The following is a 144,179-nucleotide window of genomic DNA, read 5'->3' as shown; positions in this document are numbered from 1 at the left end:
TTTATACATACATATATACATACACACATATGTATATATACATACATATGGATACAAATTGATTGAACTTATTAGGTCCCTTAAAGAAAAGATTCCCCCCATCTCCCACTCTCTTAATTACCTTATGATGATTCCCTTGAGTTCTGTGTTTGGGCAGCAAACGCTCTTTTTAAGTCTGGTTTTTTCTTTATGAATGCTTGGAAGTCCTCAATTTTATTGAATGACCATACTTTCCCCTGAGAAAATATAGTTAGTTTTGCAGGATAGTTGATTCTCAGTTGTAGACCCAGTTCTCTTGCTTTCTGCAATATTATGTTCCACGCTTTCTAGTCTTTCAATGTAGATGCAGCCAGATCCTGTGTTATCTCTTTCTTTCACTATTCATTAAAATTTCGTGGGATACTACTCATGCATGACTATAATATTACTAAACAACCTTTCTAAAAAGGAACAGATTAAAGAGGCAATGGAGTAATACAGTATACCAACAGTCATAGTTAATGTTGACCATGGGAAAGTTTGTTGTCTCCAGAAGAACATGTAAATGCTTATGTACATCAATTATATAGCTTGTCCTAATGAATTATCTGTTAATATTTTGCTGTATTTTACTGTTTTTTCCCTCAATATCTTAATGGCCCCTATGGTGCTACTGAGCCCCGATGGTGTGGCCTTGAACATTTGTTTTGTCTGAATTTTTATCTACTTGTTATAATCTTTCAATTTTCTGTGTGTCTTCATGATACCTCCTTTTATTTTATTCCTAAAAATTATAAAAGTACTTTGCAACTGCCTGCCCTTTGATCCAGCCATACCACTTCTGGGTTTATACCCCAAAGAGGTCATAAAGAAAAAGGCATGTACAAAAATATTTATAGATGCACTCTTTGTAGTGGCGAAAAACTGGAAAATGAGGATATGCCCTTCAATTGGGGAAGCGCAAAACAAATTGTGGTATCTGCTGGTGATGGAGTACTATTGTATTCAAAGGAATAACGAACTGGAGGAATACTATGTGAACTGGAATGACCTCCAGAAATTGATGCAGAGTGAAAGGAGCAGAACTATTAGAACATTATACACAGAGACTGATACACTGTGGTAAAATTGAATGTAATGGACTCCTGTACTAGCAGCAATGTAATGATCCAGGACAACTCTGAGGAACTTGTGAAAAAGAAAGCTATCCACATCCAGAGGAAGAACTGTGGGAGTAGAAACACAGAAGAAACCAACTGCTTGAACACATGAGTTGATGAGGATATGATTTGGGATGTAGACTCTAAATGACCACCCCAGTGCAACTATCAACAATATGTGAAATAAATAAATAAACAAATAAACAAATAAATAAATAAATGAACAAACAAATGGCTAAATAAATAAATGTTTTGCTTTCCTTGAACAAAAGAATTTTTTGCACAGTACATGGAATTCATAACTATGCTGACTTTCTCCTTAAAGCTATAAAATTTTCAGTAAAGGAGCATGTTTTAAACAAGTAGCTGTGCTTAATACAATGGATATATTATTTATTTCATATATATATGATCACATGCCTGTGTCTATATCTTGTGTAGATACTAAGAGAGGAAACTAAATTAGGCTTATGATAAGGTGGGAAGGAGGAAAGCATACAGAAAATTACAACTTTTTAATAACAACAAACTCAAATCCAGTCTTTTAATGCAAATATGATTGTTTCTCTATGGCTGTGAGAAATGGAACACTACAGTTTTCTGAAGAATTTTAAAAAATCATTCAGAGGGCAACATGAAGCTGAATATATAGTTAACAGATGAGGTTGAATAGGCTACAGAATAAAACCCCCGATACTGAAAAAGAACCAAAATACAGGATGGGAAATACATGATTTTTTTCTAAATAAGCCAATATCATGTGGTAAGAACAAGAAATAACTACTGATTAGCCCATGTGTGCTCCATATATTTGAATCAAGAAGAAAAGAGAAAGATCCCCAGAAAAGATACCATGCAGATAACTTACAGGAAAACATGAATAAAATCACAAAAATAGGGCAGGCATAGATGAGTTGTAATCTTCATGGTTCAAGAGAATATCTAATTTATTAAATTTTAAAAACCATTTGCATATCATTAGGATAAGAAGCAAATGGTGGGGGGATTAGGAAAAGGCAAAAAGAAATAAAAATTTTGAATCTGTAATTTAAAGAGTATTTCACAGAAAGAGAAAGAGGAATAGAGGGTAAATAGGGGAAAGAGTATTGTTGATTTATAGCAAAGCTCTTTTAAAAAAGCTTTTGGAGAGTAAAGATGAATGCTATATTCACAGAATTCATAAACATTCTTTGTATATCTGTTTAGAAAATCCAGCATTATCATATACCAAAAAGAAAATAAATGAAAGTTAGAAAATTCCAGGCTTGGCCATATATCAGATACATGACCGTAACTCATTCACTTCACCTCAGTTCCCTTGCATGTAAAACTAATAATTTCAGCTCAATATTTTCTATTCCTCATTGGGAAACTATATTGGATTTGGAATCATTAGTCCTAGCTTTCAATTCTGGCTCTATCACTGGGCAAATGTGATTTGTCTATTACTTTAGGAAAATCACTGGATATTTCTGGGCCTCTGTTTCCTCTTCTATAAAATGGGAGGGTTAGACTCCATGGTCCCTATATTAATTACCACCTCTAAATCTATTGTTATGATAGCAATAGCTTGCATTTATGCAGTGTTTTGATTTCAAAATTCTTTATAATTATTATTTTATCCTAACATCCAATCTAGGATGTGTTAGCAAAGTATTAATACTCTCTCATCCTTTTACAAAGAATTAGCCCCTCTTCCAATGAGTCAGAAGGCAATAATGACCCTTGTCTTTATGAAGCACACTAGGAGAACTCAATCGTGTTCATTTCTTTTCTTTTGAGCAGAATTATACTATTTACCTAATAAAATATGATATACTATTCTTCTGAGATTCTTATGGACTACAGGTTCTGGTTTGGAAACCACAAGTAATTTCAAATATTTTAACCCCTTCTGAAATATTTGGAAGCTTTTCTGAGTTTATTTTCCTTTTAAGCTAACATATTTGTCCTAATGAGGGGTGAATTTGAAACTTGATTAACCTGTACTAGGAACAAAAAAATAAAGAATGAATAAATAAACATAAACCCCACAGTTTGGGAGATTATACTTTGGTTTGAATAGGTGAATAAGTATATGTATATTTCTTAGAGTAGGATGTTATAAATAAATATCATTAAAATATTTTAGGTAGAGGGTTAAGAAGGATTTAGAATTGTACTCTTTTCTAGGAAGGAAAAGGGAAGGGTAACAAAAAGAAAAAAATCATTTAAACAACAAAGAAAATTATATCTCTGTGGGACAAGTAAACTTCTGAATAGCCAATCCAAAATCCAAAAATGATTTACATTTAAGAAACATATTGGGAGGAAATTGTTGGTACAGAGCATGAAATAACCTCTATTTCAATGCCAAATTCTTAGTACCTGTATTAAATCACATACAAAGATTAATCACTTTTAAAACTTCTTCCTTATCATATGATCACTTGTTGCTAGTTCTGACAGTACATACTATTAAAATAGCATCTCATTTGAAAATCCCAAGTTTAAATCCTAGAATAAGTTCTCATAAATAACATTATAACTTTTGTTGAATGACTTTTACATCTTATACTATAGATATTCTGTATAAAAGTAGCCAGTACAATTTTGCTTTTATAGAATAAACATTCCCTCTCTGTGTCAGGTTGGCCATTAATCATATTCAAAGAACTCTCAAATTCACTGAAACAATTATGCATTGCAAAGTCTAGCAAACAAATCTCTAACCATGAGTTTTGTACTCAATAAAATCTGGCTAACTTTTCACATTTAACTAACAAACCATTACTGCCATAAATGAAATTACATTGCATCATATCAAAATCATTAGCAATCCTCCAAAGTCACATATATCAATCTTTAAAATTAAATCCTAAGTGAAAATTGAAACAATTGTGGAGTAAAAATCTCCCTTTTCTGCTCTGAATTTTCTTTTTTACTCCTTTAGGAGCCTATCCAAAGGAAGAAAGAGGAAATATCATTGAACATATTTCTGCTTTCGTCCTCTATTGAGGATTTTTTTTGAACGTGGGAAGTTCAACCTTTCAATTCTCCATTTTTTTGTGAGTGTCCAATTTAAGAAAGCATAGAGACGAAACTGTGACAAAGACAACAATAAACAAAAAAAACCAGACATTATAACAAGCACACTTTGAAAGAAAAAAAAGCAGTGTTTTAGGATCCATTCTTAAAAAGAAATATTTGCAGTGAAAAAAATTCATTAAAATAAATTACAAGGTACTGTCCCTTTAAGGTGCTTACTGGGCTAAATGCTATGGGCAGCATTGAAGTCTCACAATTGGCTGAGCTGACTTCCTGGAATTTCTTGTTCTGTCCCTAACTTTCTCTGTGTCCTACATAGACTGATTGATCTAAACTGTCTCTCTTTTTGGCATCCTCTTTTCTTTCTAACAATATGTACTATTTATAAGCTGTTCATCATAAGAATGACTGGGTTCCTTAAGGAAAGAACTTTTAAATCCCCTCCCCCTTCCTACTCAGATTTTCTTTCTTTTGCTTGGAAGCCTGCTCATGGAGTTTGGAATGTTTAGAATGTAGGTGGAGAGAGAGGGGAACAGAAGTTATGAAAGAAATTCCTCTTTGTGAAACTGCATCTTAAACTCTTTTTGCCTCTTCCTCCCTAACTTCTTCCTCTTTTAATCTGCAGCTGCCTTTTTGAAAACCTGAAAATTCTTAAGGATACATGCATACTCATAGGGTCAGAGAACATGATGATGAGGACTGACCCATTATGGCTAGCCACGCAGAGACAAAACAAAGACTCAACAGAAATCCACAAGACACACACATGTCACACACTCATACATTTGAACCTGAGGGTTTCCCAGCAGTCCAGGAAGACGTCTCTTCCAGCAACTGGCTGTGGAATTAAGAGCATGTCTGGCAATCCAAAAGCCTCCCCTGGATCCAGAATTATCAGAACAGAACAGACTAGACTTACCAGAACAGATGGTTCCAAAATTGATTAGAATTTTGTCTGAGATTTCCATCACGAGAGCTAGGGAAAATCTTCAGAAAGGGCTCCACTCATTCCCAGGGTTTCCGACCTACATCCTCGTGGACAATAGGAACTGTGTACTCCCCTGGTCCGCATTCAACTCACACCCCTGAAGGGGGTCACAGAATCAAACCAGACCTGAAGCTCCTTTATGGGGTCCCGGTTTGGTAATAGGCTGTCCCAGTAAAATTGGGGTTTATTCACTCAGCTGGAAAAATGTAAAATGCGGTCCCCAGAGTCCACTCCTCTCCCTGTACCCCCACACACACATACACACACTCACACATACTAACAGCCCTTTCCAGGCCCCTGCTGGACTATCTCGCTGGGGCCTCCAAATGAAATGGAACAACATCCAGACACCCAGAGGTTTGAATTATTAGAACCTTTATGTTACTGGCCAGGGCCTCTCCTAAGTAAGGATCATGCTAAACAAAGAGTAGGTACAGATTTTATACAAGTATAGATGGACAGTAAATCTACCTTTGGCACACACACCAAAGGAAGAGATTGGTAGATTTAAACAAAGTCATATATGTATATCTCCTTATAGGGTTTGGCAGACACAAGCAAGCAATAATTTACGGACTCAGATGTTTGTGCTATTAGCGTTTTTGCAGGATAGGGTACATTCCAAAGATACCAGTGGAGACATTTCCTACTGTCATAAATTGAACTGAGTTTGAGCCTTCAAGGCTCCTTGAGGAAGCCTGCAAGCTTCCTGGTTCCCTAAGAATATAGGTTTTTGTCTACATCAATACAACAAACAGTAGTAAAAGATTAATGTAACCTTATATTTGACAAAAGTATAGATTCAAGTTTTAGGGATAAGAATTCATCATTAAAATCCTCTCTTAACAAAGGATATATTTAAAAGCTCCTAATACTATAATGACTTCTTATTACATACATATATATGTTTCTATGTGTGTGTGTGAGAGACTGTGTGTGGGTGTGTTGATAAATATGAAAAATGATAAAGGCTGTGATAAATATATATATTAGTATTTTAATTAAAGCCATGCTGATAGATAAAATCATTAGACCACACACTTGTAAGCATTAAAACTGCCGCCTCCAGAAGCGCCTACTCGCCAAAGAGAGCACTCCCTCCTAACCCAGGAGATTTAAGCTCTCCCCTGCGTCAAGACGTCGGAAACGGAAACCAGTTGGACCATGTTGGATCACGGGAAATGTAGTTTTGATACATTTCCCTTGTCCATAGAAATATATACACTTTTAGAATGGCATTCCCCAAATTTCACTTTTACAATTCCCCGTGAGGTCCGGCAAAAAAAAAAGGTTAGTCCTTTTTTCTTCCCTGGACCTGTAAAAATAACAGCTTCTAAATTTTTCAGGAAATTGGGGATAAAAGAAATAGAGGAACAAATGGTTAAAATTAGACGCATTGACAAAAAACCAATTTGGGGGCTGTCCCCCACTGGCACAACAGTGTACAATTTAAAACAATACATACAACTCAATTTCAACTCCCCATAGTTCAATCAACTGCACCCCAAAGTTCAAAGTTTGGTCTTCATGGTACAGTGAAGGCTTTTCAGACATCTTCATGTGTCCTCACCAAACAAGTTCGTCGTCTGGATTTTGGGGAGATGGCAAGATCCTTATTCTGAAATTATTCTCAAAAGAATTTAAACTTTACATTATAGATTACAAAACATACATTTTCTTCTAAGATTTTATATAATTCCCCGTGAAATTACTCCTAAAAGAGTTAATTAAATATACATATATTTTTACATTATCGAATTTTAAAAAACTTAACAGATATCCCCGTGAGGTAAATCTTAAACACACCTTTTTTCTAAAAAAAAGTACCTCAGGTCAGCTAAGGATGAGTGGCTGAGTCCTGGGGGTTATATGAAGTCAATTGGCAAAACAAAAAGAATAAAATTCAAGAAAAAAGAAAAAATTAACTTGTGAAATGTAAAATGTGCAAAAATCTAGGGAAAATAAACTTAGACCTTTGAATGAAGGTCTAATTAAAGTGAATTCAGCAGTGTGCAATTACCCATTCAGGCCAGGACCTAAGGAAAATGTCTCTCTCTGATCTGACTTATCATCAGCTTTTTAGGGAAGTGAGCCAAATAAAATAACCAATCTTAGGTGCTTTCTAGGAATCTAAGTCGAGGGGACCCACGTCCTCTAAAGTTTTAGAAAAGACCGGGACTCCAGGACTCAAAACCCAATTTCCACGCCCTAAAGTATTGGCATAGAACTGCTATTTTGCAGATCTTAGTCAGTCAAGTCTCTGACCATGTGCTTTCTTTAGCACTATTAATGGCTTTCATATTCCCTTCTGGAATCAGAGAGGCATTTAAATCACAGTCCTATAGGCTCAGGTATTTGCTGTAGAATTAGAAAAAGGATAAATAATGATTATATATGTACTTCCAGTACAAGATGATAAAAAGGAAAAATCAATTTCTCTCATTAAAAAATGTTTTAAAAATCAAAAATATATATATAGCTTAGAATTAGAAGGGTTATGTAACCCAAAAATGAGACTTTCTGTGAGAGAAAGTGGGTTTTACAAAATAGCAGATTCACAATGCACATTCAAATAGAGTACCATTTTTCCAATAGCACATTTTAAAACAATAAATAATGATGTTTAAAATTATATACTTGTTACAACTTTTAACCCTTGGCAAATGCTGTTATTGCTTCCATAGAAAAATGTGATATTTAAAAAGGAAACCTTCTGGATAAGAGTATACAGGAGCTCCTTGACTCTCTGTATTTAAAAAAATCCTGGATAGGAAATGCTTCTACCCATTTAAGGCAATAATATCTCTTATAATAAAATATATAAAAGCTTCATCCTTTAAGACAACAATTCTTAAGGATTTAAAGTAAAAGTTAAAAAGATCTCTTGTAAAATTACAAGGTAATATTCAAAGCAAGGGAAACTTTCAAGGTTCTATGCAATTACCAAGACAGAATAAATTTTAAAAGACATGTGCTCTATAAATCCAATAGTATCAGGTCAACAAGCTGGTCAAAACCTCTTACCAGTTCTAATAGATTTTTCTCATTATTTGGGAGTTACAATAAAATCACAAACAGAATTAATCTAGCAGCCACAAACTACATTAACTTAAAATGATTCAGCGCAACAGGAAAATCAACTAAATAAGCAAGATTAATTTACAAAAGTAATTAACAAAATACAGTAAGATACAGTCTCTTTAAAACAGAAATAAAGCTCATTCAGTTCCGAGGTTTTAAAAGTTCACCCCTGGTTCCAATTTAAGGTTCTTTTGATTGAGTTCTGCTGAGTTTAAGGGTTTTTTTTCTAAAAGTTCAAAGTTCTTCCCCTGAGTTCAGTTTTTAATCACAAGCAAGTCTGAATAGGCCATTCGGCCCCATTAAGGGTAAATACTAGGTCCACATGGTGTCGGGTCATTGTAGAAAATCCCACCTGTAGAGCTTGTGTGGGTGGCTAAATTAGGTCTTTAGAGAAACACGTGGAAGGCTAGAATGTCTCCTATAAGAAAGTAGAGAGGAAGGGGAATATACCCAAATCGTTAGCGGCAGGAACTGAAGCAGTCTCTGGAGGTCGAGATCTCGGCAAGTCAGGACTGGGTTCCTTCCCAGAAATCTCAGGTTCTGGAGTGGAACAATGGCAGCATCAGCAGCATCAGCGAGTCAAGAATGGAGATCAGTGGCAGAGACAGTCTGGCTGGGCTCCGGGATTTTAGTTTAAAGCCAAAAGCCCGAATCGGCTGGCCTGACCTCCCTCCCAAGGTGGCTTGGGCTGGACTGGCCAGCTGAGTCCCACTGGAGGCAAAAACGTGCTCTTGCTTTTAGCAAAAGCATGGCAAGGAAAGTCACTTTCCTTTTTTAAAAAAGTGCTCAAAAGAGCTGAGCCAGATGGCCAAAAAGCAGGCATGGCTATAGTTAGGCTATCTGGAAGATTTAGAGTTCGAATTTCGACCTTCTGGTTCGCCAAATGATAAGTATGAAAAATGATAAAGGCTGTGATATATATATATATTAGTATTTTAATTAAAGCCATGCTGATAGATAAAATCATTAGACCACACGCTTGTAAGCATTCAAAACTGCTGCCTCCAGAAGCGCCTACTCGCCAAAGAGAGCACTCCCTCCTAACCCAGGAGATTTAAGCTCTCCCCTGCGTCAAGACGTCGGAAACGGAAACCAGTTGGACCATGTTGGATCACGGGAAATGTAGTTTTGATACATTTCCCTTGTCCATAGAAATATATACACTTTTAGAATGGCATTCCCCAAATTTCACTTTTACAATGTGTGTGTGTGTGTGTGTGTGTGTGTGTGTGTGTGTATGTTGGCTCTAGTATTTGTGTCCTTTTCTTGTATGAGGATAGGGAAATGTTTCATTATCTTTTCTCTGAGACCATTATTGGTTGTTCAGCTACTCTGGATTCAGCTTATTTTTTGTTATATTTCCATTTACATGTTTTTAAAACTCATTAAAGATAGTAAAGCCACGATGACTAAATAAAGAAATACAGTCGTCCCTCGCTATATCTAATTCTGTAATACAGAGTTACACTTATCGTGGCACACCACTGGCTGCTGGAATAAAAGGCAACCAACAAAGCACTGTGTTTTGTATCTTGGGAGTTCACTGGCTAAGTGACTATAGGTTAATAAGAGTATGGAAAAGAGTTATAGGAGAGTGGAATGGGTTCATAAAGCCTTAAAATATCTACAAATAATAAAATAAATACAACACAGCTACTTTGCAGATTTTCATCTATCCCAGGGGTCTCTGGAACCGTAACTTCCACGATAGGTGAGGAATCACTGTACTCAGCTGAGTGTTTTCCCAAATTCCCTTCTAATCTGCTCTAAAATAATGCCTCAATTGAATTCTGCAGCAACAGAACCAACAAAAGGTTGAGTAAAACAATTTTCCATCACAAGATAACTTGGGAAGTCATCAGGAAATGTCTGTTTCACTGGCAGGTGGGCCTAAAAAAAACAGCAGACTGCACAGAGCACACTGCACCTTAGTAAGTAAAAAAAAAAAATTGGAGGTGGCTATACTGGCAACTGTAGTAAATTCTGGAACTCTCAAGACCACTGATGGTAGAGATTTAGACAACTAAGCAAAAGTAGATTACAGGGGACCCTTGGTAGGTGATAGGTTCAGAACACTGTTGCGTTGCTCAGATGCAATTCAGGGTTACATTCCCAGAGCCAAAAGAAGACATAGCACTCCCAGCCACAAGGGAGTAGGAACCTTGGTTTCAATCCAAGACAGAGGGGAACACTATCAATTGTGGCTGCAGGACATCACAGGTCCTGGCCACAGTTGGGAGGCCAGGAGGAGTACTAGCACTAGTGGCTACAAGGAAACAAGGTCCTTTCTTGAGTACAGACCAGAACAGTGACCAGTAGAACAACTCTCCTTAGAGCATACAACTTTGTAAGCATGGAAAAGCTACAGATCCCCAGAGCTATCTCTGAAAACAGTAGAAAAAGCCCTAAAGCTTGGAGCAAGCTTCTCAACCTCAGGGATAGAGCCCAATTCTAACATAAAGTTAAAAGTACAGAATATGGTCAAGAACCTTCTCATAGAATGTTACTATGGTGACAGGAGAGGTTAATAAAAACTCAGATGGCAATGCCAAAACAGCATCATGCAAAGCTTCCAACTCTTCATTTTCTTTTTGTATGAGTTTTCTTTCACAAAAGGATTAATATGGGAAAATGTTTACATGATTGAACACATTACTTCTATATCAGATTGCTTGCCATCTCAGTGAAAGGAGAAGGGAGAGAGGGAAAAAGAGAATTGAGGACTCAATATTTTTTTAAATATGGCAAAAACTCTTTTATTTCATTCTCAAGGAAAGGAGTATTCACAAGTCAGTTTTATAGGTGTTACAGTCAGCAAGCAAGTACATGGAATGGGAGCCCACAGGGTCTCTTTTATTAACATGAATGAGTTCCTCCCCTCATTCACCACTGGTTGATTTCTAGAGAATTATTATCTAGTCCAGTGATTCCCAAATGTTCACTACCACCCCCTGGTGGGTGCTGCAGTGATCCAGGGGAGCGGTGATGGCCACAGTTGCATTTATCTTTCCTATTAATTGCTATTAAAATTTAAAAAAAAAATTAATTTCCAGGGGGCTAAGTAATATTTTTTCTGGAAAGGGGGTGGTAGGCCAAAAACATTTGGGAACCACTGATCTAGTCAGAAGAGCCAGCTTTACTACCCCAATTATTCATATTAAAGTAAAGCAACTTCAACTGCTATCCTGTTAGGAGGCAGCTAACCTATCATGTGTTCTTCATCATGTCCTGCTAACATGGATGTGGAGAAAAGGAGCTTAGCCAGGAATAGGAAACTTAACTCAATTTTCTTTTCTTCTTACTCTATTATATGGACTTATGAGAGGAGTCCACCATCTTGTCAGGACCTGTTCCTCACAATCTTAACAGTCCAACTTAAGGACAGAAAAATGAAATGAAATGTGAAGCAAGGAACATGCACTTATTTTCTGATTTTCAGGTGCCATACAGCATAAGGAAAATAACTTAAGACTAGAACACATGGGGTTATTGGGATGACCCAAGAGATAAATCTAAACACATTGCTAACTTTGGTGGGCTTGCTCCAAGGACCAAGTCTTGGGGACAAAGCTTGAAGCTCATGGCTTCTTGATAGGTGACTACACAAGAAAAGAATTATGGATTTGTATAGAGATTGCTTCGGAGAGGATTGATGAAGAGTGATTATGTTCTTGCAATTGCAAATTCTGAAGCATGACACTCTGGTGGTTCTTCACTAGGATGTTCACTTTTTTATGGAATATACTCTCCCTTTTTCTTGTTTTTTAAAATCAAGACAAACAGCATTAAGGTTCTATCTTACCAACCTACTATTATGAATAAAAATATTCTTGGAGATTTTACACTAAATTTATAAATATTTATTAGTAAAGAGAAAGAAAAAGAAAAAGAAGGTTTCCAACCTAACTTAAAGTAAGATCAGGTCCCAGAGTAGAGCCCAAGAGGTCCATGAAACACTGACACTTGTCAGAAATGGCTACATAGATAATTGCCACCTGGAAGGCTGAGAGAAGGCTTCTTCCACAAGCCCAAAGGAATGGTCAAAAGAGTCCCCAGAGCTTCACAAGCTGACTTTTCAAATTCTTTTTTTTTTAATTTTAATTTTTTTCACTTTTTTTTAGAATATTTTTCCATGGTTACAGGATTCATGTTCTCTCCCTCCCTTATTCTCTCTTCCCTATCTCCTCCCAGAGCTGACAAGCAATTCCACTGGTTATACATTTCTTATTACTCAAAACCCTTCTCTATATTACTCATATTTGTAATGGAGTAATCTCTTAAAACCAAAACCTAAATCATGTATACTCATATAACCAAATGATAATCATGTTTTTCTTCCGTGGTTCTACTACCACATTTCTTTCTCTAGATGTGGATAGCATTCTTTTTCATAAGTTCCACAGTATAATTCTTGATCATTGCATTGCTTTTAGTAGCAGGGTCTATTACATTGTACTATCCCACAATGCTTCAGTTATTACGCATAATGTTCTCCTGGTTCTGCTCAGTTCCCTCTGTTATCAGTTCATTGAAGTCTTTCCAATTCATATAGAAATCAAGCAGTTAATCATTCCTTATAGCACAACAGTATTCCACCACCATCATATACCACAATTTGTTCAGCCATTCCCCAACTGATAGACATTCCCTTATTTTTCCATTTTTTGCCAAAAGCATACCTATAAAAATTTTTGTATGGCCATTTTTTATCTCTTTGGGGTACAAACCCAGTAATGGTATAGCTAGATCAAAGAGCATACAATCTTTTAAAGTACTTTGGGCATAATTCTAAATTGCCTTCCAGAATGGTTATATCAATTCATAACTCCACCAGCAATGCATCAGTGTCCCAATTTTGCTACTTCCCCTTGAACATTTATTATTTTCCTTTACTGTCATATTGGCCAGTCTGCTAGGTATAAGGTGATAACTCAATTGTTTTGATTTGCATTTCTCTAATCAGGAAGGATTTAGAACACTTTTTCATGTGATTATTAATAGTTTTGATTTCTTCATCTGAAAACTGCCTTGACCACTTGTCATTTGGGGAATAGCTTGGTTTTGTGAGAAGGGAATTTGTATTTTTATTTGATCAATCAGAGATTTAGACTTCCCTTCCATTTGTTTTGAATTTGGGTCAATCAGCAACCAAGGAATTGATCCCACAGGCACTACCACCCTGAGTAGTGCCAGGCTAATTGATGAATTGTGATTGGTTCCTGGGGAGTGATATAAGAGAGCTACTGGGTGTAGTAAGAATTTATAAGATGAGACCCAGCAAGAAGCTGGGGGAATTATTTTCTGAGGCTGAGACAGACACTGAGTTGTTAGGTTCTGGATTACTAGGCTAGAAAATTCTTTACCTCCTCTCTATATTTCTCTCATTTCTTTTCTTACTAATAAATCTAGCTATTAACAGTCTTGTGACTTAAGGATTAATTACAAATTTTGGTGATCACCCATTCTAACCATTACAGTTTCTTGTAAATTTGACTTAGTTCTTGTTATACACACACACACACACACACACACACATACACACACACACATATTTTTTTTTAAATTTTAAACCCTCAACTTCTGTGTATTGACTTATAGGTGGAAGATTGGCAAGGGTAGGCAATGGGGTCAAGTGACTTGCCCAGGGTCACACAGCTGGGAAGTGTCTGAGGCCGGATTTGAATTTAGGACCTCCTGTCTCTAGGCCTGGCTCTCAATCCACTGAGCTACCCAGTTGCCTCCTCGTTATATATTTTGGAAAATAGAGCTTTGTCAGAGAATTTTTTTCCAGTTTATTGCTTCTCTTCTAGTTTTGGTTGTATTGGGTTTTTCTGTATAAAAATTTTTAATTTAAGATAATCAAAAGTATTCATTTTGCATCTTGTAATGTTCTCTATCTCTTGCTTTTTTCCTTTTCCATAGATCTGACAGGTATACTATTTTATGTTCACCTAATTTATTTATGATTTCATTCTTTATATTTAAGTCATTTATCCTCAACATTTTAAACATTTATTAATATTCATTTTTAACATGGTTACATGATTCATGCTCCTACTTTCCCCTTTAGCCCCCCACTATCCCCCCACCCATGGCTGATGCATATTTCCACTGGTTTTAACATGTGTCATTGATCAAGACCTATTTCCAAACGGTTGATAGTTGCATTGCTGTGGTAGTTTCGAGTCTACATTCCCAGTCATGTCCGCCTCAACACATGTGTTCTAGCAGTTGTTATTCTTATATGTTTCCTCTCCTGCGTTCTTCCTCTGAATGTGGGTAGTGTTCTTTACCATAAATCCCTCAGAATTGTCCTGTGTCATTGCTTTCTGCTGGTACAGAATTCCATTACATTTGATTTTACCATAGTATATCAGTCTCTGTGTACTGTGTTCTTCTGGCTCTGCTCCTTTCACTCTGCATCAGATCCTGGAAGTCTTTCCAATTCACATGGAATTCCTCCAGTTTATTATTCCTTTGAGCACAGTAGTATTCTATCACCAGCATATACTACAATGCCATTCCCTAATTGAAGGACATACCCTCCTTTTCCAGTTCTTTGCCACCACAAAAAGCACAGCTATAAATATTTTCATACAAGTCTGTTTATTTATGATCTCTTTGGGGTACAAACCCAACAATGGTATGGCTGGATCAAAGGGCAGGCATTCTTTTATAGCCCTTTGAGCATAGCTCCAAATTGCCAGCCAGAATGGTTCGATCAGTTCACAACTCCACTAGCAATGCATTAATGTCCCAATTTTGCCACATCCCCTCCAGCATTCATTACTCTCCCCTTCTTTCATTTTATCCAATCTGCTAGGTGTGAGGTGATACCTCAGAGTTGTTTTGATTTGCATTTCTCTAATTATTAGAGATTTAGAACACTTTCTCATGTGCTTAATGATACTTTTGATTTCTTTACCTGAAAATTGCCTATTCATGTCTCTTGCCCATTTTTCAATTGGGGAATGGCTTGATTTTTTATATAATTGATTTAACTCCTTGAATATTTGAGTAATTAGACCCCTGTCAGAGTTTTTTGTTATAAAGATTTTTTCCCAATTTGTTGTTTCCCTTCTGATTTTGACTACATTGTCTTTGTTTGTATAAAAGCTTTTAAGCTTAATATAATCAAAACTATTTAATTTACATTTTGTAATTTTCTCTAACTCTTGCTTGGTTTTAAAATCTTTCCTTTCCCAGAGATCTGTCAGGCATACTATTTTGTGTTCACTTAACTTATTTATAGTTTCCCACTTTATTTTCAAGTCATTCATCCATTCTGAATTTGTCTTGGTGTAGGGTGTGAGATGTTGATCTAAACCTAATCTCTCCTATATTGTTTTCCAAATTTCCCAGCAGTTTTTCTCAAATAGTGGATTCATGTTCCAAAAGTTGGGCTCTTTGGGTTTATCATACACTGTCTTGCTGATATCATTAACCCCAAGTCTATTCCACTGATCCTCCCTTCTGTCTCTTAGCCAGTACCATACCGTTTTGATGACTGCTGCTTTAGAGTATAGTTTAATATCTGGTACTGCTAGGCCCCTTTCCTTCACATTTTTTTTCATTATTTCCCTTGATATTCTTGAACTTTTGTTATTCCAAATGAAATTTATTATAGTTTTTCCTAATTCAGTAAAAAAGTTTTTGGTAGTTTAATAGGTATGGCGCTAAATAGGTAAATTAATTTGGGTAGAATGTTCATTTTTATTATGTTAGCTCGTCCTACCCATGAACAATTAATGGCTTTCCAATTGTTGAGATCCAGTTTTATTTGTTTGGAAAGTGTTTTGTAGTTGTTTTTGTACAATTGCTGTGTTTGTTTTGGTAGATAGAGTCTCAAATATTTTATATTGTCTAGGGTGATTTTAAATGGTGTTTCTCTTTCTAACTCTTGCTGCTCTAATGTGTTGGAAATATATAGAAATGCTGATGATTTATGTGCATTTATTTTGTATCCTGCAACTTTCCTAAAGTTGTTGATTATTTCTACAAGCTTCTTAGTTGATTCTCTAGGATTTTTAAGTAGACCATCATATCATCTGCAAAGAGAGATAGCTTAGTCTCCTCATTGCCTATTCTGATACCTTCAATTTCTTTTTCTTCTCTAATTGCTAATGCTAGTGTTTCTAGTACTATGTTGAATAATAGAGGTGATAATGGGCATCCTTGTTTCACTCCTGATCTAATTTGGAAGGCCTCTAATTTATCCCCAATGCATATGATGCTTGTTGATGGTTTTAGGTATATACTGTTTATTATTTTTAGGAAAGGTCCTTCTATTCCTATACTTTTCAGTGTTTTCAATAGGAATGGATGCTGTATTTTGTCAAAGGCTTTTTCAGCATCTATTGAGATAATCATGTGATTTTTGTTTGTTAGACTGTTGATATGGTCAATTATGTGGATGGTTTTCCTAATGTTGAACCATCCTTGCATTCCTGGTATAAATCCCACTTGATCATGATGGATAACCCTCTTGATCACTTGTTGGAATCTTTTTGCTTGTATTCTATTTAAGATTTTTGCATCTATATTCATTAGTGAGATTGGTCTATAGTTTTCTTTCTCTGTTTTTGATCTACCTAGCTTTGGAATCAGTACCATATTTGTGTCATAAAAGGAATTTGGTAGGACTCCTTCTTTGTTTATCATATCAAATAGTTTGTAAAGTATTGGGATTAGTTGCCCTTTGAATGTCTGATAGAATTCACTTGTGAATCCATCAGGTCCTGGTGATTTTTTCTTAGGGAGTTCCTTGATGGCTTCTTCAATTTCTTTTTCTGATACTGGATTATTCAAGTATTCTATTTCTTCTGCTCTTAATCTAGACAATTTATATTTTTGTAAATATTCATCCATATCTCCTAAATTGTAATATTTATTGCCATATAATTGGGGAAAATAGTTTTTAATGATTGCCTTAATTTCCCCTTCATTAGGGGTGAGGTCTCCCTTTTCATCTTTCATACTGTCAATTTGGTTTTCTTCTTTCCTTTTTTTAATAGATTGAACAGTACTTTGTCTATTTTATCTGTTTTTTTAAAAATACCAGCTTCTAGTCTTATTTATTAATTTAATAGTTCTTTTGCTTTCAATTTTATTAATTTCTCCCTTGATTTTTAGTATTTCTAATTTAGTTTTCATCTGGGGATTTTTAATTTGCTCGCTTTCTAGTTTTTTGAGTTGCATACCCAATTCATTAATCTCTGCCCTCCTTAATTTGTTAATATATGCACTCAAGGATATAAATTTCCCCCTGAGTACTGCCTTGGCTGCATCCCACAGAGTTTGGTAGGATGTCTCATCATTGTTATTCTCTTCAATGAAATTGATTGTTTCTATGATTTCTTCTTTGACGAATTGGTTTTGGAGAATCATATTGTTTAATTTCCAATTGGTTTTTGATTTGCCTGTCCAGGTGCCCTTACTAATTATTATTTTTATTGCATTATGATCTGAGAAGGTTACATTTATTATTTCTGTTCTTTTGCATTTGTTTGCAATGTTTCTATGCCCTATTACATGGTCAATCTTTGTGAATGTTTTTTTTAGCAGAAAAGAAGGTATATTCCTTTTTGTCCCTATTTATTTTTCTCCACATATCAATTAAATCTAATTTTTCTAGGACTTCATTCACCTCTCTTACCTCTTTCTTATTTATTTTTTGTTTGATTTATCTAGATCTGAAAGAAGTCTATTTAGATCTCCCAATATTTTGGTTTTACTATCTATTTCCTTCTTGAGCTCTGCCAGTTTCTCCTTTATGAATTTGGATGCTATGCCACTTCCTGCGTACATATTGAGCAGTGTTATTTCCTCATTGTTTATACTGCCTTTAATCAGGATGTAATGACCTTCCCTGTCTTTTTTGATCATATCTATTTTTACTTTGGCTTTGTCAGAAATCATAATAGCCACTCCTGACTTCTTTTTCTCATTTGATGCCCAAAAGATTTTGCTCAAGCCCTTAACCTTAAACTTGTTTATGTATACCCGCCTCATCTGTGTTTCTTGTAGACAACATATGGTAGGATTTTGGTTTCTAATCCACTCTGCTATTTGCTTCAGTTTTATGAGTGAGTTCATCCCATTCACATTCAGAGTTATAATTATCAGCTGTGCATTCGCTGGCATTTTTATATTCTCCCCTATTCTTACCCCTTCTTCTTAACCTATTTCCTTGTAAACCAGTGGTTTGCTATTAAGCCAGTATCCTTTATCCCCTCCCTTGATTAACTTCCCTTTCTACCCCCTCCCTTATTATTCCCCTCTTTTTATTTTTAAAGGCCTAATGAATTCCCTCCCCTTTCTTTTCCCCTCCCTTTTTTGACCTCCCCACGCCCCTGTTCCCCTTGGTTTATCCCTTCTGACTTTCTCAGTAGGATTAGATAGAGATTTATATCCCAATGGATAATATAGTTACTCTTCCCTCTCTGGATTGATTACACTGAGAGTAAGATTTAATATTGCCTCCTAATGCTCTCCTCCTCTCATTCTTATAATAGTATTTGTCCCCTCCCCTTCCCATGCCCTCTTTGTGTGTAATATCCTATTTTTCTTATTCACTCAAGTTTCTCTTGGTGTCCTCTACTATTCACCCTCCTCTTTCCCACCCTCCATGTAATCTTAGACCATTTAGTAGTATTCCATCTTTTCCCTATGAATTATTCTTCTGATTGCTATAATAGTGAATATTATAATAGTGAATAGAGTTCACTACAGAGAATTATACATAGCATATCTTCACATTGAAATACAGATTAGATCTTATTGAAGCCCTTAAAGAGTCAAATTAAAAATTATGAGTTTTCTTTCTTTCCCCTCTGTTTCTTATTTACCTTTTCATGTTTCTCTTGATTTTTGTGGTTGGATATCAAACTTTCCATTTAGTCCTGGTCTCTTTTGTGCAAATACTTGGAAATCTTCAATTTTGTTGAATGCCCATACTTTCCCCTAGAAGTCTATAGTCAATTTTGATGGGTAGTTGATTCGTGGTTGAAGGCCCAGCTCTCTTGCCTTTCTGAATATCATATTCTAAGCCTTACAGTCTTTTAGCGTGGAGGCTGCCAGATCCTGTGTGATAGTGATTGGTGCTCCTTGATATTTGAATTGTCTCCGGCTTCTTGTAAGATTTTTTCTTTTACTTGGAAGCTCTTGAATTTGGCTATTATATTCCTGGGGGTTGTCTTTTCTGGGTCTAGTGTAGAGAGTGATCTATGGATCCTTTCAATGTCTATATTGCCCTCTTGTACAACTTCAGGGCAATTTTGCTGAATAATTTATTTTAGTATGGAGTCCAAGTTTCTATTAATTTCTGCCTTTTCAGGAATACCAATGATTCTCAAATTGTCTCTTCTAGACCGGTTTTCTTGGACTGTCACTTTCTCATTGAGATATTTCATGTTTCCTTCTATTTTATCAGTCTTTTGATTTTGTTTTATTTGTTCTTGCTGTCTTGAGAGATCATTGGCTTCTAATTGCTCAATTCTAGCCTTTAGGGATTGGTTTTTGTTTACAATCTGGTCATTTCTGGTCTTCAGTTGACTTGCCTCACTTTCCAATTGTGAAATTCTGCCTTTTAAACTGTTATTTTCTTGCCAGATCTCTTCCATCTTTCTCATCATCTCAGATTTGAACTCTTCAATAGCTTGTGACCAGTTTTCATTATTTTGGGAATGTTTGGATATGATTACTTGTTTGTTCTCCTCTGTTGTCTGGATTTTCTCTGTGTAAAAGTTGTCTACTGTTACAGAGTTCTTCTTGATAATCTTTCTCTTCTGGGGTTGCTGATTTTGGCTTGCCATTGTTAGACCTGTACCTTCTGTGCTTTATCCTCACACTCAGCGTCTGTCTGTGCTGTCTAAGCTCCCAAGGTCTCAGGTCTTGTTGTTCTCAGGGTCGAGCCTCCTGGTTGTCCCAGGTCTGCCCCTCTGCCTGAGGCTCCTTCAGCAATCTCAGGGGCTGCTTCCACAGCCGTGCTCCCATCTGCACAGGGTCCCCACTAGAGGTCCAAGCCTGCGCTCGAGATCCTAGTCTGCGCCTAGGGCAATGCCTTCACCCGTGTCAGCGCTCAGGAAAGTCCTTGCGCATTCTTTAGCCTCTTGGGGTCCTAAGTCTTGCTGCTCTCAGGAACAATCCCTGGAGCTGCCAGTGATTTAATGGGTGCCCCAAACCTGCTTTCACTCTTGTGTGCTGGCCTTGGAGCTGTACATGGTGTGGGGGGTGTTGGAGGGGCTTCTTCCTCTCGCGTTTTAGTGAGAGCTGTTTCACCCCTTTATAGCATGTAAATGCCCCAATTCCACATACCTTCAATGCTGCACCCTGTTGTGGGGTCCCTTCATTCGTCTGGATTTGTTTTTATGTCCCCTAGAGGAGTCCTGTATGCTTCGTTTAGGAGAGATCAAGCAGCTGCTCCTTATTCTACCGCCATCTTAACCGGAAGTCCTCTCAATTCTCTATCCTCAATATTTTTAATTTTAAAAAATATACATGAAATTGAGGAAAAAATAAAACATCCAAAAAATGGCATGGGTTGCCCTCATTAGTGGTTTTCAAGCAAGACTAGATACCTGGTTTGAGATACATTGTGGTAAATAGTCTAGAACAACTAAAAGTTGGACTAGATTACCTCTGAAATTCCTTAGAAATCTTAACCAAAGTGATCCTAATCTAATTTTTAAAAAGTACTAAATGAAGCCCATCAATAATATATCCAGGTTCATGGTATTTATTATTTTGTTCATCAACAGTAAAAGTCTTTAAACAAAGGATAAAAATTCACTTAATTGGATAAAAAGGATTCTTGTTCAAGTAAAGCTGATCCAGGCGATTTTCAAGGTTCCTTCCAACAATGACATTCAGTATAGGGATATAGAAGCCAAGAATCAAATGTATAAGAAGACTTCAGTCACTTAGATGCATCAATAAAAGGTATACACATATTGATAAGATCACAAATCCATCCTTTAAGTATTAAATAATTACCCCGCCATGCTCCTTAATAACTTCTAAGACTTATCCTTGAGGTCTAATAAACTAAATCTATTATTTATTACTGTGATTAAACTCTTTTAAATAGGTAGTGTTAGACATCTTTCTTAATTTTTGTAACCTAAACTGTGAGAAGTTAAATGATGGAGCCCCAGGGTCAGCCATGTACATGTCAAAGAAGATCTTGAACCAAAATCTTCCTGATACCAAAGACAATTCTTTCTCTACTCACACTTCTCTTTTCTTTTCAGTATTTGTCAAATTCTCTGGATTCATGTACATTCCATTGTGTAAATGAAATTAACTCTAACCCATTCATAGTCAAAAAACTACTTACCCTAGGCATCTAGATTATATCATCCCCACCTCCCTCAAAAGGGGAGTGGAGATAGTTGATCACAGGTGACAATAAGTATCAAATCAAGAACAAGCGACTGCCCTTTGAGCAGTCCAAAATCAGTGTAGAAGCAGCCATTGGTCCACTTGAATTAGAGGTGGCCCACAGGAAATGACGGGAGATGCTATCTCTTTAAATACGTGGGTTACAACCTGGTAGAGGGAGTTCGGGAGTTCAGAAGTTTGTGAGTTCAGGAGTTCCGGCTTTGGACTTGGGGCTGAAGGTGCTCGGCTGAGACCTCAGAATGCTTCTACTCCGAATTGTCACGTGGGTAAGTTAGGCTGACTTCCTTGGCCTACCTTGGCGTTTCCAAACTCTGCCTTAAGTAGGCTTATAGCCTCTCTGATTTCTAAAGTCTTGTGGCTTTTAACCTAGTTTAATTAGTCTTTTAAGCCTCTCTCTCTGTCCAGGTCTCTCCCTCTTTTTATTTACCTACCTTTTACCTTCCTAATTGTAAATAAACTACCTTAAACTGTATGCTGACTTGGGTCTATTTTAATTATGGAATCAATCTGAATTGTTGATTCCTGGCGACCAGATTTTAAATATATATTTATAAAATACCTAAAATTCTCCCTCTTACACCATCAAGATAACTGGGATCTGTAGCACAGATCACAAGGATTCAGATGGTTTCTTTTATGTGATAAATTGTTTCCATTCTCTCTTACTTGCCACAGGTTAAGTTAGTATGCAAACATCATAATTTCAAAATCAATTATATAATATGTGGCAGATATTCCTTTCAAGAGTTTTGCAACAACTGGTATTTTAGCACAGCATTTTTTATTCCTTTTAAGCATTTCTGGTATTTCAAACTAAACCTACATGCTAGATGATATTTTTTTAAACCTAAAATTGACAATTTCAAATCTCCACTATTTAATAAATATTTAATGAAAAAGTATAAGATACTAGGATAGATGCTAAGAGGATAAAAAACCATATAAGAGAGGCAGCTAGCTAGGTGGCCCAGTGGATAAAAAGCCAGGCCTGGTTACATGAGATCTTGATGTGTGGAATGAGGAATTAATGTGTTATTCTCAAGGTAATAGTTAGCTAGCAATAGTAATATCTCCAAAATCAATACCCTTAGGACCCCAGTAAAAGTTACTAAGGTTAGTCCCTTTGAGACAGCATCCCCTGCAGAACAGGCCTGCCCCCATCCCCATCCTTAACACAAAAGCCTCTTATTTTGGCCTGAGTGAAACAGAAACAATCTGTGTCTTTTAGTATAAGCCTTTTAAATTTGTACCTTTTTTTTTTAGTTGTCCAGAGTATTTTATAAAGAACTTTCCTATTAATTCTTTATTCACAGGTAATCCTTACCAAAATCTATTCCCAGAGAGTTTTAAGAAAAGCAGAAACATTTATACAGTAGAGTTAAATTAGTTTTGCCAAAGGCAAGAAAGTAAATAATCTGAGTAAACTCAAAGGGTCTCTTTGTACCTAATTTGCCCTTGAATATTCAGCAACCATTATTTTTTTGTTTTTTTAATATATTTTTTAATATTTTCCCATAGTTACATGTTTCATGTTCTTTCCCTCTCCCCCTAAAAACCCTTAGCTGATGCACAATTCCACCGGGTTTTACATGATAGTTGAAATAGTTATCATTTAGTGTCTACATTCCCAATAATATTCCCATCAGCCCATGTGTTTATGGAACTGTGCCCAAACGGCTTTAAAAGATTATCTTCCTTTTGATCCAGCCATAGCACTGCTTAGTTTATACCCCAAAGAGATCATAGGGAAAGAGACATGTACAAAAATAATTTTAGCCATGCTCTTTGTGGTGGCAAAAAAACTGGAAAACGAGGATATGCCTGTCAATTGGGGTATGGCTGAACAAATTGTGGTATATGCTGGTGATGGAATACTATTGTGCTCAAAGGAATAATGAACTGGAGGAATTCCATGTGAATTGGAATGACCTCCAGGAACTGAGGCAGAGTGAAAGGAACAGAACCAGGAGAACATTGTACACAGAGACTGATACACTATGGTACAATCAAACATAACAGACTTCTCTACTAGCAGCAATGCAAGAATCCAAAGCAAGGTTGAGGGTCTTATGAGAAAGCAGACTAGCCACATTCAGAGGAAGAACTATGGGAGGAGAAACACAGAGGAAAAACAACTACTTGAATAAATTTGTACTTTTAAAATGGTTAAAACTGTAGAGTAGTGATTTAGGAAGTAATTTATGTACCAGAGGCTAGGCTGGCAGTCTTGTATCCACAGCTCCCTCCCCCAGGTTCTTTCACAAACAACCTTCAGCTGCTTCAGCCTGCTTTTCAAAAGGCAGCCACTAAAAGCCTTTACTCCCTTCACCTTTTTTTTTTTCCTCACACAGCCTGATTCAATCTGCATTCCAAAGCCAAGGTACCTTTGAAACACTTAGTTGGGACTTCAACCTCTGCCTCCTGACTAGGAGTACAGTGCACCTTTTATGGCACAAGGCTACTTCTTGGAGATGTCATAACCAAAATTCTGGTGAAACAGTTACTCACAAAGTTGGAATCACAGGTCTTTTTTTAAATCAAAATAATTATATATATATATATGTATATATATATATATATATATGACTTAATAGTGGTTTGAACAGTTTATTTTATTTAAACAGTTAATTTTCAATTCAATGCATTTCAAAACTAGACTTTCCATATTCAGTTTTATATTCAAAATCTATAACAGCCCTACATGGCAGAATCACAGATTTTCTGCTTGTTGTCTTAGCTCATAGGCTCCCAATGGTAATAAGTTTTATTCACAGTATTCCTATTAGAAAAAGAGGAAAAAAACTAATTCCTCCAGACTTCCAAAACTCAAGCTTCAGGCATAAGTTTTGAAGAATAAAAAACTAACAGCATGCATTATGCATAATGAGAAAACATCTAAATCTTTCCCAGGGAGATTGAAATAAAACAAGAATGTTCACTATCTCCCTCATTATTTGATATAGTTCTAGAAATGTTAGCTATAGCAATAAGAATAAGAAATGTAAGGAATAAGCACGGGGAAAGAAGAAATAAAATTATGTCTATTTCTAAAAGACAAGGTAGTTTCTTTAAAGAATGGCAAGAATGCGTTAGAAAACGAATTGGTACATTTACAACAAAGCAGGATACAAAAGATAACTACAAAAATCATTAGTTTACATATATTTCTACAAATGTAATTGCTAACACAATCCAAGAGAAAGAGATAGAAAGAAAAACCCCTTTCAGAATAAAAAATGCTAGGGAATTAACCTTCTGAGACCTATATAAGATTCATATAAACACAACTACAAAACATTCTTATCTGTATAATGGAAGGCTTTAAAATTTTGGAACAGATTCATTGGTCATGGCTGGGCAATACCAAGAGAATGAAAATGATGCTACTATCTAAAAAGATTCTATAGATTTAATGCAATATGACTTAAAGTACCAAATAACTATTTTATAAAACTATAGAAAATGACAAAATAGTAACAAAATTAATGTGGAACAAAAAAGTCAAGAATTTTAATGGAAATAATATAGATATGCAAGCATGTATCATTATGAAATTTTAAATTTTTCAACAAAGTAGTATTCATCAAAAGGATTTGGTACTTTATTAAAAAAATTAGAAAAATAGACCACTGGATCCGAACATATAAGTAAGACCATAAGGAAAATATACATGATAAACTAGTATTCAATAAACCCTAGAATACAACTTCTGTAGAAAAGAATCTCTATTCAATAGAAATTGCTGGAAAAAACTGGAAAGGCTTTTCTAACTGGAAAACAAGTTTAAAACAGAATCTGTATATGATATACCATAATAAGTACCTAATGGAACCAATCACATATCATGATCAGTGGGGAAAAGGAAGGAGCTAAGTTTCCCAATTAAGGTTATTAACAAATGCAAAGGACAAAGGAAGTCTTAAAAGTTAAAATAATTTCAATCTTATAAAGTTTTTAAAGCTTTTACATGAACAAAAATCAATAATTTAAACAAAAATAGGAGAAAGGTGAGGAAAAACATTCATATCAAATATATCTAATAAAAGTATAATTTCCAAATTATATAGGGAATTGATACAAATGTGCAAGACCAAGAGCAATTCTCCAATAGATAAGAGGAGAAAAAGGTATGAAGAGTCAGTTTTCAAAAGAAATTTAAATTATCAGACACCAAGTGATCATACCAAAAAATGCTACAAATTAGTGATGAGAAGTACAAATTGAAACAAGCCCAAGGTTTCATTTCACATTCAACAAATTGACAAACATGATCAAAGACAGAAAAAATACAAGTTGGAAAGCTTAGGGAAATCAGGCATACTAATGGTTCAAACTTCTCTAAAAGCAATATGGAATTATTCAAGAAAAGTTGAAATTTGGCCCAGCAGTCTATTTAGTAGTCCAAAGAAGGTCAAAGATAAGCTCTAATTGGTAAGAGGCTCCCAAAGCAAACTAAAATTCTTCCCTATGAAACTACTGGTCACAGAACAAATCTACTTGCTTTTCCTCATCAGACTTTGGAATACTCAAAGTCGGAATCCAGATTCTCAAAGAAATATGTATGAACTGATGAAGACTGAAATTAGAACCTCATGAAACTGAAGAGCTACTTCAGTCAGAAAAAATGCAAGAGATAGTATGGAACCCAGAGATCAGACAACCATGAATGCTGAATAGACTGATCTTGTTTAAAGATCTTTCTTTTTTTAAAAGAAAAAGAATATTAATCACCCCATCACATATCACTCATGTGTGAACCTACATTTCAGGTGGCACCATCATAAATGAAAAAAAAGATAGGAATATAACAATCCCCAATATTTAAACTTCTGTCTTTGCTCAATTCCAGTCTCTTCAATAAGTTGTGGGAGGTTTTTTTTTTTTTTTTTTTTTTTTAATTGAGCACCCACTAAGTACCAGATACCTGTGCTAGGTCAAAATTCTAACAGTCCCCACCATTTCTGAAGAGAAACAAGACTGTGTGCCCAAAACAAGACCCAGATCTCAGTGGTCCAAAAAATAAGCTAGTTTGAATGTCTTTTTTGAAAAAAAAAATACTAACAGCATTATTTAACATTAAGGTATTTAACATCTTAACCTTATACAACTTTTAACCTAATTTCAAGTGACTTTCTATCTATTTTGTCATTTAAACAAGAATTTTTGTTATGGAATTAGTCACACCTTATATTTTTTAATTTTTTAATTTTTAAAATATTTTCTAAAGGGGTCAATTTGGGCTGATGGTTCAGAAAGGGACTGGGATGAGGATAGGTAAAGAGATGATTGGGGAATGCTACCAGATTAAGTTGTAAAAAGCTGAGTGACTTGCCCAAGGTGAGACAGCTCAGAGACCACTTTAGAACTAAAGTCTCCCTGACTGAGGTCACCACCTCTGCTGATTTTTGTTTTAAGCCATCGCCTTCCCTCTTAGAATCAAAGTATTGGTTGCCAAGCGAGAAAGAGCAGTAAGGGCTAGGCAAGGGGTGGTAAGAGACTTGCCCAGGGTCACATAGCTAGGTCATGTTTGATGCCGCATTTGAACCCAGGGCTCCACTGAACGACCCAGCTGCCCCGGTCTCAGCTGATTAACAAGGAAAATTAAGATAAATTGAAGACGAAAATTATGTACACACCACGCAGTAGGTGCGTCTCTCAAGAAACTCAGGGAGGCTTAACTCAGGCTCTGGGGGAAGGGGGAGGAGGGGAGGAGATGGGGAAGAGAAAAGGGATGGCTGCTGAGGTAAAGAAGTTTGGGGGAGGGAAAGGAAAACATAAATGGGGAGGAAATTCGGGACGTGGGGGAATAGGAGAGGCTAGAAAGCAAGTGTGGATTTGGAGGGAGGGGCCCCGGCTCTGCCTCTGTGTGACTTTGATCATTCCCGCGACCTCTCGGAGCCAGTCTCCTCAAGTGAAAAGCGAGGGAAGAAGGGATGAAAGGTCTCCACATCGAGGGTCCTATGAGAAATCGGGGTGCGCAGGTGGGCTGCCTCGCCCCTGCGCTTATCCCCACCCCCTACCACAGGGATAAGGTTGATAAGAGGGAGGAGGGGACGGATAAGCAAGCAGGGCGAAGAAGGGGGAGGACGCGCTCTCTTACTCTTTTGACTTCTCGAACCCATGCACAGAATTGATGCGGTGAAGCTCTTTCTTCTTGCCTTGTTTAGAAGTCATGGTGCTAGCAGAGAGGGGCGAGCGCCCGGAGTTCGACTCCCTTCGTGCGGTCCTGAGCGAACGCGGTTTGCGTCCTCCGCATCTGAGGAGTTGCTAGGAGCTGAGGCTCCCCAAGCAGCAACCAATCCCAGACGCGTTCGGAGCCCAGGGAGGGGCCTTGGGGGAAGGGGCGGACCCGAGAAATGGGGTGGGGTGGCCTGCTAGGGGCGGGGAGCGCCCCCTACTCGGAGAAGGGCCCGCACCCATCCTCAGATCCTAAGAGTTCGAGTTCAGCGAGGAAGTGGAGTTTCTGACTGGAAAGGGGAAAAGGTGTAAAAAGGAAGTCGCTAGGGCTGGTTGTAGATTGGGCGGGAGAATTCTCGGCAGCAGGGGGAGCCCGGGAGCAGGGATCGGAGGGAAGGGAGAGGAGGCAAAGGCCTGGGGTGAGCTCTTTCTGGTGGTGTTAGAGGGACCTCTACCTGCCACCTTTGGACCTTCCAGGACGGCTTTCAACCTCTCTCTCTGGCCTTAGCCTGAAATCCTTTTCCTCTCCCACACAGAATGTTCAGCCTGTGCTTTCTTCAAGTTAGAGCCATCCAATCAATAGTCAATCCGTCCGCATTTATTAGGAACTTTCTGTCTGTCTGTGTGCTTCTGTCTTAAACGGGAATAGGCACAGAGCCGTCATCATTTTCCCGTCTTGCTGCTTTCTTTCTCCCTCCTGATTTTTTTGCTATTAAAGTTCTGTTGTGTTTTTTTGGTAACTGGCCTACTCTCCTAATCTCTCTGATACAGATCAGTCCATCTTAGAATCTCCCAAACCTTTGTCCAAAACCCAATTTCACTATGGTAGTAAAAGATCACTTTACACAGCATTTGTTTTTTTCTAAAACCCTTACCTTCTGCCTTAGAATTAATTACAAGTATCAGTTCCAGGGCAGCTGAGTGGAAGTGACTTGCCCAGGGTCACACAGATAAAAAGAATCTGAAATCACATTTGAACCAAGGTCCTCCCCCAAGCCTTTTTTTTTTTTTTTTAAGTCTCCACTGAGACATTAGCTGCCCCCTATAAAGCTCCCTATAAAGTTTGCTTGTTTGTTTGTTTTTCCCCCACAGGACTTTACAGCAAGTATTTTATTTGTTCCCAAAATTACTTTGAAAGAGGAGTTGTTTAGGGCTTAGTTTATAGATGGCAGGGCTACAGACACGAGATAAAGTTCTGTTTACAGATGAAAGATTAAATTGCTTACAGTGTTACATGTAAGATCTGAGGGTGAACCTATGTGTATCCTAACTCTAACTCTGCCAACTTACACACAAAAAATGTTTAGATGGCTTTTCATAATTCCACACACTTTCTTAATTTTCTTGATTTTCTTGCATTGCTTATATTTTTTATTCTAATTTTTCCTTAGCCTCTCTCACTTTGTTTTTGAGCTCTTTTTAAAGCTCTTCCAAAAGCTCTTTTTGAGCTTATGGGCATTTATTGTATTTCTTTGTTATCACACCAACCTATCACAAAAGCTCTTTTTGAGCTTTGTATTTCTTTGTTATCACACCATCCTATCACACCTTAGCCTTTGAGAGCCCCAGTTTGGAAGGCCTTGATATGCTTCTAGGGACCATTATATCACCCCCAAAATTTCATAGTTCAACTTGAGCATGCTTGAGACAGACAGTTCCACCAAGGTCTTTTCTGATGCAATTAAAAATATTTAAGAATGCATATTTACATTTTACAGCAAACATTTCCAATTCTAGTTTGGCTCCACCTCAGGCTACAATCACTAGGGGAAGGAGAAGAAAGAGGTGTCTGTGAGTGAGGGAAAGTAAAAAGAGAAGAGTTACAGGAGATATTTCTACCACACAACAGAAGGAAGTAGCATATATTCTCTGCTTTGATGAACTGAGGAAGAAAGTGGTATCTAAACAGTTCCCCATATGTCCATTCCACATCTCAGAAAATTTCCATTTTACAGCAGTGTGCCTAAGACAGACCAACAATGGAAAAATAAACTACATTACCAGTAATTTACATAATGAACTACTAATCAGAATATGTGATAAACAACTTAACAACTATCACCGAACTATAAAAAAGATCACCACAGGCCGAAGCCATCACCTTGTTCGTAGGTCACAATTATGACTGTTGACAATTGCTGCATTCCTGCCCCTTACCCAGAGGCAGTTAAAAACCCGTGTTCAAATCCAGCTTCAGCTGTATAACCCTGGAGAAGACACTTCACCCTGTTTACCTCAGTTTCCTTATCTATAAAATGATCTGGAGAAGGAAATGGCCAACCATTCCAGTATCTTTACCAAGAAAACCCAAATGGGGTCACCAAGAGTCAGACACAACTGAACAACAAAACTCCAAGAAGAGACTGGAGCAAGTCTGGCCCAAAGCTGAGCAAATCTCTAAAATAGGACTAATAGGAATATCTACCTCCCAGGGTTATAGTAAGAATAAATGAGATAATAGCTATAAAACATTTTACAAAACTGAAAGAACTATATAAATGCTAGCAATTATTTCCTATAGAACACTCCATCTTTTCTCCTTGATGTTCAGCTTGTTCTATCACCCTTTGAGGAGGGTCAACTAAACCATCCACCTTTTGAGTTAACCAACAGGATCAGAGCTACTAATCCAATTATCTTGGCAAAGAATTTGTTTTTCTGGACAATTGACTCAGAATTTCTGTTGTCTCTTAAGGTAAATTCTGAATACAGAGAAGCAGTAGTGTAAGAACTTGGAAATTTAAAATCCTATTTTAATGTCACCATAAAAGAAAATAAATAAAATTCCCTAAGCTCTTTAAGTAAGAAATAACACTGTTTTCCTGATTATAACAAAGTGTCTTTCCAAGATGCCATCAATACTTGTCAAGATTTATAATTATCCTTCTGAAGTAAAGAAAAAATAGGACCTTTTGCTATTTAATCCACTAGCAGTGTAGCTTCAGAAATGGCCCTTTCAATCAAAGTAATTTCCATTTCATATCAGAGATAGCTTGAGTAATGGATGTTTTTCATTTTTGGGGCTGTCTAAATTCTAAGCTAAACATAATGGGTGTTGCTTCTTTCCAGGGGACTATTTAAAAAATGGCAGAAGGAGACAGAAATTTCATAGAATGGACAGATAGGTTTTTTTAAAAAGTCATCAATCTCAAAAATTACATCATTTGTCATAAACTACAAAGGAAATTTGCTTTCTCTAGTGAATGCATCTGACATCCTATTTCTGCAAAGATTTATAATGCACATTGTCCTTTGACAAAAATCTCAAAAGAAGTATTATTCTATTGAAGAAATTGTATTGATTTCTATTTTTAAATTAATTTTAGGACAATAATTTAACAACTCTAAAAGTATAGAGATCTATAGAGATCTCAGACCTCTAACATTTGACTTTTGAAAAAGGATTACCTTTAATGGATATGGAAATTATATTTCTAGAATGATTATTATAAAGAACTACTTTAAGTTGTAAATGCTATAGTGGCATTTATAGTTTCCCCTTTGGGTACCCCAATAGGAAAAACTGTAGGAGAGAAACATAGCTTGATTATTTGAAAAAGACTAAGTAGAAAAATATCCTTCTTCACCAATAATAATAGTTTTTACTTATATGTTATTATAATATTTACAAATATTGTAAATATTTGTACATACAAACGTACAAAAACATACAAAAAATACATATGGCAACCCCCTATGCAAATAAGTAGCAACTAATCCCTAGGACTCCGCCAAGGATGGTCCCAAGCCTGGCTGAAAAAGGAGGAGGGTTGGGCGTGAGGCTAGCAACCTCACCCCGTAAAAATCACACTTGCTACAGAAACTGCAACCTCATTAAACCAATAAAACCAAAGATTGCCTAGTCTGGAAGATTGCTCTCCAACAGAGTCCATGACGCATGCTGGCAAAAACCAACAAACTCCAGGTCTTTGTTGACGGGTGCCTGCGTCACATCTTGCACATCAGATGGCAGACCTGGCGGAGATATGCCGAGAAGGAGACAGGGACCTTTGGAGTGACATGGGCCCAGTTGGGGGAAGTTGCCCAGAACAGAGTCTGTTGGCATGAGATGGTTGCGGCCCTATGCTCCTCTGGGAGTCAATAGGAATAATAATAATAATAATAATAATAATAATAATCCCTAGGAGATGAAGTTCACTATATTTGAAGCATGTGATGTGAGAATAAACTCTAGGATCATAGAATAATAGCTCTAAAACTGGAAGAGAATTTGTATGTCATTAAATCTAATCCATTCATTTTACAGATAAAGAAACTGAGGCACAGAGAGATTAAGTGATTTACTCCCATAATATATCTAATAAGTGTCTGAGGTAGAGCTTGATCCCATATCTCATATCTTTCAGCCTTGAATTTTGCTGGATAATGGAAACTTAAATTAGGAAAGCAATGTTGAGAGAAGAATAAGACAATAGATGGCTAAGGGAGTCAATGGCAGCATAGAAATTTCCTTTATCAGTGATCATCAGAGAAGTTTAGACACTGATAGATGCCATGTAGAGAGTGTGGATGAATGGAATTGTCTCTATTCCACCTCCCTTTCTACACTTTCCTGTTTGGAGTATAAAGCAAATCTTATATGTTCCCTGGTTATATTTTATATATCATTTTATCCTGAATGCATCTTCAGTGACCTAAGACCACAACACATGAGAACTTAAGGGGTTTTCCTGATCTCACTTTATATTTGGATTACGGGTTTCTCCCTTCAGGCCTGGGAACAAGAACCAGCTAGTATTAATTAATTTTATTTCTTATTAACACCTTCATAACTCTCCAGAAAGACAGAAAGCTTTTGAAATATGGAGCATTTTTTCTGCTCTTTTACTATTGGTACAACTTCAGTTCTGCCCTCAGAAGGGAAGCCTAAACTTCCATTAGTATTGTAACTTTGGAAGAGTTTTCTGGGTCCTACTGTCATACCTCTTAGTAACAAATACTTGTTACTAAAATAAAAATATTTTATTCAATTCTAATTATGATTACATGAAATTATTTACCACAGGTATTATATTACCCCAGTTTTCCCCAAGAAGATTAAGATTTGAAAACCCCAAGTGATTTTCTTGGTCACATAGTAAGTGTAGGTGTCAGGATTTAAATTCACATCTCCCATTACTCTAAGTCCAGCACTCTTCTCATTATATTATGTAATCTATTACTTAGAAGATTGAAATCATGTGATAAGAGCTTCCTCAGCTATCCTTCATTCTCAAAACTTTTCTTTCTTCTTTTCCTCCTGTTTCAGAGGACACAGCATCCCTACTTTTCATTAGAGAAAATTCAAAATCACCAAACCTCAGAACTAGAAGGGATATCAAACCCATTTAATCCATCCCATACCTTAACAAGATCCACCTCTACAACATATCAACCAAGGGAAGATTGAAGTGTGGCTCCAAGACCTCCTGAAAGGGAGAACATAGACCTTATAAGGAATTCCGTTTCACTTTTAGATGCCCAAATGGTTGGAAAGGTTTTCTTTAGGGAAATATATCAATTCATCTTTTGTCAACTTCTCACCATTGTTCCTTGATCTACCCTCTGGGGTCCAGCAGAACAAGTATAATAATTCTTCTATACCATAGATATCATGACTCTACTTGTTCTCTTTTCTTTCTTTTTTATTTGTTTGGTAATAATTTATTTATTTAGAATATGTTCCCATGGTTACATGATTCATGATTTTCCCCACCAATCTAGGCAATTAATCTTTTTGTAAATATTCAGTCATTTCACCTAGATTATCATATTTGTTGCCATATAATTGGGAAAATATTTCTTAATAATTACCTTAATTTCCTCTTCATTAGAGGTGAGATCACCCTTTTCATCGTTAATGCTATTAATTTGATTCTCTTCTTTCTTTTTTTTTATTAGGTTAACCAGTACTTTATCTATTTTATTTGTTTTTTCAAAGTACAAGATCCTAGTCTTATTTATTAGTTCAATAGTTCTTTTACTTTCAATTTTATTAATTTTTCTTTTAATTTTTTAGAATTTCCAATTTAGTTTTTATCAGGGAGTTTTTAATTTGTACTTTTTTCTAATTTTTTTTAAAGTTGCAAGCCCAATTCATTGATTTCCTCCCCTTCGATTTTGTTGCTATATGTACTTAGAGATATAAATTTTTCTCCTGAGTACTGCATTGGCTGTATCCCACTGTTTTGATATGTTGTCTCCTCACTGTCATTCTCTTTAATGAAGTCCATAATTGTTTCTATGATTTATTTTTTGACATACCAGTTTTGAAGAATTAAATTATTTAGTTTCTGATTTTTAAATTTGCCTTTCCATGTACCCTTGTTAATTATAATTTTATCATATTGTGATCTGAAAAAGTTGCATTTATTATTTCTGCTTTTCTGCATTTGTTTGCAATATTTCTATGCCGTAGTGCATGTTGATATTTGGATATGTACCATGTACTGCTGAGAAGAAGGTACATTCCTTTTTATCCCTGTTCAGTTTTCTCCAGGTATCTATTAACTCTAATTTTTCTAACATTTCATTCACTTCCCTTACTTCTTTCTTATTTATTTTTTGGTTTGATTTATCTAGTTATGAAAGGGGAAGGTTGAAATTCCCTACTAGTATGGTTTTACTATATATTTCCTCCTTGGGCTCCTTCAATTTATCCTTTAGAAATCTAGATGCTACACCATTTGGTGCTTAAATGTTTAATGATGACATTACTTCATTGTTTATGGTACCCTTTAGGAAAATGTAATTTCCTTCTTTATCTCTTTTAACCAGATCTATTTCTACTTTGGCTTTGTCTGGTATCATGATTGCTAATTAATTCCTACTTTTTTTACTTTAGATGATGCATGATAAATTCTGCTCTCGCTTTTTACCTTGAATATGTGTGTGTCACCCTGCCTCAAATGTGTTTCTTGTAAACAACATATAGTAGAATTCTGGTTTTTAATCCACTCTGCTATCTGCTTCTGTTTAATGGGTGAGTTCTTACAATTCACATTCTGTGTTATGATCACTGCCTACATATTGCCCTTCATCCTATTATCCCCTTTAGATTCTACTTTATTTCCTTTCCCTCTGTTCCTCCTCACCACCATTTTGCTTTTTATCACCCTCCTTCCCCCTCCCTCCAATTACCTCCCTCTTTCCTTGACGTATTCCCTTCTATTTTTCTGTATGGTAAGATAGAATTCTATATCTCATTGAGTATATTTGTTTTTCCCTCTCTGAGCCAGTTACAAAGAGAATAAAGTTTGAGCATTGCCAGTCACCACCCTTATCCTCCCCTCTTTATAATGATTTTTCATGACTCTTTACATTATATGTTACCCCATTCTATCTCTCCCTTCCCTTTTCCCTCAGTGCAACCTTCTCGTTTAGCCCTTGAATGATTTTCTTACATATCATTTATATGCATACATATCCTGTCATATATACATATTGCTCCATATCATCATATTTATATATACATCATCTCATCATATATCATCATATGTATCATATAATCATATCAGCTTACTTCACCCAATTTCTGAGTTAATTCCTTCTATCATCTCTACTATTAAGAGTAATTTTTGAAAATTGCAGGTATCCTCTTTTCATGTATACATATAAACATTTTTATCTTAATGAGTCCCTTAAATTTTCTCTTTCTTATTTACCTTTTGGGGCTTCTCTTGTGTCCTGTGTTTGAACTTCAATTTTTTTGTTTAGGTCTGGCTTATTCCTCAGGAATAAATGCTTAGAAATCTTCTATCTTATTGAATGTCTATTTTTCCCCCTAAAAGAATATACTTAGTTTTTGCTGGATAGGTGACTCTGGGTTGTAAACCCAAATCTTCTGCCTTCCTGAATATCATATTCCATACCTTTCGATCCTTTAATGTAGAAGTCACCAGGTCCTATGTGATTCTGATTGTAGCTCCATGGTATTTGAATGGTTTCTTTCTGGCTGCTTGAAGAATTTTCTCCTTGGCTTGTTGGCTCTTGAATTTTGCTCTTACATTCCTGGAAGTTGTCATTTGAGGATTTCTTTCTAGAGGTAATCTGTGAATTCTTTAAATTTCAATTTTATTTTCTTGTTTGAGGATCTCTGGGCAGTTTTCTTCAATAATTTCTTGTAGTGATAAAAAATGTTTTTTTCTTGATCATGACTTTCAGGTAGTCCAACAGTTCTCATATTGTCTCTCCTAGATCTATTTTCTAGGTCAATTATTTTGTCGATAAGATATTTCATGTTTTCCTCTGTTTTTTATTTTCTTTGATTCTACTTCATTGTTTATTGATTTCTTATGAAATCATTAGTTTCTATGTGGTCAATTCAGATTTTTAAAGCCTGATTTTCCTCTGTCGGTTTTTGGATCTCCTTTGTTAATTGGCCATTTCTTCTTGCATCACTTTCATTTCTGTTACCTAATTTTCCTGTCTCTCTAATTGGTTTTTGAAGTCTTTTTTGAGTTCTTCCAGAATTTGTGTCAAATCCATATTTTTCTTTTGGACTTTGGGTGTGTTTCTTTTGCTTTCATTGTTTCCTTAGGTGTTTATACCTTACTCTTTGTAGCCATAAAAATTCATTAAAGTTAGGTGCTTTTTTTGTTGTTTCCTCATTTTTTCTATTTAATTATAGATAGGTTCTTTTGGAAGTTGAAGTAACCCCTTAAACTTCAGTCCTTGCTTGATGTTATTCTTAGCTTATTTTCTGAGTCTCGGGGCTGAGAGTTCTGGGACCCCTCTCCCCCTGATGATTCAATTGACCATTTACATGGTAATGACTTAAGGATTTGCTTCAGGTTTGGGTGTAAACTTTTGATTTAATACTGACTTTGATCAGGTCAGTGGCTGATCAAATTCCTGCCCCAGACTTAGGCTCCAGTTTTTGGTCTTGCTGTGTACTTGATCCAATCAGGCATACCCCTCTTTGCCCTATCTTGGAGCTCTGCCCTGAGCTTTAGGCAGAAAGATTAGTATTTAGTACTTACTACTATTAGCCACCCCCAACTATGTACTATGCTCTTTTCCAAAGCCCAGACTCGAAATCCTGGCTTTGCTCTGGATAACATGTATCAGCCCACTTCTGCCTAAACTGCCCTGGCTTGAGACTTCAGACTTCTCCACAGGTTTGAAATTTCAAGGGGTATGGGTTGACTTGTACCACTATTTGCCCAAGCAGGATCTCCTTGAGCTTATGTTCTGAACCTGGGACAGCAGATATGTGGTGAGGGAGTGTAGCTTGCTCTTAGTTTGCTCTTCTTCCTTACTACAGCCTTTTGCTGGCCCTGCTCTCTTCTTACCCAAATTCCCCAGATGATCTCTGCCTACCTTTTGGGTTTTTCTTTTCTTGAAAGTTATTTCACTCTTTTTCCTTGTTGCTTCTTTCACTCCTGTTTTCGTTTTGTGGTGATATTTTAAGCTTGGTCAGAGAGGATTCTCATGGTAACACATAGCTGCTATAGTTGCTCCTCCATCTTGGCTCTGCATTGTTCTCTTTTTCCAGCTAACAATTCCCAAATCTTTTAACCAGTCCTCATACAGAATGGTCGTCTTCACTGTCCAGATTGGGCCTCTGCTATCTTAATGATTATTTGATTGCCATCATCCTGAAGTTGTCTGATTCATCATTGCCATCTCTAAAATGTATAAAGGAATGTTTCTAATAGCCCTACCTCCTCCTGAAGATTATGATTAAAGGAAAGATATCAATGAGAAAGGGTTGTTTTGGTTTTGGCTTGGTTGTCCTGGTATATACCACCATGTCTTAAATAATGTAGGCTTCAAAATATGTTTATTGAATTAAATTATTAAGTTTGGAGACATCTGTCTGTTTAGAAAATCTACCTTTTCCTTCATCATTAGAATTGCTTTTTGTGTCCTCAGAATTTCCCTTGAAAAGCTTCTTATCTTCCCTTAGTTGTCTTCCCTCGTAGAATTCTTGGCCATGAGATGTTATCTATTCTTCTTCTGAACCCTTTGCAATCTGTTTTTCCATTGTCTAGATTTCATGCCAGATTTTGAATGGCTTTCTTTTCTTCTATGTTATATTATAAAATGAAATAGTCATTTTTTCTAAGCTCTCTATCATTTCACCCTTTTGTGTGTATATGTGCATAAATATATAGATATAGATATAGATATATGAAGCCATTGCTTTTATTATCTCTCTACTAGTATCAATGCTTTCACCTTCCTCTGCCTTGTTCCCCAAATCATCTCCTCTTTTTTCTGTTGTCTCAAATCTTTTCATCTCTATCTTCCCATGATATCTTTCCCTTTGGTAGTGGTCATGCCCAGGCAGGTATCTTCATCTCTGTCTTCTTTCCATGGAGCAACATGCATCAAGAAATGGTCACAGATGGAAAAGACACTAGAAACTTCAAAGAATTCCTCCTAATGAAGAGGACAGATATATAAAGAGCCAACAAAAATGGAAAGCAAGGGAAATGAGGCAGCAAGAAGCAACCTATTCCGTCACTTCTACTGAATCATGTGAACTGTGGAGGTCTTGAGGAATATAATACTTATTAGAGGGGGAAGGGTCTTTCCCAATGGCAAGGGTTGGGCAGGGCCATTCAGAATAGTATTATAAGTTGGAAGAACCATTCTAGAAAAGGCAGATACCCACACAAATATATGTGGGAAAATGCTTATGAGGGAGCCAGAGGTGAGCCCTACCTAGAGTAGATACTAGAATCTAGAGTGGTGGTGTTAAACTCAAATAGTAATGGACTTCTGTTGTCTGTATATTGACTTAGAAAACCACAAAATAACATTATCTATGTGTTATTATATTTTTATTTTGTTAAACATTTCCCATTTCCTTTTTAATATGGTTACATTGTCCTAGAAAATGTTGTCAAAGGTCCATGAGTTTTATTTGTCTGGCCTAGTGGATGATATGTGTACCTGAAGCAAAGGGGATTCCATCATCCTGCCAGGTAATGCTCTAATTCTATAGGACTTAGAAAATTGCCCATAGTATTGAGACTAAACCTAGAGTCACTTAGCAAGTATGTTTTAGAAGCTAAGCTTGAATTTAGTTCTTCTTGACTTTAAGGCCAGCTATATCATGTTGCTTCCTCTTAAAAGATGATTTAATTGTTCAAAAATAAGGAAATACTTCAAATTAATGGAAAAATTCAGAATTTCCAAACAAGTCAGAATGCAAAATGTAAATATTCAATGGTATAAGCTAACTTATATGTTAGTACTAACTAGCAAATGTGACCAAATCTATTAGGCAATGTGGCCAAGAAGAAAGAATCTGAGGTCCTCAAATGGGTTTTACTGCTGACCCACTTGGTGAACTTTGGTAATTCATTAATCATTTCGGTTGAAGTATCCTCACTTATAAAATGAGGGGCTTAGACGAGAAGACCTACAAAATCCCTTGTAGCATGAAAATTCTCCTATTCTACAAAATGAATATCTTGTAATTTCCCTGGCTACCAATAGGCTATACTCCTGCTCTACTTTTCTATCTGCAAGAGCAGGCATCATAGCTATTTTATATCTGCCTAAGGAGAGAAGATGCAATTTGGTTTCAAAACAATAGCACTTATTGCTTCTATGATTACTCTGTCTTATTAAAAACATCGGTCTAGATTTTACCTACTACACAGAGCTCTTCTTGACTTTAATTGAAGTTTGTGTGCAGAAGGAAATTTTACAGTACAATCATAATATCTTAAAGCCAGGAGGGACTTTGGGGCTCATTTCATTCACTCACTCATTTAAAGAAAGGGACCCTGAGACCAAAAGAAGTTGTCACTTTTCCTAAGGTCACACCTATTATCTATGACAGACAAGCTGACTAGTGAGTCAGTCAACTAGCTAAATCCTGGAGATACAAAGACAAAACATAGTCCTTGCTCCTAAAGAATTCACAGTCTGTTGTGGGAAATAACTTGCAAAAAACTGTGTACAAATAAGATATAGGGAAGATATTTACAGGATAAACTGGAAGTAGTCTCAGAGGGAAGGCACTAAGATTAAGGAGGACTGGGAAGGCGTCTGGCAGAGGTGTGACTTCAGCTGAAACTTAAAGGAAGCCAAGGAAACTAGGAGGCAGAGATGAGGAGGAAAAGAGAGTTCTAGGCATCAGCAACAGCTAGGGAAAACACTCAAAATCAGGGCCAGGGCCAAAGTCAGAATCAATACACATTTATTAAGCCCCCACTATGAGCCAGAGCACTGTGCTAAGTGCTAGGGATACAAAATAAAACATAAGGTAGTACCTACCCTCAAGGAGTTCACAACCTAAAGGAAGAAAAATAATACATAAAAAGGAGCTGAAAAGAAGGGTGTTTGGGGAAGGGAGGTAAAATGAAATCTTTGAACTGAGTGGGGAAATGATATGAGGAGGTGAGAGTCAAGAGATGAAGGGTCTTGTGTGAGGAACAAGGAGACCAATGTTACTGTGTCACAAAATATGGAGAGGGGAGTAAGGTATAAAAAGCCTGGAGGAGTAGGAGAGGGGGAGGTTATGAAAGATTTAACAAACAAAATAGGATTTTATATTAGATCTGGGAGGTAAAAATGAGCCAGTGGGATTTGTTAAATAGGGGTGGGGTGGGATATAACTTGGTCAGACCTATACTTTTAGAAAAATTAATCTGATAGCTGAGTGGAGAATTACCTGAGTGGGGAGATACTTGAGAACAATCAGCAGGCTAATGTGATAGTTCATGTGTGAAATGATGAAAGATCAGAACCCAAGTCTCCTGAATCTTTGTTGACTCCTCTTTTTCCCCCTTGTTTTTCTTTTTCTTTTTACATTTTTAAAATTTTTTTACAATTCATGTTTTTACTTTCCCCTTCACACCCCTTTTAACCACCCCCCCATATCCAACGCTCATTTCCACTGGTTTTAACACGTGTTAAAAAATTTCCAGGTTAAAGGTTGATATAATTTTCAATAATCATTTTCTGATATTTTGCAGTCCATTTCCTCTCCCTTTCTCCCACCTCTCCCCTCCCTAAGGCAGCAGGTAATATGATATATGTTGTTCATGCTCACTACTCTTTTTAATATGCCATGTTAATATATATCTATTTTTGTTACATTTTCCTAATTAAACTGCAACAAGGTAGCAGTTCCTGTAATAGTGTGGGGCTCAGCTTTCTTCGTTAGGTGCCATAACCAATTTACTTAGCAGAGAAGACTCCTACTTGCCCCAAAATTAATGAAACCTGGATAAAAATCCTGGATGTAGCCAAAAAGTTTTAGCAGGATAGAATCTTCATAGGAGCGAGTAGATTCTGGAATATTGTCCCTCCTCACAAGCTAGCATGCTATATAGCAAACGATGGATTTGTAATCAGAAGAATTGGACTCAACTTTAGGGTCTGTCTCTTACTGGTTATTTAGTCTTGGGAAAGTCACTTAACCCTCTATGACTCAGTTCCCTCATATGTAAAGTTGGGAGAGTAATACCTATGTTTCTTCTTTTGCAGGGTTGTTGAAAGGAAGATGCTTTATTGGCCTTAAAAAGCAGTATGGAAATGTGTTACAGTTATTGGGAATGAATAATAATTTAAAAAGTATTGGATTTGAAATCAGAAAAAAGTGGACTTGAATCCTGACTCCATACTACCAATGTAACCCTTGGCAAGTTGTGATCTTCTGTCTCCTCTTGTGTGAATGGGAATAGTACTAATACTACCTACTTTACAGGCTTGTTGCGGAAAAGGATTTTGTATTCATAAAGCACTATACAGGGCACTTACAATTTAAAATTGAATTTTTTTAACTTTTTTAAAGCTTAAAACTTAAAATTGAATTTTTTTAATCTTAAAATTATATTTTCTGCTAAAAACTTTAGTTTAAACCTATTTAAGCTTAAAACAACACAAAGACTTTTGAGGCACTGGCTATAACTTCAAGCTTTTTCCATCCTCATCACTATCATCATCATCATCATCATCATCATCATCATCATCATCATCATCATCATCATCATCATCATCATCATCATCACCACCATATATGTATGTATTAGCCTGAAAGAGATCCCAAGGTTATGTAGAGAAGGGATTTGAGAAATGTCTGAAGGAGGAAACAGTATGCCTCTAAATTAGTGAATAGAGAATAGAACACTGTTGGGGGTACAAGTGGAAAGGACTATGTTCTTCAGGGTTTTTAGAGACAGAGAAATAAGTATTTTTTTTAATTTAAAATTTTTATTTAGAATATTTTTCCATAGTTACATGATTCATGATTTTTCCCACCCTTTTCCCTCCCACCTCCCAGAGCTGACAAAAATTCCACTGGGTTATACCTGTATCATTGTTCAAAACCTATTTCCAAAACAAGTGAGTATTTCAACAAAGGCACAGTTATTTGCAAAACACTCTTACTTATAAGCTGTATAATGCGGAACAATTAACCAAAAATATAGATGGAAAATTATTTTAGGCTGAGATCCTACAAAGAATAATAGTGTTAAGTATCACTATAATATCACTGATTCTATCTACTTAACATTTAAAGTCAATAAAGTGCTAGACTTGGAGTCAGGACAACCTGGGTTGGTCTGAATTTCACCTCAGATACTCTTGTGAGACCCTGGGCCAGTCACTTAATCTCTTGCCTGCAGTTCCTCAAATAGATTATGAGAAAGTTGGACTTGATGACCTTTAAGATCCCTTTCAGACCTAAATCTATAATTTTATGAATAAAGTTGTTAAATTCTCAGTTCTGAGTGTCTCTGTCTTCTTTCCTCCCTCAGCTTCCAGGAACCCAGATAGTAGTTGAAAGAGCTCAAGGTGCCAGGGTGACCTAAGGGTTTAACTCTAGGTTGAGAGCACTCCAGGGTACACAAGGTTTCTACTCCTTCTTCTGCAAAGAATTTTCCAAAAAATGATAAACTGGACTGGGTGCAAAATCTCTCACTGAAACCCAAGAGAAAGGTCAAACACCCACATCAAAGTGGTCATCCCTGGTGACAGAGTAAAGCTTCTTTATCATCTCTGAGCATCAAACTTGTGACATCATTTGAAACTTTTTCTTTTCTGATAATGGGAACCATTTCTTCTTAAGGATGGATAGATCTATTCTGGGATAGCAACATATTGGCAGGGTTAATGAAAGTAACCATAGAGATATTTATCACAAGCAATCTGTTATCTCACCAGTCACAAGTCATATTTCCTTCTAGTAAGTAGTCAGTCAAACAGGCAATAACTATGTGCTAAGGGCTGGAGACACAAAGAAGGGCAAAAGATAGTGTCGTCCAGTAGCTTACATTGCTAATGGAGGAGACCATATGCAGACAAACTATATCCAAATAAACTACATAGTTTGCTTGCCTAGGTGAACAATTTTTTTAAAGATATGTTAAGCAAAGAGTGGTATCTTTTTCTTTTTCCCTATGCCCCTCAAAAAAGCCCCACTTCTATCCTTAACTCCAGATTAGAAATTCTAAAAAATGTTTTTATCATATGGAGAATACTATAAACTACAAATATAGATTTCCTTTACCTCAGAGTTAATATGGTATGACTATAATGTAATAAAGTCATTATATTACAAAATAATATAATTAAATAAATGTCATTTAATAACATTAGATAATAATAATAAATATTTCCAAAGATATCAAGGTAGGTACTCTCTCTGTTGATGCAGGTTGCTATTATTTCATCTTTTCTCCTCTTTTGTGGTTCTTCATACCTTTCATAAATACCCAGAGAATTTACGCCATGTACTAGAGGCCTTTTAATATAATGAAGGTACCAATGTACCATTTGGGCTCTCCATCTAACTTAGGTTTTTCATGTCTTCTGCTTTCATTTATAACAAAAGATCAATACAGATGTGATTCAGTTCCTGTGGTAGACTATCATCTCATTGGTCTTTGGAAAGTGATCGCATGTAAAGAGTATCAAATTCTAAGTTAATGTTTTTAGGTGGACTAAAATGGTGCCATTACTGTGCACCATCCTTTTTTCTACCACTTGGCCTCCATCACTGTAGAAATGAAAGGCAGTCATACAGGGCAGAAAATTGTTTTATATTTTTATTTATTTTAGACCAAAATAGTAAAAAGATAAATTGACTACAAGTTAAAAGATAATAGGTGGGCAGCCAGAGTGTGTCAATGGTATTTTTATGATGTCAAAATAAAATAAGGAAGGATTACAGCATTTTGGGAGGATCTTCTGTGACAAAGTTCTGAGATGACTTAGAAAAGTCACATAAGATACATAGGCATGAGTGGGGTATTTATGTGGTGGAATCACCCAAACAGAAGAACTCACAGATCCATTTGAATTTTTAAGGACTTCCCCACTCAAAATAATGAACTATATTAGCCAAACTTCCTAAAACAAGACTTTTTCTATATAGCTAATGGTGATAACTTGCATTTATATTAAGTTTTTTGTGTATTTCTGAAATTCACTTTGTATTTCATTTTCACAATAGGTTGTAAGAATGCTATTATTCCCCATTTGCAAATAAAGCAGCTGTAACTAAGAAAGCTTAAATAAGTTGCCCAAGGTCACATAGTAACTGTTCAGGCAGGACCTGAACCCAAATTTTTTGACCATCAATGACTATTCATGTGTTCTTCAAACATATCCTCAATAAAGACTTCACTAGTACCTGAGTAAAACATCTGCCTAGTAATTTTATAAGACTTAAATAGGTGGTGATAAGAAACTATTCATGATTTCCTAAGAAATGAACCTTAAAAATTTTCCAAATATTTCTGAGATCATAACAGTCATAACAGGTTAGGCTATATTTAACATTCTTTGAAGCAGGTTTCTCAGATACATCCTGGAGAACATTGAAGTAATTTGTGTTTTGTCATTCCACTTACGGACATGTTTATATTTGATTTAACTCCAGAAGCTGACAGAAAATTCACAAACCTGAAAAGAACAAGGAAAGTAATTTTATACCATTGTTTCATTCTGGTCAAATCTTTGTATAAGCTCAAAAGACAAGGCTGAAAAGTGAGATTTAGAGAATAGATTTCAGTCTGTTACATAAAAAATGTGACAGTTTCTATTTATAGTTAGCTCATCTGAATATCTTCTTTTAAGGTAACTTGATTTTTTTCATGTAGACCAAGAATAATATCTAATGGAAAATGGTCCAAACTTGGAAATTTGTCAATTTCTTGACATATCTTTCAATTGTCTTATGAAGATATTTACAGTAAGCAAGATACTAAGGTCAGAATTGATTCCCTTCTAAAGAACAGAAAAGCTGGAGCTGAAGACCAAAAATCTTATTCATTCATTTATCAGAATATTAGAGAATAAGTTTCAAAGTAGAGGTACTAGCAGTAGCCACAGAAGGCAAGGCAACGGACAACTCTAATATTAATAGAACTATCTATTTTTTTATGCTTTTAGGCTCATAATTCTAAGGAAAAGTTCTTGGACAAACTTTATATATACAGATATGTGTCACAGATGGATTCCATCAAGCAACTAACTTAGCTTGTTTCTGCACTAATTAAAGAATTGCAGAATCTCAAAGGTTGGAAAGTGTCTCAGTCCAATCCATATCTGAACAAAATTTTTCTCTACAACATAATGGTTACCTGCTATTTACTTGATTAGTAACTGGTTTTTATGCTTCATATACAATATTTAAATCTCACTGCAAGCCTATGGAGTTGGGCACTACAGATTTTCCTATCCTCAGTTTATAGAAGAAAAACCTGAGGATCAAGAAACTCTCAGTAAACCAAGAAGCTGAGTGATTTTTCCACAGTCACACAGCTAATGAGTCCTTTATCTAAGGATCCAAATTTACGTCTTCCTGACTCCAATTCAAACACTCTATACTCTATCTAGTAGTGCTCTTGAAGAACTCTGTTGAGAGAGAATTCATTGTCTCCAGATACAACACATTTCATTTTTGAACAAAATATAATTGTTCAGAAGATGTTGGTTACTTGTTATACTTTAACACACATATATGTGTGTAAATTCATATTTATGTATATGTATGCCTAAATATATATATATTCCCACCCTAATGAATTCTGCCACTTTCCAATGGTTACAATTCTTATTCAACTCAAAAATTATACACACTGAATGGCATGTGAATAAACATCATGTTTGAAGCATTAGGCAATAGTTCATTTGTCTTTTTATTCCTAGCACAGTGCTTTGACACATTAGAGGTTTAATAAATGCTTATTGATTGGTTGACTAATTGATTTTAAGGAGGAAATTCCCTCTGGCAATATCTGTTGACAAAACCATGGAGGCAAGGCAGGTGTGTTGTGGTGGTAGAAAGGCAGCAGCAGCAGCTACCAATAGACCTAATGATGGGCATCGGACTATTTTCTACTTTGAGGCTGGCTGGAGACTTAAGATAACAAGAAGAACCAGAAGTCGTGGTCTAGTGTTTGTTACAGGTAAGTCCATGATAATTTAATTGTAAGTCTTGGTAGGACAGCAAATTAAAGAGTGAGACTTCCCTATGGTAAAGCTTGGGAGCATCTGGCATTCTCTGCTATCTTTTCCTGTGTGTCTATGTGTTTCTTTCTGTTTTGTGAGCCTCTGGTAAAGTCTTGTTTGCTGGGTTTGACATTACTGAGAACTTCCTGAAGTCTTGAGTATGTGGAGCACTGAAGATGCTGGAAAGTCAAATGGAACATTATTCTTATGAGAACTTCCTTTGTGTTAGTGATTGTTGACAAAGGTAATAGGAGAGGAAGAACTTCCCTATTCTGTGAGAGGTTGCACGACATATAGTAGACTCTACTAAGTAGAGTGTTGAATTAGGAGTTAGAATAATTTGACTTTGATTCTAAATGAACTCTCAGGTCCCTTTCAGCTTTTATCTATTATCTTTATCTCTGATCTACTTATTTATTATATGAATAATTATACTAATATTAAGTATCTATTATATTAATAATTATAGTAATAACATACCTATATATTAATAAAGCAGAGACACTAGGAAAAATGCAAAGAGAATATCAAAAATCTAAATTAAGGGGAAATCTGCTAATGACAGGTCTTGAAGCTCCATAATGAATCAGATCCCTGAGGTGCAAAAGTTATGGAGGTAATTTTGATGGCAAGGTAAGTGCAAGTTTAACTCTAAAAGTCATATAACCTAAGTGTTGAGAAATCCCCCTTTCTGACACAATTACAAGGAGACAGGCACAATCACCAGAGTTAAATATGTCTGATTTATATTATTTTAACCGTTGTAACATTTCAAATAATCAAGTTTTCTATATTTATCATTTTGGTTGTTCCTGTTGTCTTTTATTGTTATGGAAATCTCTCAAGATCTTGAAACATTTTCTTTTATCTTGAGAAAAGGTCCCTTAGGGTTTGGTTTCATATTAATGAAGTATGCTATGTCAATCTATCAGTTTGGGGCTCTATGTATAGAGCAAAATCAGGAATCTGACCTTAATTAAATATATTGTGGGGGTGATTTACTAAGTTTTATCTTGAATCATATGGGTTTTGCTTGCCTGTCAAATTATTATAAGACTACAGAATTAGAGAGGGAAGAGACCTTTCGACTATTTCAATCATTTTACAATTGAAAAACCAAAAGGCCAAGGAAATTGAGTGGTGTACCCAAAGTAACAGACAGAGCTTGAGCTTAAGTCTAGTGACTCTAAGCTCGGCAGTTCTTTTCACTCTTCCTAAACTCAACTCAAAAATCAAAGTCATAGTAAGTGTACATGACATAAATGAATCCTCTAAAGGTAGTAAAGCAGAATCTTTGCTGTCTGTGATGCTGGCAATGCTGTGAACAGTCCTTGTTCTTATTCACTAGTGAGGACCAGATTTTGTGCATTTACTCCCCTTGTCCTATGCAACAATGAACACCAGAGGGAACCCCTGTGTATCATCCAGTTTCTGAGGTCTCTTTCAGGCATTGTGATGATGGCTGTGACTCAATAACCCAAATTCTTTCTCCTACATCTGTGTTTGGTGTAAATTACCCAAATGGATGAAGGATAGAGGACTCCTTTCCTGGACCCTCTCCCCCTTTATGAAACTAGCTGTGATCCATTAATTCTATTTTAAAACATAATGCATACAATATTAATCAGAATAACAGTAATTAATTGTCTGAGTTATCCTCCTTAGATCAGGTTCCATTCTTCCTTCATCAGATAAGATAAAAACCTAGGAGCGTAATTCTTACCCCTACAGTCTCCCATAAGGAATGACCAAAGTGTCTCCTTCTGGGGCTTTTCCCACTCAAGGCAAAATGTTCTATGAGGATAATAATAATAATAATAATAATAATAATAGCTAATATTTGCATAGTATTTTAAAGACAGCAAAGGATTAAACATACACCTGACCCCCAAAACAACCCTATGATGCAGATATTGTCATTACTACCCTTTTATAGATGAATAAACTAAGGCTAAGACAGGTTAAATGACTTATCAAGAGTCACACAGTTGTAAGAATGAGGCAGAATTTTAACTCAGGTTTTCCTCATACCAAATCCAGTTTTCTACCTATTATGTATGCCACATGACTACTTCTGTTAGAGCTAGTATACAACTTTTTTGTTAAAGTGCAAGGTCCCCATCAGCAGGATCATTTCCTTCTCAGTATTTGTATTTCCAGTATCTTACACTGTGTGTGGCACACAGTGGGCTCAATAATTCTATTGATAGATTGAGGGGGACTCAGGAATTCAGGGCTCTTCTTTTCCTGTCCTCTCTCTCTCTCACCTAGCAGCCCCAGAGGCATGCCCCTGATCAAAGCTTGGTTATTTTATCTCCTTTAAAGAAGTATGCCTTTTATTAAATCTACAGGTTCTATTTTTAATGGTGTGATACAATGCACTACGGTGAAAAGGACACTAATGTTTCAGCAAAAGGCTTAGGTTTGGATCCCATTTATATCCTGTATGTTAGTTAGTGTTGTAGCCTTTACCAATTTGACCTCATCATTCAGGCTTCCATTTTCATCATTTCAATTCATGGAGCATTTATGAAGCCCGTGCTCCACGTAGCAGGATTTTAGGTAAGGCATCTCCTGCTTTATACCATTCGAGAGTCTCAAGGCTGCTCCCCATTCTGAGGAGGAATACTGGGCTCCATCACATACACCAAGGATCCAGGGCCAGGTGGAGATGGTTATGTGATAACAGAGACACCAAGAGAGCAAGCACACCTGCACAGAGCCAGAACATAGCTGCACAAAAAACATAACCACAGCAAGGAGGCAAAGAGGAAGGAGCCTCAGCTAAGAACCATTTAGCAAAGGATAGACCATGAGAAACTGAAAAAACAGGCCACTACTTATTGATTCTGTTTTTTTGAGAGGCCAGGTGTTTGGGGGACTGAGGAATAGTTCTGACCTCTCTCTTTGCTGGTACTCTAATTCACATGTACTGAATGAATGGGGGAGAGAGACAAATGCAGAGTTTGGCATCCCTGAGTTCATGGGGAAGGTAGGAAATTTTTTTTTGATTGTTCGTAGGGTTAGGGAGAAACCCTTTCTATGTTTTTGTTATGTAAATAATAACAATTCTTCTATCTGATGTTTTATTAGCTTGAGTACTTGCCAGGAGCCAACAACCCTTTTTATGAAAATTAAATGAGCCAGGTATGAATGCTCCCAGGATTTCCCTCAAGGAACCACAAGCTAAAGAGATTTTGAGAGAAACTTTTCCAAAACTGTGTATGGCAAGCATCCTGCATGGTCCAATTGACCCATGGACTACATATGTACAAGACACTGGAGATACAAAGATAAAACAAATAAGTAAATATAAGGTAATTTGAGGATAAAAAAAAACACTAGGGCAGCTGGGTAGCTCAGTGGAGTGAGAGTCAGGCCTAGAGACAGGAGGTCCTAGGTTCAAATCTGGTCTCAGACACTTCCCAGCTGTGTGATCCTGGGCAAGTCACTTGACCCCCATTGCCCACCCTTACCAATCTTCCACCTATGAGACAATACACCGAAGTACAAGGGTTTAAAAAAACACTAAAAGATAATTAACAGAGAAGATGGCATTGAAGTTGATTGAGCCTTGGAGGAAATATATATTCTAAGAGATAGAGTAAGTACATTCCAGGCATGGAGATTTTTGTAATCAGAAGAAATTTGTAAATGTCTTCTAGAAACAAATGGAGGACAGACTGTAAAAAGAGAAGTAAAAGGAGAATTTACAGAAGTAAAAGGAGAAATTGGAGTTCAATTTGGATAGCACAGAGTTTGTGAGTGAAAAATATTTTTAAAATTGGAAATGTAGGTAGAAGTCAAATTGTGGAGCATCTTAAATGACTGTCAGAGGAGTTTGTTTTTTATCCTAAAGGTAATTTGGATTATCACTAAAGGCCTAAGACTTCTAGATAGCTCCCAAAATAATCTTCCTAAGGGAAAAGTCTGATGATATAATTGTCTGAACCAAACTATTTGGTGCCTCCTTATGACTTCTAGAATAATGACAATCTTCTCATCCTTGTAAGAAGTTAAAGATCATCCAAATGACAATGGCTCCTGGTGGGCATGAGCAAGTACATATTACAAATTAGAAATTATGCAGGAGAAACAATGAAAAGATGTCAATATAACGTATTGCCAGGAAAAAGGACTAGACACATAATAAATATTAAAGATATCTACTGAGCATCCAGCATGCCATGATGGGATTTATACAATTACAGAAGAATACTAAGAAACCTCTCATATAGTCAATGGATGAATCACTTTGTGGTAGATTTTTGGAAGGTCTTAGATAAAAGCAATGCAAGGTTTATAGATAGGGATTAGGGAGAATAGACATATTTATAAGATTGGAGATCCATTTGAGTTTGGGTATATATAGAACTAATTGAAGACAAGAGAGAGTAGAAACCAGAAGACCAATTAAAAGACTATAGCAGTTCAGAAAAGAGATAATGAAGATCTAATCTAGGATATAACTTTAAGTGGGAAAATAAAGGCAGTTTCAAAAAAATTATCAAATCAGAATCAGTAGGAATTAGCAACTGATTAAATATGCAGGATAAGGAAGAAAGGAGAGATTAAGATAAATGAATTCATGAACCCAGTTAGCTAAAAGAACAGTAATATTCCTGACTGAAGCAGGGAATTTTGAAGAAAGGTTAGATTTGGGATAGGAGAGACAGCTATGAGTTTTGTGGTTAAGATGTGGAGTTGGAAGTATCAAATAGGATAGCCAGATAAAAGATGTCCAGAAAGCAGTTGGTGATGTGATGTAGAATTGGACTTCTGGGAAGAGATTATAACTGGGTATATAGATTTGAGGGTCATATTTAAAGAGATGATAACAACACATAAAGATCATATGAGATCTCCAAAGTGAAGACCATAGGAAAAGGGAATAGATAAGAAAGTTTAGGTTAGAGATTCTAGAGGCACCCAGTGATTGGTAGAGATGGCCTATGATTCAGCATGGGAAACTAAAAAGAACAATCAAATAAAAGTAGAACCAGAAGAGAGCAGTGTCAGAGTCAAGGAAAGAGGGATGGCTAACACTTTCAAAAGCTTCAAAAAGAGATAAAAGGAGGAAGACTAAGGATGTATCAGTTAAGAGAGTATTATTAACTTCTGAGGAAATAGTTTCAATAAAGAAGTGGAGCTGAAAGTCAAATTGTAAAAGATTCTTGGAGTGTGACATTGAAAGAGAAGAAAACTATATGGGATGCTAGTTTGAAAGGATATCCAGTGAAGGTTTTTGTTTTTGTTTTTTTAAGCCCATGGAGAATCTAAACTTGTTCCTAAGCATTTAGAAAGGAATCAGTAGGTGAGGAATTATAACAGGAGAAGGAATGAACTTTGTGAAAGAAGAGATTTTGTGAGAGACCTCCCTAAAACTGTGTGTGGCAAGGATTACGGTCCAACTGATCCATAGGTTACATATGTAGAAGGATCATGGTCCAATTAATTCCTGGGTTACATATTCTACACTGCTAGACATTGAGGATACAAAGACAAAAACAAAACAAAAAAAGTAAATACACAAACACAGTTAAACTTGGCAAGTAGAAGAATCACTTCTTTTTCATCCAAGATTATCTAGGGATAAATAATATTTACAATGTCTGCTTCATAGGACTATTAGGAAGAATACACTTTATAAAAAGCTATATAAAGATGATCTATTATTTTTCTTCATCATGAAAGGCATCATTTTACATGCTTATGAGAATTTAAAGTCAAAGTTAGCAGAATCCATTTCAGAGCATATAGCAGGATCTGTCTCTGACTAGGTCACGTTTTACCTCTCCAATTATCAACTTCATCCCACACAGAACATTAAATGTGAACCCCAATGACCTCTCTCATTTTTTTACTCTCAATTTCTAGCTTCTACACAGTAAAATTATAACTGAGTGGGATGCAGTCTCTGTTCAGAGCAAGATTCTGTTCAAGTCATTCAAACAACTTGCTCATAGCAACAGAAAGAAGACAGAATTTAAGCCTTTCAAGTTCCCCAAGCTGTGCTCTGACAGTTGCTCCAAGCCAACTGTTTTCATAAGAAAAAATATGATAGAGTATTAATACAGGTATTCCCCAATATGTGAATACCCTGACTTAAAATTTTGACATTCTTTACATTCCAAAATTTCATGTCATAAAAGAATTTACTTAGGGTTCCTTTAAATATCAAACTCTTTAATGCATCCACAAATTATAAATCTGCTTTTAATGAATATAACTGCATTGTAAAATGAAGCATGCTTGCACTTCATAAAATTGACTTAATATTCAAAATTAAAGCCACAAAGACATAGTCCTTCCTCATTCAAGAGGTCAAAAAATAATTTTGTCTGAATCTAGTGACTACTCATCCATTATCCTAGATAGATTGCCAATATTGAAATTACTCATTATTTATACTATCAATTTTCTATTTTCCAACTTGATTGACAACTCACAAATTCACTAGTGGCCATCAGTATTTGATCTGCTTAATGATAGCTTTATTGATGTTTCAATCACTTCAATAGATTTCATATAAAGAAAAAAAAGTTTGTATATGGAACAAACTTTGAAAACCCAAGTTCTTAGCAATGACTGAAAATAAAGGCAAACTGTATCAGAATGGTACTAATCTGGAGTCAAGTAAAGTGAAAAGTTAGGGTTAGGGGAAGGGGATTGTAAGTAAGTGGCCGTGGTGAATTCTGGCTAATACAGAATTGTCTTCATAGGATCAGAAATTTAGAGTTAGAAGGCGCCAAGAAGACTTAGAATGTCACAGATTTGGAGCTAAAAGAATCTTTAAAGTTCATCTAATACAATCTCTTCATTTTTACAGACAAGGAAATTGAGAGGCTCAATGCTTTGTCCAAGGTTATTAAAATAATAAATGGTAGGGGTAAACTTCAAACTCATATCCTCTAATTTCCAATCCATGCTTTTCCCATGCATCATGCTTGCCTCTTGGCATGTTATATATAAGCCACTATTTGGTTGAAAGTGTACTCTAATATACTGAAATGCAAATGTAAATACATAGTCATTCCAAAGGTAAATAACTTCAGAAATTTTGGATTTTCTATGGTTCTGCTTATTCCCATTGAGGTTATAATCAAGGGCTGATTCCAGAATGCCACTCAAAATGCTATCAGAAATCATTCCATTTTAGAAAAAACTAATGTTTTGAATGTTTTGACTACTATTACTAAAAGAGTGACATGCAGAATTAGGAGCAATTTTGGAACTATTATGAGATGTATTCCCACTTACAAACAATATATTCATCTTGTACCATAGGAAAACAATGGTTGTAGAAATTAAAGGCATTCTTGAAAGATAAATCATGGAATTGTGGATTCTTAGAGATGGAATGAACCATTAAATTCAATCCTCACTTGATGGAGGGGACCCCCTCATCAATATCTTCTGTCAATATCATATCATTTAGTTTCTACTCAAAAATCTCCTGTGATAGGGAATCTCCCATCCATCAAGGAAATCCATTCATTTTTGAAATGTTCAATATAAGAAAAGACCTCATAACAATTATAGCCAAAATTTAACTCCTTTAACTTCCATTCATTGTTCCTACCTAGTTTTACCTAGTTTTTTAGTTATTGGGCTAATAATCTCTCTTTTATGTGATGATGTTTCAAATGTTTGATAATAACTATAATGCTTGCTCTTCTTCCTTCTTGCCTCTTTCCCCAGTTTTCACTTCTCTATATTTAACATTCCCAGTTCCTTTTACAGATAAATTTGTATGAACTGTTGACTGATGATCTTTCTAAAATAATGCACCAAGAACTAAACCCAATATTGTAGTTGTGGTTTGATCAGGGAAACATTGTACAATAGGTTCACAACCACTCTTGTTCTGAATGCTTCACCACTATTAATGTAGCCAAGATCAAATTATTTGGTGGTTTTTTTGGCTGTCAATAACATTAATGGGTCATATCAAACACATGATACACTGAAACTCTCAAGTGTTTTTTTTATATGAACAGATTTCTAGTCACATATCTCCATTCTGTACTTATACAATTGGTATTTTGACCCAAATGTGGAACTTTCTCATTCAAATAAGCATTTAATTAGCATTTACCTATTCTGGATAAGGCACTGAGACTATGAGCTCTAAGCAGTAGACATTTAAAAAAAAATACTTGTGATAGTACATAAGTTTCCCTTGGAAGGAAATTGAAATTGAGGTTGCCTTTATGGAAATACCTTGTCATTCTAATGAAATCCTCTTCTCCCACAGGTTCTTATACAGTCTTTCCAAGATTCTTGGTGAAACTCTGTGATTTAGATTCCTTCTAGATTCTACACATGGTTTGGGACTATTAGATACCCCTTTCCCATCAGACTTATAATATTTGAGAAACTCACTAGAATAGTGGAGAGCAAAGTATAGGTTTTCTGCTCTCCCAATCTGGTGGCTTTAATAGACCTCTATAGATCTCCAGCTATAGGGATCACAGGGATGATCCCCTTCTTTGTCTAGTCAACATACTTCTCAGTAATTCTAATTATGTCTCTCTACAGACTTAGTTGCCTCACAAACCATGTAAGAAAGTTTTTGAATGAGAGAAAGAAGTGCCTTCCTCCCCACATCCATATGCATTACAGGAAAAAGGCAGTAGAGAAAAGGTGATATTATAGAACATAGACACACACACACACACACACACACACACACACACACACACAAATCATTTTCCCAGGAAACCTAAACAACTCATCAAGAATTGTCTCTGTCCTCTTAACATATTATATATAGCAGGAATGGTATGCTCATCAAATTGATGGGGGAATTCCCCCCAACCAATCTTTTCGATACTGATAATTTCTATTAATAGTATCTCATAACCTAATTTAATTTCTGAGTTTTCACATTACTGCTTAAAATTTTGATCTTGGTACATAGAGAAAGTGACACAATTATGCAATAATGACTTTAAAATGAAAGATAAAATAAGTTAAACAAATTAAAAATGTAAAGATAAGTGAGGAGACAAAACTATTCCTATTTGCTAATGACATTATTAGAAAACCCTAGATAATCAGCAAAGAAACTGAACTTCATTAAAGTAGGAGGCTATGGTCAGACAGGCTGAACATGGTAACACATGCCACTTTCCTGGGAGGCTGAAATTTACAGAGTTTTTGTGCTCAGGAGTTCTAAGCTACAATGGGCTATGATGGATGATCAGATGTCTGCACTAAGTATGCAGTATGTATGGTAGAAGAGCAAGATGGCTCAGATTAAAAATGAAGATGGTTAACTTTTTTTTATCAATCAGTTGTGGGAATAGCCCTGTGAGTGAACCTAGCATTTTTAGCTTGGACAAGAAAGGGAGACCTACTCTTAAAAACAAGCAACCAAGAAGCAGCACACAAAAGTAACATACAAAAATTAATAGTATTTTTATTAAAAATTTAAGAAAGAAAATGAGAAAAAGAGAAGTCCTTTTCAAAATAAGTATAAAATGCATAATATCTGCAAGTAAATCTAAAAAAAATACATTCAGTATTTAGATAGATATAATTTAGAGGCAGCTGCTTGTGCAGTGGCTAAAGTATTGGCCAAGAAAGATCTGAGTTCAAATCCGGCCTCTGTTACTTCTTAGCTGTGTAACCCTAGTCAAATCATTTAATCTCTATTTGCCTGTTTCCTCAACTATAAAATGGAGTTAATAATGGCACCTACGTTACAGGGATATTGTATTTATAAAAAGTACTTGGCACATAGTAGGCTCTACAAAAATGTTTATTCCCTTTCCTTTTCCCAATTACAAAGTACTTCTTGAAGAAGTAAAGAATAGCTTAAATAACTAGAGTGATCTTCAGTATTCATGGCTGGACAGTGCTGATATAATTTAAAAAATGAAATGCTACTGAAATTAGTGTACAGATTATTGCTATACTAGCCTAAATATCAAAGAGATTATTTATATCACTAGTTTGGAGAAGTACAAAAATCAAGATTTTCAAGGGAAGCAATGAATAAAAATAGGAACAAAGGGGGGATAGTACTTTCAGGGCTTATACTATATTAATAAGGTATTAATTAGGAAAACTATTTAATTGTGGTTAAAAAATAGAAAAGTAAATCAACAGACTAAACAAAGAAGAATCAGAAATAACTTAATTCAATAACCCAGTGATGGCTTGTTCAATTTCTTTTTCTGATATTGGATTATTTAAGTATTCTATTTCTTCTGCTGTTAATCTAGGCAATTTATATTTTTGTAAATATTCATCCATATCACTTAGATTGCTATGTTTATTGCCATATAATTGCTCAAAATAGTTTTTAATGATTGCCTTCATTTCTTCTTCATTTAGAGGTGAGGTCTCCCTTTTCATCTTTGATACTGATGATTTGGTTTTCTTCTTTCCTTTTTTTTAATTAGATGGACCAGTAGTTTGTAAATTTTCTTTGTTTTTTTTTCAAAGTACCAGCTTCTAGTCTTATTTATTAATTCAATAGTTCTTTTTCTTTTGATTTTATTGATTTCCCCTTTAATTTTTATTATCTCTATTTTGGTGTTTAGCTGGGGATTTTTAATTTGTTCCTTTTCTAGTTTTTTAATTTGCATGCCAAGTTCATTGATCTTTGCCCTCTCTAATTTGTTAGTATATGCATTCAAGGATATAAATTTCCCCGAGTACTGCCTTTGCTGTATCTCTCAGAGTTTGGCAGGATTTCTCATCATTGTCATTCTCTTCAATGAAATTGTTGATTGTTTCTATGATTTCTTCTTTAACTAACTAGTTTTGGAGAATCCTATTATTTAATTTCCAATTAGTTTTTGATTTGCTTGTCCATGTGCCCTTAGTTATTATTATTATTATTATTATTATTATTATTATTATTATTGCATTATGATCTGAGAAGGTTACATTTATTATTTCTGCTCTTTTGTATTTGTTTGCAATGTTTCTATGCCCTATTACATGGTCAATCTTTGTGAATGTACCATGTGCAGCTGAAAAGAAGGCATATTCCTTTTTGTCCCTATTTGTTTTTCTCCACATATCTATTAAATCTAATTTTTCTAGGATTTCATTTACCTCTCTTATCGCTTTCTCATTTATTTTTTGGTTTGATTTATCTAAATCTGAAAGAGGAATATTTAGATCTCCCACTAGCATGGTTTTACTATCTATTTCCTTCTTGAGCTCTGCCAATTTCTCCTTTATGAATTTGGATGCTATTCTCTTTGGTGCATACATGTTGAGTACTGTTATTTCCTCATTGTCTATATTGCCTTTTATCAGGATGTAATTACCTTCCCTATCTCTTTTAACCAGATCTATTTTTACTTTGGCTCTCTCAGAGATCATGATTGCTACTCCATTCTTCTTTTTCTCATTTGAAGCCCAAAAGATTTTGCTCAAGCCCTTTACCTTAAACCTGTGTATGTCCACCTGCCTCATATGTGTTTCTTGTAGACAACATATGGTAGGATTTTGTTTTCTAATCCATTTTGCTATTTGCTTCAGTTTTATGGGTGAGTTCATCCCATTCACATTCAGAGTTATAATTATCAGTTGTGTATTCCCCGATATTTTGGTATCCTCTCCTAGTTCTACCTCTTCTTCTTACGCTATTTCCTTTTAAACCAGTGGTTTGTTTTAGACCAGTCCCCCTTGTCCCCTCCCTTGATTAACTTCCCTTTCTACCTCCTCCCTTATTATTCCTCTCTTTTTATTTTTAAGGCCTAATGAATTCCCTCCCCCTTCTCCTCCCTTCTCTTTTTTGACCTCCCCTCTCCCCTGATCCCCTTGGATAATCCCTTCTGACTTTCTCAGTAGGGTTAGATAGAGTTCTACATCCCAATGGATATAGCTACTCTTCCCTCTTAGGGTTAATTCCACTGAGAGTAAGTTTTAAATATTACCTCTTAATGCTCTTTTCCTCTCCTTTTTTATAATAGTATTCATTCCCTCCCCTTCCCATGCTCTCTTTGTATGGTATAGAATATCCTATTTTTCTTATTCATTCAAGTTTCTCTTGATGCCATCTACTATTCAACCACCCTCTTTTTTTTCCCTGACCCATCTCACCTTAGACCATTTAGTGGTCCAACCTCTCCCTATGAATAATTCTTCTAATTACTAATAGTGAATACAGTTTTTGAAAATTACAAATAACATCTCCATCTAGGAATACAAATAATTTGATCTTATTAAGGCCCTTAAAGAGGTAAATTTAAAAATAAGAATTTTCTTTCTTTCCCCCTCTGTTTCTTATTTACCTTTTCATGTTTCTCTTGTTTTTTTTTTTTTGTTTGTTTGTTTTTTGTGTGGTTGGATATCATACTTGCCATTTAGTCCTGGTCTTTTCTGTGCAAATACTTGGAAATATTCTATCTTGTTGAATGTTGAATGGAAGTATATAGTCAGTTTTGATGGGTAGATGATCCTTGGTTTTAGACCCAGTTCTCTTGCCTTTCTGAATATCATATTCCATGCCTTGTGGTCTTTTAGTGTGGAGGCTCCCAGATCCTGTGTGATCCTGATTGGTGCTCCTTGATATCTGAATTGTCTCTTTCTGGTTTCTTGTAATATTTTTTCTTTTTACTTGGAAGCTCTTGAATTTGGCTATCATTAGGCTATATTTATGCTATAATTGGGCTATTCCTGGGGGTTGTCTTTTCAGGGTCTAGTGTAGAGTGTAATCTATGGATCCTTTCAATGTTTATATTGCCCTCTTATAGAATGTCAGGGCAGTTTTGCTGAATAATTTCTTTTAGTATGGAGTCCAAATTTCTATTAATTTCTGCTTTTTCAAGAAAACCAATGATTCTCAAATTGTCTCTTCTAAACCTGTTTTCTTGATCTGTCAATTTCTCAGTGAGATATTTCATGTTTCCTTCTATTTTATCTCTCTTTTGACTTTGCTTTATTTGATCCTGCTGTTTTGAGAGATCATTGGCTTCTAATTGCCCAATTCTAGCCTTTAGAGACTGGTTTTCGGCTAAAATCTTTTGGTTTTTCCTTTTCAATCTGGTCTATCTGATTCTTCAAGGCTTCCAGCTGGTCATTTCTGGTCTTCAGTTTGCTTAACAATTCATTTGATTTCTGAGCCTCACTTTCCAATTACAAAATTTTGCCTTTTACACTCTTATTTTCTTGCCAGATCACTTCCATCTTTCTCATAATCTCAGATTTGAACTCTTCAAGATCTTATGACCTATTTTCATTTTTTGGGGAAGGTTTGGATGTCTTTGATTGTTTGTCCTCCTCTGTTTTCTGGTTTTTTTTCTGTGCAGAAGTTATAAAGTGTTAGAGATTTTTTCTTGGTCTTCTTGTTTATTTCTTGGACCTTGCTTGGCATCATTATGCTTTATCTGCCAGAACTCTGAGTTAGGCAATCTGATTCTCTTTATAAGGGGTTAGGGAGCAGTTTTTTGCCTGAGGCTACTTTGTGAGTCTCCTGGCTTCTCTGTGGACCCTCCTGGGGTCTCTGGTCTAGCTGTTTTCAGGGTTGAGCCCCCATGTTCCTAGCCAGCTGCCCAGAGCCTAATGCTTTCTCCTCCACCTGAGGTTTTCCCCTGAGTCTGAGTGAGTTGGGCTCTGCTGCTGCCTCTCTCAACCATACTCCCGTGTCCAAGGTCTGAGTTTTCTAGCCACCTGGGTCTCAGGTCTTGCTGCTCTCAGGGGCAAGCTCCTAGAAGTGCCAGCCAGCTGCCAAAGGCCCAAATTTTGTGGCCCCCCTCACTCTAACTCTGGAGCGCTGCTTCTGACTCTACTGTGGGTGGGGTGGGGGAGGGTTGATCTGCTGGAGTTTTGATGGGAGCTATTTCCCCCCCTTATAGCATGGAAGTGACCAAATCCCACGTACCTTTGATACTGTGCCCTATTGTGGGGTCCCTTCTTTTATCTGGATTTTTTTTTGTCCTTTGGAGGTATGCTATATTGGTTGGTAAGGAGAGAAAGTTACCCAGCTTCTACTCAGCCACCATCTTAACGCGGAAGTCTTCTACAATATATAGTAGGTTCTTAATACATGTTGATTGATTGAATGTTTCCTGTAAAGAAAGAAAGACCATAATAAACTGGGAAACATTAGCAATTCATTCCTTTTAGAAGAAAAGTTTGTACAAGACTTAATACCTAAAGAAATGGAGAGGAAAAAGAGAGACCTTTTTCTAGACAGAATTTACTTCTCTTAGTAATATCCCCTAGTTAAATTTTTAGTTTGTAATGAACCTCTTAGAATAATAATGTCAATGTATTAGAACATATAGACATGAAGATTTTGGGTTGAGAAGTATGTGTACATGTGTGTGTGTGTAATGGGGATATGGTCTAGGACAAAACTTCATATAAAGTTTTGTCCTAGACCACATCCCCTAGACCAGGGGTAGGCAACCTTTTTGGCCATGAGAGCCATAAACGCCATATTTTTTAAAATGTAATTTCATGAGAGCCATACAGTGTGCTCTCCTGTAATATCACCTGAAAAAAATTTAACTTTATGGCTCCTGCAGAAAGAGCCATACGTTGCCGACCCCTGCCATAGACCATATATATGTGTGTATATATGTGTGTGTGTGTATATATATATATATGATTAAGGTTTCTCATGGTCTTAGGACAGTAGCTCCTAGCACTTCTTCCCACACAAATTCTACCATTTTTTACATTTTTCTCAACATCCGTTACTGGTTTATAAGTGTTGACATCACATGCAAACAACTATAATACAGGTCATGGCCTGGGGCAACTAATTTTCTTCCCTCCACTAAAAATTTAACCTGAATTGAGACAGTTTAGGGACTACTCTAAAAACATTTGAAGGAAGAATCAAGTCCACTGGATCTTAAATTAAAATGCAGCCCCTTTTGCTAACAAGAATTAGATTGATGGTTCATTGGAGTTGCTCAAAATTAAATTACTGCTCATTATATTAATCAAGTGGTGGTAGGTTTAGTCTATTTTTAGCTCAATGGTGTTTTAACTGAAATTACTTTTTTTTTCTTCTAAGTTCAACAGACATAAAAGATTATAACATTTAATCCTTAACATTAAGTAGACTGTGATTATTCCTCATTTTGTAGATTTCATTATTTGGATCATGTCATCTTTCTAGACATTTTCAAGTGCTGCTGTGGAATTAGACATGGGGAGAGGGCAAAGGTAGGAGTAATTCTGACACAAATATGCCTGTTGGAGGTATTGTTGAGAAAAACTGAAAGGATGCTCAAGACGGAGGAACAGAATAGTGCTAACACACAAAGACTACCTTAAAATATTCTATCCCTTTTCTTTCTTTATGGACACATCACTTCCCCTCTTTGTTCATGACATATACAAGGATTGTATAGGATGTAGAAGACAACTTCATATAGATACCTTCTTCCCCGCTCCTCCTTTCCCTACTTTCTAGCAGCATAATTAGAAAGCAAGGCCTCAGTCACATTGGGGTCATGTCATATGGTAATAGAGAGACCACAGCTACAAATCTTTTCCATCCATCCACTCACTGAAAGGTATAACATAACAAAAAGAATGTTCGGTATGGAGTCAAGGGTCTGGGTTTGAATCCTGGATTTGCTATTTATTGCCTGTGTGACTCTGAACAAACCTAATTTCTTCAGCCTTAGTTCCTAATATATAAAATGAGGGTTTTAAACTTAATGCTTTATAAGGTCCATTCTCTCTGTGATCTATGAAACACTCTCAAGTTACTTACATTTTCATATGCCCCCTATTTCTTTTATTAAATAAAAACTATTGAATATAGTCTTATTATAAAGGAAAGCCCTCTTTTAGCTTCTAAGCTTTGATACTTATGAGATGCCCTTTAACATGTGTAATAAAATATTTCAGCCCTTTCAACCCCAGTCATTGAAACATTGTGTATTATTTATCTTAATACCTTTATCAAACAACCAAAGGTGCAAACTAGGTATGAATAAAGTCTAAATATCTCCATTCAATCTATCAATAAAGACATTAAACTACACACAAATTGAAGGAAAACAGATGACCCCATACTGGTAATGCTTTGTGGTTGATTGAAGAGAATCAGTCATGCCCAGCAGGATTAAGCCAGTCCAGAATAGGGAACTCTAATAGAAGTGAACCCTTATGGTGCAACAGTGCCAGCCAAGACTCTGAAAGGGAGGGAATTCCTTGTGGGGTACTAAAGAAGGAGAGATGTCATTCTCTACCCCCATATACACCCTATAAGAAAATGAACTTGGGAACTTTGAAAAGACTATGATTTAGAATTCCCATTACTGTTGGGATCAAGGACAAATTAGAACCACTGAGGAAAGAAGCTTCAATACTTTACAAGGGCCTCAACCCTCAGAACCCAATAGAGAGCCACATACATTAAAGGGGGAACTTCATGAGGGCTCCATAAAGGGAGAAAAGAACTTCCATAAACCAAAAAGAATGTACCCTGAGCTCAATATTACTGGCAGAAGACTTCATCTGAATCTTTTGTGGGGGGGATGGTTTTAAACCAATTTTTCTTATTCCATTCCTGGTTTCTGAAAGCTAATTTAGTCTGGCTAGCTGGTAATTAGCAGAAAGTTCTCTTAATTGGACTCATGAGCAACAGTAACAGAAAAATCCTCATCCTCTTAAGGTTATCTCTAAAATTCCAAAGGGAAAAATAGTCATTTGCTCCAGCTCAGCAAAACAAGTTAGAGGAGGGAAATAGCCCAGAGGAAATGTATACATATTTTCAGTAGTAAATAACTACTTACTATGAAGACAATTATCTATTTCCCTTTTTCCATTAGTTACCTCCCTTCTTTCTATCTTCTTGAGATCCTGAATACATTTCAGTTTGTTTTCTTTTAAAAGGTTGGAAGATATAAATGAGTAACATGTCAGTGTTTCATATCTTAAAGTATCTTTCAAATGACTGTCATAAACAACACATATTTGAACACATAATTATCATTACAAAATAATTATTTAAGATATGAATTAGTTGAAACAATGGATTCTTTGTTAAAATGTACTCCTCTATAGGACAAAGTCAACTTGTACAAGATCAGTTCCTCAAAATTTGTTCCACAACAAATTTAAAGATAATTGTTATAAAACAAATCATAAGTTAATTTAAATGTACTTTAGGGGAATTAATCATGGAACAAAGGTTCCCCTAGCTCACTTAATGAAATAATAGGATTTAAGAGGCAAATAACAGAGACAAGAGGTTACTCCTACCTGATTCAGACTTAAGGTAGTCCCATTTGTACCTCATACATGGTATGAGACCTTGAGAGGCTTATATTCTGAGAGGTCTATTTGTAGATTTTAATGTATGAAAAATTGTGTCTCATTCATACTTGTGAAGGAAAATTTAAAAGAATTTGCTCTATTGATCCTTTAGGTGTTCTGAATAATTTTCTCCATCAATTTACTGGAATTAGAGTGCAGTTGGCTCTATAAACCCCTATTGGTTGGCTAAAGGATCAGTCACACCTCTGGTGACCTTGAAAAAGAGCCAGTTCTGAAGATACATTTTCTCTCTAAGGAGTCGGTCAAGAAAGTTATCTCTGGTAGTTGAGAAGAAAGTCAGGTAAAGAGGAAGAACATAGATCTTGAAAAGGATACACCTCTTTGGTAGACTAGTTTTCTTTTAATTATTTTTTAACTTAATGAAATGTATTACTGAATGACTTTGGCTTTGATTTGTGACTTTGACTTGACTTCAGTTTCCAAAGCTATAAAATGATGAGTCGAACTATATTGCAGGTTCCTTCCAATTAAAATTTTGTGATTCAGTGTTGACACATTTATGTAATGTTTCTTTTGGAGCTTTGTTAGTGGGGAAATGCTGCTTCAAATCCACAAATATGCAATAAACACTTAACAACTGCAAAGGATTTGGCTAGGTACTGAGGCTGTACAGACAAAAATGAAAGCAGTCCCTGCCTTCAAGTAGTTTTCAATTTACTTTCAGGAAAGACAAAACACAATCACCTACAAAGACAAGAAAGAATAATGTCTACACCACAGATCACCGGATATATGAAAAGCTCTTTACAAACAGAAACCAAGCAATTCTATTGATCCCTGGAGGAACATTGGAACCAAACTCTCCAAAGACATGAGGTGACTATAGATTCTAACAAGGCAGATTATCTATTTAAAAGCAATGTGATGGACAACAATGGATATTTCAAGATCTTTTCCATTCTTTTTTTTTTCTTTCTAGGCAATGGGGGTTAAGTGACTTGCCTAGGGTCACACAGCTAGGAAGTGTCTGAGGTCATATTTGAACCCAGGAACTTCCATCTCCAGGCTTGACTCTCAACCCACTGAGCCACTCAGCTGTCCCCTATTTTCCATTCTTTAAAAAAAATGAGATCAGCTAGGTGGCACGGTGGAGAGACTACGAGGCTTCAAATCAGGAAGACCTGAGTTCAACTATAGCCTCACATATCTCCTCACTGTGTGAGTCTGAGCAAATCACTTAAATTCTGTTTGCTTCAGTTTCTTCAATTGTAAAATGGGAATGATAACAGTGCCTACCTTTTGTAGTTATAATGATTGAATGAGATATTTGTAAAGTATTCAGCACAGTGCCCGGCACACAATAGGTGTTATATAAATGTTTAGACCCTTCCCTTAAAAACAATACTAACAAATGAATTTGAAGATATTGAAGCCAATAGCTATAAAAGTGTCAATTGGGTCCAGATCCTGTAATGATAAACATGGATAGAATTTGGAGAAATCTTGTGATATCTCTAAGTATCATGCCCCTCATCCACCCTCCATCCCTCTAGGAGGCCCCTGGCAATATCAGTATCATTGTGCACCTCTCACCTAACAGCAATAATTGTCATCATCGTCATAATTGTTATTGTTAGTCTTGATGTCCCCAGGCAGAGAAATCCTTGGAATGAGCCATCTGGCTCATTTTACTCTCTCCAAAAAACTCTCAGTTCCCCTAAAAACAGTCACAAGGCTAACAAGTTGTTGACTATAGGACAAGACTTTAATTTCCCCCATAAACACATTCAGAATAATTGGGTACTAAAGTCTCTCAAACAACAAGGACATTCAACTCCCCTTTTACAAGGATCTATATAATCTCTTCAATTTATAGTGATATAATGTACTTTACAGCCCATGGTCACTAGAATATGTGCCCTTTCCTCCCCATTTACCTACTCTCCTCTCTCCAAAGATTTACACACGCCTGTGACTCATATGAAGGCATAGGTCCAGATTTCTCCTTAGTGCATGGTTCCCTACTACAGCAATCTCCTTAAGCAGTACCAAGGGCAAGATCCATAAGTTCCATCCTCCTCCTAATGACTCTCTTGCCATTTTCCTTCCTACTCTAGCTCTTTGGTAATTGTGGTTCCCTGAAAGAGCTACATGAATGCACAGGTCTCTCCTCTATGTTATATGATGAACTTGGCATCTTCCTCTTCTCCCCATGGTCCATGTGTTCTTTCTCATATTTCTTGTATAAGGGTTCCTCCACATGTATGCAACATATGGGAACATAATCTAGTTTTTGTTAATCTGCCTTATTGTTTTTAGATCAGTTGGCTTGAAACTGATAGATGGTGAAAGAGAAGCAGAAAAACAAGTAGGAATTTAATAGAAAGAGATATTATCTCCTTTCTGGAACCAGAAATATTAGTTCAAAATAATTCTCTATACTCAATATTTAGGGACATTTATCTCAGCTAACTAACAAATCTATAGTCATTAGAAAGAAGCTACCTATCAAATAAGAACCTTAAAGAAGTCAAGAGATCATTTCTTTTTTTCTTAACTGTGTAATTAACTGCTAATTAAGAAAAGCATCTGTATCTCACAAGAATATAGGAAACTTCTTTTCCTCCTGTAATTTGAATCCTTGTATCCAAGCCAAATGACTATTAGATTTTATCTCATTTGCATTTCAGCAATGATTGCCAGAAAGAAGACAAAGATTTATTCTCCAAGAATTTTAAACATGATTCATAAGGCTATAATAGTTGTTGAAGTGCCTAGGCTGTCAAAATTCTGAACTGATTCACTGAATAAATATTTATTTAGCAACTCCCATATGAAGGGTACTAGAAGGGCAATGCAAGAGTATGAACACATACTCCCTATCTGAAAGGAGGAAGCAGGCTAGTAGTTATGGTACAATAATCTCTTCTTCAGAGTTGCATGCACTGTAAGGACTATCTAAATTTTAATTGCAGTGTTACACTAAATATGCTCAAATTTGTAAATATAGCACTTCTCCCAGTTTGTGATCAACATAATCAATCACAATGTGATAAATGATTTCTTAGATTTTGGAAAAGTGAAGAGTGCTTTCAATGACTTCTTGGCTTTTCCCTTCTCCTAAATGCATTCCCTTTAACACAAACATTCTTCCAGTAATACTCCATGGTTACAAAGCGTGGAATACACTGGTTTCCAAAGAATCCAAGATGCAGATCACCCAAAAGGCATTTTTGTATATATTTTTTGCATTTGGACAATTTTGCTTTTTGAAGACATTATTCTCCTCTTTGGATTTTTGTGCCTCTTTTACCAATTGGCCTATTCTTTTCTTCTAAGATATGAATTTTTTCAATATTTTTGTGCTTCCTTTATTGAACTGTTGACTTTTTTCATTATTTTCCTGTATTATTCTCATTTCTTTTCCCAATTTTTCTTCTTCCTCTCTTTTTGATTTTTCAAATCCTTTTTGAGTTCCCATTCACTTTTTTAGGTTTGAGAGCAATTAATATTTTGATTAGAAACTTTGTATGTAGTAGTATTAATTTTGCTTTCTTAAGTTTGAGTCTACCCTGTTACCAAAATAACTTTCTATGTTGAGTTTCTTTTTTGTGTGTTTACTGATTCTCCTTTTTTTCTCTTCTTTTAGTCTAAAAAACTGTTAAAGTTGAGCTCTGTAACTGTGGTGAAGGGAGCGCTATTCCAAGCTTCAGGTTATTTATGCAGCTACTTTCAGAGCTGGCACTGGGGATCTATCTTCAGTTCTTCCAAAGTGGTAATATGAAAGGAAAGGTGTGTTTAATATTCTCCTAGTCTGTGAGTAACCCCAACCACTCTTTTGCCCCTTGGAATTGTGACCAGGGTTCTCTGCTCCCCTGTGATTGAAAGTGCTCATGTATGCTGGTACTCCTCTTCACCCTACAACTGTGCTCCAGGACTGAGTCCTGGTTCTGCATATGGGCAATGCAACAAGTGTCTTACACCCAGAGCCAGCAAAAGGACTCCTGTTTTCTCTTTCTGAGAAGATGTCCAAACCCACTTTACATCCATAGCTGAGAGCTCCAAAAGCCTTGGGTGCTGCTTCAGCTGCACCCAAAGCCTGTTTCCTCAGTGGGACCTGCCCTGGTGTGCAATGCTCCATCTCCATCCCAGTGTACTGGACCTCTCCTGCCAGTCTTCTAAATTGTTTTGTGCTGAAAAATTACTTTACCTTGTCTTTTTATGGATTATGCTACTCCAGAATTTGTTTTGAGGTATATCATTGCTCTTTGAAGGGTAATTGATAGAAATCAGATGAGCCCTGTACCTTCTCTGCCATCACGGCTCTGTCCCCATTTCAGTATCTTTACCAAGAAAACCCAAAATGAGGCCAAGAAGATTAAAATGACTAAAGAAAAACAATAACTGATGAGCAGTTCTCATGTCCTACTGGGATCTGTCCAATTCCAAGAAATCTAGAACAATGATCCCATCAAATTGGAGGGACTCTTGTGTGGAGGATTTATGAGATAGCCTAAGCAAGAGTTGATAAGCAAGATCAGAAGTCAGGGATGGGTCGTAATCTGTGCGTTTTGAAGGTAACCTCCATCCACAAAGTCACAGATCTAGCCATATATCAAAGGATAATTCACACACGACAGGTACTTCCTGCCTATGCTATGAAATTTGAAGAAAGCTTTAAAGCACCAGTTTAGACCCAAAATCTTATCATTTCAGAGGCAAGATTTCTCATTTTCTAAGGGTTTATATAGGGATCATATTGTGGAGATAATCATATTTTGAGCCAGAAAGAACCTAAAAGATAATCTAATCAGGTTTTTTTAGCTTGATATCTATGAACTTAAAACTTTTTAAATATATATTTTGATAATTGTATTTCAATAGAACTATTTTCCTTTGTGTAGAGAAGGAAATGGCAAATCACACTAATATCTTTGCCAAGAAAACTCCAAATGGGGTGACTAAGAGTTGGACACAACTGAAACAGCTGAACAATATTTCCTTTTGTAATCTTATATATTTTATTTCGTGCATTTAAAAACATTGTTCTGAGGAAGGGTCCATCGACTTCACTAGGCTATCAAAGGGATACATGACACAAAGTTAGAACCCATAACCTAGTCTAACCTCCTAATTATACAGAAGAAAAAATATTCTTACTCTTTGATACTTTTTAGAGACTTTTTTTATGTTGACCCAAAGTTGTCACCCACCAAAACTAACTGAAGTCTTATCATATACTTAAGTGGATTTTTAGATGGGCTGGATGAAAGAAGTAAATGGTCTGGGCACAGAAGACAAATTAGTCAGACTTGGATGGGCCTGAACAATAGGTTCCAAAGTACCCAAGGCCCATACATAGGGCACTGAATAGTGGAAAAATAAATTTATAAACCAAAGTAGAGATAATACCAACATCAGCCAACTTGTAAATGTAGCACCCTCTGCTCCCCCTCAAAAAAAGTAGTATTTCAAATAATTTAGGCAGTTACATCATAAACAGATGCTTTGGGACATACTTTGGAATATGTGGTTGAATATGCATAGGCCATTCATCCAAATACTTATTAAATTCCTACTGTGTTCAATGATTTTATATTATGAGATGTAGTATAAGCTTTGTCTTTCAGAAATGAAAGACAACTGTCATGTAAAGCTCTATGACAGAAGATGTGGAAGGAACAATTAATTGTTTAAAACAGAAATTGACTATAAGGCTAGATTCTCCTTCCATCAAAAAATTTTCTCTTTAAAACAAAGGCATTTGGTATAGGTCCACAAATAGCTTTTCCTTGAATGGTTTAAGAAATAAATCATGAAGAAGGATAAGAGCTCATTTAAGTTCATTTAGATTAATATGAGTCATATAGTTTTGTGGATGTACATGCGTCAATAATGATGATGATTTTTACTAAATTAATATTTTATTGATGGCATTTATTTGACATCAGTCATTACCAAATATATATTCACTTTCCCAAATCACTACCCACTTAATGAGCCTTCCTCATTACAAAGAAAAACAGTTCAGTAAAACCAACTGGTACAGTAACTATGTTTGTCAGTGTGTAAAATGTTTGGCACTCATAACTTCCAACCTCTCCAAAGAAAAGAGATGTGTACATTTCCTCATTGTTTCTCCAGTGCCAGGAGTACTTATTAAAATTAAACCATATTTAGCTTCATTGTATTCTTTAGTTTATCATAGTCATTTATATTGTTTTTATTTTAATCTATAAATTCATGCAAGTCTAATATTTTTAGAAATTCATTTTCATAATTTCTAATGACACAATATGTCACCATTTTTTCAGTCATTCTCACATTAATTGGCATCCATTGTTTTTCCTTTTTTTTTCTTTCACAGAAAGTACTATTATACATATTTTAGCACTGGTGGGGTTATTCTGTCTTTGACTTCCTTAAGGTAAATATTTAGCAAAAGGATCATTCTCTCTCTCTCTTTCTTTCCCTCCCTCTCATTCTCCCTTCCTTCTCTCCCCTCTCCTCTCTCCTCTTTCCCCTTCCTTCCTCCATCTCTTTGCATAATTTTAAATCATTTCCCAGAAGTTGGACCAACTCATATTTCCACCAAAAGAATGAATGTTTATATTTTTCTGTAGCCCTATAATAATGATCATTTCTGTTGCCATCTTTCCCAATAAGTAGGATATGAGATATTTTTTAATTTGAATGTTCTTATTATGTAAGAAGAAATTTGACTAAGTAGCTTTTCATCACTTATAAAGATTCCTCTATAATAGTTTGATAAATTGTCACTGGTGATATATAGTAGACCTGTTTATGTGAATAACTGCATGTAGGATCTATTGATCATAAGAGTAGATAGAAATAGATATAGTATGACATGTTAAAAATAATCTATAATAGGAATAGGAATAATATTAAAAGCCTCTGCAATGCTGAAAGAGCTTGTTATGCCTCTACTTACCGTCACGTACTCTGGAGATTTTGACATAAGGACATTGGACTCCCAGCCCTGTGGTTTCATGACCAAGTCATCCAAGAAAGGGAAAGGGAAAAGAGGGGGGTGCCCTATTCATAATGCTTTCAGAAAACACCTGTTCTGATCACCTTGCCATTTGTCATACCTGTTTAGAATACTTTGTATGAACAGTATTGAATCACCACCAATGCTTATAAAACCCAAGGCTTGGAGTTTCAGATCATTCTGGCTATATCTATAGACCCTGGCTGGCTTTTGTGACCTGCAGCTCTTATAATAAAATCAGCTGTACTCATACCTTTATCTAGTTCCTCTCTTTCTTTCTTCCTTCCTTCCTTCCTTCAAATTATTAATGATTGGGACTAATTTTTCTTAAGATTATTGACAGTGTGCAATTCTTTTGAAAACTGTTGCTCATATACTTTAGGTGCTTGTGGATTTATTTCCTGGGAGAGATATAAATATTAAAAAGACTGTGTCTTTGTTTGCCACATACAAGGGTTTAACCAGAGATGTAATTTTACGATAAACTTGGGAATGACAAAAATGAGGAGTACTATAGGTTCAAAGATAATTCTATTTCCATTGTCCTTGTTCTACTTTCCAATTTTCAGCTTTTCTATTTTCTTAAAAATATTATCATGGGCAACTTTTAGAAGTGGGCATTCTCTGACTGAATTTATAAGGTATCTTATAAATATCTACCTTACATTTCACTTTTGTCCCATAGAACTCAGAGATTTTCGCCCAAAGTTAGAGCAACAGATCTAACTATCTCTAGAAACAGTAGAAATTATAGTTACTGCTCAAAGGGATTTAAAAAGAATGCTTACCTTTTGATCCAGCAATACCACTACTAGTTTTGTACCCTAGGTTTGCACCCTAAAAAGATAATAATGAAAAATATTTGTACAAAAAATTCATAGCTGTGCTCTTTGTGGTGGCAAAAAATTGGAAAATGGGGGGATGCCTTTCGTTTGGGGAATGGCTGAACAAACTTTGGTGTATGATGGTGATTGAATACTACTGTGCTGTAAGGAATGATGAACTGGAAGATTTCTATATGAACTGGAAGAACCTCCAGGAACTGATACAGAGTGAAAAGAGCAGAACCAAGAGAACATTATACATAGAAAGTAAAATATTGTGGAACAATCCAATGTAATGGATTGTACTTCTATAAGACAATCCCAAGGGACTTATGAAAAAGAACATTATCCACATTGAGAGAAAGAACTGTGGAAGTAGAAACAGAAGAAAAACAAATGACTTGTCATTTGTTTATATGGATATATGATTTGGAGTTTTGGTTTTAAAAGATTGCTCTATTGCAAAAATGAATAATATGGAAAAAGGGAAAAAAGAAATTATAGGTACTAGCTATATTCAAGTATATAGGTTGAGATGATACCTAACTCTTTTATGGTCTTTGTAAGGTTCCTAACTTGAAAGCATACTGAAAGAAGACTATCCCCTTTTCTTATAATCAGGATTATTCCAGTGAAGGTAGATCTGGAGAAATGAGTTAACAGTTTGGTGTCAGAAGTTGTGAGAAAGAATAGGGTAGTCTTATCTTTTCTGAAAGTTAATGAACACATCCTAAGACCACAATAGAAACTCCTGCAATATCTTCTAGGGCAAAACCTCTGATCTAATAGGCTTTATCTCTTTCATTCTTTTAAAAAATATTAGTTAGAACCATTAGTGAATATTTGGAACAAGACATACATCTGGGTAGTATATGTAAGCTGTATGCAAATTAAAGGAAAAAAGTATAATAGCCCTGCCCATGTGAAAATTATTTTTGAAAATTATTATTTTTATTTTTCCAGATTACATGTTGACAGTTTTCAATAATCGTTATCTGACATTTTTCAATCCATGTCCTCTCCCTGCCTCCTACCCCTTCCCCAAGAATGCAAGCCATATGACATAGGTTATACATATGCTATCATATAATACATTTTTCCATGTTTGTCATGTGGTGAGAGAAGAAACATCACAGTAGAAAAAATCCATGGAGGAAGTAAAGTGAACAATGGTATACTTCAATTCGCATTCAGATGCCTTCAATTTCTCCTGTGGTAATGGATATCTTTTTTGTCATGAGTTTCTTGGAGTTATTGTGGATCCTTACCTTGATAATAGCTAAGTTATTCACAGTTAATCATGCACTATTGTTACTGTGTACAATTTTGGCTCTGCTTGCTCCACTTTATATCACTTCATATAAGATTTTCCAGGGTTTCTGGGATCATCTTGCTTGTCATTTTTTAGAAACTTGTTTTAATTTTAGGAATTTCTTGTCAAAATACATATGTGGGTTTTTTCTTGCTAGAGTTATTTGTTTTCTTTTCTCCTTCAGAGATGAAGAAATAGAAGAGGAGATTACTATAAAGAGTAGAAACAATAATGAGTGTCTCTACTATGTGAACAATTCTATTCTAGATGTTGAAGGCTTTGTAGTTTGCATTTTCCCACAGAACCTAAGATTTCTTGTTATTGAGAAGTCTCAGTGAGGCTACTATATAACAGTATAACAATTCAGATCTACACCTGCTCTGCAATAAGGTCTTAGAAATTTGACAGGGAGCATTTGGCTACTTGAGAGACTTGACCAGAGTCACACAGAGAGTATGCATCAAAAGTTGGAAATTTAATCCAGTTCTTCCTAACTCCAAGGCTGATTATTCACTACATCAAACTGCTTTTCAAGTGTTAAAGAATTAAAAACCAGCAAGAAGCAATAGCTTTTGTTCCCAAGGAATTTTAAGTCTACTTTAAGAGATGAGGGACCAAGCTGAATACAAAAGAAGTTCAAGAATTCTATCTCAGCTATTTTGACTTGCTCTCTTGATGGATGTATAAGATTGACTTCTTTTTCTTCAATCTTCCTCAGGAAAGAGGGTGGCTACTTAATGAGTTTGACTTGTAGGAGTGAATAGCAGTAGGAGAAATACAAAAGATGGGTCATAGGTGATTATAGTCTTTCCCCCTCCACACCACCTGCAAACTCTGTGGGCCTGGAAGTGCTTCTTTTATCATTTCCAAATTTCCATCATCTCTTCCTTGTACTAGGAAAATTAGAGCAGAAACAGGGACTGTTGGAACTATGTCAGTGCCAAGCCCATACTATTACCTCACTGAGTATTCCTTCTCTTAGATACAGTAATGTACAGTGGGTTCAAATTTTGATGATTTTGTGTCTTCTCCAGCATAGTACAAATTTCTTAGAAAATCACTGTAATGTTTTGAAGACTGTGCTTAGGAAGCAAAGGAAACAAATGAACTGTCATGTGACTGTGTATTCAGAATTGTGTGTCAGGCACATATTTTTTTAATTTGGAAAATTTTATTTAATTAATTTAGAATATTTTTACATGGTTACAAGATTCATGTTCTTTCCCTCTCCTCCTCCCACCCCCTCCCATAGCCAACATGCAATTCCATTGGGTTTTACATGTGTCATTGATCACGACCTATTTCCATATTATTGATATATGCACTATGGTGCTCATTTAGAGTCAATATCCCCAGTCGTATCCCCATGGAATCATGTGATCAGGCAGTTGTAGTTCCTCTGTGTTTCTACTCCCACAGTTCTTTCTCTGGATGTGGATAGTGTTCTTTCTCATAAGTCCCTCAGAAATGTCTTGGATCATAGCATTGCTGCTAGTACAGAAGTCCCTTACATTCAATTGTACCACGTGTATCAGTCTCTGTGTACAATGTTCTCCTGGTTCTGCTCCTTTCACTGTGTATCAATTCCTGAAGTTCATTCCAGTTCACATGGAATTCCTCCAGTTTATTATTCCTTTGAGCACAATAGTATTTCATCACCAACAGATACCACAATTTGTTCAGCCATTCCCCAGTGGAAGGACATTTCCTCATTTTGCAATTTTTTGCCACCACAAAAAGGGCAGCTATAAATATTTTTGCACAAATATTTTTCAGCTATTATCTCTTTGGGGTATAAACTCATCAATGGTATGGCTGGATCAAAGGGCAGGCAGTCTTTTAAAGCCCTTCAGGAATAGTTCCAAATTGCCATCCAGAATGGTTGGATCAGTTCACAACTCCACCAGCAATGCATTAACGTCCCAATTTTGCCGCATCCCCTCCAACATTTATTACTTTCTTTTGCTGTCATGTTCACTAATCTGCTAGGTGTGAAATGGTACTTCAGAGTTGTTTTGATTTGCATTTCTCTAATTATAAGAGATTTAGAATACTTTTTCATGTTCTTATTGATAGTTTTGATTTCTTTATCTGAAAGTTGCCTATTCATGTCCCTTTCCCATTTATCAATTGGGGAATGGCTTGATTTTTTTTGTCCAGTTGATTTAGCTCCTTGTATATTTAAGTAATTAGACCTTTGTCAGAGGTTTTTGTTATAAAGATTTTCCCTCAGTTTGTTGCTTCCCTTCTAATTTTGGGTGCATTAGTTTTGTTTGTACAAGAATTTTTTAATTTAATGTAATCAAAATTATTTACTTCATATTTTATAATTTTTCCTAACTCTTGCTTGGTTTTAAAATCTTTCCTTTCCCAAAGATCTGAGAAGTATACTATTCTATGTCCACCTAATTTACTTATTGTTTCCTTCTTTATATTCATGTCATTCACCCATTCTGAATTTATCTTGATGTAGGGTGTGAGATGTTGATCTAGACCCAGTATCTCCCATACTGTTTTCCAATTTTCCCAGCAGTTTTTGCTAAATAGTGATTTTTTGTCCCAAAAGCTGGGATCTTTGGGTTTATCTTAGACTGTCTTGCTGGGGTCACTTAACCCAAGCCTATTGCCCTGATTCTCCATTCTGTCTCTTAGCCAGTACCATATTGCTTTGCTGACCACTGCTTTATAGCACAGTCTAAGATCTGGTACTGCTGGGCCATCTTCCTTCACATTTTTTTTAATTATTTCCCTTGACATTCTTGATCTTTTGTCCTTCTAAATGAACTTTGTTATAGGATTTTTCTACTTCAGTAAAAAAATTTCTTGATAGTTTGATAGGTATGGCACTAAATGAGTAAATTAATTTGGGTGGGATTGTCATTTTTATTATGTTAGCTCTTCCTACCCATGAGCAATTAATGTTTTTCCAGTTGTTTAGATCTAGTTCTAATTGTATGGAAAGTGTTTTGTAGTTGTGTTTGTATAATTCCTGTGTTTGTCTTGGCAGATAGATTCCTAAGTATTTCATATTGTCTAGGATGATTTTAAATGGAATTTCTCTTTCTTACTCTTGCTGCAGGCATGTATTTTTAATATAGAAAGGGAATGAGTGGAGAAAGGTAACAGAAAAGGCAAAAAGCAAAATAGCTAGAAGAGGGAGGAAAGAAAGAAGGAAGTGAGGGAGGGAGGGAGGAAGGAAGGAAGGAAGGAAGGAAGGAATAAGGATTTATTAAATGCTTACTATTTGCCAGGCACTTTTCAGCTATGATGTCATTTGATCGTTATGATAATCCTGAGAAGTAGGTACTATTGTTATCCTCATTTCCACCAATAGGGAAACAAAGGCAAACAGAGGTTAAGTGATTGCCCAGGGTAAACACAGCTAATAAGTGTCTGTTGAAATGTTTTTTTTTTTTTAAGAGTTAAAAGAGGTCTGTTAAGAGATATTATAACCAGCTCCATTTTGTTCTATATTTGCTGTTTTGGTGTTTTTTTTTCCATTGGTTGGTTTTGGCTATGTGACATCTCAAAACAAAATATTTCTCTTAAAAATCCTCTCTTTCTCTAATTACTTTACGAAGAGGACCTCAATAGCTCAAGGAAGTTGTCTTCTCATTACAGTCTCTAATAAGGTAGAGAAGGAATACTCATTGACTGACTGATAAAAAGGTACAGTTTTTTCTATAAATGATTATGCTAAGAATGACACACTCTTTCCTTTGTAATAATTTAAATATCCTCTTAATATCCTTGTAACAATTATATATACATATATATATACATATATATATAACAAGTATATACAAAATATCCTTGTAACAATTTAAATATCAGTGTAAATGAGTACCTTTTCCTGTCTGCCCAGTATCAGCTCTGACCAAACTGCTTTTTTAAAAGCCCTTCTTTTCATTTGTTATTCTGGCTCAAGTAGCATATTTAACAAACACATGTATAGACATGCTTATGCATACATGTATGTGTCCATAAATGTTCATATATGTATATACAGATGTGTCTTGAGATGAGTTATCAGACACATATATAGTCAGTCATCACCTTCTGATGGCATATGTCATACTCGAGTGAATAAATAAATTTCATTTTACTTGTGTATCTCTATGCTGGGCTGGGTTATTTGGGCAAGAGCTAGTAAAAACTCTGAAAATTCTTGTTAAAATGTCTGAGGCTAGATTTGAACTCAATTCTTCTTAACTCCAGTACAGTAAGTGACTTTGGAAAGGAATAGACAATTCTAAAAGGGCACTTTCCTTTTTGATTCTGAGTCTAAGAGGCAAGCAGAGTCTCTGAGTACTCTGTTTTCTACAATTTGGATGCTTAAAATAGTGATCATATTAGTGACAAAAAAATCACAAAGGCCACATGTGGATGTAGCTCTTATACAAGTTGGGACTAGAGTCCTTGATACATCCTTTTCACACCTAGCCTATAGTATGCAAATACCTTATAAAACAGGTGAGGATTTTGGCTATTGGGATGTTGGGTAATTTGGACTTCGGTTTAATTATTTCATATCTATTCATTTCTAAGAAAACTTAGTGGTATAAAGGTTACTTGCGTTTATAATATACAATTTTAGTTCTTTTGTTAGGATTTAGTTTCCTTCTGCATAGCACTTTATTCTATGCCACATTCATTAATCATTTCATATTTGACACATTTTTATTAGTTCATCTGTTGCCCAGTCTCTCAACTCTAAACCTCTTCTGAAGACATTAATTTTTCTGACTTACAAAGTGATTCAGTCATTTCCCCAATGCTGTACCAATCCATGATTTTCATAGAGGTTCTGACCCCAAGTTCTTTTCTACCTATTCCACATGAATTCTGCATTGCCAGTTTCTTTGAGGCTACCCAGGAGGAAAAAAAGGAAAGGCTGGAAGAGTGAGAGGAATTATTTGAATCTTATCATCATCACTTGTATTTCTTTAGAGAGAACTGCTGAAGTCAAATCTCACTTGTTCCTTAAGATACATTGACCTTCTCTAATAAGCTGCAGTAATTCCCTAAAAACTTTTCTCAATAAAGTCTAACCCCAAGGTTTTCCTAAAAGCTCTTCATTAGAGAAACTCTACATTGCCAAACAGTATTTCCCACTACTCCTTTGCCTCTTGGCAGAAAGCAATAAGCAATTTGTGTCCTTTATCAGAATCTTGCTCTGAATTCTATACATTCAAATAATCCCTTCCCTAAGTAAATTGTAGCTTTCCCAGTCTCCAAAGATACCACTAGGGAGCAAACCTTCTCTTAAAATTCTTCCTACTACAGAAAAACTTTCTCTGTAACCTTTAAGGCCAAGTAAGGACTCTGTGATACTACAGGTCAGGTAGGGCTGATTTAGAGAGGGGAATCCTCTTGCCTTGGTTGAGATTCTTGGTGGAGTTCCATGCCAGGGGGATCTGGGACCTTGAAGTAGAAAGATTGAGGCTTGAATGTTAGCTCCAAAATTCTTAAAAGCTGTGTTTTAAGAGTGAAAAGATCAGAGTCATGGAATCTGCATTCAAATCCTAGTTCTGTCACTTATTACCCTAAAAAGGTCACCTACACCTTTCTTTGCCTTTCCATTCTGGAAGTTGAAAAATCAATCAAAAAATCTTATTAAGCATTTAACTATATGCCAGGCTTGTGTGTTAAACACTGGGGACACAAACAGAGGCAAAAGACAGTCCCTGCCTCAAAGAAGTTGTTTTTTAAATTATTTTTTTAAAATTTTTATTTATTTGCTTATTAGTTACATTAAAGTTCCCAGGTGCTGCCCTCTCTCCTTCCCCTCCGTGCTCTAGAGAAGGCATCATCTGACCAAAACCAAAAAGTATATCCAGAAATTATGTATTGTTTGTTTCTATTTATCAGTTCTTTCTCTAGAGGTGGACATATACAAGTTATCTTCAAACAGCAACATTTTCCTCTTCATAATTTTATGTAGGACTTTCCATGTTATTGTTTTTGTAATTAACCTGCTTCTCCTTCCTTAGAGTTTACAATATAATTAGGAGGTTTCAAATATGATGTGGCTTTGAAACCAGAAGACAATTCCACATTCTGCCTCTGTCAAACTATATGGGCTAGGACAAATAATTTCTGTGCCTTGGTTTCATCATTTATAAGTCTATGATCCAATGAATAGATGGTCTCAAGTTCTTTCCAGACACATAGTTATGAACCTATGATAATCAGAAACCAATTACTTAATTTTAAAATATTATTTTTATCATCTGAAAAAGAGATGACAATAATACAAATGGACAGAATGGTATAATGGAGAACTGACCTGGGAGTTAGGAAGACTTGAGTCTAAGCCCTGCCTTTAAATTTAACTGAATAATCTTGGGCAAGTCACTTAAACTCTCAGCACCCCATATAATATTCTAATTAATTAAATATTCTTATTTAACTTCCTTTTATTTATTTATTTATTTATTTGTTATTTATATTTATTTAACTACCCTTTGAAGGTATTTAATTTAGGAAGGGATTCTATTAGCATTTCAGCACTATATAACCCCTTCTATTTGCTCAAATAAATTTATCTTTCTAGGTTTACCTCTTGATTCCAATGTTTGCATTTCAAAGTTCCTACTCAACTCTGGCCTTTTAATCAAAAATATTTGAAAGTCCACTATTATTATAAAAGTCCATTCCTAACCTCCAAGCCCTCAAAATTATATTCAACATTGCTGGATAAGTTATTCTTGGTTGTAACCTTTTTGAAATGTATTCTAAAATCTCTTTGGATTTAGTGGGCTAATATCTTTTGTAGTAGAAGGTACCAGGATTAGTGTGATCCTTTGTGGTTCATGGGTACTTAAGCTCATTTAGAGATGCTGTAGTTTTCTTTTATATCAATCAATTAATGAACATTTATTAAGGTCTATCATGTTCCAGACATTGTCCTAGGTGCTGAGAATTAAAAAAAAAGGCAAAAGATAGTCCCTGCCCTCAAGGATCTTACAATCCAATGGGGGAGACAGCGTGCAAATATATACAAAGGAAGCTATGTACAAGATATAATGATAGTAATTAATAGAGAGAAGTCAGTAGAATTGAGGGGTTGAGAAGGGTTTCCTGTAAAAGATGAGATTTTAGTTAGAATTTAATGAAAGCCAAAGAAGTCACTAAATGGACCTGAGGAAGAGAAGAGTTACAGGCACAAAAATGCAGGGAGTCAAGAAATGGAGTATCTCATTCATGAAACAGCCAGGAGGCCAATGTTACTGGATTGAAGATTGGTGGAGAGTAAAGGTCCAAGGGTAGGAAGAGGCTAGATTATGAAGGCCTTGAAAGCCACAAAGAGCACTTTGTGTTTGATCCCAAAGACAATAGGGAGCTGGTGAAATTCATTGACAAGGGGGAGGGAGGTGACAAAATTAGACCTAGGTTTTAGGAAAATCACATTAGTATCTGAATGGAGGAAGAATTTGAGTAAGGAGAAACTTGAGGCAGGCAGGCCCACCAAAAGGCTACTGAAGTAATCAAGGCATGAAGGGATGAAAACCCGCAGTAGAGTTGTGGTAGCATCAGAAGAAAAGGGAGTATATTTAAGAGTGTTGCAAAGGTGAAATCAGCAGGTCTTTGCAACAGTTTGGATGTAGGGGTTGAGGGATTGTGAGGATCAAAAACTCCTAGAATGCAAGCCAGAGGGACTGGAAGATGTTGTTACCCTCTGCAATAAAAGGGAAGGTAGGATGGACAGGAGAACATTTAGAGGGAAAGATACTGAATTCAATTTGGGAACTAGTTGGATTTAAGATGTCTACTAGACATCCAGTTTGAGATGTCTGAAAGGCAGCTTGAATTCCAAATTTGAAGGTCAGCAGAAAGATTAAGGTAGGAAAGGTAAATTTGGATTTTGGCTATGACATTCCAATGATTTTTAAAAACTTTGCGTTCTCTTTCAGGATATGAGTAATTTCTTTTTTCACTCTGACTTAATGGATTTCGGTAGTTTTAATTTATGATTTTTTTGAAACAATCTCCAGGATTTTTTAACATGGTTTTCAGGGAATCTGGTGATTCCTAAATTATTTCTCCTTGATCTATTTCCCAAATCAGTTTTTTTTTTGCTATCAAATAATTTCATTTTTTCCCTACTTTTTTCTATCTTTTAATTTTCAAAATGTTTCTTGCTGTCACATGGAGTAATTTATATTTGGTCAATTCTGATTTTCTTACAGTAACTCAAGATAGAGTGCTAGACTTCAAAGCCTCTGGGCTGTCCAAGTTTGAGCACCTTCTTAACCCCCAGGGCAAATTCCTGGCTTTGGGTTTCTGATGCTCCTGGAAGTTTCCTGTGGGGAAGCACAGTGCTCTTGCTGTCTTGGGACGCAGGACCCTGCAAATTATACATCCCAGATCTATTTCTGTGCATACTAGCAGGCAAGGCTGTAGACTTGTTTGTATATTCTGATACTGGCAGCTTTCTTTTTATGCTGTTTGGGGTAGAAAAAGCACTTAGAATGTCATCTCATTGGATTTCTTCATCATTAGTCAATCTGGTGTGAATTTTAGATTTTTGCTAGAATGGATGTATGAGAGTGTGGAGTCTGACTATTGGCCAGAGGTGTCATCTTTTTGTTTTAAAATTTATGTTTGTTAGGTTAAAATTTCCAGGCGTCTCCCTCTTTTGTTCTCCTCCCCACACTAGAGAAGACATCATTTGAAAAAAATGTATGTGTGTATATATATATATATATAATTATGGCTCACTTATTTCTATTTACCAGTTCTTCCTCTTCTTGTTGACAAACACAAGTTATAATTCAAAATATTTCTATTGCTATATATAGTGTTCTCTTGGTTCTGTTCATTTCACTTTTCATAACTTCATGGAGGTCTTTCTATTCTTTTAAAAAATTAATCTGTTCATCATTTCTTATGGTGCACTAGTATTTCATTACAATCATATGCCACAACTTGTTTAGCCATTCTGCAGTTGATGAGCATCCCTTCAGTTTTCAGTTCTTTGCCTCCATGACAAGAGCTGCTATATTTTAGAACTTGTAGGTTCTTTTCCTTTTTCCCTGATCATCTTAGGAAACAAACCTAATATTGGTACTGCTGTGTCAGCCTCTTTGGGCATAATTCCAGATTGCTCTCCAAAATGGAAGAAAATCTCAAAAATCTTTTCTTCTAAACTTACTGTTCCTCTTGTTTTGTTTCTGTTTTGGAAACCACCAATTTCCAAGTGAGTAAAGTGAACCCAGATTCAGAAATTTATCATCTTCCATTAATTTTTTCTCACTCTACACATCCAACCAGTTGCAAAGTTTTGTTGCTTCTCCCTCCACAATATTTCTCAACTCACATGAATATGATTCTGGTTATGAGATCACAACTTTCTTTCTGCCTTCTGTCTCATCATTCTAATTTGCCCTTTGCACCAGTTGGTAAATTAAGATTCCTAACGTACTAGTTTGACCATTCCTTTCCTACCTAAGAAGCTTCAGTGGGTTCCTATTGCCCTTTGGATAAAATGTAAACTCTTCTGCCTGGCATTTAAAACTTTGCAAAATTTGGCTGGTTTATCAAAGGGCATGCTGGTTTCACCTTGGACTTCAGTGCTATTGTTAAATCTTCCGTGTGAATCAGTCATACCTTGGAAATCAGCAAATGCTACAAATTGCGGCTTGATTTATTATTTTGTTGATTGTCTAATCTTCAGAAAGTGATGGAGAAAAATATGAATGATGTAGATTAAATTTAATTGAGAATACATTGGATAGAGGATGAACTGGCTGTTAACTATTTACCAGAAATCTCTGCCTTTATTTCTAGAAAGATAGCATGTGACTACCACTCATACATCTTACATGTCAGTCAAAAAGAATTGCTGTTGGGGGCAGCTGGGTAGCTCAGTGGATTGAGAGCCAGGCCTAGAGACGGGAGGTCCTAGGTTCAAATCCGGTCTCAGACACTTCTCAGCTGTGTGACCCTGGGCAAGTCACTTGACCCCCATTGCCTACCCTTACCAATCTTCCACCTATAAGTCAATACACAGAAGTTAAGGGTTTAAAAAAAATTATATATATATAAAAAGAATTGCTGTTCCCCGTATGTAACATTCCATCTTCTGTCTCCATGCTTTTGTCCAGTCTCTTCCCCAAACTCCCTCTCCCCAAGCCTGGAATTATCTCCTTCATTTTTACTTCTTGGAATATCTAGCTTCCTAAGGAGATCAGCTTATGTGCCAGTTCTTAAACAACACCTTTTCTGATTCTTCTTTTCTCTTCTAATTTTTAGTGGTTCCTTATCATTTAAAATATTAATTTTTAATTATCCATGGATATGGTTTCTCCCCATTATAAAGTAAGCTTCTTGAGATCAGGAATGATTTGATTGATTTTTGAATCTGAAGTAACTAAAACTATATGATACATTTGTTGTTGTTCAGTTGTATCTGATTCTTCGTGACCCCATTTGGGGTTTTCTTGGCACAGATACTAGAGTGGTTTGCCATTTGCTTTTCCAGTTCATTTTAAAGATAAGGAAACTGAGGCAAACAGGGTTAAGTAATTTGCCCAGTAAGTGTCTGAGGCCAGATTTGAACTTAGGAAGATGAGTCTTCCTGACTCTAGGCAGGCCATTCTATCCAGTGCAGTTGCCCTCTATAAATTAGACACATTTACACATTTTAAATACTAGCTAAATTGAAGATAGTCTCAGAGTAAAGGTAATGAGGAGGGGAACGCAAAGTCTCCCTTACAAAATGATGGGAAGAGTTGAATTTTGCTGGCCAAAATGGTAATTTCCTTCCCCTCATCTTTTCACCCAGCCTTCTTAAAGAGAAACTCAAAAGTATTATTTGGGTCAGTATATAAAATACTAATATAGTATCAGCTTCGTTAGAGAAAGTTAGTCACTCTTGAAAAAAATTTTCAGGGCCTTTCTTTCCTTTTAACTCTTTGTAAGCTATAACAATGCATTATACATCCATCTGGCAACATCTGTCTACTATAGCACCAAAGTACATACGTGCTCTGCTATAAAAGTTAATTCAAATTGACAGACCCAGCCAATGAGAAATCAAATAATAGCTAGCATTTATTTAATATTTTTAATAGCTGCAAGTTGCCTTATTAATATTATTATGTTTAATGCTCACAATAAGCCAATACAAACCCCAACTTTACAGAGAAAACTGAGTAGTCAGAAGTTAAGTGACTAGCCTATAATCACAAAGAGAATATCTGGGGCAGATTCTGAACCCATATTTTCCTGACTCTGGGTACAGTACTCTAACCATTATGCCACCTAATGAACAAGTCAATTCACTGATATTGGCATATGCAAATGCAAAAGGAAAAAAGAGAAAGACACACTTTTACCTAGAAAGATTTATATATATATGAAGTGATGCAAAGTGAAGTGAGCAGAACCAGCAGAATATTGTACACAGTAAAAGCTTAATAATGTACAATCATCAATTGTGGATATTTTAACTGTTATGAGCAACACAAGGATCCAGGATAACTAAGACCTCAAGACAAGAAAGACTATTCACCACCACAGAAGGAACTGATGGAGTCTGAATGTTGACAGAAGCATTATTATTCTTCATTTTATTTCCTTGATGAATATTCCTCTCATGTAAGTGATGTCTTCTTTCACAACATGATAATGACTGAAATATATATATGATAACCCAACTACCCTATTGGGGGGGGCAGGTGGAAAAGGAGGAGATAACATGGATCACAAGATGTCAGAAAATGATTACTGAAAATTGCATTGATGTAATCTGGAGAAAAAAGTTTTTAAAAGAAAGAAAAACATGCTTTTAATTTTAGTAACTTGAGGTGCATTGCTTTAATAAAGGGTTGTGTTCCTTTTGGAATTTTCCATCCTGGAAAGCATTCAGAATGGGATGAATTTTAATCTGTCTGGAATGCTTAGGCATGGCCCTTCCAAAATCAGGGGAATGAATGAGATGGCATATGCTTGCTTGAATGAGTAAATCTCCCTGAAGACCATAATTGGAAGAGTTATTGACCCAGCTGCTTTCATGAAAACCAGAAAGTTTCATTAAGAATCAAAGAAGACTATGAGTGAAAATAAGTATAATTAACAAGAATTATAATCTATAAAGTAATTTAAGGTATAGCTCTGACATTTCTTGAAAGAAATATGCTTAATCATAACAAATTGGATACTGACATATATTTATTTTATTATGATGGAAAAAGTACTCTTCAGAGGACTAGGCTTCAAAATCTCAGCTCTATCTCTTATTACTTGTGTAACTCTGGGCAATTCGTTTCACTTCTAAGCCTCAATTTCCTCATCTGCAAAGAGGTTGGACTAGACTTCTAAGTTCCCTTACAGTTTAATATCTATGATTCCATGAGCCAAGATTACATGTAATATAGGAAAAAAGCCTATATTCAACAACTTTCTTCATGAAGGCAAAATTTTTGATCTCATTAGAATGATGTCAGTCAACAAATATTTAATAAGCCCTTACCAGATAACTATGCTAAGCTCTGGAGATTCAAAGAAAGGAAAAACATGATCTTTACTTTCAAGGAGCTCCCATTCCATCAGGGGAAACGATGTGCAAATAAACAATTATATACATATAAGATATATACTATTTAAATGGAAGGTAATCTCAAGGGGATGGGGGAAAGAGGAATTCAAGGTCTCTCTACAAAAAAAGGTGAGAGTTGAATAAAAGAACTTAGATAATTTCCTTTAAAAGAGTTTGTGGGGGGAAGATAGAGGGAAGAAAGAGGTGGTAAAAGACTTCTATCTTTCAGCCATCATGAATAGAAGTCTCAAAGGAAATCTAAATATTTTTCTAGGATAAGTATACTGGTAAGTAGAGAATTTGGGGGTAGGTTATAACCAAGATTGTTTTTCCTAGATTGACAAATTAACTTTAGTTTCAAAAGACAAATACAATTCTTTAGTCATAACATATTGTCTCAGAGCTGCCATTTCATAAGGTTAAAAAGAATTGCCCAAAGAATTGGAAATTGAGGGGATGTCCATCAATTAGGGAATAGCTGAACAAATTGTGGCACATGTTGGTGATGAAATATTATTATGCTATAAGAAATAAGAAAAAAAGCATCAGGTTATGATTTGAACCTAGGTCTTCTGATTCACGAGCCATTTTTGCTTGCTATATTCCACTGAGCTCTTGGGTTGACTGAAATCTTTAAGTTCCTTATACCATACAGACATGGTTGTTGACAGGAAAAAATGAGAAAATATTTGTAAAGAGCTTTACAGACTTTAAAGTGTTATATGAATGCAAGCAAATAGTCAACCACAATTTATTAAATGCTGCTGCTGCTGCTGCTGCTGATGATGATGATGCTGCTGATGAAGATGATGCATTAAAAGGAAGATACAGTCATTTTCACTTGGCTTATTGCTCTGTGTTTTTAGTGGGTTTCAGGCAAATGAAAGGCAGTTCCTTTGCTGATATGAAGGCAGCATGATATAGGAGAAATAGTGCTAGATTGGGGCTACAGGAAGACCTGAGTTCAAAATCATTAACTTTGAGACAATAAACAAAGCCCTAAACATCTTATTTTTAGTTTCCTCCTCTGTAAAGGAGGGATAATAACTTGTAGTGGTGAAAACCTAATGAAAATGCATGGAAGAAAAAAAACCCTCTTTGTAAAGCTAAACAAATGCTCCTTTTGAAACAGAACAAGGAAGCAATAAAATGCATTCCTTCTCTTTATGAATGCTTGACAACACCTACTCTAAATTTAGATCTCCAGTTATAAAAATCATACAGAAGGAAAGAAAAACAAAACAGTCAGGAGGACCTCTCCTTAGACTCTTCATCCTAAGATGTCTCCCTATAGTCAATCCTCCACCTCTCAAGATCCACCTGTGTAACAATAAGCAGGCATTAAAGATCCTACTAAAATCTATGTAATATTCATGTTTTCAGAGGCTTCTCCCTTCTCTGAGGATGTGATTAACTTCTCTTTCTGGTGAACTGTCATATGCTACTTTTTTTCTCTGCTTAGCACTACCTTGAATTATAGCATAGAGCATAATAATAGGTAATAGCTAGCATTTATATAAAACTTTTAAGGTTGTCAAAGTGCTTTATCTAAATTAACTCATTTGATCCTTTCGATAAACCTGGGAAGAAGATGCTATTATTATCATCATCATCATTTTACAGGTGAGAAAACTGAGGCAGATGGAGGTTAAATGAATTGCCTGGAGTCACATAGTAAGTATCCGAGACAGGATTTGAACTCACATCTATCCTAAATCTGTATCTAGGCTTTTATCTACTGTACCACATAGGTGCCCACATGCCTTATTTCCCTATTATACTTGGTGCTGCAAGTGCAATGCCTTGTCTTACTCATTGTATTCTCCAGGAGGCATGGGATAAAAGAAGTGCTCAAAGCACAAAAATATTTAAAAACCAATTATTTCTAAATGCCAAAGAGTATTGAAATGACCCTACCATCCACTGCTACATTTACCCACTATGCAAAAAACACTATAAAACAAATATTAAATCAACCCATTCTCTAGCTTTGGGAAAATAACTACCATTTTCCTATAAGGTAAAATAAGGTACAGAGAGTAGAATGTTCAAATTGAAACAGGTAAAGTAAGGATTTGGAAAGATCACAGGTCACCTGATTCTCCAGCTAGTATTATTTTAGTCATGCTGAATCTTTCTTAAATAGACAGAGAGTGGCTAGAGCTAATAAGATAATTCAAGTCATTCTGATGATCAAGGTCACTATCAACATTTCCAACTGGGTAAAAACCACTTTAGGGTTCTTCCTAATGCATTTCTTCCTTAGTATGGACAGAAAATTCAAATGTATTTAAGACTCACTCAAGATCTCTCCTCTAGAGATGAGTTTTGGAAAGCTAAAAAATGAAAAAGTTGAAAGCATGGTAGCTTACTGTTAAAATGGATATTGCCACTTTAGTTAAAATCCTAAAATTCTTTTTTTTATTCTGTGACTTTGGGAATCAATTTTGATTATCATGGTTACGAGCCTTAGAAAGTTCAATATGTTTGATTTGCTCTTGTTTTCTTAAAGATGAAGAATTTTAGTTGTATTAACAACAGGCAAAAACTCTAAGTCAACTTGCATTTTATGGCTTCTGATAACTGAATCCTTTTCCCAATGAAGACACCATTTCTTCCTTCTTTTCCTAATTATTCATGCACACACATAACCCCATAACAGTTTGAGGCTTCTGAATTCTAGATGCTTAAACCCACATAAATCTCTTCTCTACATGTCTTCTTTAAAAATAATAACTGCTAAGATCTATATAGGAGTTTGAGTTTTTCAAAACATTTCATATATATTTCCTCACCACAGCTCTATAAGGTAGATTCTATTATCACCATTTGACAGCTGAAGAAACTAAGGCTGAGTAATTAATTGACCTCATCCACGGTCATATTCCCCAATCAAGTATATGAAGCAGGATTTGAATTCAGTTCCTAACTTCAATTCCAGCATTGTATCTAGTATACTAGTGTATAGGTATACACTTTAACTTGTATCTACGAAATAGTTATGTTACACACGAATTTAAGTACTGAATGTTATTTAAATTTCTCATAAGACAGAAAACATGTCTATCTGAAGCCAGTAAATCTTTTAAAACAAGATATTTTAATGTAAGTAGTCACAAAGAGGCTTTACAAAGGCCACTAATATTTCCTTGTTACCCAACAACCATATTGATCAAAGATCTTAATTGTTAAAACATTTATTCTTCTCCAATAAGTGCCCCCCCCCAAAAAAAGGGTTACCTACAACAATGTGCTCTGGCCCTCAGTTTCTCTACTACTATATTTTAGATGACAACAAAATATTCAGGATACAGCTTACTCAAAAGATTATAATTTGGAACATTTGCTAGTTTATTCATTCTCCAATAATTACAATTTTAAATTTTGTCATCTGGGTTCACCGAGATATTAATATTAATGGTAAGGCTCATGTCCCTGATCAAATCCAAAATTAGCCCTCTGTAGTAAGCACACACACATATGATGTAGGAGACTGAAGAAGAAAAGACTCTTTAATTTTAACCTGAAAGTTATGTCCTGGAAAGGACTAGAAGTCTAGGAAGTCACCCTAGATCAAGCCCAGGTTAATTCACTGCTGAATGTTTAACTGCATTAAAATCTTGAAAACGTAACCACCAGCACAAAGTTAAAATAAATGACCTTTAAAAGGCTTAATATGAAGTGCAAATTTTTTGAATATATATTTAAAAATACAAACACTGTGAAATAAGTAAAGTGGCCCTTTCTGTGACTAATGGTAATTACAATGACTAATTTAATGGAATATAATACCAGAATACCCTTCAGGAAAAAAATTATACGTGAAACTGTTAGCAATGTCAGGACTTAAAGTTTTCTTCTATAGTAATAATACTAATAAGATAATTCAACTTGGAAGTCTTTCCAAACATGGAAAAAATTGTCTGCTCACTTTTTAAAAAGGAATACAAAAAAAAAAGCATAAACATTTTGACACTGTTTAAACAAGAATAAGCCAAGCTCTGAATACATGTTCTAGATCTCTGACATGGAACATTTACTATACATTCTATTTCCAATCAAGAAGTTCAGGCACCTTGGAATACCACCATTTTAAAGAACCACCAACATGAAGAGTTCCAATATAGCAGTTCATCTGGAATCCAGTCTCAGTCTTGATATGTATAAAGTAAACCATCATTTTAAACAAAAAAAAAATAGTAGGGGCAACATTAACAGCACTGGGATTTACTCTCAGCTCTCAAAGTATCCTGGTCTAGCTTTATTTTGTCCACATCATCTTCATTAGGAAAATTTTTATAGTGTGCAAGAATATTCTCCACCAAGAACCGAACTGCTTCATCTATGTTGATATTATCCTGAAAGGAAGAAAAATAAAATTAATGTTGTGCCTTTCAAAGAGTATTAAAAATATTCAGGAGAATCAAAGAAACAATTTTAAGGTCAGATTTAGAAACATTCTAAGAAAGTAAGCCTTTATTTAAAGTTCCAAAAGCTCCTTGTTGGAAACATTTTGTAAGCACTTAATTACTGCAGAGAATACTGTACCCTGCCTCCTTGAAAAGAAACCAATTTTTTTTAAAAACTTGATTCTGAGAGAGAGAGAGAGAGAAAGAGAGAGACAGACAGACAGACAGACAGACACAGACATAATCCTTCCTTCATGAAGTTTACAGTTTAAAAGAAGGATACAACGTAAATGTAATACAGAATATTTTATAGTAAAACACATTTTACTACTATCTCCATATTTTCACTAATTCTCACATTAATGTAATTCTAGAACCTCTAGGTTAAACTTCCCTTTTCCATCCTTCCAAATTCAAATATTACCAATCTAAAAAGTGATATGGAAGAAATGCATGTGACATAGAGACATAACTTGGAATCAAATCTAAAATCTTCTGCTTATCTTTTACATAACTAAGTCACTTTTAAGTCTCAATTTGCAATTTGAAAATAAATACTTCTTATTTCAAAAAGTTTATGCTGCACTGCAGATGAATCATTAACAACACCATCAGTTTCCAGGTGCCATCAAAGTTCTTGTTTTCTGAGGATTAGTCTGTTTTGCAACAACAGTTTGTAAATTTTTGACTCCTGCCCTCCCCACTCTTTACTTTTCTTTAGGTGTTTCTGTGTGTACCTGACTCTGGCTTCATTGTGGGCTTGAATGATGCTTGAAATTCTTGATTTCTCCACAAGCACTATTAATATTTCTACTATTCATTGAAGTGAATTCTTTAAAGAACAACTTTTACACTTTTTGGAGTAATAGCTATTCTTATAGTAAAAACATAACAAAAAAAGAACCCATAATGAAATATAATTTAGCAGTGAATTGACAGAAAACTAATTGAAGGTGGGCAAACAAGCTCAATATGGTTTCATCTGGCCAACATCAGATGTTCTGACTCATTTAGTAGGTGCATATGAATGAGCCCTGATGTCCAAAATGAAAGTATGTCAAATTATAGTCTGTCCCAATTAAATTCCGTAATCTGAAGGAAGTCATCATTATACTGTTATAAATCTTTCTATGACTCTGCTCCAAAAGACTCACTTAAATCAAAGGAAGGAGTTCAGACAAATGCTTCCTTGCAGGGCTCATTTTGCCCTAAACGCTGATTATGTGACATGAACCAATGGCAACAATATTCCCAATGGGCTCTTCACTGAAGCAGGTAATGAGGTCTACATACAGCTGCTTTTATTTTTCCCCCTTAGTAAAGATTATTGTTTTTGGGTATCGCACAAATTAGTTAATGTTGAACAATAAGATACCTGTGGAGCTTTGTTAAAAAGACACACTAAGGAATCAATAGCTATCACAACATTCTCCCCTGTGATTTATAAGTTGTCATTAGACACACAATGGGTAGTGTGTTTTTTATTCAGTAGCTATGCCTTTCATTCTTAGGTACCCCTCACAGCATCAGCACCAATTATTTGTACTCATTCCTCCAGTTGCAAAGACGTAAATAGTTTTGACTTAAGTAATATGCTTGGAAACATATGCTTTCAAAATGTTTAGCTCAATGTGATGGGATGTGTTCCTTCTGCAATAACAAATACTTTATATTAAATTTGGCATTTTGAATATCTATTAACAATCTCCCATAATAAAAAATGATTTTTTCGAAAGACAAATTTTTCATGAATTTTCCAGCATACAGAAATCATTCATCAATAATGAGTTTGTAGAACAAGTGATACAATAATGTCCTTTTAACTAGCTTCCAAAATGGACAATGGATACTTCTCTTTTTTCTCCCACCACTGAAATTTCAAAATGAAGGCTAAATACTTCACACTTATGTTTGGGTCCAGTGATTCTACTAATCAAGCCTCTATTCAGAAAAGGAACTGAAATCTATAGAGATTAATCATTTTACTATAGCCTTACTATCTAGTATCAGTCAATAAAGGCATTCTACTAGCACATGCTAAGGATAACAGATCTCCTTTCTTCCATTTGTTAAAACAGTGGGTTTTATGAAAGCATGATACATACTTGTTAATTTACAGAATTTTAGATAGCGAGAGCCATCTAGTCAAATCGATATCCCCCCAAATATTCCTTCTACAAGTCAAATTTCCATCTTTGAAAAGCTCTAATAATTTAAAAACATTTTTATTTTAACATTCATTTAAAAAGAATTTTAAGTTCTAAATTCTCTCTTCCTACCCCTCCTCATTAAGAAGGCAAACAATATATCAATTGTACATATGAAATCATGCAAAACATATTTCCATAGTAGTCATACCACATATAAAATAAAATAAAAATCAAGAAACATAAAGTGAAAAAAAGCATGCTTCAATCTGCACTCAGAATTCATCAGTTCTCTCTTTGGAGGTGAAATAGAACCAGTCTTATTCTTTTATAGCCATATATCATCAGGTTCAGGCTCTTACCTTTGCAGATGTTTCAAACCATCCTGTAAAGCCATTTTCTTTGCAGAATTGGTCCATCTGAGAAGGGGTATGGCCACGGTCCTTGTTCTGGTCACATTTATTGGCTAGGAGAATTGTAGGGATTGGGATGCCATTTGGAAGCTGCACCTTACTGTCCAAATCATTTTTCCATTTGAGGACTGCATCAAATGTAGACCCTCTCGAGATATCAAAGACCACAAATGCGCCTACAGCTTCTTTGTAGTATACTCTTGTCATATTACCAAACCGTTCTTGACCTGGAATTACATTTACAAGAAAAGACCTTATTAAGGACAAAAGAAAAGTAAACCTACAATTTTTATGTCTTTTTTTTAAGACACTCAAATAAAACATTAAGTGTAGAGTATATTCAAGTTATTGTGCTAGGGGTGCCAAAATAAAATGGAAGCAACCCTTGTTTTAAAGAAATCTATATTCTACTGGGAGTATGAGTAAATACTGGGCACTTTGAAAAGGAACAAGTCCTAATAACTGATGGGGATGGATGGGAACGTGGGGAGGGGCAGAATGTAGGCTGGGAGAAGGTTGGAAAGAAAATGCATCAAAGACTTCCACAGCAACTGGCCCCTGAACCTTGAAGACAGCTGGGACTTCTGAGGCACATTAACCCATGCTAGTCATGGGGAACAACAGTCTGTGAAGGAAAGGTAAAGACTGAGATGAGAGATTCACAAGGAACCAGGCTAATAGGGCTAGAATGTTCAGTATGGAGAAAGAAAATAAAATAAAATATAAAATAAACTTAGGTCTTCTTAACTCCAGGCTCAGTATTCTATCAATCTACTACACCATCTCACTGCCTCAGTACATAAAGGAGAATAATATAAAATAAGTTTGGAAAGATAGGTAGAAACCAGCTTAGTGACACCTTTAAATGATAGGCTGAGTTTATTATGTTAGAGAACCACTACAAAGATTTTCCTCCCACTAGAATATAAGCTTCTTAGGGGCAGGAATTATTTCACTCTTGTCTCTGTATCTCTGGTGCTTAATATAGTGCCTACCCACATAGTATCAATCAATGAATGAACATTTTTAAAAGCGTCTATCATATGCCAGACAAGGGGTAGAGGTAGTGATATAGAAAGAGGCAAAAGACAATCATTAATCTTAAGGAGTTTACAATCTAATGAAGGCGACAACACACACACACACACACACATACACGTTCAGAGCAAACTATTTACAGGATAAATAGGTAATAATTAAGAGGTCAAGTTTTAGAATTAAGAGGGATTGGGGAAGGCTTCCCATAGAAGATGAGATTTTAACTGGGACTTAAAGGAAGTTGCGGAGTAGCAAGCATAGAGGAGCAGGCAGAGAAAATGCAGGGAGCCAAAAGATGGAGTGTTTTGATCATGGTACAGGCAAAGAGGTCGGCATCACTGGATCAAATACATGTTAAAGGGTAAGGGATAAGAAGAATGGAAAGTTGGAGGGAGCTAGGTTATGAAGGGCTTTGAATGCTAAATAGCACTTCGTATTTGCTCCTGGAAGCAAAGCCACTGCAGTTTATAGTTTAATAAGTGCTTGTTGATTGATTATGCAAGGGACTGATATGGTCAGAATAGAATAGGTGATGGATTAAGAGGAGAGTCTTATAACTGGTAGATGACTTAGGAGTTTATTATAATAGTGGTAAATGAGAATAGCCATTAGAACTAAAGAAGATAGGCATGTGATAAGACAGGAGAAATTAAGGATGACTTGGGTTGTTAACTAGGTGACCAGAAGAACTGCAGAACAAACCACAGAAAAAAAGGGACATTTTTAAGGAGAGATGAGTTTAGGCTTCATCCTAAATGGAAAATGGGAAATACAATCATGCTGAGAATTAATCTGACTAGCCTGAACTCCTATCCCCTTCACCAACTGTTAATAAACATTTCAAACAAAACATCCCGAAGATCCCTCAACCAACCAAACACTGTTTGTCCCTACTTCTGTGTCAAACTTTGCTATTTATGTTGAGGGCAGCACCATCCTGACATCAACCAGATTCATAACTGTCTTTCCATTCAACAATCTCTCCTTGTCTGATGGGTTATTTTCTACTGTCTACACACCTAACCTCAAAAAATCTTGACCTGATCTTCCTATTCCCACTATTATCTCATATCTCCCTCCCTTTTTAGGGTAAACTCCCTGAGAAGGCAGTACAATAGTTGGCTTCACTTCCTTTTCTTTCACTATCTTCCTATTTCTTTGCAGTCTGGCTTCTGACTTTGTCCATCATTTAACTGAGTCTGTTCTCTGTAAAGTTACTAATTGCCAGTTGACTGGCCTTTTTCTCAAGTCCTCATCCTTCAGGACCTCTCTCCAGCCTTTGATGTTGTCCAATAGCCTCTGTATCTTGATAATCTTTCTAGCCTTCTACATTACTCTCTCCTAGTTTTCCTCTTATCTATCTGACTGTTCCTTCTCATGTTGGATCTTCATGTAGGCCACACTTGCTAAATGGGTATCCCACAGGCCTCTGTCCTGGGTCCTCTTCTCTTTTCCCTCTATACTATTTCTCTTGTGATCTCATCAGTTCCCAAAGATTCAATTATCACCCCTAGGTTGATGATTTTCAAATCTACTTATTTAGCTCTAACTTCTCTGTTAACCTCTAGTTTTATATCTCCAGTGGCCTATTGGACATCTCAAACTGAATGTCCCACAGACATCTTAGACTCAAAATATCCAAAATTTAAATCATTCACTTTCCCCCCAAACCTTTCTTTCTTCTTAATTTCCCTTACACTATTGAGGGTACCACATTCTCCCTGTTATCCAGACTCACAATCTAGGTGACATCCTTAATTCTTACCTCTATTTAACCCTCAAATCCAATCTGTTGCCAGGGCTTGTAGCTATTACCTCCTTAACTTCTCCTGTACACTCCTCACCCCCTGACACTGCCACCAATCTAGTTTACATTTTCATTACTTCATGTCTGACCTATTGCAATAACCTTCTAGTTGGCCACAAGCCTTTCTCTCCATTCCACCTTCAATCTCCTGCCAAAGTGTAGATCTCCCTTAAGTGTCAATCTGACCATGTTACCATACTACTCAGTAAGCTCCAACGCTACCCTATTATCTCCAGATTATAATATTAAATATTCCTTTTGATATTCAAAGACCTTCATAACCCTCACTTTTCCAGGCATCTTACACCTCTACTCCACCAGAACTGTGATCTAGTAATAAAGATCTTCTTGTTGTTCCTTGAACAAGAAAATCTACCTCCTGACTTTAGGCATTTTCAAAGACTGTCCCCTATGCCTAGAATTATGTGTCTCTTCCTTTCCCCCTCCCCTGGGTTTCTTCAAATGCTAGCTAAAACCTCACCTTCAACAGGAAAAATTTCCAGATTCTCCTTAATTCTAGTATTTTTCTGATGATCTACAGCTTATCTCATATAAATAAACAAATGAATAAAAATGAATATATATATATATACATACACACACAAAATATATGTAAACATATTTAAACAAGACATATTTATATTCATATATGCCATATTTATATACATAAACAAGATATTTATGTATATAAACAAGATATATACATAGTTATACATTTATACACACATAAAGATAAATACTTATATTTACAAAGATACTTATTTTTATATTAAAACAAGATATATATATACACATATATATATATACACTATATAGATGTAACTATCTATCTTTTGTTTGTACATAGCTGTTTGCATATTGTCTCTTCCATTAGACTACGAGCTCCTTGAGAAGAGACTGGCTAGATAATAATGAGTCTAAAGAAGACTCGAGGGTTTTGTGGAATACAAGCCAAATATGACCCAGCGTGATATGGAAACCAAGAAAGCAAATACCTCAGGAAAGTATTAGTAGAGGCAGCCAGACGTAGTGGACAGATGGCCCCTCTCTCAGCCAGGATGAACTGCCCTCTAATCCCAACTCTGATCCATATCATATGCAGGATTTTAGACCACAAAATTTCTTAGTATCCTATGCAGCTAAGAGCAGAAATGACTTAAGAGTTGATCTATACTGGTAAGAGGAGTATCTTTAATAGAGGCTTCTGAATACCTATCACATCACATTAAATTCCTCCTCCCTCCCCAAAAAGACCAGAACCAAGGAGGCAATAATGTTCTGCCCATATTTCAGGACACATATCTAGAGAATTGTGTTCAATCTTGCGTGTCACATAAACTAGAATGTTCAGAGGAAGGTGACCAGAGAGAAGAGCCTTGAGCTGATATCATGCCAAATGAGGACTTGTTAAAAAGAAGTGAATTTCCCCCTGGATTAGAAAAAGGGTGAAGATGATGAGTATGTACCAATAAGCAGGGAAAAGGAAGGAAGTCTTTATGAATCTGAAAGTTTTCCATAGGAAAGAATCAAGTAGTTCTACTTGAATCCAAGAACTGGGTTTGAAGGTATAAAGAAACAAATTTAGACTCAGAATAAAGGAAAACAATAAAAAACACAATAGACAAACCCAAAATTTCTAACAATTATAGAGAGGTAGAAAAGGCACTCTTGAATACAGGGAACTTTCTTCTAAGAGAGAACTTGAAGTAGCCCAGCAGAAAGTGCCAGCTGTGTTTAAATCTTACTTCATACACTTTCTAGCTGTGTGATCCTGAGCAAGTCACTTCATCCCAATTGCCTAGCCCTTACCACTCTTCTGTCTTGGAAATGATTAAAAAAAAAAAAAAAAGACTGGATGAACTACTTATTGGCACGTTGGAAAGTGAATTTATGTCCAGATAGAGAGAAGGCTACTTGGTCTTTGGATTCTCTTTCAGCTCAGACCCAGTCCTATATCATAGATCATAATGAAGTGTGTGTGTGTGTGTGTGTGTGTGTATACATACATATTATTTATTTTTATTATTATTATTTTTGTAATTCCGGTAAGTATTGATGATGCCATGAATAAATGCTTGGCTTTAAGTCAGGAATGTCTGAGTTTGAATTTTCTCAAGACACTAATAAATGTGATAAATCACTCAACTAAAGCTTGCCTCAGTTTCCTTAAATGCAAAATGGGGGGAGTAATAATAATAACTCTTATCTCCTAAGGCTGTTGTGAGGATTAAAACATAAATGAATACATGTGCACACACACATATACAATAAATGCTAGTTATTAGGTCATCTATTCTCACCTTTAACTATCTAATCTGAGCACATGGAACAAGAAGATTCAAATCATAAACACCCTAACCAATGCTGGGGACAACTGCAAATGAGGATGACTGCCTTTTATGAGATTAAGAGACTGGGTTAAAAAAGAAAAGTGCTAGAATAACAGCACCAACTGAGCCTTTCAAGAAGATGATAAAAGTCATGGACTGATAAAGCTTGCCAGAAGATCAGAGAAAGATATTTAAAAAGAAAATCAGATATGATTTCCTTCTAGCCTATATTCGTTAGTCATCTTCCCTTCATAATTCACTCTAATCCTCTGAGTTTTTGTGTATTTGCTTTTCTTAAATTACAGCATAGCAGTTTTTTAGTGGGTTTTTTTTTGGTCTTTTTTTTTTTTTTTTTTTGCTCTAGAAGTCAGTTGAAAAGCATATATTAGGAGCTATATTTGCATTTCAAAGTGATTCATTGCAGAGTCTCTTTAAGCAGTAAGAGCCTGTCATACACTGAAATCGGATTACACTGAGAGGCAATGTTCTGTAGCACCTACAGAATAACAAAGACTTGGATTTTTTTGAGAATTAAAATTTCATATCAATTAAATTATGTGATCTTCACAGAACAGAAGCTAGGTGGTGCAATGCGCCTAGAGTCAGAAATGGGAAAGTCAGGAAGACTTGGGTTCAAATTTAGCCTCAGACACTAATTAGCTGTGAGACCCTGGGCAAGTCACTTAACCCTATTTGCCTCAGTCTCCTCATCTGTAATATGAATTAGAGAAGGAAATGACAAACTACTCTAGGATCCTTGCCAGGAAGGCCCCAAATGAGGTCATGAAGAGTCAGATATGATAGAGATGACAGAATGATAACAATAACGATCTTTTCTCCAAAGCAGATAGGGAGTTTCCTCATTTAGAGTTAAGAGAAGTTAAGTAATTTCCCCAGGATACTCTGCTGGTAGGAAGGATCTCCAGAACCCAGAGTAACTCTCAACCAAGTTCTTTCCCTACTGTTACTTGGGTAATATGATGGAGAATACTGGGGCTGGGAGCCTGGAAGTTATGAATTCAAAATCTTGCTTTAGACACTTAGTACTTATATTATCCTGGCCACCTCTCTCTCAACCTTTGCTTTCCTTAGTTTCCTCCAGTGTAAAATATAATTAAAACTCCTATTTCAGGGTTGTTGTGAGGATCAAATGAGATAGCACTGGTAAAATGCTTAGCTCAAAGCCCTGTACAAATTAAGCTCTTAATAAATGTTTGTTTTCTTCCTTTTTCATTAGAGAATATTATATTATGGATTTAAACTCACATTTTTCCTTCCCAGTCATAGAAAGTTTTTAGTATAAAATGTGCTGCCAAAAACCAACACCAGACACCATGGTAATACTAATACTATGCACGGGTTAAATCAGCATGGGCTCTATGACCTTGTTTTTAAGAAACATTCTGATAACTCTATTTCATTATAATTGGTTTCCTTTGAAATCTTGTGTATTTTAATTTATGCACTCACAAATATTGTTCTTTAAAGGAGGCTTCAGACTGCCAAAAGGGTACACAAAATAAAAAAAGGTAATGAATGACTGGTCTAAATGGTATCTGAAACACACAACATCCACAGAAACTTAGGGAAATATAAACACCAAAAAGTAAAATGTATCAAAGCAGCTTAAATTCTTTAATAGTCATTGAGGCTAGTTAAGTCTGGCTCTTATACTTTTAACAAAATATCTGGATATTTTATAAAGTAGACTAAGAGAAAGTTATTGTTGAAGACGACTGAAGACCAAGACTGACACAAAGTTAAGATGACACTTAAAGCCTAACCTGGGCTGTTAGCACGAACAATTCCAAAATTCATTAATGCCCCAAATATATAACCTCTATATAACTTTCATAGTAGAATAGCAGAAATGGAAAAAAAAAACACTAATTAAGCTAAGATGGTTGACTTTAATTACCTTTTGACAAGCTCTCCTTCCAGGATCATTTGAAGCTATACTGCCACAGTCAGAGCCAAACCTATTACAGTAATAGTTCAAATATGTCTAATCCTTATACAAGAGTATGGTCTCATTTTCATGTTCATGTTTTATTACTAACTTAAATCTGGGCAGCCAACTGTTTAGTGTGTGATTTGACTACATATGCTGACATTTTAAAACGGTGGCATCATTCCACTTTCCATTAACATTTAATATGCACCCACAGCATATGCTGAGCTCAACACAGAACATAGCACTCAGATCAAACTTGACTTGACTGCTTTGCAAAGACTGTCTTATTGGTACTCACCCCCATTTCCTGTCAAAAAGGCTCTCCCAATTATCTTTACTTTGGGGCTATGTTTTTGAGCCTCTAATAATGGTAGATGAGATTTAAACTTGCCTCATTGAGACACCATTTAAAAATATTTTCTATAAGAAAGATTTACCTTTGATTTAGTCCTTGAATTTGGGAGACACAATAAAAGAATCTAGAGGAAAAGGATAAATGTGAACCACAGACGATATGATATCTAAAGCTATTAAGGTTTCACATCCAATGACTACCATTTTGTCCCTTGAGTGAATCACAAAATTGGCGGTCATACAGATGCTTCTGAATGAATTAGTGCAGCTATCCAACTACCATCTAATAAAGATAAAATACTGTTTTAGGTAATGGTAGAGAGAGAAAGATAATTATGACATATGACATCCTGCCTTCATTGAGCTTACTTAGTAATGTCACATATGATTTAAAAAAAGACAGTAATACATAAGTGCTAAACAACAAAACAGAACGAGCATGGGAGGTACAAAATACCACAAAAAGTAAGAGAAAGGAAAGATTATTTCAGACCGAGGAAATTACAGATTTCCAGGTTCAATTAGGTTTTGAAAGACGGGTAGGATTTTAAATTGCTGAGGAAGCAGGATAAACATTTGGAACAAGATAAAGGGGAAAAGATCTATAGACAATTGACAGCAGGGGAGGAAAGTTTGGATTTTTAGTTGGAGAATAAAGCCTATATATTAGTGGTTAGTGAGAGGTTTGAAAAACCTGGTTAGGAACAGCTAGGTGGCTCAGAGGATAGCCAGCCTGGAGACTGGAAGTCTTGGGTTCAAATTTGACCCTGGGAAAATCACTTAATTCCAATTGCTTAGCCCTTATTGCTCTTCTGCCTTGGAACCAATACTTAGTACTGATTCTATGACAGCCAGGCAAGGGTTTTAAAAAAAAAAAAAAGCTAGGTAGTACACTGAACCAAGAGTTTGACAACATGAATTCAAATCTAGCCTGGGACAGACATTAGCAGTGTGACTCTGGGGAAGTCACTTAATTGCTACCTTCCTCAGTTTCATCATTTGTAAAATAGGAATAATGATAACACCTACCTCCCAGGGTTGTTGTGAGGATACAATAAGATAATATTTGTAAAGCACTTTGAGATTTTTATAGCATTATTCAAATGCTAATTATTAAGTTAGTAGCTATGCAAAGCCTCAAATGCAAAGCTAAAGAATTTTAACTCTTTTGTAAGCAATAAATAGGAGGTCACAGAAGATTTTTAAGCAAAGACTTGATGTGAATAGTTTCATGTAAATAAGGTTACTTTGGCAGTTGTGTGAAAAATGGAGTGGAAGAGGGAGAAAAGGGAAGACAGATTGGGATATTGTGATAAGTTATGCAGGTAGCAATGAGAGCCTCTACTAGGGTAGTGGCAGCTTTGAGAGATGTGAGGGAAGTAGAATGGGAGAGAATTTAGAAAGATTTATACTTGACACCCTAATATTCCTTGGCAAAGGGGGGCACCTAGGTGACACAGTAGATAGAATGAGGCCAGAACTCATCTTGATTTCAAATCTGGCTTCACACTTACTAGCTGTGTGACCCTGGGCAAATTACTTAACCCTTTTAGATTCAGTTTCTAATTTGTAAAATGAGATGGAGAAAGAAATGGCAAACCACTCCAGTATCTTTGCCAGGAAAAAACCTAAATGGAGTCATGAAGAGTTGGACAAGACTGAAAAATGACAGAAAAAAAAGTAGTTCTATAGAGGACCACCAATTTGTAATTTTATGATTTGTTATAAATTATTAACATTTAGAATCAGCAACTGGCTATCACCTTAATGAGTGGTAATAATTTTTCTAAATGTATGTCTTCAAAAACATGCCTTCTTAAAATTAAATTACTACATTTTATCTCGATATTATACAGATGAGAATGTTGAGGCAGAGAGAGAAGTTACATCATGATTAGTAACAGAGCCAAGGCTTAATCTTCTTCTGATGACTCCAAACTCAGTGTTTCTGAGAATATAGTCCTATACATCTCTACCTCTCCTCTGCCTTTTGGGGCAAAGGCAAAAAAGTCTTTTATATAACTATCAATGACTGTCATTATCATTCTGCATCCCACCCAGATCCTCTCTTTTCTAGGCTCTCTATCTCCCCAAGTTCTTTCAAACATAGCTGTCGATCACTAGCATGTTAATTGCTTGGGAACTGCTCACAAGTAAAATTAAATTCATTGATATAAACTGGTCTTTCCTTAAAGCCCATTGGCAAATCAAGAGAGTTTTGAGTCTGGTAAATATGTGTCAGTAGATATATAGTAAAAATTGGCTACTGTTGGAGTACTATTCTTCATCTTTCCTCTGATTACATTATCTTTCTAATCATTAACCATTGATATTGCCCAATGAATTGTAATAGTTAAAATTAAATTGTGAGGCTGCTAGTAGGTTACTGATTGATGACATAAAACAAAGCGACATAATGGGGAAAGAGGGTTCTTTCCAACAGAATAAAGAGTAAACTCCTAATTCTGGACCTCCAGAAACCAGATTCAGCCAAATACAGCCTTGACCAAAGCTATCCCACTTAATGCATTCTGTATTCTCTTGAACCTGGACTGCTTTCCATCCTCAGTCTCATCCTGATATCTCATAGTCTTTGCTCAAGTCATTCCGTATAGCTAGAACAGACCATTAATACTCAGAATATCACTAATCTAGGTCTGATGAAGTCCCTTCCTGGCTTTAAGGCCCAGTTAAGATCCCATCTAATTAAATATATCTTTTAAATGTTTAAAAATTAATTAATCATCTCCTTAATAATGTTGATATCTTAAACATTAAATAATTTTATTAATTTAATTTATTTTATAGAATACTATCAGGAATCAGAGTTTTCTCCTCTCAAAATTTTTAGCACTTTGTTTGGACCTATCTTCTAAGCTTTGGTCTCCTTGAGAACAGTTATTGGTATATGAATTCCTTATTCCCAAATTAGATTAGAAACTTTTAAAGCATGAACTATATTTTGCCTGTCCCTGTATTCTGACATAAAATAGCTCTAGTGCAATAAATGCCACTGAATTAAACAGATCTTTAGCTGAGAGCAGCATTAGGTAAAAGATGGGAGGGGGGCTAAGATGAGCCAAACTGGGGGAATTTGGGGGCAAGGGAGAAAAGGGAGGATATTGTTTCCGGGAGTGGGATTCAAATCCTGGCCAATCTCCACAACCCTATTTCAATCAAATCCAAGATTGCATTTACACAAACAGAATTTAGAACGTCTACTGAAAAAGCATTTTTGGTGTTTTAAGTGCACATCGTACTTTTTAACTTGCCAGAGGAGTTAAAAGTTTAGGGCTACACAGTGAACAGAGTTGATAACTAATGGCTTGTTGGGAAGACAATGGTAGGGTCAACTGGCAAAAAGTAATCTTTTAATGTCAATTATGTTTAAAGTAAAGCAATTTCCCCCATGAATTATAGATGCTAATCATTTGTTTTCTGTGGTAATCCACTTAAAATACAAAAAATATAGAGCACTGGACTTGAGTCAAAAGACCAGAATCTGGATTCTGCTTCATATTCTCAAAAGCTGCGTGATATAATCATAGGAGAGTCACTTCATCTAGCTAAGCCTGAGGATCTATAAAAATGGGGATAAATTATAGTACCTAATTCACAGAGTTGTAAAGATCAAATTAGGGGGAAGGAAGGGAAGAAATAAATATGAATACTGAGCCTACTATGTGCTAGGCACCATGCTAAGTGCTTTACAAATATTACCTCACTTCATTCTCATAACAACTCTGTAAGGTAGGTGCTATTATTATTCCTAATTTGCAGTTGAGGAAACTGAGGCAGATAGGGGTTCAGTGACTTTTCCAGGGCCACACTGCTACTAAGTATCTGAAGACACATTTGAATTCAAGTCTTTCTTACTCTAGGTCCAGCATTCTATCCACTGCACCACCTAACAAAACAATGTACTTGAGCAGGCCCAGGAGCTCTTGAGCCTTTAAAAAAAAAGGTAATTATAGCTAACATTTATATACTGCTTACTATATGTTAGGTACTATGCTAAGTACTTCATGGATTTTCTTATTTCATCCTCACAACAATCCTTGGAAGTAAATGATATTATGATCCTCATTTTACAGAGAGAGAAACTGAAGCAAGCAGAGATTAAAGTGACTTGTCTAGGGTCCCCCAGTTAGTATGTTTGAAGCTGAATCTGAACCAGGGCCCAGGAATATATCTACCACACCACCTGGAAATAGAAGGCACTTGAACAGACCCAGGGATCTAGAGCCTGGAATCAAGAACTTTTAGACCTACTTCCAACTCAATGGACAAATTGTTTCTTCCCAAAGGTAGGGAGCTTATAGCACAAGAAAGATGGACTTTTCTTAAGTGACAAGGAATGCATCTATTCTTTTCTACTTTATAAAAAAAAAAAGACTATCACTTAAAGGGGGGAAGACAAAAAAAGGGAGGAAAAAGACATCTATACTAAATTTAGATTATCAAGTCAAAAATATTTATTAAGTACCTACTATGTGCCAGGCAATAAGCTAAGTATTGAAGATACAAAGAAAAATAAAGACAGTTCCTCTCTCAAGGAGTTCAGTCTAATGCAGAGGCAAAGTGCAAATCCCTATGAACAAACAAACTATAAGAAGGATAAAAAGGAAATAATCACAAGGGGGAAGCTCTTGAATTAAGGGAATTGGGAAAGGTTTTCTGGAGGTAGAAGGTGAGATTTTAGCTGGGACCTGAAGAAAGTCAGGGATGCCAAAGGCAGAGATTAGGAAGGAATGGACATTCCATGCATGGGGAGTAGCCAGTGAAAATGCCTGGAGTAAAGGGATGGAGTATCTTATGTGAGGAACAGGAAGGAGGCCAATGTTACTGGTTCAAAAAATTAGTATCTTGTCACAAAGACACTTCATTATGCATTTTCAGAAGTAGGATGACTAGTTTTTTAAGTCAAAGTACTATTATTTTCACCCAATACTACCGAATTAGATGCAACTCCTTGCTGTTTCACAAACAACACCTTCCATCTCTCAGAGGACCACACATTATGGAGTTAGATCTAATCTAAAGTCTTCATTTCACAGATAAGTAGATTGAGGCCCAGAAGTGATTTTTCCAAGGTCATAGAAGAAGAAACTGCCTGCCTAAAATGGAGAACTAGCAGGTGGAGAGGGAGATGATATAAATTGTACCCAAGAATGTTCCACAGCTAAAGGCAGGCCAAGGAACCAAATGCTATCCACAGCAGGAAATCCCTAAATTTTCTATTTCGGACTTTAATTACCAACCCTATTTTTGTAAACTTAGAGCTTCTGCCTAGGTTACAGGCCACTGCCAAATAAAACTTGTTTGGATGCCACATGAACAGCACAGGGTCATGACTAACAAATCTACTTTCACGGCATCAACTGTTCTGTGGGCAACTTCCAAATCTCTCCATGTCTATGAACCTTAGCTCCAAAGGCCTCTTTAGCTCAAAATTAACTGCCTCTTACCCTCCCAAAGCAGAACTCTCCAACAATGAAAAGAAAGTGTTTGGGATACAGGCATAAAAGAGACAGTTCTTGTCTTCTGGCTACCTTCATCCTATGAAGAAGAGACAACAAATAAAGAGAGAAAGGGTCAAGTCAGAGTGCAACAGAATGATGCAAAAGGATGGATAGTGTTGCTGATTCTGTGCCCAGATTGATGAGTCTGTTCAAGAAGAAGGAAAGGAGATGCAGAGGAGGGAGATAAGATGGCACTTTCATGGAAGTATGGTAAAAATATGATGTGGGAAGAGGCTGCAGATGTACCCAGGAGAGAGGGGACATAGCAGAAGGGCCAGTCTTATGACCGAAGGATACCCATATTATTACTGTCCATGACTAAAGTTCTGACTTGAAATCTGATTCATCTTACCTCTTTTTATCATCTCTAATCACCAGTTCTTTCTCTCTTTTAAAAAAATTTATTTTCCCAATTACATGAAATAACAATTATATATTTTTCAAAATTATAAGATCTGAATTGCTTCCCTCTCTCCTCTCCCTACACTCTCCAGGAGATAGTAAGCAAATTGATCTGGATCCTACATGTATTATCACGCAAAAATATTCTATATTGGCCATTGTTGTAAGAGAATACTCATATAAAATAAAACCATAAGTAAACTAATGTGAAAAACAATATGCTTTGATCTGCATTCCAACTCCAAAGGTTCTTTCTCTGGAGGTAGGGAGCAAAATTGTCCTTCGGAATTTCACAATTGATCCTTGGATAATATTAGTGAAACAGGGTACAGGGTTCTCCTGGTTCTCCTTATTTTACTCTCCATCAGTTCACATAGGTCTTTCTTTACAGTACTTTCCAAAATCATTTTGTTTATCATTTCTTATATCATAATAGTATTCCATCAACATCATATATCACGATGTGTTCAGCCATTTCTCAACTGAGGAACATCCCCTCAGTTTCCAATTTTTTTCCACCACAAAAAGAGATTCTATAAATATTTTTGCATAAGTCCTTCCCACTTAAAAAAATCTCTTTGGGATACTGATCTAGTAGTGTTATAACTGGATCAAGGGGTATGCATGGTTGTACAGCCCTTTGGGCATCATTCCAAATTGCCCTCTAGAATGGTTGGATCAGTTCACAACTCCATTAACAATGCATTAGTGTTCCGATTTTGCCACATCCCCTCCAACACTTATCAATTTCCTTTGCTGTCATATTCGTCAGTCTGATAGGTATGAAGTGGTACCTCAGTGTTATTTTAATTTGCATTTCTCTAATCAAGGATGATATAGAACATTTTCCATATGATTATTGATAGCTTTGATTTCTTCATCTGAAACTGCTTGTTCATATTCTTTGAATTGTCAATCGAGGAATGACATGTTCTTATAAATTTGACTCACTTCTCTCTATATTTGAGAAATGAAACCTTTGTCAGAGATTTTTGATATAAATTGTTTTCCCCAGTTTGCTGTTCCCCTTCTAAACTTGGTTACATTGATTTTGTTTGTACAAAACCTCTTTTAATTTAATATAATCAAAATTATTCACTTTACATCTTGTAATTTTTTTTTAAATTTCAAAGTCTATGGAGTTTTTCACAGTTCCTAAATAGACATATATTTGTACTATGAACTTTGAATATAAAGAGGTCGAAATATAAGGAGTTTCAGTAAAATGTAGTAAAAAATCAAACAACTTTGGTGCACAGAATGCAATCTTTTTACTCCCCTTTTGTGGGAAACTTCCTTGAACAAATATTCATGGAAAAGAGGGCAAATTGGAGACTTTATGTTGTGTAATATTTTAGTCTGATGTTCTGAAAAATTTTGTAGATGTTCATTTATGTTGTTCCACTGCAACAAGTATTGACTTGCAGCTTTACTTTGAAACTTTCAGCTTGAATATATAGAAAGGTTTGCCCCTTCCTCTCTTTTTCAACAGTGAGACAAACACTGGCATACTGACAGGATTAGAAGTTATTGCAACTCTGTCCAACTTCGTTTCTTTAATGCATTGAAGAATGAGTCTGTCTGAATTCTAATCTGTAATGGAGACCAAATACCACTGAGTAAATTCAGGTATAAATAAGCCCTCAGAGAAAGGAAGTTAAAGAACCAAAGAACCAATGAGAGGAAATGGATTCCATAGGCACTGCCCCCCTGGGTGGGCCAGGCAAATTAAGAAACCATGGTTGGTTCCTGAGATGTGATTGTGTGAGTGTTAAGTGAGTAGAGAAAACAGCTTATAAGGAAGGACTCAGGAGCCTCTTGAGGTCTTCTGGCTGGATTGTGGGCCATCATCGGGGCCAATAGATTAGGAAGTTAAGTAACTACCTTTCTCCTATCTTTCCCTCTCTTTACTACTCCTATTACTTTAATTTAATAAAGTTATTAAGCTACTTTCAGCCTCAGCTGTTGACAACACTGATCTTGGGTTTAGATGGGGAGGCATGGAATTAGCAGAGTGAATGAGAGGTGGAGAAGGCTGATGTTGAACGAACTGGCTCTGCCACTGGAGAGGTGGAGGCTGCTGATGGAGAGCTTGGGCAGCAGGAACTATTGGACAAAGCAGTGATAGAAGCTGGTTCAGAGTGCCAACCGGAGCTGCTGAAGTTGGAGTGGAAGCTGGGGCAGGAGGTCATGGACCCAGAGACTGGGTAGCTCAAATGTCTGTGCCGCCTCCTCTTCATCAGTGCTCTTTCCTGAGGGCCCATTAAAAGTACTTTTTTGTCTCCTCCCCTAAGGTAGAAGCATCACTATTAAAAGCCTGGGTTCTTTGTTCTGCTTCCCACTCCTGCAATACCTCCTCTAAGTTAAAAGGACGCTTATAGTTTACAAAGAAGTTCTTCACTTGGCCAACAGTTTTGTTGCCAGTTACATCTGCAATAGCTTGAAAATCTTTATCATATTTGTGGACCCCTTACACTGTTAGAAGCTGCTCCTCTGTGGTCCGAAGGGCATTAATTTTCTGATTTGACTCAGGAGTTTTGGATTCTTCAATTCCCGCTTCCATTTTCTGTGTAAGTGGATTGTTTACTTGCTTAGCATTTTGAACCTGATGTTTCAGGGAGATTAACTCCACATCCAATTGTCTAAGAATGGTGTTGGCTGCATTGGGACTACAAGAAACGGGGACCGCATCTTCTTGAGTCAGATACATGACCTTGGGTGAACAGCACTTAGAAGGCTGAGAATGATGACAGTGTTATAAACTCTGATACTCTCTCCTACCCAGTCCAGTCTTGCTAGTTTGGACAGGCTGTTCAGCATTACCTTCTTTTTTGATTTCTTTTTTGGGATCATAATCACTATCATTCCCATTATCGGGTGTGCTTCTTCCACATCATCATCACTGTCACCCTGATTATGTCTGTTGGCTAATTTTTGAGCCTGGTGATACATCAAACTTATACGAGACTGGTTTGGTTTTTTTTTTTTCCCCAGGAATGGTAATTTTACAAGACTTGCAATAAATAGTCTTATCTGGAAGCATTTGCTGAACCCTATGGAAATTCTTGCCATGAAAACTAAAGGCTTATTTAAGGAGGACTTTATCTTCCATAGCCCACTCATCAGGGAAGGGAATGAAATTAGGGAAATCAGCAAGAGACTTCTCAATGTTATGTTTAGGCCAGAATAACATGCAAGTGCCTATTCAACATTGCAGCCATGTTTCTCTTTTGTAATTGCAATATATTAATCCAATTTGGCATCTGGAATGCTATGATATGGAGATCAGGGGAGCATTCTCCCCACTGTCTTTATCTGTGTACTTTATAGCACCAGGATCAAATTCAGGGATCTGAGCTTGGTATCTGGGGCTAACTCTCATCCCAGCATCATGCTTGTTGTTTCTGCTGCAGCTGCTCTCAAGCTCCGAGTAGTGGAGCTAGCCATTGGTGGACGAAGCACTGCCACCGCTGCTAGTCAGGCTCTTGGTGCTGCCATTGACTGTACAGTTCTTCCCCAAGAACTCAGACCCTTTCTCCATCATGCTGGGCATGGTATGAAGGGGAAGGGGAGGAGTTGAGTGGGGAGAGGTAGGTGTTTGGAAGAAGGGGGGAAGAGGGCTCCTGAGTGAGGGAGGAGGGGAGAAGGAGATGAGGAAGGAGAAGGAGGAAGGAGAGGGTGGAGAAGAAAGAAGCTACATCTTCTAATGTTCTCTATCTTCTTGATCCACTAGGTTTCTCTTAACAATGACTTTCACCCACTCCTTTCTATTGCTGCTATTCTGTTCCCCCATCTTTATATCTGGATATATTTTTCAGTGGCTTCCTAAGTCACCTCAGTCTCTTCCTGCTTATATATACCATAGAGATTAATCTCTCCAAAACTCTTTCAATACAATCAGTCTCCTCCTTAAAGTCTTGGATAGCTCCCTTTTGCCTAGAGGAAAAAGGGTCTTTGAATCCTGATCCATATCTACTTTTTCATTACTCAAAAGAGCCTTTGGTTTTTATTTCACAGGTCTAGTCATTTGTTAGCTTTGGCCCACACATACCTTCCAGACACTTCTGAGTCCCATGTATTGTTTCTCTTCTGGTCTTCCCTCTAGGAATGCCTAACTACCCCTTTCCAATCAAAAACTACCAATCTTCTAAGACCCAGCTCAAATCTAGCATCATTCCCAAAGCCTCCCCGCAATCATGGCAGCCAGAGACCTTTACCCCATTGGCCATAACTATTGTTCATTGCTTCAGGTTTTGCCACTTGAATCATTTGTTGCTGCCTAAGAATGATCCAAATTTCAAAATGAGAGTGAGACAGTTTGCTAGAAACAATTATATTTGGGCACGTTCAGTAAGCCTCATTTAGCTATTGCTAAGAACACTTAATAGAACTCTTCATATTATTAAGTTTCTTGCAGATGAGGCAGAACAATACAGCATCATAAAGGATACAAGGGCAGAGACGAGAAGGTTGGCTTGAGGACTAGCCTGCTCTATCTTTTACTATTTAGGTGGCATGGTCAAACCATTTAACCATTTTGGCCCTGTGCTACTTCTTCTGTAAGACACTTATACTACTTACTCTGACAAAATTTGTGAGAATCCAGGAAAAGAACTGCTCTAGCTGAGAGTGTCCCCTCATGGTTCTATCCTGGGCCTTCTTCTTTTCTCTCTATAGACTACTTCACTTGCTGATCTCATCTGCTCTCACGGACTTAATTACCATGCTCATGATTTTCAAAAATATTTCTTGCTCTAACCTCTCTGCTGACCTCCAATCTCACATCTCCAACTGCCTTTCCATACATCTTGAACTGGATATCCATTTGACATGTTAAATTCAGTCTGTGCAAAATGAAACTCATTATCTTTCCCTCTAAACCCAATTCTCCTTCTACCTTCTCTATTACTGTAGATGGCATCATCACCCTCAATATCTTCCACCTGCCATATCCAGGCTATTGGCAAGGTCTGCTGATTTCACCTTTGTACTATCTCTCGAAAATGGTCTCATCTTCCCTCTGCCACTGTCACTGCTCTGGTGCAGGCCCTCTTTATCTCACGCTTGGACTATACTTGCCTCAGATCTTTCCTCTAATCCAAACTCCTTTCAGCCATCAAAATGATTTGCACAAGTCCCACCATGTTATACTCCTACATAATAAACTCCAATGTCTTTTTTTGCACGCAATATCAAATACAAAATGGCATTTGAAGCCCTTCATTCCACACCCTCCTCCTACCTTCTAGCCTTCTTACATCTAACTTCCTGGACTCTTTGCTGTTCCACAAACAATACCCTTCTTCTCTCAGCTCCTGGGATTTTCATCTATTGTCCTCGAAGTCTGGAATCTTCTCTCTCCCATTCCAACAACTGACTTTTCTGACCTCTTTGAAGTTTCAACTAAAACCTGACCTTTTCCAAGAAATCTTCCCCACTTTTCTTAATTCTATTACCTTTCCCTCTCTTAGTCATTTCCTATTTATCTTGTATATAGTTTATTTATACATATTTGTTTGTTTGCTTGTGGTCTCTCTGATTAAACTGTAAATTCCTTGAGGTCTGTCAGGGACTATCTTTTGCCTCTCTTAGTATCAACAGGGCCTAGCAAATAGTAAGTGCTCCATAAATACTGATTGACTGAAAATGCATGTAACCAAAATAATCCTGTATGAATGTTAGCTATCATAACAGATTATTGCTTTCCAGACATTTTCAATTGCATCTGACTCTTTGTGACCCTATTTTGACGTTTTTTGGCAAAGATACTGGAGTTGTTTATCATTTTCTCCTCTAGATCATTTTACAGATGAGGAAACTGAGGCACACTGAGTTACAGGACTTCTTGATAGATGTTCTCAGAGCTGCGAAGATCCATAAAATGAGTCACTTATAAACACATCTGACTACAGTTCTCTCCAAACTTGAGCCTCAAACATGACATCATGACTACTCTTACTCTTATCCTTTTCAGCTTGGTAAGACCTGCCAGAGTTTATGTTCTGATGTCATAGCCTTGATGAACCTGGAGCCACCTCCATTCTGTAAAGAGATATGGAAACAAGACAGGAGATAGCCAGATGATACACTGGATATCAGCCTGGCTTTGGAGTCAGGATGACCAGAATTCAAATCCTGTCTCAGTCAATCACTTGCTATGTGAGCCCAGGCAAGTTACATAACTTTTCTCAGTCTAAGTTTTCTCATCTATAAAATATGGAAAACCTCAGAGTTATTGTGAAGAATAAATAAAATAACATGTAAATCATTTTGCAAACTTTAAAGCACTATATACATTCTTGCTATCATTACATAGGTATTTATCTACGAAATAAAATTGTTCAAAAGTAAAATTATCTCTAAGGAAACCCATGTCCTAACTTTGGCTCTGTTACTTTGAGCATGCATCTATACATATGAGGAAATTGAGCCTAAGTTGTTCATCTAAGTTAGTATTTCCCAAGATAAATTTAGCTATAAAAAATTCGGGGACTTTATGAACTATTGGAAATCTGAAGAATTATCCTAACTCTGAAAGGGAAGTGAGATGGAAAGGGAATGTTGTATTAAAAAATATTGGTACAAAATATGAAAATAAGTTTAGTTTTCTCTACCAGTAAATAATACGGTTTCACTCAAACATAATGTGCCTTAAATGAGTAGTAGAATATAAGGTTAGATAGATAGATGGCACAAGACCAGGGGGTGGAGTAAAAAAGACTTCAAATCTAGCCTTTACTAACCATATTACCCTGGGCAAGTCATTTAACCCTGTTTACCTAAGTTTTCAAATCCGTAAAATGATCTAGAGAAGAAAATGACAAACTACCCCAGTGTCTTTGCCAAGAAAAGCCCAAATGGAGTCATGAAGAGTTGGACACAACAACAGCAAAAGAATATAAGGTTAGAATGGCGACTTGAGAATAGACTGTTGGAAGCTTCGAATGCCAGACTAAGGCATTTTAACTTATTGTAACGAGCAAGAAGTGGCAGAGTAAGTCATGATTTAGCCCTGATGGTAGCACAAGATGGATAAGAAGGATGGGGAGACTAGAGGGAAGAAGACCTGTCAAGGAGGTTATTTTAGGTATGAGTTAATAAAAGCCTCCTCATGCTATCCTCACTGTAAATCCACCAAGTACAAAAGGAATGAGGTTGCATTGTTTTTAACTGGGTCCCACAGTTCTATGTATTGATGGGAAAAAATATAGCAATACAGTATTTTTTCACATTTACATAGTAATCCTCAAACTACAGTCCAGAGTCTAAATATGCCCTGCACCTGTTTCTGTGTAGCTGTGAACATTTTAAAATAAAATTTAATGCACTGTATTGTAAAAACTAGGGAAGAAATTAGCAAAGGCATTCTTAGTTCATAAACCATACAAAAATAGGTGGTGAGCCATATTTTAGGCCAGTAGTTTGTTGATCCCTAATCTAACACAAAGAAACTTTAATTGCAAAGATACAGTTTTAAGTGTACAGTATTCTTTTCTTAGGGAGGGGAGGCTGAATAAATACCATCTGAATAAACCAGAGATATGCATAGGTGGGGGCAAGAAGATGGAGAAGGCTACCTTTGTGTTTCAAATTCTTATGGCTTACACTGCACCCTATGAAACCAAAGCTCTGCCAATATTTTGTTAACACCACTGATTAGAGTAAAATTCTTTCTCCTTAAGTAGCTTTAGAAACAGGGATAAGCAAAAGGGTAACTCATGATTTTATTACTTGTTCTTACCTCCTGTGGCCCTTGGACATAAAAAAAGTACTGAAATCCAAAAAAGGCAAACTATCTCTTGGGAACCCTGGCTGATGGAGTGACTAGCTACACTGCATCTATTTGAATTGAACATGATTATAGTCTGAGAAACAGAACAGATGTACTAACAGGATTATAATCATTCAAAATTAAAAGGAAAGATGAACCAAGTGGACACCCAAATCCATAGAGAAGATACTAGTTCAAGACAACCCTAGCATCATTGAGTATAAGTGGGAATTTTATAGATTAGATCACTGAGACAGAAATAGTGCCCAGTGATTTTTGACATTTTGTCATTAAGTGAATATGAACTCATTATGTTTAACAGCCATGTGACAAAAGGAACCTACTTGTGCCCAAACTTTCAAGTACTTTTAACTTCAACTCATTTAACCCAAATGAGAAGTAGGGCATGTTAAGTAGGTTTCAGAGAATCCTTAGTTATTAAGTAATTTTTAATTTAAATGATTACAAAGTTGTAATCAGTTATCCATGCTACACAAATCATCTCTATATCGCCAGAATGATTGTTTTAATCTAATAATGAGATTTGGAGGAAGGTACTTGCAAGGGGAAGAAAAAAAGAATAAAACTTGGCTTTTCTTGAACACTAATAATTTCCTAATTTAATAGCTTGAGCTGGACAATACATTCCAAAGAAAGATATTCTCTTCACCAGGCGCAGAGGAACAAAGATTTTTTTTTAAAGTGTCCCATATTACCAAAGAGTCAAGCTCAAAAAGAAATGACTTATCTCCACTCTGAAGTTGGGTTACAAAATGGGATTTTTACTTATCTGATTCCAATTCAATAGAAGAAAAGTCTATGCTAATAACAAACACTTATTGCGGGCTGAGCACTGTGTGCAAATATATAGTTTATATGGAACTTATAGTCCATTAGCCTGGGGAGTGTGAAACAGAGTTAACTATGTTGTATTATAGGTAAAAAAAGGCTAGAAAAAATATAGCTGGAAAAAAAGGAGCCAATCTGAGGCTTAGAAAAGTCATGACCAATTTAAGTAGGTGAGGGAAAAGGGAAAATTAGGGAAGGCTTTGTGAAAGAAGCAGTATTTGAGCTGGGTAAGAGGAATTCAACAAGCAAAACTGGGAGAAGAAAAACATTTCAACTGTACGGAAAAACACGAGAAAAGCCAGGGAGATAGGATAGTGGGAATGAAGAAAGAAAGGAAACATGCATTTATTAAGCTCTTACTATATGTCAGGCAATTTGCTATCTCAATCCTTACAACCACCTTGGGTGAGGGTGCTATTATTCCCATTTTATGGATGAGTAAACTGAGGCTAAAAAAAAGGATTATAAGACTTCCTCAAGGTCACACAGCTAGTAAAGGAAAAAAGCCATTTTTGAACTCTCAAGTCTTCTTGATTCTAGTTCAGTGCTCTATGCATGGGGTCATTAAGTTACCTCTATATTATAGGGTTTATATGAGGAACAAATAAATCCAGTTCGATTGGAGTATGCAGAACACAAAAATGAAAAGTAATAAATAAAGCTAGGGGGACAGTTGGGTGGCTCAGTGGATTGAGAGCCAGGTCTAGAGAGGGGAGGTCCTAGGTTCAGATCTGACCTCAGACACTTCCTAGCTGTGTGACCCTGAGCAAGTCACTTGATTCCCATTGCCTAGCCCTTACCACTCTTCTGCCTTGGAGCCAATACACAGTATTGACTCCAAGATGGAAGGTAAGGGTTTTATTTTAAAAAAAGAAAGAAAGAAAGAAAGAAAGCTAGATATAAACAACAGACTATCTGGTTAGTTTACTTAACTTTTTTCCTCTTCCTCATTTTTATTCTTCATTATCAAAAATAGCTCTCTTGGGGAAAGAGAAAAAGGTTTGCTGGAAAATATAGGAAATGTAAAAACAACAAAAATCTTTTTTTATGAGGAAACTAGAAAGTTAAGCTGATACTAAATTACAGAGGGCACTGACAGTTTGACAAAGGAGTTTGTACTTGTTAGGCAATAGGCAGCCATCCATGGTCAAATCTATGCAGAAAGAGGATTAGTTTGAGAAAGGTTGGGACCAAGTAGAAAAAGGAAACCCTAATGAGTTAGTTGAGACTTTTGGTAATGAGAGTCTGTATTAAGCAGGCAGCAATGGGAATAAAGGGGGAGGGGATGCATTTGAAAGATATTGTGGAAACACTATTAGGAGAAAGCAATATTAGTAACAAATTCCTGGGTATCCTAGACAAGGGACAGGAAAGTTTCAGAAAGAAGCTAAAGACATGTAGATTTGGCAGTTATCTGGGTAGAGGTGATATATAAAGCCATGAGAGTGAAAGGTTATTCACAGTGCCAAAAGAAAAGGATGGTATAAAACAATCAGAAAGGATGGGAAAAGGGGGCCAAGGGAAGAGGAGCAATACTGGAGAACCTAGTTCAAATCCTACATCAGATGCTTGGTGACCTTAGGTGAGTAATTTAACCTTGATCATTCTCAGTTTCCTCATTTACAAAATGGGAATTAAAAAAAAAAATCACCTGCCTCCAGGTTGTTTTTTTTTTGTGAGGATCAAAGGAGATAACATATATAAATACTTTTGTAAATTTATTATATTATTATATTATGTTTTAATAATATATTATTATAATTTATTATTGTATTAATAATATTATATTTTTATTATTAGAGAAATACTATTATATTATTATAATTTCACCAAGGAAAAAAAGAATACCCAAAAGAAAGAGTGGTTATGGTCTAATATTAAGAAGATGCAGTCTAGAGGGAGGGAAAAGGTCATGACTTGATTTTTTTTATTTTTGTTTTTCATAAAGTAGTCAATAATTGCTATTGCCCCCCACAAAAAGAGAGAAAATCAATTATCACCTCAGCACTCAACAGAAATCTCCCTTGTTTATTGTTACTGGTATAAGAGGAGATAAGCCATACAATTTTACAGGAAGAAAGTCATTGAGTCCTTCAGAAAACAGTTTGGCAATCTATCTTCAATATAAAATAATGAGGTGTCAGGAGTGCAGTGGAAAAACCAGTCTTCAAAAACATCACATAAGGGAATACAGCTGTGCTTGCATGGTCTCTAGCTTGTTATAGAATTCAAATAGCTCCTTGTGGCTGAATTCCACAGAAACTTTCTCCAGCTAGTCTGGCTGTTGCAAAATCTAGGGGGGGGGAGCCATTGAGGAAAGATTTGAAAAGAAAAAAAAAGGGGGAAGAAGTAAAACAATTGGACAACTCTTCCCCTGAAAAATTGCCAGTGCGTGAAAAATGAGACAAGGTTGTAACTGGCCAGGAAAAGAGTCCAAAGGACTTTTTAAGACAGCTAAATATGTTGATAGACATATGGAAAAGGAACCAACTGGTGGAGAAAGCTGAGATGATTATTGGAATGAGTTCTGGGGGAGGCATGAAGAGATGAAGTCAAAGGCAGTTCTAAACAACAGGGGAGGGAAGATGAACGAGCTCCCAACTGGCTGATGACTTTAGTAGTAATGCAAGAGGATGGATTATCTGCTGTTAAATGTGGGGGTCATGGATTACTGCTGAGGACAACAAGAGAGAAGAAAAGATTGGGACCAGTTATTTGTAGAGAATAAGGAAACTGAAAAAGGATTCATGTAAGGATGATCTAAAAGGATTTTAAAAAAATATCCCAGGAGGCTATGACAACTATAGCTCCACTTATGCAGGAAAATCTTTAGTTCCTGTCCTAGAGGTCATTCAAAAGAGTAATGTGAGTGGGCTGCAACAATTACAAATGAGGAACTATGCAGGAATAGTGTAAAGGATGTCAGAGAAAGAGGACCAAGGGGAAAAATGGGCTGATTATGGAAGATTGTAAAGGATAATTAATGGCCAAGTCTGAATGCTCCTGCATCCTTGCAATATAAAACAAATATAAACAAAGTGCTTGGTGCCCGATTGATGGGAAAACTCAGATGGTAGTCATACAGGACTGCCATGCATGGAAAAGTTATCACCTTTATCATTAGAGAGCATTCTAACCTTAATGAGATCCCTGGAGGACTAAAAAGTCCTCCAACATTGAGTGACCTCACCTTTATTTTCAAATATATCCTTCTCCCTCCCAGTAAACCATCTCTTGGTTTAAAAGATTAAAAAGAGAAAAATTAATTCTGTGAAACAAATTCATATATCAGTGGAATATGAGAGTATAAGCAATTGTGACCCCCATTATCTCTCCCACTTCATTAAAAAGGGGGGGAGCACCAAATACTTTTCATAAATATAATCTCTGGCTTTAATATAGTACATTAGATATGGTCTTTACTACCAAGCTTTTGATGATACAAAGAACAATTTCCAACCCAGGATGCCATAGTGGGAAAGAGCTAACTCCTGAGGTCAAAGGACTCGGCTTTAAATCCTGTTTTTCATTCTTATTCTCTGTGTGATTTTGGCAAGTCATCTAATTCCCAAATATCCATTTATTCATTTATAAAGTGAGGGAGTTGGTCAAGATTGCCTTCCACCCCTTGATCACAGAACTTGATCTTAGAGCCACTGACAAATAGTGTTACATTTAATCCTCACAACAATCCTGGGAGGCAGGTGTTATTATTATCCTCATTTCATAGATGAGGAAATAGAGACGAAAAGAAGTTAAGTGACTTGCCCAGGATCACACAGTTAGTATGTTATCTGACACCAGATTTGAATTCTTCCTAACTGGAGTCTAGAGCTTTATCCACAAGACCATTTAAACTGCCTCTTGGGCTAAAGTTCTCCTGATACATTTTACTCCATAGAATGCTAACAATGTTTCCTCTGAACTCTCTGATATCTATTTTCCCCAAATCCATGATACCTGGCAAATTATTTTGTTTTATGTAAGCAATTTTAAAGAGCAAATTTTAGATTTACTAATGACAACCAACAACAACAACAACAACAAAAAACGAACAGAAAGCAAGGTATAGTGTTGGTAAGGGAATGCTATAGACAGCTAATTAATTGCATTCTTCCTCTGTAGGTACTGGAAGTAGAGTGAAGATTTCCCAAATCAGCAAGGAAATGCAAGCAAGAATGGGGATTTTCTGTTGCCTAAGTGCCAGCTGCAGAGACAATATGGCATGAAGATGGTATACTACACTTCCTGCCTTGGATGCGGGCTCTATGACCATGAGAAAGTATGCTGGTTTGAGGCACTATCTGAATGCTCTCAGCCCTCTCAAGAGAGCCCTGTACAGGAAGATGTGGTTTCTAGAATTTGCTTATAAAGTTACAACCAAATAGTTACTGAAATTTTGTCTGAAAACTATCATGTTGTGCCTAAAAAGTTCACAATTGAGTTTCAGCAGAAGAGAGCATTCACAAATAGAGCTTTCGAAGTAGCAGCAGGTTTATCTGAAGAAATAAAGAATATATCTGAATATAAATAAAAGAAAAATATATGAAGAAATAAAATAAATCCAATGCTCATTCTTTAGGTTTTATTTGCATATATAAAACACCCCTAAAACCCGATAACAAATTCACAGTCATTATTAGAATTAAATTTTTAAGTTTCTCCCACAGATATGGTGGTTAACACCACAGACTTTCAGTTTAGGACAGGTTCAGGTATTGAGTCTGAAGTCTGAAGAGATGGGTTCAAATTCCCCCTCTGACATTCTGCAATGCTGGACAAATAATTTGACCTCTCTGGGACTTAGTTTCCTCATCCACATGATCCAATATGTTGTATTAGAAGACTTCTAGGATCCTTCAGTGTCCAAGACCTAGGAATCACATAAACATACAGCCATAGCTGGAAGGGACCTCAGCAGCCATCTACTCTGACATATACAGAAAAGGAATATTTGATTTAACATCTGACAAGTTGTAGTCTAGCCACTGCTTGAAGATTTGCAAGTAAGAACCCATCATTCCACTATTTCCACAACTCTAATTGTTGGGCAATTTTTCCCAACATCAAGAATAAATTTGTCATTTTGTAAATTCCAATCCCTGCTTCTGCTTCTGCCTTTGGAACAAAACAGAACATGTTCAAACACTGCACATGACCCCTCATATAAATGAAGATAGTTATTACCCCTTCTCACCCCCCCCCAGTCTTCTCCAGGCTAAACACACCCACCTTCCCTCTCCTTCAAGCAAGAGAAATTCATATACCAAAAAGCTCCAACATTCTGCTAACTTTCCTCTGGACATTGTTCTGCTTTATCAATGCCCTTCATAAATTGTGGTGTTCAAAAGTAAATGCAAATATTCAAGATGAAAAATGATGAGGGCAGAATGCAGGGAGACTATTTCCTCATTACTTCTGGAAGTTATATGTACTCGAGCATAGAAGCAGGGAGGTGGTATGTGGTCAGGAAGGTAAGTTCAAGTCCAGCCTCAGACATGCACTGGCTGTATGACCTGGGGCAAGTCACTTAACTTCTGCTTAAGTTTTCTAATCTGGAAAATAGAGATAATAATAGCATCTAACTCCCAGAGTTGTGAGGATTAAATGATATAATTATAAAGCATTTAGAACAATGTATGGCTATATAAACATTAGCTATTATTAATTATTATTACTATTTTTGTATCTAAATATAGCCCAATATTAGCATTTTGGGCTTCCATATCATACTGCTGACACGATCATAGTAAGTTTGTCAACTGTAGCAGATCTGTTTATCTTATACTTGTAAAATAGGGTTTTTATACCCATGTATAACACTTTACATTCATCTGAATTTATTTATTATTTTTTTAAGATTCAGCCCAATACTCTAACCTGTCAAGATCTTTTTGGGTCATTACCTTATCATTTTATGTTAATTTGTCTCTCCCTCTCTTTCTCTTTCTCTCCCTCTTCCTTTCCGTCTCTCTCATCAGATTTACAGACTACAATAAGGTCTTAACTGAAGTGATTGATTAAAAAAGTTAAAACACAGGGTTAAACAAAGATCCCTGGGATACTTCACTGGATACTCCTAGTAACAACCTTTGGTTGAGTGGAAGGCCTTCTCATCCAGTGTGGAATCCATCTGATCATACAGTTGCCAATCCTTCTCTCTCCACCTTTTTTATAACAATCCTATGAAATACTTTATCAAAAGCTTTGCTTAAATCTAGGGAAGCTATACCCATGGCACAGCCCTTGTGCACTGGCTTAATAATTGGGAGGGAGGGGAAGGAAGAGGAAATGAGTTTATTTTAGCATGGCCAACTCTTGATCTCCATAATCACTGCTTCCTTTTCCAGCTATTTGTCAAAAAAGTAGTCAAGACTTTCCCCAGGAAATAAAGACATGTTCACTGAATTTGCAGAATCTGTTATGTCTCCTGTTTTGGAAAAAGCACACCTGCTATCTCTAGTCTTGTGCTACCTCTACCACTTTCCATGATTTTCAGTGATTTATCACACTGACTTCTTCTTTCAGCTTTCTCCTCACAAATCTTAGGTAGCAACTCTCCATCATTTTTCTTCTATTATATTTAGTATAAAGGCCATCCTCCTTTGCACAGAAGAGCAAAGTAAGAATTATGCAGCTTGTCAGTTACCATCTCATCTGCCCCAAGCAAAAGTCTCATTCCTTCTTCAGTCCTTTTTCCTTTCAATGTGGTTTAAAAAAATCCAAATCTTTTTTCTTTCTCTTTTTTTTTTTTGCTTCTTGTACCAGTTTCTGTTTATTCTCCCTGACACTATTTTTATATAATGCTGCTAATAATAATAATAATAATAATAATAATAATAATAATGCTAGTTAACACTTATATAGCACCTATCATGTGCCAGGTACTGTGCTAAATACTTTATAGTTATTATTTCATTTGATCCTCACAATAACCTGGGAAATAAGTGACATTATTACTCCCATTTTACAAATGAGAAAACTGAGACAAACAGAGGTTAAGTGACTTGCCTAGGATCACACAGTTAGTATGTATTTAACCCCAGATTTGAATTCTACTAACTCCAGGTCCAGAGCTCTATTCACAAGACCACTTAGTTGCCTCTGAATCTACAGTTCCCCTGATACATTTTACACCATAAAATTCTTCCTCTGAACTCTGAAATCTACTTTCCCCAAATCTGTGGTATATGACAAACAAAGCTAGTATTTCTTCTTGGAACCATAGGTGAGAGTTGAATACCTGGTGAACACCAAAGGGGGTTGAGTAGCCAGAGCTATGCTCCTACTCTGATTATAAGGGGGGGAAAAGATTAAAGGAGAAATTCATTTAATTTGGTTTATGAATACATTAAATGTTATGCCTAATTTGAATAGAAACCATAATAGCATACATGCATGTAGAATTAAAACTTGACCTCGATATGGAGAATTGGCTGGCTGAACTAGCTGAGACAAACTAGAGCTGCTAATCATGTTTCCAGAAGGCAGAGCCATTCAGTGTAACAAACCTAAGGGAACCCTTTGATCAGAAGCCAGGGGGCCTTCTGCCCTAATTTTTCATGTTGGAATGCTGTCATTTCTCAAGAAAAAACAGTATAAAATATCCAATCCACATGTCCCCTGTTTTAGCTCTGTACTATAAAATGGTGAATAATACTTGAGAGTCAGAAGAGAAAAAGGAAATTTGTTTAGCAAATATTGTAGAAATAGGGACACAGCGTATTAAAAACAATAAACTATCAAGTCAAAAGCTATCAGTAGAAAATTGGGCTGACAGTTCAATACTCCACAGTGGCTACTTAAAATAGCACCTCTCACTCCTCCTCCAAATAATCAAATAATCTTATTTTGCCTTAAAACTAGGACTGATAAAATACTGGCTGAGATACTATACTAAGGAACATGGAGCTGACCTGAGCCTTATTACCCCTCCTGGATAAATTTATATCCTTGGTATTTTGGGGAGGCTTAGAGACTAAAGAAGACATGGAGATAGATGTTGATGATGATGATGATGATGATGATGATGATGATGATGATGATAATAATAATAAATATTTGTGATAGCTACAGACAGGATTAAACTAAGAGAAGACTATAACTCTACCTATAGAGTTTAAATCAATAATTAAATATTTTTAAATGTTAATATCCTAATTATGAAATGACTTCTAGTGACCTGACTAGCCTGGATTAGAACAATATGAGCAAATTATATAGCAATATATACCATATATAATTTGATCAAATTAATTATATATAAAATTCTATGTATAATTTGATCAAATTATATAGATTATGTATGTTTAAAGTGATGAAATATGTATATATGTATTTATTCTAATCCAGGCTGGTCAGACCACTAGAAATCATTTCATAATTAGAATACAAACATTTTAAAGTGTTTCACCCTTTAGATAGAAGTTATCTTTTTCTACTAGTTTAATAGTCGGTGGTGAGTACAAAAATAATTAGTAACTATATACATCATAAGTGCTCAGTGCATTAAAAAGCTAAGCAGTCAAGTATTCTAAAAGAATAGTACTCATTTGTTAAAGGGGCTTAGATTAAAGATTACAATGGAAAGCTCCTGTCTTTCCTCCATAGGTTTTGGTATTTTTAAAGTACTAAATAAATAAGACACATATATATATATATATTGAATATGAAGGGAAATGATGAAAAGAAGCAGAGCTGAAGGGGAACAGTACTTGCAGACCTCAAACTATATTATAAAAGAAGGAAACCAGAAAAGAGGGAATGAAGGAAGAAGCATTTATATAGGTACCTACAGTGTGGTTTTTTAAAAAGACAAATTATTATCTCATTTTATCTTCACAACAACCTTGTTAAGTAGATCTGTTGTTATTTTCATTTTACAGTTGAGGAAACTGAAATAAACAGAGATTAAGTGACTTGCCCAGGGTTACTGTCTGGGACCACATTTGAACTTGGACCTTCCTGGTACCAGGTCCAGAGCTCTATCCTCCATGCCAGCAGCTCCCAGCTGCCTCTAGAAGATCAGTCATCAAAACCATTTGGGATTGGTTAAGAAATAGAGAAGGAAGAATCAGAAACAATAGAACTCAATAACCAAGTATTTGATAAATTAAACATAAATTATCTACAGAAAACCTTCTTATTTTATTTAAAATGATGAGAAGGGGCAGCTGCGTAGCTCAGTGGATTGAGAGTCAGGCCTAGAGACGGGAGGTCCTAGGTTCAAATCTGGCCTCAGACACTTCCCAGCTGTGTAACCCTGGGTAAGTCACTTGACCCCCATTGCCCACCCTTACCACACTCTTCCACCAAGGAGCCAATACACAGAAGTTAAGGGTTTAAAAATAAAATTAAAAAAAAATAAAATGATGAGAAAATTAGATAGCATTCTAACAAAAAACAGACAGACCAATACTTTACATTATATTGTACAATATAGTAGATACTATGATGATAAGAGAAACAGATGACAGAAATAAAAACTTATTTAAAAAGACATTATGTTGCTATTTTATGAAGCTATTATTAACTTGAATTTGGAAGCACACTTAAATATTTAGCATGCCAAAATTACACAGGTCATTAGAATGAAAATAAGTGTCTTGAGCTTTATGGTGCTCTGGCAGTTCAATGGCTTTGGGATCTCATTGATTAAGACACCTCCTCCATTGGTACAGACCTGACCCTGTCTATTTACATCATGTTCAAATTCTTCGAAGGCACTGATCCAAAAAACTGCCATCAATGTTTCTTTCATCAAGCTGACAGTAAGTCATTATTACTCTGTAATATCTCTTAGGGCACAGAGATAAGTCCTACTAAATATTTTTTCTTTAAAAATATATATATACACACATATATACATACACACACTTACATATATATAACAATAACATGAATATTTAAAAGATAATGGCTGAAGCAGCACCATCTCCCATTTCAACTTGCCCCCTACAAATTTATTAAATTTATCAATTTTACTGTGTGACCCTGGGCAAGTCACTGGACTCCCATTGCCCACCCTTACCAATCTTCCACCTATGAGACAATACACCGAAGTACAAGGGTTTAAAAAAAATTATCAATTTTAATTGTAGTAGTTCAGGTTAGATTAGGACAAATTTTAGCAGTTTGATATTTTATATTAGATTATACATAATATAAACATTATAATCTTTGATAGTTTATTAATTTAAACAAATTCATTGAAATGGGAAGGGAATAATCATTTAGTAAGCATTTACTCTGTACCAGGTACCATGCAAAGTGCTTAACAAATATCTCATTTTATCCTCACGATAACCCTAGGAATGGTTGCTACTATTATCCCCATTTAACAGCTGAGGAAAATAAGCAAACAGAGGTTAAGTGACTTGCTCAGGTGTGCCACCTGAATTCTAATCAAGGCCTGAAGAGTTAGGAAGCTAGGTAGCACAGCTGATAGAATGCAGGAGCTAGCGCTGCGAAGACCTGAGTTTGAATCCAGTCTCAGATACTTATCAACTGTGACTTGGACAAGCCACTTAACTTTTGTTTGTCTCAGTTTCCTCAACTATAAAATGGGGATAACAACCACAACTACCTCACAGAGAGGTTCAAATGAAATAATACTTTTAAAGCATTTAGCATAGTGCCTGGCACATTATAGGTGTCATCTAAATGTTAGCTATTTATTATTCCTTCATCAAGAAACCCCAACATTGTACAATTTCAGTCTTATTTGGATCAATCCATTCAAGAGAGTCAGATTTTGTAGCCTTTAGGTCATAAATGAAATTCCGCTATACACAACCACTTAGGTCTTTCAGGCAAAATGTGGAAGGAAAATTGGATTTGAAGAATGACTAGAAAGGGAAGGGAAATTGAGTTATTCCCTTTGTTAGTATGTCCAAAGCCACAATCTTCACAGGGATTTACTTCTTGATGATTGCAAATAAAAGTTACAAAGGGGTTTCTCACACTCCATGAGTCTCCTGCCAGGAAACTAAACACACAAGTCAGTATAGCCACAAACCATGCTTGCAAAGTAAAGCTCGGAGATAACCATAAGTACAAGGAAGGAGCAATACTACTGTTGGTAAGTGATACGTGTGAAGACTTGGAAACAGGAACTTGTGGGGGCAAGGGGTTTGTTCAGTTAAAGGAGTAGTGCTATAGTTGGGAAGGGATGATGATTCAATAAGTGGGTCTTACATTTTATAACTAGAGACTTCACTCTGGCTGAAGAAGCACCAGTTTTGAAGTTCAAAATCATATTCTCCTTGTGTTATAGAAGAAAGATTACTAGGTATGTGTATGTGAAGGGAGGGCAGGAAAGATTTGGAGAGGAACAGAAATTGGAATGAGGAAGGTAAATGGCATTATAATTTTGCAGACTTAAGGATAGTATAACTTTTATAGACTTGTAGAAAATAGAAAATGTAGAGAGGAGAACATAAAGGGGGAATTGGAGTGAGGCAATTCTAGAAGACTCAAGTCAAAAATATGCAACCCATCTCCCAAAAGAAAGGTGATAGATGCAGGATAAAGACTGAGACATATTTTTTTGGTCATAGCCAATGGAAGAATGTTTTACCCAACTATGCATACTTATTACAAAAGCCAGCTTGCCTTCCTTCCTTCCTTCCTTCCTTCCTTTCCTTTTCAGTGTTAGATGGCACAGGGAGAGAAAGAGGTGGATTTTAAGAGAAAAAATGAATAAAATTTTCCAAAATAAAGGGAAAAACTGGATATAAAGTTTGCTTTCAGACTGGAAAGAGTCTCAGAAATCATCCAATCCAACCTACTCATTTTTTTTGAAAAAGAGGCTCAGTAAGGTAGAATTACTTAGTAAAGATCACAAATTAAGAAGATTCTATAACTATGATAAAATGTAGATTTTCTGATTATCATTCAATGCTCTCATCAAAATTTATTTATCCACTTCTAAAGGTAACTAGCTGGAAGAGGAGAAGACAAAGATCTGGCTGATAATGGATAAGCATTTCAAGGAAAAGGGAAAACTTTGCAATAGTCTCTGGATGAGATATCTTATACACATGGAGAAATTCAGGATGAATGGCACTTTATCAGGGCCTTTTTCTTATTTGTACCTGACAGTTATGTCCTTTCGGAATTTTTGGACCATTTGTCAATATGTAGTAGAACTGACTATTTTCCTGCATCTTCTCTCCTATTATATTGTAAATGCCTTAAAAAAAAACAAACACCTTTACCATCTATCTTTAAATAGATATCAAGTATCAGTCTCAAGCCAGAAGAGCAATAACAGCTAGATAATTGGGCTTAAGTGACTTGCCCAGGGTCACACACCTAGAAAGTGTCTGATTCCAGATTTGAACCCAGGACCTCCCATCTCTAGACCTGACTCTCTATCCACTAAGCCACCTAGCCCTACCTGGAGTGTAACCTCTTTGAGGGTTCAATTAATGTCTGGCTATCACGTAGTTTTCTCCACAGGTCTCCTGTAGAATTAGCATTCCATAAGAGTTTGTTGAATGAATGAAAGTAAGGTCTAGAGATGTCATTTTAAAACTGTTCTTAATAGTACCAGAGGTTTCCCTTGAGCACAGATCTGGCTGTTACTTCCCTATTCAACAAAATCCCACCACTGCTACTGCTAGGATAAAATGTTGACTCTTTAGCTATAAAGTCCTTCATAAATTGGATCCCAATCTTACCTCATCTTACATCTCCCCACTTCTAGTACTCTTCAGTCTACTAATATTGGACTTTTTTCATCATGTGCAAAAAAGTAATCATCAATCTTGTCATAAATAGCCTAAAGGGAATAAACCCAAAGCTTTTTTTTATTTGATTTTTTAAGGCTATTTCTTAATAGCAGTGTAATGAGACTCTTCTGTTAATGGTGGCTTTTAAACTGTAAACTTTTTTTTTAAACCCTTGTACTTCGGTATATTTGAAACTGTAAACTTTTAGAGCTCATTGAAGCATCTTTTGGGATCCCTAAAGAAATCTGTGGTCATGAAAAATATATTAAATACTCTTCTGGCAAATTACTAAATTCCAGTTGCATAGCTCTCATTTATAGATTACCTTGAGTTTACAAAGATTCTTGATATTTTTCTTACATTTTATTCTCATGATAACTCTCACAGTAGATGGTGAAATTACTATCTCCATTTTACAAATAAGGAAACTGATCCTAGATATTAAGTGATTTATCCATCCTCACACAACTATTAAGTATCAGTGCCATGATTTGAACCTGGAGTCGCTGATGCCAAATCCAATGTATACAACTAGTATTTGGCAATGCCACAGAAGGAGTTTCACCATTCATAGTCATGAGGGGAAAAGAGGTTTCATAGCCTCATAATTTAACATAGTCTTAGACTATTGATATAAAGGATCAGAAAAGGAGGTTTCTCCTCTTTTAAAGAAATATTCAACAAATTTCTTGATAATTACTTCTTTTTCAGAAAAGTCATATAAAGAATATACAACTACATATTCTACTGGGCAGTATAATGTGGCTTCTTTTCTGCAAAATTAATTATTTAATCAAAGGCCAAAATAACCATCTCAAAACTGGTTATATCAATTTCTGTTTAAACAAACAAAAAAAGCTTTCCCTTAGGAACATCCCTGTCCCTTGGCTTTTCATAATTCAACATAGAATTTCTATATTAGTAGCATTGTAACACTTCAACTCAGTTGTCAGCTTCAACCCACTCTCTCCCACTTTCCCTAAGTTTATTGATTGGATGTGAAGGCGTATTCTTTGCTACTTTCAGGAGGAGGCCCAGGAATCATACAATATAAAGCTTTCAAATTCTCCTCCACATCAAAAGAGTTCTGCAAACATAACTCTAAAGACCACAACTTCCTCTAAGTGCTCCTGAATATTTTGCCTTTGGAAGAAAAGTTAACCTTTTTTTTTTTAAAACCCTTACCTTCTGTCTTGGAACCAATAGAGTTTATTGGTTCCAAGGCAGAAGAGTGGTAAGAGCTAGGCAATGGGGGTTAAGTGACTTGCCCAGGGTCACACAGCTAGGAAGTTTCTGAGGCCACACTTGAACCCAGGACCTCCCCATCTCTGGGCTTGACTCTCAATCCACTGAGCCACCCACCTACCCCCAACAGTTAACCTTTTGAGTCACAGACCCTTCTGACAGTCTGATGAAGCCTAAGGGATCTTTCTAGGAATGTTTTTAAATGTTTAAAATATATAATAAGTTGACAAAGGAAACTACTCATCATGAAATGTATTTATCAAAATATTTTTAAGTTCATGGACCCCAGTTTCAGAGCCCCTTTTTAGAAGAATGGTAGGCACTAAGGAATGTTAAAATTTAAGTCCAAAACTGAAGATGTAAAACATTCTCATGCTTGTATGAGTAACCAATTTGTTCATGAGTTCTCTTCTTATAAACTCTAAGGTAATATATAAACGTGAGCTATAAAGACAGGATCTGGTTCTTATTTGGAACAATGTTTGCCCCAATCTATAGATCAGACTATAACATCAACCAGGAAGATGGTAAGCCTTCTTCCTTAAAATGGTCTCTACAATTAACTAGCAAATCACTATCTCAGTTACCATTAAGTAAGCAGGTAATTTTCTCCTATGACTGGTTTATAATCTCTCAATTATATTAGGCTAGATAAACAACCATAAGGTAGGAAAGATAAATATAAAACCATTAGACAGATTGAAAGAAAGTAAAGGAGCATAAATAGCTTTATGCAGATCAAAGCTTGCAAAGTCTATGAATGATGCTACCAAGATAAGTATCAGCCAATTTAACATGTTTACTAAAACTCTTATTCTTACCTTTTGTACGTCTGGAAGTCAGATGATTTAAGTTCTAATTCTAGTTCTACCACTAACTCAGCTGTATGACTTTGGGCAAGGACTTTACTTCAGTGCCCTCAGTTTTTATATCTGCAAATCTGGGAACTGAACCCCTTCAGTTTTAAGATACATGAAGAGAGTAACTGAGATAGGGGTTCGGGAGAACTGGAGGAAAATAAAATAATCAATTTACATACCCCTTTCCTCATTTTCTGTGAGATAAATTGTGGGTACACGTATCATTATCCTTGTTTTATAGATTGCTAGAACCCAAGGAGGTTAAGTGATTTGCCCAAGAATGTACAGTTAATAAATGGCAGAGTCAGAGCTTTAAACCAGGTCATCTGACTCCAAGTTCCTCTTTCTCTACAAATATAAACACCAGTTTCTATGACTCAATGAAGAAATCACAATATAATGTAATGATCTGTGTATAAACATTCAAGTGCTTGGCCAATAGGTGTTGGCTCAATATAGTGGAATGATGGCCAGAGTCCAGTATTATATTTTAAAGAGATGAAAGTTGGTAGGCCAGAACTATAACTATTTACTTTATGCCACAAAGGCTTCTTTCCTAGAAGATTCCTTAGTATCACAACCAGTCAGAAACAAACCCGTAAGACTTTGCCCCAATTTAACCCTTTGGAAAGCAATTCAAAAGTTAAGAGGTAATAGTTTTAAAAATCATATACGTGGGCAGCTGGCTAAAGGGGTGAGCCTTGTGCCTTCTGTACCCTGCCAATTTCTTCTAACTCACCCTAACTTAAACTGCCACCAAAGGGCTTGAAATGGACAAAGTTCCTTTATGATAGCTATATTAATACCCTCTTATTGATGTCCTTCAGTTTTGATGGTTATTTATGGCTGGTGTCACAAGTCAGCACCTTTCAAAGTTGTGCCCAATGATAATAGGGCACATGTCACTTGGATACATTACCTCACTTTTACATCCTGTCTCTAGCAAAAAGTGAGGAAATTTCTTCCAAAAAGTGTTTATCTATAACAAACTTGGCATTACATAAAGAGAATGTATATAAGGAATAAGAAAGGGAATCAATATTAAATGCCATTAAAGCTATCAAAATGGAGTAACAAAGAAAATTACATGCATATATTATATATTTATACACAACTTTATTATATATTTATTATACATAGACATTTAACCAGCTATTCAATATTAATCAAATCTATGTTTATCTCATAACCCTGCAAGGTAAACAACATAAACATGATCCTCATCTTAGACATGAAGAACCTAAGGGTCAGAGATTAAATAATGTGCCCATGTTCAATCATGTAACTAAATATATAAATTTTTGTTAAAACTCGGGTCATTTAATACTTCTATTTCTCTTCCTATTAGATAGAATAGGCTGCCTAAATTTCCGAGCATATCAAATCCACACAGAAAAACCCCTAGTGTTAAGGTTCAGGGACAGAGAAGTCCTAGTAAAGAAACCTGGAAAAGAATAAACCATTGTTAGATAAATGGTGAGAAAATTGATACAAACAGAAAGCTATCTGTAAATTATACTGATAAGAATGATTTCAAAAAGGACCTGAATTAGTCACTCCAAAAGCAATTAAGATATATGTCTGTAGTTTTACATACAAGTAACATAGTTCTTACTCCAGAGTTAATATATATCACAATAGTTAACTCCTCTGAATTCCATTCTCTGATTTTATTATTTCTGTAGAGGGTACCTTTCTGATCCTTCAAGTTTATAACCTTTGTTTTCTCAACCTATCACTCTCCCTTACCCCACATCTCTTGCCAATTTGACTTTTCATAACATCTTTTCAATCTGACCCCTTCTCTCTTTTCAGGTAATGACACTTCCTGCCTGGATTACTGCAATGGACTACTAATCAGTCTGTCTTAAGTCTTCCCTTCTCTGATTTAATCTGGTCTCCATTCAGCCACCCAAGTGATTTGGGCACAGATCTGACCAGTCCACTCTTCTATTAATGCTAAATACTATTAATACAGATTTTTTTCTGTTTTGTTTTGGAAGTTCTCCACAACTTGGTCCCAGTCTCTCTTTCCAGTCTCATAGATTACTCTAATTGTCCTGTATAGTTGGAAAATCTTGAATCCCTTAAACTACATTAATCAAACTTCTTTTCTGTATTCCTTTTGCCTTTTGTATACATGCGTCGTTATGCGGTCTGTATATAATTTGGGTTCACTCTGCCACACTCTTTCTCTTCCATGTGAAGTGAGTAGGGAATGTTCTCTGTGTTCTCTAGCTCTCTAATTAAATATTAATAAATCTCTATAAATATTATACTTTTGAGATATTGAATATTAATTTTAAAATCCACAATCCAATGAAATTAGCCTCTTCTCTTTTCTTCCCTAGTAATTTTCCATCTCTTAATACCATGCCATACTGGCTATTCTGGTCCCCTTGTTTAGAATGTATTTCCCCCCATCACCTCTGAATCCTAAAAAAAAAGTAGGGGGGAAGACAGAACCAGATGCGGATAGTGGTAGATCCACTTAAGTATCCCCTGAATACTAGGCCGAGATCTCCAAGTATTCTAACCTCTAGTTAGTGGGAGTGAAACAGACTCACTTTCTCTCACTGGGTCAGTTGCTTGAACACCTTGGAGACAATTGATATATAAAAAACCATATCTCTTAATTTAAGACAGGATACAAACTGAGGATCAGAAAAAGGGGGTCCCTAACTCTAAGGGATCTAGCTAGTTTCCCTAAATCCTCTAAATCCCTCACAAGAGGGAGCCTTCTGATCTTTCGGCTAATTTACCAGCTCCCTCTTTCTATCTATGTATTCCCCCAAAACTGACTAAGCTACCAATCTATGATCCTCAGTAGTTGGTTAGATTTATTTCCCAAAAAACTGTTATGAATGATCTCTAATCACTAAGTTCACCTCAGAGGGTCTTACCCCTGAGGTAAAACCTGAAAGCTGATTAAACAGGATTTTTTAGATAAAACCTTCTGGAAAGCACAGCAGGTATGGTCAAATCCTTTTCTAGATCTTTCCCAGTTAAATAGAGTACCTTCAAAGATGAATTAGGAGTTTATTCTTTCTCCACAGTCAGGTTGAGGTTGATGAGATCTGATAAACCTGCCTTTCCCCAATCATTCCCAGTCAGGAAGGCCATAACCTCCCACAGGAAGTCACTACTGTACCAGTTGTCACTTCCAAACCGTTCCTCTTCTGCCTGTTAAAATCCTTTCCCTCAAGTTCCTAGTATGTGCCTTAAAGACAGCCTTCCACTTCTCTTAAATCTTATCCAATCTCAATCTTTTCCCCATTACAATCCAGAATTCATCATTTCCTTCAAGAATTAGCCCAAGCATCACCTTCTACATGAAGCCTTTCCTGATCCACCCTCTGGCCGAACTGCAGGTACCAGCCTTCCTTCCCTCTTGTAAAATTTTGCATTTATTCTGTACATACTTATATAAGTATGTGGTCTCTCCCAATATTAAGTAAGATACTTAAGAGTTTGGATCATTTCATTTGGCATCTTTGTACCTTAGGTACCTGAGACACAAAGGTGTTTAATAAATATTTGTTGACTTATTGAACAGTAAGCAATTTAGCATATCTATTACTTTTTTTTTTTTTGGTAAATGAGGAAGCAGCAAGAAAAGATTAATCAACCATTTTGGTTTCTAAAACACATCTATCTCCCTCTTAATTTAGTTATTTTGTTGTTGTTCAGTTATATTGGACTCTTCCTGATTACATCTGAGATTATGCTTGTCAAAAAAAAAAGCCTCAAAAGTAGTCATGAAGAGTCAGACAGGACTGAAAAACAGCTGACAAAGATATTAAAGTGTTTGCCATTTTTTTCTCCAGCTCATTTTACAAATGAAGAACTGAGGCAGAGTTAAGTGACTTGTACAGAGTCACATAGCTAGTAAGTAGATATGTCCAGATTTGAACTCAAGAAGAAGTCTTCCTGATTTCAGGCCTGGCATTCTACCCACTGCACTACCTAGCTTAGCTGCCCTCCTAATTTAGTAGGCATCCCTATAAACTCAACTCCCTTCAAAATACCTCAGGCATAAAATCCTCTCTATATCCTATGGAGGTGATAGCCCTTACCTTAATGAAGATTTGGAGAATAAAGACCTCAAATACAATTTAAGGCATAATAACTGTCTAACACTAAAACTGGATTTTAATTTACATTATAAATCTAGGCTCTTGCATGCAGTGAGAAAGAAAGCATTTACAGGATTCATATCAGAATGACTCAGAACTTTCTTTATCCAAATTCTTTCCAGCCTTTTTTCACAGGAGTTTCAGATTAATTAGCTCTGATAGTTTCCAGGAAATATTAAATAAAAAAGCTCTGCCACTTAATGTTAAAGCTTTCAAAAACAATAGTTTCTTGTCACTTGATTTGGTTAAAGAAATCTCCATCCCAACCCCCACCCCCAAACAAACAGATTGTAGGAAGCTCTGTAACTAGTACCATAGCCCCATGCAGTACATTAGTCACTGTCTTAGTGGCAGACTCCACCTACCTACCTTTTTTGCAATCCACACTTCTATTTTAGAAAGAATTAATCAGGCCTTAGCTTCATGCACTACAGGACCCATAAATTCAAAACACAAAGAGTCTCAAGGTTATTCAGTGTGCAGTTACTAGATCTCTATAGCTATGATCTGGTATAGCAGAAAGAGTTCTCATCTTGCATACTGTGGTATCTGGGTACAAACCCTTCCTCTGATACTCCATGAACTTAGTCATTGGGAAGTCACTGCCCATCTGTACAATGGAAGAAGTACTTGTACAACCATGTATACAACATGAAGGATGGTCCTAAGTGTAAAAAGTGCTCTGAGATCCTTAAAGAACTATAAAAACTAGAGTCATTACAACTATTTCATTCAGCGGCCTTTAGATAAGTGATTTGAGTACAATTAGTCTTAGGGCAACTAAGTGGCTCAGTGGATAGAGTGCTGGGCATGGAGTAAGGAAGACATCTTCCTGAGCTCAAATCTGGCCACAGACACTTACTACCTGTGTGAGCTCGGGCAAATCGCTTGACCCTATTTGTTTCAATTTCCTCATCTGTAAAATGACCTGGAGGAGGAAATGGCAAACCACTCCAGTATCTCTGCCAAGAAAATCCCAAATGGAATCCCAAAGAGTCAAACATGACTAAACAACAACAAACTCACACACAACTCATCAGGCTCAATGGATCCAAATACAAGAGGGCAAGGACCTTCTGACTTCCTCATTTATAACACTGCCACAGTGGCCCATAAAAGGCCTTCAATAATGGCTTTTTCATTACTTTGTTTAAGAATAAAATTAAGTTAAAGCAGGAATGCCCTATACCAGTGATGGCAAACCTTTTAGAGACTGAGTGCCCAAATGGCATCCTCATGCTGCATGAGAGCCTCCCTTTACCCCATACAGGGGAGGGAGGGAGCACTCCCATTGGGCTGCTGGGCAGAGGGGTGAGTCACGTGAGAAACATCCTCAGGCATGACAGAGAGGAAGAAGGGAGCAGCCCCCTCTAGAACATGTGCCATTGGTTCGCCAACATAGCCCTATTCTAAGGATAGCCAATATGGCACAACTGTATCATCTGCTATTTCTATTTTTTTCACTTTGTGTATCAGTTCGGCTGGAAACATGTTTTCCTTCCCAAAAGAGTTCAAGTTTATTGATTTGTAAGAGCAGTACTAAAGATTCTCTACTTTGCTCAGTCTTTCTAGTCAGGTACAACTCCTCATGACCCAGTTTGGGGTTTCTTGGTAAAGATAGTGGAGTGGTTTGCCATTTTCTTCTCTAGCTCATTTTACAGATGAGGAATCTTTAGCAAACAGGGCTAAGTGTCTTGCCCAGGATTACACAGCTAATAAGAGTTTGAGGCTGGATTTGAACTCAAGTCTTCTTGACTCAATGCTTAGCATTATCCACTTTGCCACGTAGCCACCCATGTAGACTCTGATTAAAATTTCACTACACTCACCTCAGGGGTGAAGCCTTCATTAGAGGAAGACACTTTCAAGTCAAGTATGGATCACTGAAGGCCTACTTTGTATTTCTTTTCAAATATGAGCAATATACTCTAAAACTTAATAACAGGTAGCATTTGTATAGCATTTTACACATAATTTCATTTGATCCTAATAAAAAATCCTGGGAGGTTGGTGCCATTATTATCCCCATTTTACACTTGGGGAAACTGAGGTGGAGAGACACTAAGTACCCCAAGTGGAATCCAAGTCCAGCACTCTGGGAATATACAACTTTAAAAAATCTAGATACCCATTTGTACAACCCAGTGGAATTGCTTATCTGCTCTGGGAAGGGGTAGAGAAGAGAGAAGAAGAAAATGAATTATGTAAACAAGGAAATATATTTTTAAAAATTTTAAATTAAAAAAAGTATAGTTATCTATGGTAATATTTGCTGGTTATACCCATTAATGATAATGAAGTCTTCCCGATTTTACTTCTACAAAGAGCCAATTACCAATGAAAGTTAGTATTTAAATTCCATGTAGGCAGAAGACCACAACTGAAGAAGCCTCAAAAAGAATGATGATCACATGCACCCTTTAAAAAGGACAGATTTTGTTAGGAAGCAAGGCAGTTATTTACTTCTGTGTATCATTGTTCTATGTAATCACAGGAAGTGTTTCAAAAGAGAAATATCTGGCTTACAAAGAGGACTTTTCAACGGATGGCTTTGAAAAAAGCCACTGACAAGAAGGCTGAGCCAAGCTCTGGAAACTTCATTTCACATTGATCCTTGACTTATTCTAAGTAAAGGACAATTTCTAAGAATGTTTCCATAACTGATATTAAAAAATTAGGAAGTAGTTTCTCAAACAAAAGTATCTTTAGGCTCAAATTCCTAAACCAATAGAACAGGAACCTGAGGTTCTAACAGCAGTTAGCTGTGTAACCTTGGGGAAATCATATAATTTCTTTAAGAGAGCTTTGTTTTTGCCTCTTATGCCTTAAAAAAATTTTCCAACCAATCTATTCTACCAAAAGTTTCCCTCAAAAGATCCCAAAGGTAAGTTCCTTGAGAGCAGGAACTGTCTTTTGCCTCCTTTTAAATCTTCAGAGCTTAGTTCAGTGCCCAGCACATAGCAGACAATGATTTGATGGATTTTTCAAGTGAGTACTGCCCTACTAAGGGCCATGCACTGGGAAAGAGGATGTATATATCAGGAAGACTGAAGAAAGTTACAGTCCTGAAGGGTGCCTGCATTCTCTTCTCACCAGGTATGGTTCCTGCCTGACACATTTTAAAATTCCATTAAATACCTATTAAATAGTAGTTATTCTAAGTCAATGAAGAATTGCTATTCAAAAGGGCCAGCTGACTACCAATTTGCTGCTGGCCAGCATAAAAGCTTGATCAATTTCCAGCCTGCTGATATCTTATAAAAAATGATTATTTCCCACTTCTATCTCATACCTGTCAGGAAGATGGGTATAATCTGCATATGGTGATTTGAGGATTTGGATTTGAAAAAGTGAAGTTTCAGTATGATATTAAAACAGTGGTGCTTCTCTACTAACCTGCTATTACTATCGTGTGTGTGTGTGTGTGTGTGAGTGTGTGTGTGTGTGTGTGTGTGTTTGTTTTGTTTTTGTTTTCCATTTAGCCTTCCAAACAGCTGGAAGGGTCCTAGAAAGAGACACCTGGCACTGAATTTTATTTATTTATTGGAAGGGAGAGAGGGAGGATTATACTTATGATAATCTGGCACCTGGTGAGTGTCAAGTCACAAAACTTGACCAGTACAGTTCAGCTCCAGACTTGCAATTTTGCCTTAGAGAACTGACTTGGGTACTACTTTTTGTGACTTAAGTGATTTTAAGGGCCCAGAGTCACATGGATAGAATTTGAAGCCAGGTCTTCCTGACCTTGGGCCCGCTCTCCATCCACTCCAGTAGGTATCAAAGTCTTCTAATTTCTACGCTTGGAAAACTGAATAGGTACATTCAACTCCCTTCTGGGACCAAGCCAGCAGTGGATGATGCCCCGGAGGACAATCAATCAATCAATCAACAAACATTTCTTAAACACCTATGGTGTACCATGCACAAAGGCAGAAAACAGAGTACCTGCTCTCAAGAAGCTTACAATCTAAGGAAGGAGATAACAAGTAAACAAATATATGAAAGGAAAGCTATATACAGAATAAATAGGAAATAATTCCCTCAGGGAGGCACTGGAATTAAGAGGGGTTGGGGAAGGCTTCCTCGAGTAGGTGTTTTAGTCCAGCCCTGAGGAAGGCAGGATGGTCAAAGAAGGAGGGAGGACACTGGTAGGGTCCCCGCTACCCCTTACCTGCAATATCCCAGAGCTGCAGCCGGACCAGGGTCTTGCTGTCCCAGTTGAGGACTTTGAGAGCAAAGTCTACCCCGATGGTGGCTCGATAGTGCTGAGAAAAGAGCTGGTGCACATATCTCTTGATGATGCTCGTCTTGCCCACCCCAAGTTCGCCGATGACCAGCACTTTGAAGAGGTGCTCCTGGGTCTCGGGCACCGCCGTGCCTGCAGCCGCCCCCGGGCCGGTCTCCCCAGACGCCCCGCCAGCCATCCCTGACGCCGCTTAGAGCTCCCGGCCCAGGCTGCCCAGCCAGCACCTCACGTTTCCTGACTCAAGCAGAACCGCACGCAGCTCCGCCGAGGAGTGCAGAGAGCGCGAAACAAACAGAGAACTTCTTCTAAGGCTCTCAACTTTCTTGGACAAACTTCCCACTCGTAAATCTAGTCCTCACACACCACCTGACTTCAGTCACAGGATCCGGAACCTTCCGCCTTATAAAACTCCACTCCAGTGGGGCGGGGAAGAGGCTGGTTGAGGGAGTGGACTGGACCTCTGACCACTCCCTCTTTGTCCATCCCCGCATCCCTGAAGGACAGAGCTCTTCTGCTGAGGTTTCTTTTCTCCACCTCCCTGGTCTCCTCACTTCGGTGTAAGTAAAGTGTTTCATTTGGAGACGCTGCGGCCCGCCTCCCAAACCCCTCCTTCCCTCCTCCACGCCCTTTTCTGGGCTGGGCAGAAATTAGGAGCGAGTCTGCCAAAAGAGACAAGCTTACACTTCCTACCTGTTACCCCAAGGCTTCCTGGGGCTGTACTGAGCTTTTCCCCAGGCGGACCCAGCTCATTTCCGTGGAGGAGGAGTATTTTGTCCCCAAGGTTCCTTTTAGGGCCCTCGGAGTGCGATGCCTGGAGGAGAGGGGGCCTGCCTCTGCCTGCCTTTGTCCACAGAGTAATTAGGTAAAACTGTTTCTAATCCCACATTAAGGAACTGACGCTACCTTCGAGGTTCTGGGTTCTGGGCAACTTAGTGTATCTTTCCCTAGGGGGACCCTTTCAACCCTGGACCCAGGCTTTCTGTGTGGTTGGGGGGTTCAGGCCAGAAGAAGCCAATCTAAGGAGAGAAGAGTTGGATTGTTTTACGTAGTCGCTGGTACTTTATCCTCCTCCTTGACAGCCCAGGGAGAAACTACTCAAAGGTTGGCTTTGGGGATCTGGTCTAGGTAATCCTCCCGAGAAAGGAGTGAAAAGCTATTCAGTTTACAAAGTGATTTAGGTATGCAAGGCATTTTATTCCTTAGGGCAAAAGAAATGCTAAACAGGAATGAGCTCAGGGATGATCTATACAGAACAATTTAAAAACAATTCAGTATCAACTTCCCACTATTGTTACAATAAGCTGGAAAGCTGATACTTAAACCTTGTCAGATCATAAAACAATTTGCAGACCTGTAGACTAGGCATTTTACTTTTCCCCTGGGCTCTTCACCTCTTCCCTCTTAAATCCAAGTTCAATGGCAAGTCAAAAAAGGACTTGATCTCCCCTTCTCAGTGATCATTTTATTCAATAAGGAAATTCCAGGCTTCCAGTTAACTTCTTTACATCTCCAACCATACTTCCAAACCTGCATATGGCCATCTTGATGTTCAGTTTCTTGAGTGGAAGGAACTATAGCCAATCAACTAGCATTTATTAATCACACCAAGCATGGACATAGCCAGAGACAAGTTTCTGACAGTTGAAAAGGGTTTAGAATCCTGAGGTTAGTCAGTTGACCCTGGGGACTCAATGAGAGGAGAAGGGTCAACTGAGCTCTGTTCTTTAGACTGAAAACCTGGCCTATATTCTGCAGCTTTTCTCTTAAAATTTGTTAGCTTAATTATTTGCCTTTAGAATTCCCTAACCTCCCTTATTCCCAATCATCATTTTCCCTTCCTAAATTTCTTGGGGTTTTTGAAAGGAGGGTGGATCTTGGGGTTAGCTTTCAAACTTGGTAGACATAGTTTCCCTGTAGTCAAAAAGGGCTTACTCTTGTTACAAATTATCTCTTGAATCATTGTATCCAACTTTCCCAATCCTATAGGCTACAAAACCTCTCTGAACTGAGTTTAAGGCATGTCCTTTCTCAGTCTCACATTCCTGTCTCCCTCCCCTACCTGAAGCTTTCCCTAGGCGATTGTTAGAGTTACCTTGTACCCCTCTATCCCTTCCAATCAACCCTAAAAATCAATAAACCCTGTTTGTCATTTAATCAAACCTTTGGCTAGTTCATTAGTTGATAGATAAGAGAGGGAGAAGGGGAGAAAGGAATAACATTGTTCCTGGGTCCTGAGGGAATTGAAGGTGTCCATCTTAGAGGAAGTGTAATCTCAATACTTCCTCTGGACTCTTCCTTTGTAAACCTGAGAAACTGATTAGAAAGCCCTCTAGTCAGTTTCAAGCCATTCTTGGCTGGCCCTAACCTTTGTCTGTAGAAGTGCCCTTCCTACCTAAAGGGCTCAGTCTTCCCTTACCTGCCTTATCCCCTATTGCAACCTTACCTTGCCTTATTCTCCCTATTACCTCTAGCCTATTCCCATATTACAACCAGCAATTACCCTCTAGCTTAATCCCCTTACATCCCTGCCAAAATTCCTTTATTACAATTTCTATATACTTTTTTTCAGAAATATAACCCAAAATGTTACCAATTGTTTCCAGAAATAATGCATATCACATTAGCATGGGTAAATAATGCCTGGGAGAATGGAAATTGTCCATATTTATTGTTATTCAGTTGTTTCTCAGTTGTGTCTGACTCTTCATGACCCCATTTGCATTTTTCTTGGCAAAGATACTGGAATTGTTTACCATTTCCTTCTCCAGATCATTTGACAGATGAGGAAACTAAGACATATAGGGTTAAGGGTCTTGCCCCCAGGGTTACCCATCTGGTAAATGTCTGAGGCCAGATTTGAACTCAGGTTAGAGGAGTATTCCTGACTCCAGACCTGGCACTCCACCCACTTCCCCACCTAGCTCTCCCCACTTATTAACAGACCTTCATTCATATGTCAAAAGGCAATGTAGTAGATAGAGAGCTGGCCTCAAAGTTAGATAGAACTGGTTTCAAATCCTCCCTTTTATACACATGAATTGTGGTACCACTTATGTTCTCAATGCCCAGACAATTCTATGAAATTCTAAATTGCAGACTAAGTTTTGATCTGCATTGGTAGTTATCTGCCCCACCAGATTTTCTGTGGCAATAAAATCACAAGTTCCCATCTCCCTCTCCTTCATATATGTAAAAGATAATCTAATTAGGCAACTTCAACTTATATTCAATATTTTATACCTCCATATAACTATATTCTCTACATTAATCCTATTAGATAAAAGTATTTTAGTGATAAGTTATAAGTAGTAATCCCAATTATTACTTGGTTGAATAATTGTATATGAGAATCAATAATCAAATTGTGAATAAAACGATAAAGAAAATATCTTGAAAATGCCTTGCAAAAACATCCTTGCCAAAGAGGAGCTTCATGCATCTCTCCAACAGCCTGGAATATGTCCAGATATAATGATATCTCAGTTGGCTTTGAATCTACAGTGACCTTGCCATCTTTATTTTATATGGAATGGATGATTTCTTCATAGATAGAGATAAGAAAAATACCTGACCTTATTGAAGAAGGAGACCTTCTAAAATACAAAAACTTCAGAGAAGAAATATTTAGATCTTGATCAATGACCCATGTAAAACCCAGGGGAATTGTGCGTCAGCTATGGGAAAGGGGTGGGTGGAGGGGAGGGAAAGAACATGAATCTTGTAATCATGGAAAAATATCCTAAGTTAATTAATTAAATACAATTTTCAAAGATAAAAAATAATAAAATAAAATAAAATCAGAGAAGAAATATTCAGGAGACCACCTCCCTTTTACAGAAGATCTATGTAATCTGGCTCTATATACACCAGTTGACAAATGAACTCTGGGTGTTTGGCCAAGCTGGGATGGGCCTGGACCCTAATATTTTGTAATCTATAACTTTCTACAATAAAATGTCAGTATGCCTCAGATAATTGCTTCCTAGCAATTTTTTTTCCATTTTTACATATACAAATTCTGAATTTTTAACAACTTTTCCCATTCTCCCTCTTCCATTTTCCCTACCTCATATGCATCCTTTCTTTACATTCAACTTAAAATAGTCATTGACAAGACAGGATGAAAGTTTCATGTTCAGGCCAAAAAATGAGAAGCCTCAATTGGGTTAGTGATTGCTGAGATAAAGCACCCTCCTTGCCTTAATCTGTAATTGTGACCAAGGTATCCTTAGCAAAAGTTTTCATATAAAAATATAAATTGCATCTTTCTGACAAACTATCTCTCAAAGAAGTTTATATTATATTTCTTTTTAAATGGACAATTAGATGGTGCTGGATATAGAGCAGGATGCCTCATCTCCTAGAATTCAAACCCACCTTCAGACACTTATTAGCTCTGTGAACCTGAGGACGTCGCTTAACCCTATTTTCCAGTTACCTCATCTGTCAAATGAGCTGGAGAAGGAAATGACAAACCATTCCAGTTTTTTTGCAAAGAAAACCCTAAATGGGGTTACAAAGGGTCAGATGGGATTGAACAAAAACTTTTTAAAGAGCTCGTCCAGTTTATCTCCTATGCCATTAAAAATCTTTTTTTTGTTTGTTTGTTTGTTTTTTTTTTTAATTTTAAACCCTTAACTTTTTGTGTATTGACTTATAGGTGGAAGATTGGTAAGGGTGGGCAATGGGGGTCAAGTGACTTGCCCAGGGTCACACAGCTGGGAAGTGGCTGAGGCCGGGTTTGAACCTAGGACCTCCTGTCTCTAGGCCTGGTTCTCAATCCACTGAGCTACCCAGCTGCCCCCTATCTTTTTTTTTTTAACCCTTAACTTCTGTGTGTTGGCTCCTTGGTGGAAGAGTGGTAAGGGTGAGCAATGGGGGTCAAGTGACTTGCCCAGGGTCACACAGCTGGGAAGTGTCTGAGGCCGGATTTGAACCTAGGACCTCCCGTCTCTAGGCCTGACTCTCAATCCACTGAACTAACCAGCTGCCCCCACCATTAAAAGTCTTAAATAAAACATGTTTTCATAAGGAGAAAATTTGGTAAAAAGAGATGAAAAAATCAGATGAGTTTTTCAAGGAAGAACATCCAAGATGTATCCATTTCCATGAAAATTATAAGAAGAGATTCTTTCCATCAACTGTCTCGTGACACAATATGAGAAATGAGGGTGTGGTCACTAGTGAATGAATAAATAATACTTCTTAGATATGAAAAAGGACTTTGGGAAATTTAAATGAATGTTTATTGTTCAGTTCAGCTATACCTGGTACAACATATAATTATAGGTCTCTGGACATTCCATTTCAAGCTATTTTTTTCACCATTTTCCTCTATGGTTGTTTCAGTTTTCAAAGAACAGAAAAAGATTAAGAATGTTTTCAGTGAGTTGTCTTTTTAGCATAAGGTAGCCAAAATACATTAAGTAATTTGAATTTATTTTACATTTAAGTTCAAAGTCTAAAAATTATTTCATAACTGACATTTTCATAGTGGTTTGAGATTTTTAAGTGGCTTTATATATATTTTATCTCATTAGATCCTTATGATAGTCTTGTGAGGTTGGTGCTACTATCTCCATTTTACAGATGAGAAAACTGAGGTTGAGTGAATTTAAATAATTCGCCAAGAGTTGCACAGCTAGGAAATTCATGTCTGGGTTAGAGTTTGAATTCAGGCCTTAATCACTCAGAAGACTGGTGCTTTATCCAGTACAGCAACTACCTGATAAAATGCATATTATATATTCTTCCTGATGTCAAATCTATAGAGCTGAGACCGAGAGTGTATTATGGTGGGGATTACATATAAACACATCCGTTTTTGATCATCCTCTATTCCTACACAAATTATGTCACATATTGAGGACTTGTGTGCACAACCACCACAGAGGACAAAATAAAACAAGTATTACTTATTACTAGAATGATATCCATGGTGGGTGACCCATTTCACTGGAATAGGTGTCCTTTCGAATGCTTGCTTCAACTAATTAATAGTTCATGAAGAGCAGCATGAGTTTGATGAGGTCAGTAAATGTGGAATTCTATTCTAGTCTGCTACATTTATTTGGAGATCCATCAAATTCTCTAGCACTTAGCTCAGTGTCTGGAACACAGTAGATGCTAAATGTTTTTTGATAGATTGTTATTCAGTTTTACTATTTTCTAAAATGAAACAATGATGCACTTCTCTCCACTTACCTGTAACATAATTGAGGAATTGCTTCCTTTAAAGGAATTATTTCATTTATGTCTTCAGCTCAGGTTTGTTGTCTTGTATTTAATTAAAATATTTTAAAATCACAATTAGTGTTTTTTGCTGTTCTATTAATTTATTTCTGAATATATCTCCAACCCATGACCATCAAATATTTTAAAAGAATGAGAAAAAAATAAAAAAATCATAGAATCAATTCATATTTGATTGTATGTAAGTATATCACACACATATATAATACTCTAAACCCATAGTTCCCTATTTCTGCAATGAAGTGAAGATGATGAATTTTTTCATCTTTTCTTTGGGGCCAAGTTTGGTCACTATGATGACAAAACATTTTGGTTTCTTTATGTCTGTAGTTCTAAAAACACAACTTAAAAACCTTTAGCAGCAAAAAATTAAAACATCTTGGCACAGAAAATGTTGACTGATTATTGTTGCTCAGTCATTTTCAGTCATGCCGTTGTCTTTGTGATCCCATTTGGGGATTTCCTTGGCAAAGATACTGGAGTGGTTTGCTATTCCTTTCTCCAATTCATTTTACAGATGAAGTAACTGTGGCAAACAGGATTAAGTGACTTGTCCAGGGTCACA

General features: G+C 36.3%; 2 protein-coding genes and 1 pseudogene across 2 annotated transcripts in view; all 3 read right to left on the bottom strand.

The window, feature by feature from the left end:
* ADGB (androglobin) overlaps positions 1 to 27,832 on the bottom strand; it is a 330,120-nt gene extending 302,288 nt beyond the window's left edge. The window contains exon 1 of the mRNA XM_044675455.1: positions 27,737 to 27,832. Within this exon, the coding sequence (XP_044531390.1) occupies positions 27,737 to 27,810 (74 nt within the window). The 5' untranslated portion in view covers positions 27,811 to 27,832. The remainder of the gene's footprint in view (positions 1 to 27,736) is intronic.
* Positions 27,833 to 88,226: 60,394 nt separating this feature from the next.
* Positions 88,227 to 137,635, bottom strand: RAB32 (RAB32, member RAS oncogene family). The gene is made up of 3 exons (XM_044674712.1): positions 137,288 to 137,635; positions 92,064 to 92,341; positions 88,227 to 89,503 (listed from the first exon to the last, which is right to left on the bottom strand). Exons 1-3 carry the CDS (start codon positions 137,538 to 137,540, stop codon positions 89,357 to 89,359), a joined length of 678 nt encoding a protein of 225 aa, XP_044530647.1. The 5' UTR covers positions 137,541 to 137,635; the 3' UTR covers positions 88,227 to 89,356.
* LOC123244625 lies at positions 103,731 to 109,074 on the bottom strand (annotated as a pseudogene).
* Positions 137,636 to 144,179: the final 6,544 nt, after the last annotated feature.

The sequence above is a fragment of the Gracilinanus agilis genome, chromosome 4 (genome assembly GCF_016433145.1).
Source record: "Gracilinanus agilis isolate LMUSP501 chromosome 4, AgileGrace, whole genome shotgun sequence".
NCBI classification, from domain to species: domain Eukaryota; kingdom Metazoa; phylum Chordata; class Mammalia; order Didelphimorphia; family Didelphidae; genus Gracilinanus; species Gracilinanus agilis.
This window is presented reverse-complemented; position numbering and strand designations above follow the sequence as displayed.

Bases quoted from the DNA above. Each gene is read 5' to 3' on its own strand.
- RAB32 (XM_044674712.1), bottom strand. From the start codon at position 137,540: ATGGCTGGCGGGGCGTCTGGGGAGACCGGCCCGGGGGCGGCTGCAGGC. The intron at 92,342-137,287 runs GTAAGGGGTAGC...ATGTAATTCCAG, and splicing joins GCAGCTCTGGGATATTGCAG to GTCAAGAACGGTTTGGTAAT. The intron at 89,504-92,063 runs GTAAGAGCCTGA...TCTTCCTTTCAG, and splicing joins GGTTTGAAACATCTGCAAAG to GATAATATCAACATAGATGA.